At 44.0% G+C, this 144,179-nt stretch overlaps 2 protein-coding genes and 1 non-coding gene across 5 annotated transcripts in view; all 3 read left to right on the top strand.

Annotated features, from left to right (window-relative positions):
* Window positions 1–625, top strand: part of TCF15 (transcription factor 15) — a 6,086-nt gene extending 5,461 nt beyond the window's left edge. The window contains exon 2 of the mRNA XM_004061643.3: window positions 218–625. Coding sequence (XP_004061691.1) covers window positions 218–292 — 75 coding nt within the window. The 3' untranslated portion in view covers window positions 293–625. The remainder of the gene's footprint in view (window positions 1–217) is intronic.
* A 20,179-nt stretch (window positions 626–20,804) lies between these two features.
* Window positions 20,805–20,867, top strand: LOC115931764 (U7 small nuclear RNA). Its single transcript, XR_004068219.1, has one exon. It is a non-coding gene; the product is annotated as a U7 small nuclear RNA (small nuclear RNA).
* A 45,594-nt stretch (window positions 20,868–66,461) lies between these two features.
* CSNK2A1 (casein kinase 2 alpha 1) lies at window positions 66,462–136,534 on the top strand. Of its 3 annotated transcripts, XM_031004769.3 has the most exons (15): window positions 66,489–66,620; window positions 82,754–82,870; window positions 100,388–100,597; window positions 103,817–103,928; window positions 109,114–109,215; window positions 109,743–109,793; window positions 111,261–111,320; window positions 113,239–113,322; window positions 116,676–116,786; window positions 119,115–119,216; window positions 120,220–120,320; window positions 121,432–121,580; window positions 122,552–122,638; window positions 124,912–125,060; window positions 135,081–136,534. In XM_031004769.3, exons 3-14 carry the CDS (start codon window positions 100,497–100,499, stop codon window positions 125,025–125,027), a joined length of 1,176 nt encoding a protein of 391 aa, XP_030860629.1. In that variant the 5' UTR covers window positions 66,489–66,620; window positions 82,754–82,870; window positions 100,388–100,496; the 3' UTR covers window positions 125,028–125,060; window positions 135,081–136,534. The 3 variants fall into 3 exon arrangements, with proteins under 3 accessions (XP_018872820.1, XP_004061689.1, XP_030860629.1); XM_019017275.4 differs by lacking the exon at window positions 82,754–82,870 and having other exon boundaries at window positions 66,462–66,620; XM_004061641.5 differs by lacking the exon at window positions 135,081–136,534 and having other exon boundaries at window positions 66,462–66,620; window positions 124,912–127,875.
* Window positions 136,535–144,179: the final 7,645 nt, after the last annotated feature.

The raw sequence follows: 144,179 nt of genomic DNA, 5'->3' as shown, positions 1-144,179 counted from the left end.
TCAGCCTGCCCCTTGCTTTTGTCCTTAGACCTTGTCATTGGGCAGCAGTCCGTATCAGTCCAGAAAGGGTTTCTTCTGCTTTCTGTTGCAGAGAACTTGATCGTGTGGCTGAACTGTGATTTATTTATCAAGATCCCTCTTGAGGGATACAGAGGTTAGTTCCAGTGTTCACACTGGCCTAATCGAACCTCCTTATACTCTTTCTCCCCCTCTGCAGGGTGGCCGTCGTGACCTGGGGGGCAGCTGCTTGAAGGTGAGGGGGGTGGCCCCCCTTCGAGGGCCACGGAGATGAGCCTGGACCCTGGAGAAGGAGGCCAGGAGCCAGCCACTGGCTGGACAGGGAAGAAGACCCCAGGAGCCAAGCCCACCCCTTCTTTGTGTAGGGACCAGGGGACCATGGCCTGGGTCCGGGACACTCTGGGCAGGGCCCTCGGGACATCTCCACCCAATCCTGGAGAGCTGTGAGGATCCATTCAGCCTGCCCAGCTCTGGCTGGTCAGAGACAAGGCAGAACTTTTGGAAAAACAAAGACTGTTGGTGACAGAGGGTGTGTGTGTATCTGTGCGTGTGAGTGTGTGTGAGAGAGAATTGGTGAGTTTAAAATAAAAGCTATTTTTAAATAAAAGACGTCGTTCTGAGCTGAGGAGAGTCCCGTGGACATCGGAGGTCAGAGGTGGGCCCTCCCCTGGACCTAGAGAGAGGCACAGATGTTCTAGGGGCTGCCCTGAGCCCTGGAGGGGTGGGGGTGGGGCGGGGGAAGGCAGGCAGAGCCTCCTCTCCGGGCGCCATAACCAAACTTTCCTCAGTCTGCTATTTATCAGATGTTATTAACAACTGTTAGGTGTCTGATATGGTTGGTAAAGAAATCTTAATTTTATTTACTTTTGAATAAAGCCTGTGTTCATTTCATTCACATGGTTCAAAACTCAGAAGGTACCAGAGGGTATGTGTTGAAAAGTCTCCATGCCCCGTCCTCCAGCCACCAGCTCTCCTCTCTGCAAGCAGCCTAGGGCACCAGTTTCCTGTGATGTCCCATTCACTATGAATGATCAGGCAAATACACAAATGACAGCACATCGTACACACTTTTGGCTCCTTCTTTTTTTCCTTAATCTAGCTTGGTATCATCCCAAGTCAGTACCTAAAGGGTATTTCATTTCTTCCTGAGCTGCTTATTATTCCATTTTGTGAACATGCCATCCTTTAACCCATCCCTCTTTGATGCTATCACCAACAAGCCATGTGGTTTTCCACAAGTGCAAATGAGTGCATGCTAAAGGGGAATATTCTTACCCCTGTGTTAGCTGAAATGCTTTAGAAGGCCGATGACACCCAGAGGCACGTGGCAGGGTGACACCCTGAGGTCCGTCCACCTTTGAAGCCCAGAGCAGCTCCTTCCTTGCCCTGGAGATGCCCCAGGTGGAAAGCCAGCACCCGTTACCCCACTTACACTCCCAGGAGCCCTGGGAGGTGAGAGCTGGTGTCTCCCCCATTGCAGACCCAGCAGAGACAGCGATGCGTCAGCTGATCAGTGCAGCTAGGAGTTCTTGGCTCTCGGGCTGGGGCTGTGTCCCTGTGAGGTCAGGATCAGAGAAGCTCGAGAGGCCCAAGGGTGGGAGAGCCAGGGAAGGGCCAGGGCGGCCAGGCAGCCACCCTCTCCTCAGCAAGGTACACTCATATGCCTATTTCAACAGTTTATTTATTTAACAAACACTTTTATTTTTATTTTTTTAGAGACAGGGTCTCACTATGTTGCCCAGGCTGGTCTCAAACTCCTGAGCTCAAGTGATCTATTTCGTGTTTACTGACTGCACTCTGGGCCCAGAGTCCACGTTCGTATCCCCTCTGTTCTGCCTCTACCCCACTCCCCTGCGTTTGACCATCTGAGCCTGAATTGTGGCTCCGATTTTGCAAATTGACAGATTGTCAATACCCTCTGTGTGGCAGGCACTGTGCCAGATGCCACAGGAATGAGCCCGACCAACCTGGTCTTCCTCACAGATGAAAACCGAGGCCCAGGGAGATCAAGGGAGTTGTGGAATTGCCAGTCCCTAGGCTGGAGCAGGCCATGAAATTACCATGCTTAATTCCTTTGGTGTAAGAAGCAGAGGAAGGAGGGCCCCAGGGGGCCGGGGTCCCCCACCCAGGAGAGCTTTCCAAGCACCCTCTACCTCACTTCCCCGCTGTTTCAGGGACACTGGTTGTGCTTATCCTGTGTCCCGGCGTGGCTGTGCTTCCCCCTTTGGGAGCTGATTAGGAAAGCACATTGCTCCCCCTGCGCCTACCCTGGCCAGGTACAGCCAGCCTCTGGCAAAGCCACAGGAAAAGGACTGTGGCCTTGTCAATGGCAGGAAGCCTGGGAGTGGGGGCAGAGCAGACACTTGGGTGCTCTGGCTGGAGGCCCACTCCGCCACCAGATTTGCTGGGTGACCCCAGAGATGTTGCTTGACCCCTCTGGGCCTCCCTGGCTCAGTCTCTAACTAGTAAGAGCAGCTAGAACAGAAAGATAAGTATTTGTTTTGCTTTGTGAGATAGTTTTTAATAGACCCTGTATGCATTGGTAAGTAATCCAAGTTGTATCAAATGGTATGCAGTGAAAAGTACAGACCTCCCTCAGGCCCCTCCTCAGAGGCAGCTTCCTGAGAGTCCTTCCAAAAAAGCTTCTATACTGATAACTGTTTCTGAAAAAATATTTATAGGTTTCTCTGCCTGTGCTTTCATTGTAAAACAAATTCAAAATGCTACAAGATTCTAGAAATATCACTTATCCCAAAGACAACCACAGTGAAGACAATAATCCCACCGAGTATTTTTTGTTGTTTTGTTTGAGATAGGGTCTCACTCTGTCACCCAGGCTGGAGTGCAGTGGCACAGTCATAGTTCGCTGCAGGCTTAACCTCCTGTCCTCAAGTGATCCTCCCACCTCAGCCTGCGGAGTAGCTGGAAATGCAGGCATATACCACCAGGCCTGGCTAATTTTATTTGTTTATTTTGTAGAGACAGGTTCTTACTATGTTGCGCAGGCTGGTCTCCAGCTCCTGGGCTCAAGCGATCCACCTCAGCCTCCCAAAGTGCTGGGATTATAGGCGTGAGCCACTGCGCCCAGCTCTGCAGCGTTTTCGTTAAACTAGCACACATACACTTAACAAATCATTTAAACCATGCTAAGTTTACGCTTTTTTTTTTTTTTTTTAAGATGGATCTCACTCTGTCACCCAGGTTGGAGTGCAGTGATGTGATCTTGGCTCCACTGCAACCTCCACCTCCCGGGTTCAAGCGATTCTCCTGCCTCAGCCTCCTGAGTAGCTGGGAGTACAGACGTGCACCACCACGCCTGGCTAATTTTTGTATTTTTAGTAAAGACGGGGTTTCACCATGTTGGCAAGGCTGGTCTCGAACTCCTGACCTCAGGTGACCCACCCATGTTGGCCTCCCAAAGTGCTGGGATTACAGGCATGAGTTAACTGCGCCTGGCCAAGTTTACACTTTTTATGGAAGTATAAGACACATTCAGGAAAGTGCACAGGGTGTAAGGGTACAGCTCAATGGATTTTCACAAGCTGAGCACACCTGTACACACAGCATGGAGATCAAGAAATGCAGTTAGCAGCTTCCCAGGAGCCAGCCCCTCTTACACATCTACACATACCGGTTCTTTCCTTTGAATGAGACACAAAAAAGAATAAACTGACAATAAGTCTCCTTCTTTCCCAGCCACCAGTTCCAGTCCCCAGAGGCAATTGCTATGTTAAGGTAACCAGGATCCTATGGATTCTGGCAGAGATGGTCTGCATATATAGGCAAATTACATAGATATTGTTTTTCCACACAAGTGGTAGCATTTTACACACTCCTCTCTGCACTGGATTTTTTTTTTCTTAACCATACTTCTTGGAGACCCTTGGTTGCTTACAGAGCTGTTTCATACCTTTTCGTAGCTGCATAGTGCTCCATTATGCATATTTTGCAGCTTGCTATCTTCCTGGTAATGGACAGTTAATGCCCATGAGCCTTTGTGAGCTGCAAGGTCAGCCCACACACGTGACTGGGGAGAAGCACAGGTGTGGTCTGCATATATAGGCAGCTCATCTGGGGAACATTTTGTAACATTGTCTGCTCCCCCAGCATGCCTATCACCTCCGGGATGGTCCAGCCCAGCCAAGCTTCTCCAGGCCAACTTGGGGCCACAGGAGTAAAGCTGCTCAGGGAGAAGAAATCCAGGACTGAAGGGGTTGGAATGACCAACTCAGCCAGGCCACCTTGGACCCCAAAGGGTGCACTCTCCCTGCAAGTCTTGACACATGAAGCAGCAGCACAAGAATAATCTCAGAGTTCATCATTTCACAATGAAGAAAGTGAGACAAGACAGAGGGCAACCTGCCTGTGGTTCCCCAGCAGGTCCTTGGCCCTGTTGGGACACCAAGAACACAAATCTCCCTCCTTGCCATGCAGGGCTGTTTTCTCTGACTCCACAGTTATGAGCAGGAAGGCCTCAGAGGTCACCCATGGCAACCTGAAGCTCAGAGAGGAGCGGTGATGGGCCACGGTTGCACAGCATCTGGAGCTGAGCAGGGCTGAGAACACAGGACGTCTTGTACCCACAGCACTTCAGGTTCCCCTCATCGTCCCAGGCCACTCCCATTTTATGAGGCTTTTATTAGGTTAAAAAATGAAGCACTACAAAACAGAGTGCTGAAGACTATGGCATATTTGGTAAGTTAACTTTTTTTTTTTTTTTGAGACATGGTCACACCCTGTCACCCAGGCTGGAGTGCAGGTGGCACGATCATGGCTCACTGCAGCCTCCACCTCCTGGGGTCAGGTAATCCTAGCGCCTCAGCCTCCTGAGTAGCTGAGACTACAGGTGTGCACCACGATGCCCAGCTAATTTTTTATTTTGAGGGGGTTTCACCATGTTGCCCAGGCTAGTCTCAAATTCCTGGGCTCAAGCAATCCTCCAGCCTCAGCCTCCCAAAGTGCTGGGATTACAGGTGTGAGCCACTGTGCCTGGCCTGGCAAGTTAACTCTTAACTACCTCCACACAGTCAGGAGCGTGATGCATTATTGTGGAACATCATATAATTAGAGGATTTATAGAAACATTGGTTCATGGGACATACATATGAAGTTGGGTGTCTTTGTTCAACCCCATCTGCGTCTCTTACGACTGTATATTTTACCTCGTGTAGTTGTGATATCAAGTATAGACCTGAACAGGTAAATGCAGTACATGACTTTGAACTGGATCCTGTACTGCAGAGGGGAAAATGTGACAGGGGACCTTCTTGGTAGAGTTGACAATTTTTTTTTTTTGAGACATGGTCACACAAAATTGGGATATGAACAATAGATTAAGGTATTGCATCAAAGTTAAATTTTCTGTGTTTGCTAACAGCAACCTGATTGTGTCAGAGGATATCCTTGTGCTTAAGAAATACATCCTAGGCCGGGCGTGGTGGCTCAGCTTGTCCAGCACTTTGGGAGGCCGAGGTGGGCGCATCACCTGAGGTCAGGAGTTCGAGACCAGCCTGGCCAACATGGTGAAACCCTGTGGTGGCAGGCGCCTGTAATCCCAGCTACTCGGGAGGCTGAGGCAGGAGAACTGCTCGAACCCGGGAGGCAGAGGTTGCAGTGAGCCAAGATCGCACCATTGCACTCCAGCCTGGGTGACAGAGTGAGACTCCATCTCAAAAAAAAAAAAAAAAAAAAGAAATACATCCTGACATACTATTAAGGAGCAGAGAAGTATGATGTAGGTAACATGCTCTCTCAAATGGTTCAGAAGAGAAATAATATATGTGTGAGAGAAAAGGATAGAGTAAATATGACAAACTTAAAATGTGGTGAATCTGAGTACAGGGTATATGGGAGTTCCCTGCACCACTTTTGTCACTTTTCTGCATGTTGTAAATGATTGCAAAATGAAAAGTTAAAAAGAAGTTGGGATCTTGGCCTACTGTGATGCGAGGCCTGCCAAATGGTGTCCTGGCCCCCTCTGACGCACCCTGGCTTCAGCTTGTCCAACAGACGATGGAAAAGATCCCCAGCAGACCCAGGTGCCTCTGCTCGTGACTCTCAGGCCCCTGTGCCCCTTAGGAGGCTAAGGTGGTCCCATCCCCCGAGTCTCCTGCCACCATGATTTATGTCCCTATGAGCCTCAGCAGCTGTGAGCACAGGTCCCACTGGGCAGCCGGCTGGGGGGGCTGGCGTTTGCTTCTCAGCGTGTCTAATCCAGACCAGATTTGCAGACCCCACGGGCCTGGGATAGAGCTCCCAGGGGGCTAGGGTCAGAGGGCAGGCCAGCAGGGCCTGGAAACCAGGGAGGCACTCAGGATGAACAGGCTGCAAGACAGAAGACCTAGCCTATTCTAGGTTGGCCACTGCTCCTGTGTGACCCAGGGTAGGCGTCTGGCCCTCTCTGGCCCTTGCTTTTCCTCACGTCAGCACAGCCAGCAACTCTGTCAGCTGGGACAGACTGGCCTTGTGGGAGGGAAGGCTGATAAAATCTAGGAGTTGTTTTTTTCTGAATGGCTTGGAAAAATGCCTGACTCTTTTGAGGACCTACTACGTGTCAGGCCTAGGCTATGCACTTTACATAAAATAAATACAGCTTCGCGGGGGGCAGTGGCTCATGCCTGTAATCACGGTGCTTTGGAAGGCGGAGGAGGGCAGATCACTTGAGGCCAGGAGTTCAAGACCAGCCTGGCCAACATGGCCAAACCGCATCTCTGCTAAAAATACAAAAATTAGCTGAGCATGGTGGTGCGTGCCTGTAATCCCAGCTACTCAGGAGGCCGAGGCAGGAAAATCCCTTCAACCCAGGAGCTGGAGGCTGCAGTGAGCCGAGATTGCACCACTGCACTCCAGCCTGGGCAACAGAGTAAGACCCCGTCTCTAAATAAATACATACATACATACAGCTTGCTCAAAAGCTGGTTAGATATGTATTATTATTGCTCCATTTTATAGATGAGGAAACGGAGGCACAAGGAGGTTAAAGAACTTGGCCAAGGTGACACAGTGGCTGGTGGATTTGAATCAGATGTTCTAGCTGCAGAGCCCCACTGGGCTCGCAACCACCACCCCCACATAACCTCACCAGGTGCGTGCCTAGTCCTGATGTTGATGGAACTGACTAATCCAAGGCACTTCTCTGAGTGACATACAGAGATGGCCTCACTTGCAACAAGCCACATAGGTAGGTACTGTTGCTATCCCCATTTCACAGGCTAGAAAACCAAGCCCAAGGTCACCCAGCTAGGCAATGGCGCAGCCAGGATTCAAACTGAGGGGGTCTAGCTCCAGATCCCACAGCCTGCATCACAGCAGGAGGGTAAAACTCAGCAGGAGGCATGGGATAGAGTGTAACATTGTAGACCAACATAAGACTGGCAGACTTAGTCTGTCAGTCAGTAAGTCCGTCAACAAACATGTTTTGAACTTCTCCATGAACCACACAAGGCTCTAGGGATGATCAGAGAATAAGCCAGATGTAGTACCTGACCTCATGGAGGTTACAGCCTACTGAAAAAGCAGGCTCTGAGCAAATAATAAAAATGGGATGGGTGCTTCTAAGTTATGTGGGAACGCATGGCTGGGAGACCTGTGTCATCATTAGGAATGATGCTTCCAAGGTGAGAGAAGGCTTTGCCGAGTGTGAATGGTTCTGCAGCTTCCAGGCCACCCCTGCATCAGTATGAACGACGGGGCACCTGCAGGACCTGGGTCTCCCCTAAACACAACCCCTGAATCCCCAACATATCTCCTTTGAGTGCCCACAGCAGCCCCATGAAGCTGTCAAAGCAACAGAAGGCTGGTTGGACAGAAGTTGAAAATAAAAACAAACACTTACCTAGCACCGCCTCAGTGCCAGGCACTGTTCCACGGCCTGTGACTCATTTACTCCTCTACGACCCAGTGAGACAGGGGCTGTCACTATCCTCACACGGCCATCAAAGGACAGAACCGGGATGTGGACTGAGGCTGGGTCCAGAGCCCACTCTCTTCACCTCCCTGCTCTGCTGCCTCTGTGCCGAATGCCGAGCATCCCGAGCGCCTGGTGGCACCGGCGCATTGTGGGTGCCTAGCAGATACTCGGGAAGGACCAAGAGGCATAACCACCCTGTAAGGCCAACCTAATCCATTTCAGAGGTGGCACTCAAAAGCAGTGACCAGCCTGAGGTCGCACGGCTAGGAGTGCAGAGTTGGACCTCAAACCCAGCTCTGTGGATCGTCCCATCTGCAGAAAACCCAGTTTGGAAGATATTGGCAGAATCTTGGGTGTTTGTTTTGTTTTTGTGTTTTTGTTTTCAGACACAGTCTCACTCCATCACCCAGGCTGGAGTGCAGTGGCATGATTCGACTCACTGCAACCTCCGTCTCCCAGGTTCAAGCGATTCTCCTGCCTCGGCCTCCAGAGTAGCTGGGATTCAGGAGCGCGCCACCACACCTGGCTAATTTTTGTATTTTTAGTAGAGACAGGGTTTCACCATATTGACCAGGCTGGTCTCGAACTTCTGACCTCAGGTGATCTGCCTGCTGCAGCCTCCCGAAGTGCTGGGATTACAGGCGTGAGCCACCGCGCTTGGCCTGGAAGATATTGGCAAAGAGCCTTTAACCATAGAGAAGAAAGGGTGGGCCCAGGGCTCACGGAGGGAGAAAAGACACTGACCAACTGGGAACTCTGTGGGAACCTCTCTCACCCCACAACCTCATCCCACCCAGGGGCCTCCCCAGGAAGCAGCCAGGGCTGAGAAGCAATGGGGCCAGGGAGGCGGGCCTTGGATTCCCAAGAAGCAGACCCCTCGCGCCCCCGGGTGGGAGGGCTAAAGAGCCACCCAGGAGCCAGGCTTGTCTTCTGCTCTCTCCACCCTCACTCTCCTCCCAGAGGCAGCCCCCGCTCCTCCCCACCCCCACGTACCTTCCCTGCCTCTCTCTGCCCTTGCAGCCCAGGCCCACCGCCTCCCCTGCCCCTGGCTTTCAGAAAGCCCTGGAAAGGCTTCCTTCTTTGAGACAGGAAGGTGTCCTCAAGTCTCAGGAAGGAAAAACAGTCAAGCTGAACCCACCAAGACCGTCTCCAAGGGGCCGGGACTGGCGCCTGGCCAGGACTGACATCACCTGGGAACCGCCACAGCCGCAGCTGCAGCGCGCCTCCTGGGGGGACTTGCTTTTGCTATTTAAAAAATAATAATAATAATAAAACTTTTCCAGTCTGGTGTTTTTAAATGTGCTTTTTATAGTGGGCCCTGGGGCGTGGGTGTTTTGGTGTCTCCCGCCCGCCTTTTCCTCACGTCCTGATTTCTCACACTACACAGTGTGGCCTTTGACCAATTACAGCGAATTCCCGGGGATTCTGGGTGGGGTCTCCTTCCAGGCCCTGACCCCCTCAGATGATCTCTTAGCTATCTAGATATGCTGAATTTCTTTCTTTCTCTTTTTCTTTTTTTTTGTTTTTTGTTTTCTTTTTTGAGACAGGGTCTCACCGTCGTCCAGGCTGGAGTGCAGTGGTGTGAGCTTGGCTCACTGCAACCTATTCCTCCTGGGCTCAAGCAATCCTCCCACCTCAGCCCCCCCAAGGAGCTGGGACTACAGGTGCACGCCACTACACCCAGCTAATTTTTGCATTTTTTTGAGAGATAGGGTCTCACTATGTTGCCCAGGCTGCTCTCAAACTCCTGAGCTCAAGCAATCCACCTGCCTCAGCTTCCCAAAGTGCTAGGGTTACAGCATGAGCCACCACGCCTGGCCAAGATACACTGAATTTCAACTTCAAAACAATAGGCCAGGCGTGGTGGCTCACGCCTGTCATCGTAGCACTTTGGAAGGCTGAGGCAGGCAGATCACCTGATGTCAAGAGTTCGAGACCAGGCTGGCCAACATGGCGAAAATCCAACTCTACTAAAAATACAAAAATTAGCCAGGTGTGGTGGCGCACAACTGTAATCCCAGCTACTAGGGAGGCTGAGGCAGGAGAATCACTTGAACCCGGGAAGTGGAGGTTGCAGTGAGCCGAGATCGTGCCACTGCACTCCAGCCTGGGTGACAGAGTGAGACTCTGTCTCAAAAATAAATTAATAAATAAAAATAAAAAAATATTTACCCATGGTACCAAATTCAAAAGGCGTCTAAGGCCTCAGATGAAAAATAAGTCTCTCTCCCTGCCCCTTAGTCACCTGGTCTCCATCCCCTAAGGGACCCTCTTTTTTTTTTTTTTTTTTTTTGAGACAGAGTCTCACACTGTCGCCCAGGCTGGAGTGCAGTGGCACGATCTCATCTCACTGCAAGCTCCGCCTCCCGGGTTCACGCCATTCCCCTGCCTCAGCCTCCCAAGTAAGCGGGACTACAGGCGCCCGCCACTCTTTTTTATTTCATTAAATAAAATCTTCTGTAGTGCTTAATGTGTGCCAGGTACTCTTCTAAGCAATTATCTAATATTAACTCATGTAACCCTCATAAAAACCCTATGAGGTAGGGTTTCCACTGACTATTTAACAGTGAATATTGCCAAAGATTTTTTATGCATATAGAAGCACATCTAGATCTATAATCTTAACCCCTCCCTTCCTAAAAAGCATACATAGAAGCTAATTATACATGCTGGCCTGCACCTTGCTGTATTTACTTAAACTATGTCTTGGAAGGCCAGGCAGGGTAGCTCACGCCTGTAATCCCAGCACTTTGGAAGGCTGAGGTGCGAGAATCTCTTTGGCCCAGAAGTTTGAGACCAGCCTGGGCAATATAGTGAGACCTAGTCTCTCCAAAAAAAAATTTTATTTTAATTAGCCAAGCGTGGTGGTGCAAGCCTGTAGTCCTAGCTACTGAGGAGGCTGAGGTGAGAGGATCTCTTGAGCCCCCAGAGATGGAGGCTGTAGTGAACCGAGATCACACTACTGCACTCCAGTCTGGGAGACAGAGTGAGACCCAGATCCTGTCTCTCTCTCTCTGACATAAATATCTTAGGAATCATTTCACATTGGTACATAAAGAGACTCCTCATTCATCTTTATGGCTGCGTATTATTCCCTTCTGTGGAAGGAGGTACCACGATATGATTAACACATCCACTCTTGGTGAATCTTAGGGATAGTTCCAATCTCTTCTCCCTGCATTACACTGCAATGGATAGCCAACGTGATCTCTCTAAAGCATAGGTTGAACCCAACAGTCCAATACTCGAAAACTCTCCATCTTTCCCCCTTATGTGCAGAGGAGCATCTTAAATGTAGGAATTATCAAGAGCCCCTCTAAGACTCTGGTAAAAGTAATGGACCAGCCGGGTGCGGTGGCCCACACCTATAATCTCAGCACTTTGGGAGGCCGAGGTGGGCGGAGCACTTGAGGTCAGGAGGTCGAGACCAGCCTGGTCAACATGGTGAAACCCTGTCTCTACTAAAAAAACAAAAATTAGTCAAGCGTGGTAGCACACACCTGTAATCCCAGCTACTCAGGAGGCTGAGGCAGAAGAATCGCTTGAACCTGGGAGGCAGAAGTTGCAGTGAGCCGAGATCTCACTACTACACTCCAGCCTGGGTGATAGAGCATGACTCCATCTCAAAAAAAAAAAAAAAAAGTAACGGATCACGGCTGGGCATGATGGCCCACACCTGTACTCCCAACACTTTGGGAGGCCAAGGCAGGAGGATCACTTGAGGTCAGGAGTTCAAGACCAGCCTGCACAACACAGGGAGACACCATCTCTTAAAAAAAAAAATATATATATATATATATATATATATATATAATGCAGGCATGGTGATGTATGCCTGTGGTCCCAGCTACTTGGGAAGCTGAGGCGAGAGGATCTCTTGAACCCAGGAGATGGAGGCTGCAGTGAGCTATGACCATACCACTGCACTCCAGCCTGGGTAACAAAGCAAGACCCTGTCAAAAAAAAAAAAAAAAAAAAAATACAAGTAATGGACCTGCCCCCATGCCCAAAAAGTTCATGGACAACCAATCTTCATATGGGACTCCAGGACTCCTGGAAACCCCGTCCATGGATGCAGTAATGCCAAGACACCTCCTCCAGCTGCATGCGGTGCCCGCGGCTTTGGGCTGCACACTTTGGACTGTCGGCTCTCCTGCTTCTGAGTTATGTGGCCTTAGGAAAATTGATTAATTTCACCATGCCTCAGTTTTCTCATCTCTAAAGTGGGGCTAACGCAGTGATTTCCTCCTAATATTATGAAATAGAAATCAGATCCAGATTTGGAAGTGTGTAGCACAGTGCCCGATGCATAGCAAGTCATCAACTTGGGTTGGATATTATTTTCGTTGGTGGAGGTGCTGGTAGTGGTGGTGGGAGTATTGTTTCTGCAAGATAAATTCCAAACTCATTCATTTACTCAATAAACATTTGTTGCGAACACACTATGAACAGGGAACTGGGGGGTTCAGGGAGCTGAGGAAAGGGAAAGGCTTGTACAAAACCAAACCAAACCAATGTGCTTTGCATGCCAACGTGCTCGGGGCTCTGAAAGTGGAAGATGTGAGTGGTTTAGGGAGCACTGAAGAGGAGCTAGCTAAGCCAGCCTGCCGGGGGGACAGCCAAGGAAGGCTTCACAGACGAGTGATGCTGGGAGGTTGTTGAAGGATGGGAGGGGGCTGTCTAGGTGAAAAGGAACCTGAGTAGAGCAGAGAGCCATACACCAGCCTTGAGGAGGGCAAGCCTACGGCAGGCAGCAGGGGAACCCCATGGAGGCGCTGAGTGACTAAGTGTGGGCTTTGGGGTGAGGAGAAAAGAAGCTAGATGGGGCTGGACTGGAAGTTGGGGGGGCTGTGGCTCTCACCAAGGCAAGGGCTGGTCAGAGCTGCAGGTAGAAAGAGACCCTGATGACTGGTGGAGGCTGGGTCGGCAGGAGGCAGGGAGGCCAGTTGGAGGCCATTTGGGTCAGCCATATAAAAACAATGACCTCTCTGGGTGTGGTGGTTCACACCTGTAATCCCAGCACTTTGGGAGGCCAAGGTGGGTGGATCACTTGAGGCCAGGTGTTCAAGACCAGCCTGGCCAACATGGCAAAACCCCATCGTTACTACAAATACAAAAATTAACTGGGTATGGTGGTGCACGCCTGAATCCCAGCTAGTCGGGAGGCTGAGGCATGAGAATGGCTTGAACCCAGGAGGCAGAGGCTGTAGTGAGCCGAGATTGTGCCACTGCACTCCAGCTGGGAGACAGAGTGAGACTCTGTCTCAAAAAAAAAAAAAAAAAGATGACCTCAGCAAGATAGTGGCCATGAAGATGTGCAGAAGAGGGTAGCAGCCAGGAGAGAGAGACAGTCAGAAGCAGAGGCAAGATCACCAACCTGATTAAGAGCAGGACTGAGTGTGGGCAGAGGGAGAATTGAACAGAAAATCTGATTCATATCCCTCCCCTGCTCAGCCCTCCGATGGCTTCCCATCACTCATACAACCAAATCCAAAGTTCTCTCCTGGCATACAAGCCCCTGCTGATCCCTGTACTCATCTTCCTCCCCCTCTCCCTTTGCTCTCTGGGCTCCAGCCACAAGGGCCCACTTGCTGTCCTTAGAACACACCAGGCCGACTCCGGCCCCACAGGATCTGTCCTGGCAATTCCCTCCACCCAGAATACCTTCCCCCCAATCTCTTCAAGGCTTGCTAATTCCCCTCCGTTCTGTTCAAACGACACCTCCTTAGAGAGACATGCCCTGACCACCCTAGCTAAAATAGCACCCCTCTGCCAATCCTGTTTTTTATTGTGGTAAAATGTACATAATATAAAGAACAGAAAAATACCTAATGTAAAATTTATCATTTTAACCATTTTACCAATTCAGTGGCATTGAGTGCACTCACGATGTCGGTCAACCATCAGTATTATCCATTTTCATCCCAAACACCTCTCCACTAGTCTGTATTCCCTCTACTCGTCTTAATTTTTCTAGATAACAGTTACTGCTCCCTGACACTATGATTCTTGTTTATTTCTTTCTCATGTTTACCACCTGTGTCCTTCACCTACAAAAGAAGCTACAAGAAGGCAGGGACTTGGTGGTGTGGCCCACAGCTCTCTCGCCAGCCCTTTGACAGTGCCTGGTGCATGCTGGTGTTCAGTAAATGGCTGTGGATGAATTAACTGATGAAGGGCACGCCTCCAGAGGAGGAGGATGCAGGCGAAGGAGCAGACTGGATCTCTGCACGATTAGGGCACATCCCTTCTTGCCAGCTCTTCTCCCACCTCCTCTCTATCCCCATCCTCTCTCCAATCACACTGGACGGTGCCACTTCCCTGCCCTCTTCCACCACCAAGCCTTTGCCCAGGATGTTCCCCTCCCTGGAAATACTGTTTCTTCACCTTCTTTATATATCAAAATCCTCTCCATTTCTCAAAACCCTGCTCAAAACCTACCTCCACCAGAAAGGACTCCCAGATAAATCTTTACACACACTCCAACCCCTCTCCCTTGCCAACATTCCCATGATATTGTTTCTGCCTGGAATTAGACAGGTCTCTTTTTGGTTTTAAGAGACGGAAATCCATCTCAAAGTGGCTAATGCAAATATGTATGTGTGTGTGTGTGTGTTATTGCCTTCTAGAACCGAGTTCAAGCCTGGGCAACATAGTGAGACCCCATCTCTATAAAAATAAAAATGAGCCAGGCACAATGGCTCACACCTGGAATCCAGAACTTTGGGAGATAAAGGTAGGAGGATCACTTGAGGCCAGGAGTTCGAGACCAGCCTGGGTAACATAGTGAGACCACATGTCTACAAAAAATAAAAATTAAAAATTAAATTAAATAATAATAAAAGTTAAAAATTAGCCAGACGTGGTGGCACACAACTGTAGTCCCAACTACATGGGAGGCTGAGGCAGGAGGATCACTTGAGCCTAGGAGGTTGATTCTGCAGTGAGCTGTGATTGTACCACTGCACTCCAGTCTAGGTGATAAAGCGAGACCTTGTCTCTAAAAATTAAAATTTAATTTAATTTAATTTAATTTAATTTAAAAAATTAAAAACTCCAGCCTGGGTAACAAAGCAAAATAGAACTGTGTTCAGGGTCACTGATTTCATGGCTGGATCCAGGAGGTGACCATACAGGAGCATCAGGACTCTAGCTGTCTCTCCATCTGTCATCCCTGCTTTCCTGTCAGCTTCATTTTCAGAGAACCTCTCCTCTTTTGGTGGCAAAGATAGCTGCCAGCAACTCTGGCTTACAATGTATCCATTTTAAAAACCCTATGAAGTGGGATTTTTCTCCAGTAGTTCCAGCAAATTCCTGGGGAAGGTCCCCTCTGGCCTGCCTTGGATCACGCGCCCAACCATGTGCCAGTCTCTGTGGCAAGAGGGATGAAGTGTTCTAACTGGCCAGGTCTGGTCATGTGCCCACCTCTGAAGTGAGTGTGGGGTTTGCCTGGTCTGAGCTACAAGAATCAAGAGTGGTGAAGAGGTGGTTTCCCAGAAGAACATGGGGAAATGACCAGTGAGCAGACAAAAACCCAGATGTCACTAGAGAGGCCTCTGTTGGAACACTTACCACACTTTCGCCAGAAACTTGAGTTATTTTTGTAGGACGTGTCTGCCCCCAAATTTGTGAATTCCCTAGGGGTGACGTCCGGCACCCGAACATCTAGCATAGTCAGTGCGCGATAAACACCAGCATTCTTCTCTCCTCCCCCAGGTACCCCGGTCCTTTTTGCCTTCAGTCCATGACTTGGTCAACCTTGGAGGACTCTGTCTGACTAGCGGATCAGTGCACTGGACTGACCAATGGGGCTGCACACAGTCCCTGACCTCTGCCCTCCCCATCTGACACAAGGTATCCCCCACCACAGGGCTACCAAGAGGCTGTCAGTTCTTAGTCCACATCATCAGTGTGACCTTGACAAAGTCCCTTCTCCTCTGTGCCTCAGTGGTCCCTTCTGTTAAGTAGGGGCTGGGAGAGGCACTAGCCTGAGAAGCATGTCCCCCTTTTCAGCACATTACATACCTCTTTATAATTTTTTCCCTGTCTCGGTACCACCTGTGCTGCAAATATTATGTAATTAATATTACATAATATTTTTTCTTTAAATGGTCCTTCTTCTAAAAACATAAATATATTATTTCAAAAGGAAAGTTTAGGGCCCTCCATAAATGGAAAACCAGTATCTCATGCCATAAATAGAAGGTAGCCATAAAAATAAGTACAATGAAAACAAAACAATGTCATCACATTCTAGCCAGATCCGGTGGCCTGCCAAAGGCTCTGGAGGCCTATTCTCTGTTAAAAAGGGAAGTAAGTGTGACGAGAGGTGTTAAAAACACACCAGCATTGAACAGAGACTTTCTCCTTAATAACAAGTTGAAGGAAAATGGGAAAGGGAGGAAGGTTCTCGCTCTGGGCTTTGATGTTCTTTAGCTGGTGTGGCTCCACTGAGCAGCAGCTCAGGTACAACCTGTTGTACCCGGCCCAGTCTTAGAAAGCAGTGGATCTGGCCATCCCTTCCCAGGGAGGGGCTGCTGCTCCTGATTCACACAGGACAGGTGGGAGGTCAGAGCCCCAGCCAGGACAGAGCCTGGGTTTAGGGATCTGATTTATGTTTTACAGTCAAATAAATGTATAATCTTGTGCCCTCCCAGAATAATGGCTGTGTTGAGAAGGCCAGTGAGGATGAATACATCAAGTTCTCTGACTCTGTGCCCGCCTCAGCGGTCCCTGCCTTCTCAGTCCCAACTACCCCCACCAAGAAAGGCGTGGGGGAATAGCAATATATTTCATTTACATAAATTTGCATGAAGAACCTCTGGAAAGCTAAGAAATGAATAAAAGTGGTGGGAACCAAATAGACGGAAAATGGAGTGGGAATGAACCTCTTCCCAGTATATGTTTTAATATGTTTGAATCATATGAGTATATTATTCATATTTTAAATAATAGAAACAAATATTTTCTAGCAACTGTTATGTAAGCAGGCTTGGTGTTAAACACTATGAGTTCATTCATTCATTCATACATTTATTTATTCTTTCATTCATTCATCCTTTTATAAACAAATTGATTCAATGAGCATTATTCACACAAACTATGGATGAAGCCCTATACTAGGCACTGAGAGCTTGTTTGTTCATTCAGTCAGTCAATTAACATCTATCAGGACTCTGTGAGTTTGTTTGCTCATGTGAGGCTGGATCAGCAATAACCCCTGCCCTCATGGTCTAGAAGGGGAGGCAGGTGCCCTGACAAAGTTAGCTGCCAGGAGTCCAGACAGTAAGCACAACTTCCACAAGGCTGAGAGATGAGAGATTGCCCACATTGTAGAACCTTGCACGTTGTCCTGGGAGGAGGGGGGCCAGGTCCAGACATCACAAAGGCCTGGTCACAATGGGGAGGAGCTGGGCCATTATACAGCAGGGGAGGGGGCAGTCTTTGATGCTGAGATGAATCCCATGCAAACCCTGCCCACTCCTCCTGGACTTCTGCCTTCATCCCTTCCCCAAAGCTCCCAAAGTCACATAGGATTTCCAAGTGCCAAATCCAAAGATTACATCTCCATATGCGTCCACTCCACTGCTCAGCAACATTTGATAGAACTGAACATTCCATCTGGAAGAGAATCTGGTGGTTGTTGTGACAGAAACTTCTGGTTGTCCTCAAATTTTTACTCTTTCCTTCTTCTATAGACAGTAGAAGAAACTATTCTTCTGGCCAATAGGATGTAAATAAAGTTGTGACTTCCAGAAAGTGTCCTTAAATGTAGGGAGCTTTGCTCCTTCATTTCTTCCTTCTTCTGGCTGACTGGAAAGCAGATGTGATGTCTGGAGCTCAAGTAGCTATTTTGTAACATGAGGCAAAGTTGGGAATGAAAGCCACACATGATGAAGTGACAAGATTGAAAAAGCCTGGGTCTCTGAATCCATGCAGTGTCTGACCAGTCATGAACTGCCTACCTCAGGACTTAGTGAATATGAGTTGAAAATAAGCCACTTTCTTGTTTAAGCCAATTTTTAAGCATTTTTATGTTCTTTGCAGTTGAATTTAAAGCTAAGTGCTGCCTGCAGCTGTCATCCAATGAACATTTTCCTTTTTTCTTATGCTAAAAAGATCTTCACTTTGCTCTACCGTCTACCCCTCTTTTCCTTACTTTTTTTGGGGAAAATTCTGATTGGTCCAAGTAAACCATGGTGGTCTCCTTCCCCTTGCTATAATTAGTTTAGGGATGAGCATGTGGCCTATTTCTGGCCAATGAGTCATAAAAGGAAGTCTGCTTAGGGAAGGACTTCTAGGAAGGTTTCTTTAAACAAAAGAAAAAGAGCACTTTGGGAGGCTGAGGTGGAAGAATCACCTGAGTCCAGAAGTTTGAGACCAGCCTGGGCAACAGTGAAATCCTGTCTCTACAAAAGGTTAAAAGAAAAAAAAAGCAAAAGAAAAAGGCATATGTGGAAGAAATGGCTCTTTTCTGCCTCTGTACCTTGCTGAGTGAGGATGTGATGGCTGGATCTGTGGTAATCATCTTGCAACTATGAAGGGAACTAGTTGAAGGAAGAGTAAAAGGATGGGAAAAAAAAATCTGAGTTCTTGACTGGACGCAGTGGCTCACGCCTGTAATCCCAGCACTTTGGGAGGCTGAGGCAGGCGGATCACAAGGTCAAGCGATCAAGACCACCCTGGCTAACATGGTGAAAGCCCGTCTCTACTAAAAATACAAAAAAATTAGCCAGGCATGGTGGCAGGCGCCTGTAGTCCCAGCTACTCGGGAGGCTGAGGCAAGAGAATGGCATGAACCTGGGAGATGGAACTTGCAGTGAGCCAAGATCATGCCACTGCACTCCAGCCTGGGTGACAGAGCGAGACTCCATCAGAAAAAAAAAAAAAAAAAAAAATTAGTTCTTGATGATGATGTTCTATTAACCAATGCTCAAGTCACCCTACATCTGGGCTTCTTATTGCACGATAATAAATTCTCTTCTTGTTTACACTAGTCTGGTTTGTGTTGTTGCTTGCAGGTGAAGGTATCTTAACTGTTATATTTTCCTTCTTAAAACACTCTCTTGTTATTCCACACACAGCACATACCCAAACCTTTTAGAGCTAATAAACAAATTCAGCAAAGTCGTGGGATACGAAATAGATTTCACACAAATCAGTTGCATTTTTACACACCAACGATGAGCAATCCAAAAGGAAATTAAGAAAGCAATTTCATTTACAATAGCATCAAAAAGAATAAAATACTTAGAAATAAACTTAACCTAGGAGGTGAAAGACTTGTACACTGAAAACTACAAAATGTTGCTGAAGAAAATTTAAAAAGACACAAATATATGGGAAGATATCCCATATTCATGAATTAGAAGACGTAATACTTTTGGCTGGGCATGGTGGCTTATGCCTGTAATCTCAGCACTTTGGGAGGCCAAGGCGGGCAGATCACTTGAGGTCAGGCATTCAAGACCAGCCTGGCCAACATAGTGAAACCCCACCACTACAGAAAATACAAAAATTAGCCAGGTGTTGTGGCATGCACCTATAATCCCAACTACGCAGGAGCCTGAGGCACAACAATCGTTTGAACCTGGGAGGCGGAGGTTGCAGTGAGCTGAGATCACGCCACTGCACTCCAGCCTAGGTAACAGAGCAAGACTCCATCTCAAAAAAAAAAAAAAAAAAAAAAAAAAAGACTTAATACTTTGAAGATGTCAGTACTACACAAAGCAATCTATAGAATTAATGCAATTCCTATCAAAATCTGAAGGATTTCTTTTTGCAGAAATAGAAAAATTCATCCTAAAATTCATATGGAGTTTCAAGAGATCCTCAAATATCCAAAACAATCTTGACAAAGAACAAAGTTGGAGGTCTCACACTTCCTGATTTGAAAACTTACTACAAAACTACAGTAATCAAAGCAGTGTCATACTGGCATAAGAACAGACATACACACCAGTAGAACAAAATACAGCCCAGAAATAAAACCTCATATATATGGTCAAATGATTTTTGACAAGACTGCCAAGACCATTCAATGAGGGAAAGTACAGTCTTTTCAACATGCAAAAGAATGAATTTGAACCATTACCTTACATCGTATGCAACAATTAACTCAAAATAGATCAAAGACCTAAACGTAAGAAATAAAACTATACAACTCTTAGAAGAAAACATAGGGAGAAAACTTCTTGAAATTGAATTTGACAATGATTTCTTGAATATGATACCAAAAGCACAGGTAACAAAAGGAAAAAGACAAATTAGACTTCAGGAAAATTTAGAAATTTTGCACATCAAAAGACAGTATTAATAGAGTAAAAAGAAACCCAGAGAATGAGAGAAAATATTTGGAAAGCATACATCTTATATGCCTTCTGATATGAAAAAGCATATATAATATGTGATAAAGGATACATCTGGATTGATATCCAGAATAAATAAAGAATTCCTAAAACTCTACAGCAAAAAACACCCCACCAACCCAATTCAAAAATGACTTGAGCAGATATTTCTCCAAAAAAAAGATATACAAATGCCCAATAAGTATACGAAAAGATGTTCAACATCATTTATCATTAGGGAAATGCAGTCAAAACTATAATGAGGTACCACCTCAAACCCACTAAGATGGCTACTATTAAAAAAAAAAAAAGAAAATAATAAGCGTTTGCAAGGATGCGGAGAAACTGGAGCCCTGTCCACCGTTGGTGGGAATGTAAAATGATACAGCCTCTTGGAAAACAGTGTGGTGGTTCCTAAAAATAATTAAACATAAAACTACCCTATGAGCCAGCATTAGAAAACAAAAAATTTACCAGGAAAGAAGTTTTTCAAGGGTCTTTAGAATGATAAATCACCAAATTAAAAATACAAGTTTTATAGCTCTTTCAGAGTTTGTCTAGCAGATTTTCCAGTTTTTAATCAGAAAACCCCCATGGGAAAAAAATACAACAGATATTTCAAGGGAAAAAAATTACCAAGGGGTTAGTCTGTCCAAGGTAGAAAAAAGCAGCAATTTTCTGCTATGATCATTATAAAGGCAATCACTTATTTTCAGACATAGTGTATTGCACAAGTAAGAAATAAAGTTGTTTTTGTTAGGGAGTCTAACAGGAAAGCCTCCAATCTTCATTTATTTGAGGATTTAGAGCTAGACAGGTAGCACTGGTTTTTCTCAGAGTGCAAAGTGCTTTTATCATTTAATTATAGTCATGCATCCCAGAAGGACATTTTGGTCAAAGACCATCCATGTATATGACAGTGATTCCATAATATTTTAATGAAGCTGAAAAATTCCTATCACCAAGTGACATTGTAGCTATTTTAACATCATAGTGCAATGTATTATTCACGTTTCGGGTGAAGCTGTTGTAAACAAACCTACTACGCTGCAGTGGTATAAAAGTCTAGCACATACAGTTACATACATAGCTAGGTGCGGTGGCTCACGCCTATAATCCCAGCACTTTGGGAGGCCGAGGCAGGTGGATCACCAGAGGTCAGGAGTTCAAGACCAGCCTGGCCAACATGGCGAAACCCCATCTCTACTAAAAATACAAAAATTAGCTAGGCATGGTGTCTCACGCCTGTGATCCCAGCTACTCAGAAGGCTGAGGCAGGAAAATCGCTTGAACCCGGGAGGCAGAGGTTGCAGTGAGCCGAGATAGCGTCACTGCACTCCACCCTGGGCGACAAAGCGAGACTCCATCTCAAAAAACAAACAATAACAACAACAAAAAACAAACAATAACAACAACAAAAAACAATTATAGGCCGGGCGTGATGGCTCACGCCTGTAATTCCAGCACTTTGGGAGACTGAGGCGGGTGGATCACTTGAGGTCGGGAGTTAGAGACCAGCCTGACCAACATGGAGAAACCCCATCTCTACTAAAAATACAAAATTAGCCCGGCGTGGTGGTGCATGCCTGTAATCCCAGCTACTCGGGAGGCTGAGGCAGAAGAATCGCTTGAACCCGGAAGACAGAAGTTTCAGTGAGCCAAGATTGTGCCATTGCACTCCAGCCTGGGCAACCAGAGCGAAACTCCATCTCAAAAATAAAATAAAAAAATGTTCAGTACATAATACTTGATAATGACAATAAGCAACTTATTGATTTACACGTTTACTATACTTTTTAATTGTTATTTTACAGTGTGCTCCTTCTACTTATTAAAAAAAAATAAGTTAACTGTAAAACAGCCTCAGGTAGGTTTTTCAGGAGGTATTCAAAAGAAGGTATTGTTGTCACAGGATATGATAGCCCCACAGGTGTTATTGCCCTGAAAACCTTCCAGTGGAACGAAACGTGGAGGTGGAAGACAGTGATATTGATGATCCTGACCTTGTGTAGGCTGAAGCTAATGTGTGTGTTTGTGTCTTAGTTTTTAACAACAAAAAAAAAATTTAAGAAAAAAACATTTAAAAGTAGAAAAAGGCTTATAGAATAAGGATATAAAGAAAAAATATTTTTATACAGCTGTACAATGTGTTCCTATTTTAAGCTAAGTGTTATTACAAAATAATACAAAAAGTGTTTTTAAAATTTTTTTAAGTTTATAAAACAAAACAGTTACAGTAAGCTAAAGTTAACTATTGAAGAAAGAAACAAATTTTAAAAATAAATTTAGTATAGCCTAAGTGTACAGTGTTTATAAAGTCTACAGTAGTGTACAGTAATGTCCTAGACTTTCCCATCCAGTCACCACTTCCTAACTCACCAAGAGTAACTTCCAGTCCTGCAAGCTCCATTCACAGTAAAGATGCAAGTGTGTCTTTTTAAAAAAAAATCTTTTCTACATATTTTTTCTGTATCTTTTCTATATTTATCTATGCTTAGATACAAAAAACACTTACCATTGTGTTACAGTTGCCTACAATATTCAGTACAGTAACATGAGGTACAAATTTGTAACCTAGAAGAAATAGGTTATAGAATAGAGCCTAGGTGCCTAGTAGGTTGTACCATCTAGAATTGCGCAAGTACATTCTATGTTTGCACAAGAACGAAATCACCTAACGACACATTTCTCAGAACGTATTCCTGTTGTTAATTAACATATGACTGTATAAATGGCAAAGACTCAGTTTGGCTTCCAAAAACTGTTCCCCGGCTCTCCACCCCAGTTAGAACATAAGGGAATATTGTCCCTGAGGGAGAAATTGTGTCTGTATGGTTTACCTCTGTATTCTTAGTATCTAGTACCGATCTGACTCACATCAGGAAAAACTGTAAAATACTTTGAAGCTGAAAAAAAAAAGTCCACAAAGATTACTGGAAGTCCTCCAGAATGGTATGAATTGTCTTTACATCATTTCAGGTTAGCTGATTCTATGGTTGCCGACGCAGTTCCCATTTTTGAGCTAGCGTACACTTCAATACGTTGTAACAAGATTGATGGCAATAAAAACAGTTCTCGTCACAGAGATGCAAACGAATTTCTTCTGCTCAGGATGCAGTTGAGGCCAGATGCGGTGGCTCGCGCCTGTAATCCCAGCACTTTGGGAGCCTGTGGCAGGAACACTTGAGCCCAGGAGTTTGAGACCAGCCTGGGCAACAGAGAGAAACCCCATCTCTACAAAAAATTATTTAAAAATTAGCTAGCCTGGCGTCACATATCACTTGTCTATAGTCCCAGCTGCTCAGGAGGCTGAGGTGGGAGGATCGCTTGAGCCCAGGAGGTTGAGGCTGCAGTGAGCCATGATCATACCACTGCATTCTAGCCCTTTGGCAACAGAGAGAGACCCTGTCTCAAAATAATAATAATAAAGATGCAATTCATTCCCCCCAGTACTCTTGGAAGAAAACAGTTTTGCATCTTTAGCAAATTAATGTAAGCAATCCTCATTACCTATGTATGCCTCTTCTCTTTGGATTCTCCTTTGAACTATTTTTTAACACCTTATTGGTTACCTCATAAATTAATGAGTTAAATAAAATCTTTGACACATGTTAATTTTATATTTGAACAAGAGCGTGATCTTATTCCTTTCTAAAAATTATCTCTAGGCCAGGCACAGTGGCTCATGCCTATAATCCCAGCACTTTGGGAGGCTGAGACAGGTGGATCACGAAGTCAGGAGTTCAAGACCAGCCTGGCCAAGATGCTGAAACCCCGTCTCTACTAAAAAACAGGAATTAGCCAGACGTGGTGGCGCATACCTGTAATCCCAGGTACTCGGGAGGCTGAGGCAGGAGAATCGCTTGAACCTGGGCAGCAGAGGTTGCAGTGAGCCAAGATCGTGCCACTGCATTCCAGCCTGGGCAACACAGCAAGACTCCATCTCAAAAAAAAAAAAAAAAAAAAAGCAAATGTCTAATACATATAATTTGCTTTATTAAATATTTGTTTAATAAATGCTGGAATACACAATGATATGCTCTCACAGCATTCTGCACTTCCGCATAGCGCTAGTCGTTGGTCACATTTAACGGTTATAGAGCTATTTGTGCATTTATTTGTGTAATTATCTCTCACTCTTAAGCATAAGCTCCATGAGGGCAAGGATCTTGTCTGGTTTGCTCACCAGTGTGTTTCTCAATAACTTTCACAATACCTCCTGGCACATAGTAGGTGATTATACATACACACACACACACATACATATATACACACACATATGTACATATACATATACACACATATACACACTTCTTTTGTGACCTTTCACCCATTCCAGTCCCCTTGCAAGTCACTTTCCTGCGTCTCTCTCTACTGTTGCTGGCTGCCTCCCAGACACCTGGCCTCATCTTTTAGCCCTCTCCACTTTGGTCATCACATATGTGTATGCACATATACATATATGTATATGTGTATATCTGTACATACAGAGACATACATTCAGATATACATATATATGTATGTCTATGTGTGTGTATGTTACACATGTGTATATACACACATACAGAGGAAGAAGAGAGAAATCAAGGAAGGAGGAAGGAAGGGAGAAACGGAAGGAGAAAGGAAGCAAATGGGAAAGGAAGAAGGAAACCAGTGACAGTTCTCTAGATAGGAATGGGCTGGTGGCAATCCAAAGCACCCTCCCGTCTGCCACCTAACTTCATGTACCGTCTATCCTCACCAGTGAGAAAATGGAGGCCAAGAAGCTTTGTGAGTCCTTGAGCATTCTATTGAGGGAAGAGCCGTGATTACTAAATTATCCCCTCCTTCCCCCAGCTCTGCCCGCCCTGCAACACTGCATCCTCCTTTCCAGACTCTTCTCTGACCTTTCACCCACTCCAGCCCCCTTGCAAGTCGCTTTCCTGTGTCTCTCTCTACTGTTGCTGGCCGCCTCCCAGACGCCTGGCCTCTCCACTTTGGTCGTCACCAGGCAAAAGGCCTCTAACCTACTTGCTCTGGTTCCATCAGATCATTAGACCTCTATCCGGGACTGAAAAAGTCTTCTTCCTTAAGTCTGAGCTAGAAGCTTTCAGGGACACCAGGGTGATTAATCTAGCCCCCTGCCCTCAGGGAGCTTGCTGTCTAATGGGAGAGATGATATGTGACCCTAGGAGTCTTCACATGATAGAGAATATTGGTGTCCATACATCTTCTTCTCATCTACGCCAGAGACCCCTGCTTGCCCCTCATACCCATTTTCCCCTTCTCCTGTGGAAATAAAACCTCTCACTTTTACCTGAACACATAGCCTCTCAGAATAAAGACTACATTGCCCAGCCTCCCTTGCAGCTGGTTATAATCACATGACTAAATTCTGACCAGTGGTAGGTGAACAGAAGTGGGGAGAGCAACCTGCAAGTCATAGTTGCCCCATGCCTTTTCCACTGCCTACTGCCTGTGGTGTAGATATGTGGGTGACATCTGAGACCATGGGGACGAGGGCAACACCCTGGGGGTGGCAGAGCTACATGATAGAAGAAGCCTGGGACCCAAACAAGCTTGTCCTGGATTATTATTATTATTATTTTGAGATAGAATCTCCCTCTGTCACCCAGGCTAGAGTGCAGCAGCACAATCATAGCTCACTGCAACCTCGAACTCCTGAGCTCAAGCAATCCGCCCACCTCAGCCTCCTGTGTAGTGGGGACCACAGGCATGAGCTACCATGCCCAGCCTACTCCCAGACCTGGGAGAAAAATAATTATATCTTTATGCTATTAATACTTCAGATTTGCCCAGGCATGGTGGCTCACGTCTGTAATCCCAGCACTTTGGGAGGCCAAGGCAAGCAGATCACTTGAGGTCAGAAGTGCGAGACCAGCCTGGCCAATATGGTGAAACCCCATCTCTACTAAAAATACAAAAAAACAATAGCTGGCATGGTGTCAGGCAGCTGTAATCCCAGCTACTTGAGAGGCTGAGGCAGGAGAATCGCTTGAACCTGGGAGGCGGAGGTTGCAGTGAGCCGAGATCGTGCCATTGCACTCACTCCAGCCTGGGCAACAGAGCAAGACTCTTATCTCAAAAAAAAAAAAAACAAAATTTTGGACTTGTGTCAGAATAGACAAACCTGTATACCCTATATTCTAATTGATCATCCATTTTCTTTGCAAGATAATTCAACAAGAAATAGAAGATATTTCTTGGTGGGTTGATGTTTGGCTTGTAAATGATAGCTATGAAAATTCAACAAATTTTTTCTTTCCTACTATGTCCACTATTTCAGAGTCTGAGGATACAGAGAAAATCTCCAGTAAAATGAAGCATATATCTTAGTAAATGCACATGTATGTCTGAGTCACTTATTATTCTCCTCTTCCTATTCCCCTCCTCCTTTCTCCTTGGTCCCCATGCCCAGTGACTAACATAACCATATACCATACCCAAAGAACGATGAGAGAGGCGGCAAAGAGGAGTGGAAAGGACATGGAATTTGTAGTCACACAGACCATATTTAAATCCTAGCTTACCTTCTCAGGAACTTAGTTTCCTCATTCACAAAATGGGGACAAGAGTAATAACTGCTTCTTGGGGCTGCTGAGGGTGAGGTATAAAATGGTATGATGCATGAAAAATTTATAGCACACTGTTCAGCACGTAGTCTGTGCTCAATAAAACATGGCTGCTAGAATAGTAACAACATTATTTTTTTTTTATTTTTGACATGGACTCTCGCTCTGTTGCCCAGGCTGGAGTGCAATGGCATGATCTCGGCTCACTGCAACCTCCACCTCCTGGATTCAAGTGATTCTCCTGCCTCAGCCTCCCAAGTAGCTAGGACTACAGGCATGTGTAACCATACCTGGCTAATTTGCATATTTTTAGTAGAGATGGTTTCACCATGTTGGCCAGGCTGGTCTCAAACTCCCAACCTCAAATGATCCACCCACCTCGGCCTCCCAACGTGCTGGGATTGCTGGCATAAGCCACCGTGCCAAGCAGTAACAATATTATTATTAATTACCCAAGTAAAGGTAACAAGAAAATAGTAGGTGGGGTTTTTTTATTATTATTATTATTTCCTTTTGAAGCAGGGGCTCGCTCTGTCACCCAGGCTGGAGTGCAGAGGCACGATCTTAGCTCACTGCAGCCAGCCTCAAACTCCTGGGCTCAAGGGATCCTCCTGCCTCAGCCAGGACTACAGGCACATGCTACCACACCCGGTTAATTTTTTTTGGTAGAGATGGAGTTTCCCAGACTGGTCTCCAAGTCCTGGCCTCAAGTGATCCTCCCATCTCGATCTCTCAAAACACTCATTACAGGTATGAGCCCCACTGTGCCTGACCTGTTTTTCTCCTCACCTCACTGTGCTCTGTCTCTCCTCCTCCTTCTTTCCTGCCCTTTGTCAAATATTCCTGGGGCTTCTGCTGTTACCTCTCCCTGAATGAGAAGCTGAGGTCTAGGAAAATCCCCTTCTCCACCCCATCTACAACCAGATCCTAAAACAGCAGCCTTCTGGTGCTTCGAGGCAGGTTTTCTTTGCTTACTTGCCTTCCCTTGAGTAACTTACTGTTTCCCATAAGAAGTGGAAACAGAACTAGTATAGTAGGCTAGAGACTTGGTTACAAGTCTCTGTCCTGTTAATTAACTCTTAGTATGATTATGCACAGTCACTTCCCCTCTTAGGACTCATTTCCCCCCATAAAAATACCAGGGGACCTTTGGGCTGGGCACAGTGGCTCACTCACACCTGTAATCCCAGCACTTTGGGAGGCCAAGTCGCGCAGATCACTTGAGGTCAGGAGCAGATCACTTGAGGTCAGGAGTTCGAGACCAGCCTGGCCAACATGGTAAAACCCCATCTCTACTAAAAATACAAAAAATTAGCCAGGCCTGTTGCGGGCACCTGTAGTCCTAGCTACTCGGGAGGCTGAGGCACGAGAATTGCTTGAACCTGGAAGGCAGAGGTTGCAGTGAGCCACGATCATGCCACTGCACTCCAGCCTGGGGGAAAGAGTGAGACTCTGTCTCAAAAAAACAACAAAAAACAGTGGACCTTCTAATCATTCTTCAAGACCCAATTTAATGAACTGCCACCTCCTTTGTGAGTCCTTCCCCAGTTCCCTCAGAGTCTGTGGCTCTCTCCTGTGTGGTCTCCCCTGGGGTGCTTGGTACAGTCATTCCTCTAGTACAGCAGCTATCATATGCTTATTTATCTTTCTCCACTAGACTCTGAACAACTTGAGGACAGGTTGTAGCTTATTTAGTCTGTATCTCTGGTGTATATTACCTGACAGGCAATATGGAAGATGAAACATAAATGAACGAATGACTGGATAAACATATACAGATGGATGATGAAATTACATAGAGCGTAGGTGGTTATGTCGATGGAAGATACGTAGATGATGATAGGCATGGGTAATAGATGACAGATATTTAGTGAAAGAGTGAATGAAGGATGGATGATGCATGGAAGAGGAAGGGAGGAAGAGTAAATTGGTGGGTTGATGTTTGGCTTGTAAATGATAGCTATGAAGAAATGAAGAATAGATTTTGGATGAATATTTCACGTGTGAAAAATGGTGGGTGGATAAACGATGAATGAAATAATGGATGGATGGATCATTGAGTGATAAATAGATGGATAGATGCATGAAGAATGGATAGTTGAGGAAGAAATAAATTCATGAGAGATGGTGATGGCTAACTAATGGCAGGTGGATAGGTGGATGATGGGTAAATGATAAATGGATAGACAGATGAAAGAATGATGGCTGCTTGGGTAGCTGGTTGAATGGGTGTATGGATATGAAATAGATTGATGAAGGATGAATATAGAATGGATGATAGGTAGACAGATGGAAGGTTGCTGATGAATGCATGATGATGGATAAGGATAGATGGTGAGTGAAGGATGAATGGACTTTTGGCTAGATGAATGAACAATGGGTGATGAATGAATTGTTGGTGTTTGAATGGATATATGAAAAATGCATAAGTGATAGCTGTATAGATTGATGAATGATGTGTGAACAGTTCATGAATAGATGTGTATGTTACCATAGAAAGGCGTTGAGGGTCACTCTAGCCCTGACATTTTGTCTTTGTTTGTTCATTTGTTTTTGTTTTGGGGGATTTTTAAAAAAAATCATTTATTTTTAATTTTTGGGGTACATATTAAGTGTATATATTTATGGGGTACATGAGATGTTTTGATATAGGTATGCAATGTGACATAATCACAGCATGGAGAATGAGGTATCCATCCCCTCAAATATTTATCCTCTGTGTTACTAGCCCTGATATTTTGTGAGTACCTTCTCTTGGGAAAGGAATGAAACTACTATTTGATGCCTTCCATGAGCCAGCATCTTAATGGGAGCTTGACTTCTAACATCTCAATAATCGCTATAACAACATTGCAAGGCAGATATTGTTACACTCACTTTACCAAGAGGAAAAATAAGGCTCAGAAAGAGGAAGTAATTTTCTCAAGCCTGGCTCTACCTCGCTTCTGTGTCTATTTTCTCCTTCTCCTAAAAAGGTATTTCATCCCGTCTGGTCACGCTTTTACACTCCCTGCACTGTTCATGTCCTGCCTTCTCCAAGAGCCTCCCTACACCCTGGACTTCATGGATCTTCCTAGTCCATACTCAAGACCTACCAGCTCTGCCCTTCTCCACCTTTCACTTGATTCTCACCATGGCTCACAATCCTCATCAGAATAACCACCATTTACTGAGTTTCTGTAATGTGCCCAGCGTGATCTTGGAGCTGCACATAAATTACCTTATTTTATTACATGAAAGCCCTAAATATAGGTATTATCATCCTCCTTTTAAATGGGAGAAACCCAAGACTCAGAGAAATAAAGTGACTTATCCAAGGTCACCAGCTAGTTAGTGATGAAAATGGGGTTGCTCCACCTGATCTTTGACAAACCTGACAAAAACAAGCAATGGGGAAAGGATTCCCTATTTAACAAATGGTGCTGGGAAAACTGGCTAGCCGTATGTAGAAAGCTGAAACTGGATCCCTTCCTTACACCTAATACAAAAATTAACTCAAGATGGATTAAAGACTTAAATGTTAGACCTAAAACCATAAAAACCCTAGAAGAAAACCTAGGCAATGCCATTCAGGACATAGGCATGGGCAAGGACTTCATGACTAAAACACCAAAAGCAATGGCAACAAAAGCCAAAATTGACAAATGGGATCTAATTAAACTAAAGAGCTTCTGCACAACAAAAGAAACTACCATCAGAGTAAACAGGCAACCTATGGAATGGGAGAAAATTTTTGCAATCTACTCATCTGACAAAGGGCTAATATCCAGAATCTACGAAGAACTCAAACAAATTTACAAGAAAAAAACAAACAACCCCATCAACAAGTGGGCAAAGGATATGAACAGACACTTCTCAAAAGAAGACATGTATGCAGCCAACAGACACATGAAAAAATGCTCATCATCACTGGCCATCAGAGAAATGCAAATCAAAACCACAATGAGATACCATCTCACACCAGTTAGAATGGCCATCATTAAAAAGTCAGGAAACAACAGGTGCTGGAGAGGATGTGGAGAAATAGGAACGCTTTTACACTGTTGGTGGGACTGTAAACTAGTTCAACCATTGTGGAAGACAGTGCGGCGATTCCTCAGGGATCTAGAACTAGAAATACCATTTGACCCAGCCATCCCATTACTGGGTATATACCCAAAGGATTATAAATCATGCTGCTATAAAGACACATGCACATGTATGTTTATTGCGGCACTATTCACAATAGCAAAGACTTGGAACCAACCCAAATGTCCATCAATGATAGACTGGATTAAGAAAATGTGGCACATATACACCATGGAATACTATGCAGCCATAAAAAAGGATGCGTTCATGTCCTTTATAGCGACATGGATGAAGCTGGAAGCCAACATTCTCAGCAAACTATAGCAAGGACAAAAAAACAAACACCGCATGTTCTCACTCACAGGTGGGAATTGAACAGTGAGAACACTTGGACACAGGAAGGGGAACATCACACACCGGGGCCTGTTGTGGGGTAAGGGGAGGGGGGAGGGATAGCATTAGGAGATATACCTAATGTAAATGACCAGTTAATGGGTGCAGCACACCAACATGGCACATGTATACATATGTAACGAACCTGCACGTTGTGCACATGTACCCTAGAACTAAAGTATAATTTGAAAAAATTTAAAAAAAGAAAAAAAAAAAACAAAATGAGGTTGTTAACTCTGGTCTGTTTGACTTCAAAGCCTGTATTCTAAACCTTAATGCTATATATCTTCTTGGCTACCATGATGTTTGGTTAATCACATTTGTGTGTGTGTGTGTGTGTGTATACATGTGTGCCCATGTGACTGTGTCTTGTCCCTCTATGAACTAAAATAGAGCTATTTTATCACACTCTTCCTGAACTCCCCTCATTGCCAGACCCAGAGAAAAACCACAGGACATCCGTGCAAAACCAGCCATCTTGAGCATCCTGGAGTTCAACCCCTTTATGTTCCCAGTGAGATCACCAAGGCTCAGAAAAGAGAAGTAACATGCTCAAGGGCCACCCAGCAAGCAGGGAGCTGGGCTGGGACCTGAGCCGGGGCCTTGGTGCTCAGCAAAAATTTATTGATAAGACTCAGCCTCCACTCAGGTTCCTGTTAACTGCTGGGCTGGGATCCAGGAATAATAATACAATAATAATAAAATGGGAAGCAGGTACAACTCTCAGCTCACACCCAAAATAAATAGCCTCCATTCCACTAGGTGGGAGAAACTTAACCTTGGTCAATTCTGGGTGTCTTCTTTTGCTTTTTCCCCTCAGTTCACCTCCATTCCCCCGAAGTGTCCTGCTCCGGGTGCCTGCACACACACTCAGGCAGTTAGGTTCATGGCTTCCTTGGGTTCTACCCAGAATTAAGGCTCTGGGCCCAGATCTTAGGCCCCTCAAGACCACACGAAGTTTCTATTCTTTTTTCAGGGTTACACCAGTGTCTATGCACACTAATTTCCTATATTTCTTTTCTTTCTTTGTTTTTTTTTTTTTTGTTTTTTTTTTGTTTTTTTGAGACAGAGCCTTGCTCTGTCGCCCATGCTGGAGTGCAGTGGCACAATCTCAGCTCACTGCAACCTCTGCCTCCTGGGTTCAAGCAATTCTCCAGCCTCAGCCTCCTGAGTAGCTGGGATTACAGGCACATGTGCTACCATGCCGCAGCTAGTTTTTGTATTTTTAGTAGAGACAGGGTTTCACCATGTTGGCCAGGCTGGTCCCAAAACCTGACCTCAAGTGATCTGCCCAACTCAGCCTCCCAAAGTGCAGGGATTAGAGGCGTGAGCCACAGCAACAGGCTAATTTCCTATATTTCTGACCCTCTGTATTACTTGGGATGCTAACTCAGCTATTGATTTCTCTCTCACTGACCAGTAGGGGGCAAGCAGTCTAGGCCGCTATGAGTCCCATGACGTCAGACACCTGGGATCCTTCCATTTTGTTGTTCTGACATCCTCGACGTGTGGCTTCAGCCTTGTGGTCTAAGACGGCTGCTACTGCTCCTGCCACCATGCCAAATTCTAGCTGGCAGGAAGGGAAGAAGAGGTGTGGGAAGAGGATGCCCCTTTTTTTCTTTCAATGCACGACCCAGAAGTTGCACACACCATTCGGTTCACATATCCTTTGCCAGAGCCTGGTCACGTGGCCACGCCTAACTGCAAAGGAGACAGCGAAATGTGGTGTAGATATATGGCCATCTGCAGCTATAGAAGAAGGGGAAGTCGGATAATTGCATGACAGCTGGACATCTCTGCTACACTTCCCTTCTCCCCACCTCCCGATAATCTTTATCTCGTTTCCTAAAGAGGAAAACCAATTTGACTCATCTATTCTTCTCAATCTATTATTTATGGCATAAATTGTACACTCTCAAATTACTCAGGGCTTTGACTAAATTTCCATGACTCTTGTCCTTTGAGACATGAATCTCTAAGGTGATGGAGGCCACCGATAAATAGGGGGAAAGTAAAATGTATGAAAAAATGCAGGAGATGCCTTCAATATTACAAAAAGTTTTACAGTTACCGGCCAAACGTGGTGGCTCACACCTCTAATCCTAATGCTTTGGCAGGCCAAGGTGGGCATATCACTTGAGCTCAGGAGTTCGAGACCAGCCTGGGCAACATGGTGAAACCCTATCTCTACAAAAAATACAAAAAAATTAACTGGGTATGGTGGCATGTGCCTAGAATCCCAGCTACTGGGAGGGCTGAGGAAGGAGATCGCTTGAGCCCCATAGGTTGAGGCTGCAGTGAGCCAAAATCGCACCAGTGCCCTCTGGCCTGTGTGACAAAGTGAGACCCTGTCTCCAAAAAAAATAATAAAAGAAAGAAAGAGAAAAAAGAAAATGTTTTACAGTTACAGATATAATCAGACATGTCTTTCTTGCTAAACCTTTTTGTGGCTTCCTCTGACTTTAGACTTTGGCTCCAATGACAGCTCTTCAAAGAGGCTTTCTCTGCCTACCCTATTTGGTTCCTTCATAACGGACATCACAATATGTAAGTTGAAAATATTTATACATTATTTGGCTTGCAAATGACTTGAGGAAAGGGACCTGTCTTTTCATCTTTGTATCCTCAGTGCCTGGCTCAATGCCAACACATGCCAGATACTCAGCAAATACATTTGATTGAATGACAAGTTTGTATACAGGGCCCTGTGAGGTGTAAAAAGTGAACACATCTTTTCAGATGACTGAATGGAGTGGACATGACTCTTATAGTGTATGGTCCAGGAGGAGAAAGCTATGCTTCTTTGACCCTAGAGATCAAAGTGTCAACATGAGTCGTCATCTCCAGTGAATGCCAAGGCGGCAGAAGCATGCTGGAGAGCCAGATGGGTTGGTATAGCTTGAGAAACAGCAGTCACAGGCCCCTTCTTCCCTCAACCAATGCCAAGATGCCTCTACCCTTCCAGGACTTAAATGAATCCGGGAAAAAAGGGATGCCAGGGAAAGCTTGATTCACCCAACTGAGTTCAAATCTGAAATAATTGGTTTTTGTCTAGATTTTTTTGAAGTTTGCATTTTCTGGCATTGGAAAAAAAAATAGGAGCTCAAGAGAAGCAAAATTCAGTTGTACAAAATGGAGCATTCCAGTTCTGATAGGTGTATCTCGGCCATATTAGAATGACATCATTCTGGAATCACAGTTGGGTTTACTTATGAAAACTTATAATCACAGAGTTAAAGTCATTGGATATTAGAATCACCTAAGTGTACAATCATAAGCTATTTGGAAAGAATATTAGAGACTGTTTTAGTTTGGGTTCCCCTAAAAGCAGAGCCTGAGACAAGAATTTGGGAGCCGGTAGCCCAGGAAGCCAGAGGGATCTGGGAGAGTGACAGCGAAGAGGGGAAAGGGATAAAAAGTGAGTTATTGAGCCAGTTTCCAGTACAGGCAACCAGTGCCCCCAACTCACTGCAGACCTTTGAGTGACCAGGAACTTCCAATGGATAAGAGGATGGGGCATTTACCCACTAACTCCCATTCCCCATTGACTGAGGGGTGCCCCTAGTGGCATCAACTCCTCCCAGGTCCCTGAGAGAGTTCCCAAGTCTTCAGAGAAGCCAAATGACTGCTGGGTGTTTGAAAAGGGATGCTGTCAGTGTGCTGGGAACTGCCCACCACAGCTATAGCTAAAGGCATAGGGGCAGACACCAATAACTATTGATCCAATTTCACCCCAGAACAAGAATTCCTTTCTAAAGGGCTAGGCTGGGGTTCCGCAGTCTACATCAGGCTGGAGGACTCATTTGTTTGATTAGCAACATGTTAAAATAAAATTGGAATCTAAAAGCCTTCCTTCGTGGCTCACAATAGTTTTCATTTAACGTCCCGACCACTCAGCATTGCTCGCAGGCCTACAGATTTCTGTCACCTGTCTGGCCCCTAAGGCCTTTGACTTTGAGGCCCTGCCCAGCATCTCTTCTAGGCTACAGGGTCTTTAAGGACAAGACCCTTTTCTAGCATCTGTGTCTCCAGCTGCCTGACATGCAGCCTGGGCTGGGAGAGGGCCTAGTAAATAGGTGCTGTGAATGTAGCTTCTGCTTGCATATTTCCCGGCCAGGGAGCTCACTCCCTTCAAGGCTGCCTGTTGTATTGCCTGCTACCTGCCCCCACCCCTCCTGCCCTCCCCCCAGGCATTCCCTGGGTGGGGGCTGGGGGTGAAACTCCCTGCTTGGGGTGAGCAGCAGGTTAATTTCCTCCTGGAGCTTCCCTCAGCAAACAATGAGACAATGGCGAGCCGGAGGTGGCCTGCGTAAGACAGCCGAAGAGGGGAAGTTGTAATCTGTGCGTGAAGCCAGCAGGCCGGCAAAGGGGCGAGAAAAGCAGCCCAGCCAGACCGGGCCCTCCACCCAGCAGGCCCCTGGGACCCAGGAGGCCCCAACCTGAAGGTCACCTGAGTCGCCCTTGAGGAAAACAGCCACAAACCACTATTCGAATGGAGAAAACAAGGATGGGTGGGGCTTGCCCCCACAACCCTCCCTTATCCAGATGGTCCTAGCTCCTCTCTGCGTAACCCCATCTGCCCACCTTCTAGGCCTGGCTTGCAGGGAAACATTCCCAGACAGACACCATCTGATTCTGGCTGTGTGACCTTGGGGCATGTTACTTAATCTCTCTGTACCTTTGGTTCCTTATCTGTAAAAGGGGGGCACCTTCTTCTTCCGATTGTCAAAATGATTTCACCCCTCCATTTATCCAGAAAGCATTTATTGAGCATCTGCAATTTGCTATTACTGTTGGGGATATGGCTGTGATCGAGAAAACGTCCCTGCCCTCATGGAACACACAGTCCTAATGTGGGGAGAGTCAGCAACCAGGTAATTGCAGCAACACATGTGAAATTACAACAGCGACAGGTGTTACCAGGAGAGGAGGCAGCACCATTAAGATGCTGCAATGTGAGACTCAGCCTAGTCTACAGGACAGGGTGGGCTTCCTCTAGGAAGAGATAGTTAAACTGAGCTGAGCAGGGAGGGAGAGTTTACTAGGGCAAGAGGAAGGAATTCAGGGAGTAACACAGTGTCTCAGAGGCCAGAACAATGTGGGCATTAAGGAGGGAGATTCAGGAGGCCTGTGAACCTGGACACAGAAAGCCAGGAGGATGTGAGAGTTGAGGTTTATAAGGTATGCAGGGTTAGCCCCCAGCTCCTACCTCCCATGGAACCTCTATAGGAGAGCAAAGAGAAGCCACAGAAAGTTCCAGTGAAGTGACGTCATCCTGTCCACTTTCAGCTAATGCACAGAAGCTCAGCACAGTGCCTGGGCAGGTAGGCTCCCTCCTTCTTAAGGGCAGGGTCCTGTCCGACCACATCATGCATGACAAATCACTGCTTCCCCAAACTTTCCTATCACTGCCAGGATTAGGACTTGTTGTGCCCACCTCACAGATGAGAAAATCGAGACTGAGGACAAGCGAGAGAGGGATGCGTCCAGCCCCCTCTGGGTATGGGAGAGTGGTTGACAGGGCATTCTGCAACCTCAGAGAACCTCTGAACCCCCGGCCACCTCCCATCTCACAGATCTCAGGGGCAGCTCCTAGCCCTTCTTCCCTTGCCCTAGGGTTCCCTAAATCCAGCCACGTACCCATAAGGGGAAAAGGGCTGCAGACAACTCAGGAATATCCCCCTCCCAGATCATGACGCCACATGTCCCCAAAATCTGAGCAGCCACTGCTCTACCTGGGCTCGGAACCAGCCTTTGGCTCTGTCCCCAGAGCCTGCCCCTAAGCAAGTGGCTCCAATCCTCAGAGGCTCATAGAAAAAAACAGCTCCCACTTATAGAGAGCTGTAGCTCACAGGCAAAGTGATGGCAAAGGGTCATCACTTTGATGACCCTTCCTCTTAGTCTTCAGAGCTCCATGAGCCCACTCTACTGAGGAGGAAAATGAGGCTCAAGGAGAAGCATCCTGCCCACGCTCACAGAGCCAGGGAGGAGCTGAAGCCAGGACCCCAGCTGCTTGGCCTCCAAGTCACTCCTCGACGTGCGCACCTCCTGTAGAGCCCCCGTGGGTCCTTTACAGACTGTGTCACTGCAGGCTCAAAGCCCTTCGTAGCTTCCATGAATCGAGCCAAAGTCCTCGCCTCACCCAGAAGTCCCCACAGCCCTCTCTGCTGTCTCCCCCACTCCACACAAACCTTGCCTTCTCTTCCCTTCCTTGCTTGCTCCCACCTCAGAGCCTTCAGCACCCACTGCTCCCTCTGCCTGGGCTCATGTGGTGTCCCAGCAGAGCGGCTCTCCCCAGCTCCCTCAGAAACTCTATCCCTGCACCCTGCTTCATCTTTTCTTAGAGCACTCATCTGCACCTGCCCCTACAGGAGACATTTACTTGTCTCTTATTGTGAGCCCCGAGAGGCACAATGGTTAATTGTCTGATACACGTTTGTCTCATGAATGAATGAAGGTAAGAAGGAAGGATGGAAATTCTCTGGTTCCACCCCTGCTGCCCCAAATGCAGTCCCCAAACCTGCATCCCCAGATGCCCCCAACACCTCGCTTCTTGTTTCCTGTTTGGAAAGGGACCATGTACAGCCATCGCCTCACTGGACTGTCCCACCAGCTGTGGCAGATCCAGATCACATCCTCAGTTCTAAGGAGCAAGGAAACCCAGGCTCAGAGAGAATGCCCAGCTTCCCCAAGATCACAGAGCCGCGGTTTCCTAGAGGCGTCTCACTATCCCCGAGGCAGCAGCCCACTCGCTGCAGCTGCGGGTGCCACTGCTCAGAGGGCCCAGTGCAAAGGGAATATTGAGGCTCCGCTCACCCTCTTTCTCCAGGGAGGCCCAGTTATGCTGGGGGGGTGCCCTGCTGCCAACAGCTTCCCTCCTCCCAGCGCTGAGACTCCAGCTCCACGTGTTCCAGGAAATCCAGGCCACATTTCCCTCCCGGAGCCGCCCAGAGGGACCCTCTGGGGAAAGACACAGCATTTTTGAGGAAAAGGAGTGGGAGGGGTGTGGGAGAAAAAGTCACCACCAAAAAAAAAAAAGAAGAAGAAGACAACAGTGGCTGGGCCAGGAATGTGCCGGAGTGAGCCAGAGCCAAGCCTCCTGTCACATCCACAGCTGGCCGGCCAGGGTGGGGCGAGGGCGGGGCGGGGCTGGGTCACTCTCCGGACAGGACGCCAGCTGCTCCTGGCGAGCAGGGAGGTGGGGCCGAGGGGGGTCCCTGCCACCCGCCTGGTAGGGGAGGAGCTGGAAAATAACCTGAGCCGGGAATCAGGACACTGGATTCTGCAATCCCCCCAGGGCAGAATGACCCAAGTTTGTTCTCCAGCCTGGGCCTCAGTTTCCCCAACTGCTTAAGGATGAGATTTGAAGAAATGCTGAGATGGGGTGACTTTTCAATAAGAGACTGGTTGAATCAAGTGAGGGACAGCCACAATTTTTAGCAGGGGTTGTTTACCTGGTCTAGAACTCAGAAACTTCATGAACTTAGGTGGGAAAAAATAACTTTATATTCACTAACCTCTAATTGAAATGCAGCATTTCCTTCAAGTATGAATGTGGATCAAGAAGCATGGTAGGGTTAGCAGTGACTGTTACAACAGAAGTCAAAGATACTTTCATTTCATATCACAGTGGTTGCAGATAACATTACATATTGTTTACGTTCATGGTGACCTGCAACCTGCTTCCCCATCTTGTTATTTAATGTACTAATAAAGAAGTTCACCTCATCACTGCATCACAAACCCTTGTTTATATTGCAGTAATAGCATTTCAGTATAATTGGTTTCCTTTGTAATATCGTGCATTTTATTTTATGCATTTATAAAACATTAAAAAAAAAATCCAGGTGCAGTAGCTCATGCCTGTAATCCCTGCTGTCTGGAAGGCCAAGGCAGGAGGATCATTTGAGCCCAGGAGTTGGAGACCAGGCTAGGCAACATAGTCAGACGCCACCTCTATTGAAAAAAAAAAAAAAAAAAAGACTAATTAAAAAAAAACACATTTTGAGAAGGGGTCCCTCCCCACTTCACCATATGCCGAAGAGGTCTATGGAACAAAAGCTAAAAATCCTACTTTTAATGTAGCCATTTTATTTTATTTATTTATTTATTTATTTATTTATTTATTTATTTATTTATTTGAGATAGAGTCTTGCTCTGTCACCCAGGCTGGAGTGCAGTGCTGTGATCTCAGCTTACTGCAACCTCCGCTTCCTGGGTTCGAGAGACTCTCTCACCTCAGCCTCCAGAGTAGCTGGGATTACAGGCATCTGCCACCACACTGGGCTAATGTTTTTGTATTTTTAGTAGAGATAGGGTTTCACCATGTTGGCCAGGCTGGTCTCGAACTTCTGACCTCAAATGATCCACCCGCCTCAGCCTCCCAAAATGCTGGAATTACAGGCATGAGCCACCACACCCAGCCCAATGTAGCCGTTTTTAAGTGGGGAAGTACACTCTTTGCGTAGGAACTAGACCAGGTACCTAAGTTTGCTTGATACACATAAAATATAAGAAAGGAGCCTCAGGCTGGGTGCGGTGGCTCACGCCTGTAATCCCAGCACTTTGGGAGGCCGAGGTGGGCAGATCACTAGGTCAGGAGCTCGAGACCAGCCTGGCCAACATGATGAAACACCATCTCTACTAAAAATACAAAAATTAGCCGGGAGTCATGGCATGCGCCTGTAATCCCAGCTACTCAGGAGGCTTGGGCAGAATTCCTTGAACCCGGGAGGCAGAGGTTGCAGTGAGCCAAGATTGCGCCACTGCGCTCCAGCCTGGGCGACAGAGCAAGACTCTGTCTCAAAAAAAAAAAGAAAGAAAGAAAGGAGCCCCGACTAAGCAACAGTGGTCATTTCCAGCATTTCCAGGGTCTGAGAGAAACCTGTCACTGAATACCTTGAGTGCTGATTTTTTTTTTCTCATGTACATATGTATTTAGAAAGAGTCAAGATTCGGGAAGATGGGTATGTCTGCAGTGGAAAACTCAGCTTTTAAATCTTTCTAAATCCCCACATAAAAATTGGCAAAGCAATTAGGTAGCAAAACCAAAATCCCATGGACAAGATTTACAACAAAACTGGGTCACAAGGTGTCCCCACAAATCCCAAAACACAAACAATAGAGACAAGTCTGCTTGCTCTCAGGGTCTGTGTGGGAGAATAACAGTACTGTATTTGTTTTGGGGGGGAATACATGGATTAATAATAAAGTCTCAGTCCCTGTCCTAGGGCCCAGGATTAATGGGAGATAGGTAATTACATAGACATATATCAAATTGCAGGCCAGGCGCGCTGGCTCACACCTGTAATCCCAGCGCTTTGGGAGGCCAAGGTGGATGGATCACCTGAGGTTAGGAGTTCAAGACCAGCCTGGCCAACATGGTAAAACCCTGTTTCTACTAAAAATACAAAAATTAGCTGGGCATGGTGGTGCGTGCCTGTAATCCCAGCTACTTGGAAGGCTGAGGCAGGAGAATTGCTTGAACCTGGGAGGCGAAGGTTGCAGTGAGCCAAGATCAGGCCACTGCACTCTAACCTGGGTAACAGAGCGAGACTCCGTCTCAAAAAATAAATAGACAAATGAAATAAAAATTTAAAAAAAATTGCAACTGTGACAAAAGTAATTCTAAGAGTTCAAGGTTTTGAATGTATATGAAAGACCCATATTTGAAATATTCCATGGTTTAAAAAAAAGGACAAAGGAACAACAACAAAAAAGAGCCTGGTAGACAGACACATGCCAGTATCTCCTTTGCAGGGCCCAACCCAATGGCTGCGGGTGGCATCTGAGGACAGCTGCCCATCTGCATGGGCTCAAGGGGAACTACCCAGCCCCCAGCTCAGGCTTCCATGCCCACCGCCCAGCATCTTCCTTCACCATGAATCATGTGTTTGTAGACGAAAAGGCAGGGTTATCCCAGCCAGTAAGTCCTTGGAGTCATCAGCATGGAGGCAGCCCCTTAAAGAGGAAAAAACAGACTTCAGAGGCTGCAGACACAGGTTCGAGTCCCAGCCTGGCTGCATACTTCACGTGTGAGCTCATGGATGCCAGAGAGGAGGCACCTACCCGGGCTCACACAGCAGAGCTGCAGACACTTTTGGATTCCCAAGTGGGCTCTTCCAGCTCCTCTGTTTAGGGGGATTTGGAAGTCCTTGGCAATCATTCAAGGCAGATTGAGGATGAAGGCATGTGTTATGCCATCCGTCCTCCAGGTTCTCAAGCTGCTCAGGCAGCACCAAACCACGGGCAGGACGAGAACGAAGTGCGCTCGTGACTCACCCAGCTTCTGTTCATTGTCAAGAGCAACCTTAGCAGGTAGGTAGCCTTACCCCATTTTAAAGGTGAGAAAATTGAGGCTCAGAGAGGAGAAAAGGGGACCTAAGGTCACACAGCCCTAACGTGTTTTGACCCCGGTCTTTTAGCTGAGCCACCTCAGTCCCCAGGGCAGCTCTGTCTTGGCAAACCCAACCTGACACTCAGCCTGGGGCCCCGCTCAGGGGTGGGGCCGTCTCCCTGTGAACAGGTCTATTTTTAGTGTCGGCAGCAGGGGCTAGGGGCTGAAGCCAGGAGTGACAATGGGGGGAAGGGGGTGGGGCTGCTGGCGGCCGCCCCCGCACCCAGCAGCCGCCCCATTTCCTCGAGAAACCAGGCAGCGCACAATACAAGGAAAGCCGAATGGGGAGCGGCTGGGGGCTCCTGTGGGGGAGCTGACCTGGCCCATCAGGGCAGCTGGGGGCCTGGAAGAGGCCTCCGGGCGGGGGGGAAATGGACGATTAGGCCAGCTGCCTAGCCCAAGCAGAGTGATGGTTCATGCTCTCTGCACGTGCGCGTACACAGGCACACATTCACCTTAAGGTGAATCACTCGGGGTCAGAAGTTCGAGACCAGCCTGGCCAACACAGCGAAACCCGGTCTCTACACACAGAAGTCTTTTAGTCACTCCTCAACCAGGATACGATCTCACCTTCAGCCTCAGAGGCAGAGAACTGGGCCCTGGGGACTCAACGAGGTCAGATCCTGCAGAGGCCAAGCAGAAACTGATTTGGCAGGGGCCAGGTGAGAGGCGCTGCCATGAGCACCCCAGACATTCTGCCAAGGTCTTGGCCCCCTGGGGAAGGCTGCCTCTGCTGGGGAAGTTCCTGGCCTGAAGCTTGGGCTTCCAGTTGAGGGGGACTTCATGACAAGAGCAGGAAGGTGGTCCCCCACAGCTTTCTCTGCCCCTCTACAAAGTTGTGGTGGAGCTGTCCAGTTTTGCCTAGGCAGGTGCGCTGGACTAAATTTGATGCCTGAGATTCTCCTGCGTTCTCCTGAGGCTGAGAATAAACAATCGCTTCTCCCTCTGTCCCTCTCAGCACTGCCAGCCCCTGGGGACAGAGTTCTGGGGCAGTTCTGCCTCGCCATCCCACCTCCACACCCTGGTTTATGCTGTGCCCCTGCCAGGGGTACCCTCCCTTACCTTCCCATTCCCGTTCCACAACCAAAGCTCTGAGAACAAAGACAGTGACACTCCTGTCTGCCATCCCACTCCCAGAACCAAGTACAGTACCCGCAGAATGAAATCCCTGCCTCCTTCTGGGGGCCTCTCCTCCACTTTCTCACCATGGATGAAGTTAATCCTGTTGGACCTTCTTGACTGCCAAGCGAGACAGACTTTTTCGTCTCCAATTTAAGGAAAAGAAAACTGAGACTCAGAGAGAGGATGTGGCCTGATGAAGATTACACAACGGACAGCGGCCCAGGCAGACTCAGATCTAGACCCAGGGCTCCCTGACCGTGTCTCCACAAGCCCATGTGCACCCCCGGCCATCAGCTGTCAAGTCTGAAACTGATGTTCATGAGGTGGCTCCTTGCCTTAGAGGTGCAGCTGAAGGATGAAAGACTGGGAAGGGTTGGGAAGATGGGATGGGACCTGGATGTATATTAGCAATGGAGTCAACAAGACCGGTAGATAAACCCAAAGCAAGGGATGGACAAAATGAGTGCTTTTGTTTTTATGTAAATTATATCCTGGATTTTGATTGTATGTGATTTTTAAAAATGGGTATCAGGGCCAGGTGCGGTGGCTCACATCTATAATCCCAGCACTTTGGGTGGCCGAGGAGGGCAGATCACTTGAGGTCAGGAGTTCAAGACCAGCCTGGCCAACATAGTGAAACCCTGTCTCTCCTAAAAATACAAAAATTAGCCAGGCGTGGTGGCGGGTGCCTGTAATCCCAGCTACTCGGGAGGCTGAGCCAGGAGAATCGCTTGAACCTGGGAGGGGAGGTTGCAGTGAGCCAAGATCATGCCACTGCATTCCAGCCTGGGCCACAGAGTGAGGCTTTCTCTCAAAATAATAATAATAATAAAAAATAAATAAAAATGGGCACTATCCTGTCAACCTTGAGATTTTTATGACTGCATTTTTTCTGGTAATGGAGGATGTCTTGTCCCAGATGTTTTACGAGGCCCAACACTGAGATTGCATTTAGGTACCTGCTTAACTTATTTCCAGGAGTGGAGAGTGCAGCAAAGAGAATGCAGGCTGCTGTTTATTGAGCAAATACTATGGGCAGTGCTGAGCTCTACTGATGGGAAATTCACTTTCCCCCAACACTGATGAGATTGGTGCTCTTATTATCCCAACTTCACAACATGGAAAAAAGGTGGGAGAAGGGAATTGAACTCAACAGCCTGGCTCCAGAGTCCCCATTCTCCTCTGTGCACCATCCTGAGAGAGGGAGCTGGGGCCACTGTTCAGCCTTCCCAGTGCTTTCTGTTTTCTGGCCTCAAATGTATCCCACCCCTTCCACAAAACAAAAGCCCAGAAGTGAGGACATGTCCTTCTTTTTTTATTTTTATTTTTTTTGAGACACTGTTTCACTCTTGTTGCCCAGACTGGAGTGCAATGGCGTGATCTCGGCTCACTGCAACCTCCTCCGCCTCCCGGGTTCAAGTGATTCTCTTGCCTCAGCCTGCCAAGTAGCTGGGATTACAGGCATAAACCACCATGCCCAGCTAATCTTGTATTTTCAGTAGAGACGGGTTTCTCCATGTTGTTCAGGCTGGTCTCAAACTCACCACCTCAGGTGATCCGCCCGCCTCAGCCTCCCAAAATGCTGGGATTCCAGGTGTAAGCCACCGCGCCCGGCTGACATGCCCTTCTTAAAAGGCAATTTGGGCTGGGCATGGTGGCTCACGCCTGTAATCCCAGCACTTTGGCAGGCAGAGGCGGTGGATTACCTGAGGTCAGGAGTTCGAGACCAGCCTGACCAACGTGATGAAACCCTGTCTTTACTAAATACAAAAAATTAGCCAGGCATGGTGGCACATGCCTGTAATCCCGGCTACTTGGGAGGCTGAGGCAGGAGAATCGCTTGAACCCGGGAGGCGGAGGTTGCAGTGAGCCAAGATTGCACTATTGCACTCCAGCCTGGGTGACAAGAGCAAAATTCTGTCTCAAAATAAATAAATAAAAATAAAAGGCAGTTTGGTGCTATTACCTGGGGGTCCCCGAAGGGGCCTCCAGGCCATCCTGGGCAGCTTGTCAACATGTTCCTCCCAACACCTGTGGCCAGCTTGTTCCATTTCCTGGCTGTGTGACCTGGGGTACGTGACTCTGCTTGTCCACGCCTCTGCTTGTTCATCTGTAAAATTAGGATAAAAATATCATCTATCTTTGATGGGTACAAAGTTTCTTTGGGGGGGGTGTTGAAAATATTTTGGAACTAGACAGAAGTGTGGCTGTACAATATCGTGAATATACTAAATGCCACTGAGATGTATACTTTCAAATGGTTGATTTATATTATGTGAATTTCATCTCAATAGAAAAAAATCAGTCCAGAGACAAATAGACATAAATGTACAAAAATATGATCTACCTAAAATCTGTACTGAAGATTAAAGGCATTCCATGTCAAGCAACCACTTAGAATAGTTTGTGACCCACAGAAAGCATGCAATAAATATTTTTGTTTCTGTTGATATTTAGCACCCCAGATCGTTGGCCAAACTGCTGTGCTCATTGACCAGCCTCCTCACTGGGCTCCCTGCATCAGCCCTTGCCTGCTCTACCCTCCAGTCTTCTTCAGTGGTGGCCAGAACATCTCTCAGGGGGATTCTGGTAAAACCTGAGTCAGGTCACAACACATACCTCTGCTCAAAACCTTCCAATGTCAACAGGCCACAGTGGCCTACACCTGTAGTCCCAGCACTTTGGGAGGCCAAGGCAGGTGGATCAGTTGAGGTCAGGAGTTCAAGACCAGCTTGGCCAACATGGTGAAACCCTGTCTCTACTAAAAATACAAAAATTAGCCAGGCGTGGTGGTGCACACCTGTAGTCCCAGCTACTTGGGAGGCTGAGGCAAGAGAATCGCTTGAATGTGGGAGGTGGAGCTTGCAGTGAGCCGAGACGCACCACTGCACTCCAGCCTGGGTGACAGAGCGAGAGTCCCTCTCAAAAACAAACAAACAAACAAACACACATAAAAGCCCTTCAATGTCCATGTCACATAAGATGCAGCTAAAATCCAGAGAGTGGCCTTTGAGGCCCTATGTGATCTGCCCCCCGAACTCTACCCTCATCTTCCTTCACTCTCTTATCTCTCACCAGCAGCCACACTGGCCTCCTTGCTTGGTGCCCTCCTTCCTCCACAGCAGCATCTTCTTGCCTCAAGGCCTTTGCCCTGGCCTTTGCGCTTGCCTGAAATGCTCTTCCCCCCAGATTCATAGCTACTGCCTCATCTCCTTCAGGCCTCTGTTCAGATGACACCTTCTCAGAGGGGCCCTCCCTGACCACCATCACAAAACAGGTAGACTCCAATCCATTCATTTTCCCCTGATCACCTTTACAGCCAAAAGTGATACTGGATACCAATTCATTTTCTGCTTTTTGTCCATCTCTCCTATGAGATTGGGGGCTCCTTAACGAAGGTGTTAGTCTCTCTTCAGAGGGACTTTGTTTCCTGCTGGGAGCCCAGCCTGGCCCATGGTGAGTCCTCCATAGATATTTGTTGAAGGAAGGAAGTCAGGCCTGGGACAGTGTCCTATGGCTCATTCTGTCATTCAGCTGGACTCAAGTGTGTTGAGCCTCAAAGGCTGAATCCTGGGCTCACCTCAAGTGGCCCCAGCCTCTCATAACACAGGAATGATAGGGTATCTACTGAAGGCAACCCTCTATCCAGTTCGGGGTCTTGCTACCTGCTAAAACTGGGACCCAGGACCCCAGCCCAAGGGCCTGGCCCACCCCTTCCCATCCCTGGCCTTCTCTCTTGGAACGGGGCTTCCTCCCCAGATAGTTGTTCCTTCTAGCTCCTGAGCTCTTCTCTTCCTCCTTGTCTTGGCCCCAGCTACATCTCCTCATGCCTTTATCTCTCCCCTCAGTGGCTCTAGGGGGAAGGGGCACTTCCGTCCCTCCTCTCCTTCTCTGCCTTCCTGGCCTGAGTCCTGAAACCTCCCTTCAGGCTCAGCACCCCTCCCGCCTCTCCCTCTCACTTCCAGCCACTTCCAGGTGGGATTGGAGGAATCGGTGCCAGGCAGGAGTGGCTAGGGGAGCCTCGGGTCCTTCCAAGGCCCTCTCAGCCTCTGACTTGCTGTGCAACCCTTGCTCTACTCAGAGTCAAGCATGGGATGAGGCGCTCTACGTTCCAGCTGAGTAGCCTTAGGCAAGTCACTTGACCTCTCTATGCCTCCCATTTCCTCAGCTGAAGAATGGGGGTCAAGGCAACACCTACTTCAAAGTGTTTTGGAAGAATAAAATAAGGCCTGTCAAGCACTTAGCAGAGTGCTTAAAGCTTGGAGAATTTATCTTAACACAGGGTGCAGTGCAATGCTATGGAAGGACTTTGTAAGTTGCAAGGCCCTAAACCACCCTTGGCTGTGTGTTTGTGCCATGTTTCTGATCCAAAGAACCCAGAACTGTGAGGCAGAACCTCCCAGTGGCCTCTAATCCATGACAGATGTTATCTGCCATCACTGTTACTAACGTTATGTGATCATTAACCTTCTCAGGTTTCAGAAAGGCCACAGTCAAAGGCCCATCTCCTATGAGACCGGGGTTAAGGTCCCAGAGAACACTTTAGAATGTCATCCCTCCAGCTGAGCCCACTGTTCCCCAGGGTCCTCTTAATAATCCAAAACAGGGAAGAGTCATTACTGTTCCACTTTACAGATCTGGGAGCTGGAACCCAGAGCTTCAAGCTGCCTGACCCCAAAGCCCAAGCTCTACCCCTGTTCTTGGTTGGCCAACTGGAGTCCCTGTCCAGCTGTCCATACCTATGCCTACCTGGACACCCTGTGGGGACTCCTGTGAGGTCCCTCACACCTCTGCTAAGCAAGCTCCCTCCCCAGTCTTTGCCGGGTACTGCCTATCCTTCCAGGATCCTTCTGATCCCAGCCGGGCCAGGGATGGCCAATGTCATGTCAATCACTTTCCCTCCTGATTCCAGAACAGAAGAGGCTGGTGTCACTGTAAGCCTAAGAGGCCCCAGGCCTAGATTTGTTCATAAATATTACCAACAGCTACCAAGTAGGAGGGGCTCTTATTCTCATCTTAAACTGTGGCTCAGAGAAATCAGGTGAGCATAGCTAGGGAGAGTGTGAGCTAGAGTTGAAATTCAGGTCTCTCTGACTCCAAAATGCATGATGTCAGCCTTAGAACAGCTCAGTGACATCAGGTGACTTATTTCTCAGTTCTAGTCCTCAGTTTTCTCATCTTTAAAATGGAGACATTAACGTTTCATGGGATTTGTTCAGTTGTAAGGATTAAATTGGATGAGTTTTTAAAATTCCCAGAGCCTCACTGGGCACACGGGTGTGGCATCCCTGAAGGATTGGGGGCCTTGAAGTCAGGCAGACATGGGGGCCGAGTGCCAGTTTTATCACTTTTGCTCGTGGAGACAATGATTCCTCCTCTCTGAGCCTCATAGACCCATCTGGAAAACAGGAATGATCGGCCCCTCTCACAGAGATAGTGCTAATGCCAAAGTTTTGTTTTTAAAAGCTAAAAACATGGCTGTCAGGCCAGGTGTGGTGGCTCACACCTGTCATCCAGCGCTTTGGAAGGCTGGGGCCAGGAGCAGTCTGTGTTTTAGCAAGCCCTCCAGGAATCAAGAACCCACAAGTTAGACGCATGACCCAGAGTCGTCACCTGGTGGTATTTTGTGGAAACTACAGCATGGCAGACGCTGTCACCAATCCTTTGACTCCAAGGAGAACAGGACGCTTTCTGCTCAAAGTGTCCCAGACCACGGTCATGGGCAATAGAGTTGGCTTTAGAGTGTGCTAGTCACCTTTTCTCACCTGCAAGGGCACACAACACAGGAAGCCTTCCCCAGTAAATAACTCTTCAAGTTTTCTCCCTGCTGCACTTGGGATAAACCCCCAATTCCTTACACAGTCTGGCTTCTCCAGATCTCTCTGTCCTCACTTTCTCTTCCCTCTTACTCCCCACCGGCCTCACTGGCCTCCTTGCTGTTTCTCGAACTCACCAAGCACATTCCCACCTCAGGGTTTTGGTGTTTGCTGTTGCCTTTTCGCCCTGAGATTTTCGTGGCACGTTCCTTCACTTCATTCCCAGCCCTGTTCAAATGCCATCTCCTCTGGGAAGCCATCCAGGACGACACTTACCAAGGATCCCTTGCCCTACCCTCTTTCCATCTGTGACTCTGCCTTATTTTTATTTATCACTGACATTATCTCGTATATTTGTTTGATTTTTGTCTGTCCCCATCACGAGACCATAAGCTCCAATAAGGCAGAGATGTTTGTTCTGCTCGCTGTTGAATCCTCAGCACAGACAGTAGGTGTTCAATACATATTTACTGAGTTAATGAATATACTCATTATATTCATTATGAATATAAAGTATGGCAGGTATTATCAATCACCCTTTTTCCCATCAATGGGGAAACTGAAGCTCAATAAATTGATGTGACTCATTCAAGTCCACATAATGAGGGAGTGCTGGGATCTGGATTTGAAGCAGGATTTCTGGAAGCTGAAATGTGGGAGCTGTGTCCACAGTGGCACCTTGAGTTTCCTAAGCCTGGGGAGACTTTTTAATCACACATCACCCAAGATCAGTAAGTCAGCAGTTGTGGGTTCTGCAGGAGAGGGAGCAAAGATCCAGTGCAGAGATCCTCAAGGGGGCAGTGTCATCAAGAGTGTTGGAGAGTTCCCAGTGACCAGGGGGTGCCCCGGCCATGCAGGAGGGGAGCAAGGGTGCAGACATCCTGCAGTACATCTCAAGTCATGATTTTCAAATCTCCGTTTGGCAATTAGTGTAGGTAAAAACCTTGTTTTTAATTATCTGAGCCAAGGACCGAATTCTATTTTACATATAAACACAATGTGTGGGGGTTTTCATTTTGTTTTTTATGTTTAATAGACTACTTTTTTAGAGAAGTTTTAGACTTAGAGAAAAACTGTGCAGAGACTGGGCACACTGGCTCACGCCTGTAATCCCAGTGCTTTGGGAGGCCGAGATAGGGAGATTGCTTGAGGCCAAGAGTTTGAGACCAGCCTGAGCAAGATAGCAAGAACCTGTCTCCACAATTTTTTTTTTAATTTCCCTGGCATGGTGGCACATGTGTGTGGTCCTAGCTACTTGGGAGGCTGAGGCTAAAGGATTGCTTGAACCTAGGAGTTTGAGGCTGCAGTGGACTCTAATCGTGCCACTGTACTTTAGCCTGGGGGACAGAGCAAGACCCTCTCTCAGAAAAGAAAAAGAAAAATGACGCAGAAATCATAGACAGTTCCCTGTACTCCTTCTCCAAACATGCAGTTTCTCCTGTTATTAACATTTTGCATTAGTGCAAATGCATGGTGCATCTGTTACAATTGATAAACCAATTTTGACACACAATTATTAACTGAAATCTACAGTTACCTTACAGTTCACTCTTTGTGTTGCACAGTTCTACCACGCTGGGGGTTTTTTGTTTTTTTGTTTGCTTGTTTTTTGTTTTTGAGACAGAGTCTCGCTCTGTCACCCAGGCTGGAGTGCAGTGGCACGATCTCGGCTCACTGCACCCTCCGCCTCCCGGGTTCAAGAAATTCTCCTGCCTCAGCCTCCCGAGTAGCTGGGACTACAGGCACGTGCCGCCACGCGCAGCTAATTTTCTGTATTTTTTAGTAGAGACGGGGTTTCTGGATTTGAAGCAGGATTTCTGTAGTGCCAGGCTGGTTGCAAACTCCTGAGCTCAGGCAATCCGCCCGCCTCGGCCTCCCAAAGTGCTGGGATTACAGGCGTGAGCCACCGCGCCCGGCCCATGCTGGGTTTTGACAAGTGCATAACATCCTTTATCTACCATTACAGTCATACAGAAGAGGTCCCCTGCCCTAAAAATGCCCTGTGCTCCACCTATGCATCCCTGTCTCCCCTCCCCTGAGCCCTGGCAACCACTGATCTTTTCATTGTCTCTATAGTTTTGCCTTTTCCGGTACAATGTGTGTTTGCTTGGTTTTAATACACAGCGACTCTGCCAGGAAAGCAACCTTCACATAAATTGGTGTCTTAGTCAGTTCAGGCCACTGTAACAAATTACACAGACTGGTGGCTTATAAGCAACAGAAATTTATTTCTTACAGATCCGAAGCCTGGCAAGTCCAACATCCAGAAGCTGGCAGATTCCATGTCTGGTGAAGACCGCTTCCTGGTTCATAGATGGCTTCTCACCGTGTCCTCACATGGTAGAAGGGGCAGCAGAGCTCTCTGGGGCCTCTTTTATAAGGGCACTAATCCCACTCATGAGGGCTCTGCACTCATAACCTAATCACCTCCAAAAGGCCCCATCTCCTAATACCATCACGCTGGGGATTAGGTTTTGACGTAAGAGTTTGGGGGAGACAAACATTTAGTCTGTAGTGATTGGGAACAGAATGGATTGTGTTTGGTTCAGAACTTTACCTAGAACTGCTCGCATTTCAGACTATCACAGCCATGCAGTCATAGTGCATGTGCCCCCAGTGCGGCGTTACCAATTCAGCCTGCAGATTCTCAATGATTCCACCCAGAGCAGCGCCCACCCAACTACTTTGTGATGGTTTCTACACATTGTCCTGGAACATTTACATATTAATTTATTCTAAATTATTTTCATTTTATTTTCTTTTAAATTACAACTAGGACATTATTTATGTTTAAAACTATGTGTGGTCGGGCGCGGTGGCTCACTCCTGTAATCCCAGCACTTTGGGAGGCCAAGGCGGAAGGATCACGAGGTCAAGAGATCGAGACCATCCTGGCCAACATGGTGAAACGCTGTCTCTACTAAAAATACAAAAATTAGCTGGGCATGGTGGCATGCGCCTGTAATCTTACCTACTCGGGAGGCTGAGGCAGGATAATCACTTGAACCCAGGAGGCGGAGGTTGCAGTGAGCCGAGATTGTGCCACTGCACTCCAGCCTGGATGACAGAGTGAGACTCGGTCTCAAAAAAAAAAAAAAAACTATGTGCGTCAGCAGGTTATGTTATTCATGTATTTTATTTTAGAAAAGAAGCATTATAACTACTATTAAAGGGAGCCTTGGGCCTGTAGGGTTTCAAGCCATAGTCCAATAGCATGATAATCATAGCAACAGCAAACAATGGTGGGTGCCAGCCACTCCAAAGGCTTGTAAATGACTCACATACACAAATCATCACATCCGTACCGTTCCCCTACCTTGTAACAGTGCTACAAGGGTATGCACTGTTAGCCCCATTTTGCAGAGGAGAAAACCAAGGTTCAGACAGAATAAGGCCCCTTGGTGGCGCTGGAAATAGAATCCAAGCAGCCCATACCCCTAACCACTGAACTAACGATCCTGGATTCCCTGGGCTTGAAACACAATGTTGAGTGAGTTGAGCATCCCCAGGAGTGACGAGCCCAGGAAAGGTATGGGAGGCAAATGATGAAGCAGAAAGGTCAACAGCCCAGGCTCTAGCCTGGGTGCTAGTCTTGGCTGTGTCTTTACTCCTGCATGACCCTAAAGAGCCACTTCCCTTCACTGAGGCTCAGTTGTCTCATCTGTTTTCTTTTGGGTTTTTTTTGTTGTGGTGGTAGTGGTGGTTTTGTTTTTGTTTTTGTTTTTTGAGACAGTCTCAATCTGCCTCCCAGGCTGGAGTGCAGTGGTGGATCTCAGCTCACTGTAACCTCCACCTCCTGGGCTCAAGTGATCCTCCTACCTCAGTCTCCCAAGTAGCTGGGACTACAGGCGCATGCCGCCACACACAGCTAATCTTTGTATTTTCTGTAGATTCAGAGTTTTGCCATGTTGCCCAGGCTGGTCTCAAATGTGTGGGCTCAAGCGATCTGCCTGCCTCAGCCTCCCACAGTGCTGGGATTACAGGCATGAGCTACTGTACCTGGCCTAGTTGTCTCATCTGTAAGAAGGGGGTGATGTCGCCAAAGTGGGTACTGTCCCTCTTCATGTTACAAGTGTGAGAACAATGGCTCAGAGAGAAGAGACCTGCAGGGTTACGTGGGGATGATGGAATGACCCTCTAAGGACATGCTCCACCTGCCCAGCAAGGTACCCATGGCTCCTTCAAAGCCCAATCTGAGACTCACGCATCACCAGACAAAAGTCAGAGGTCACCTGTCCTGGCCACTCATCCCCCAATGCAAACCACCCACAAGTGACCCCCACAGTGCAGAAGTATCTAAAAGCTTCCATTGGGCTGGGAGAGCTGGAGAGCTATCCTTAGAAGCACTGGGCCTCAGTTTCCCTGTGGTGACCTCCAGCTCCAAAATATGTCCCAAATCAATCCACCTCTCTTTATCTGCACTGCTTCCATCTTAGCCCGTGCCACATCACCTCTCTCCTGGCCCACCCACTGCCTCCCCTGCCCCCACACCTCCACTCCTACCCCTGCCTCCTGTCCTCCCTGCTCCTGGCCCAGCAGCCAAAGAGGTCTTTTATAAATAAAAAATATTTTTTTTGTTGTTGTTGAGACAGGATCTCACTTTGTCATTGAGGCTAGAGCACAGTGGGGTGATCTCGGCTCACTGCAGCCTCAACTCCTTGGGTTCATGCAATCCTCCTGCCTCAGCCCCCAAGTAGCTGGGAATACAGGTGCATGATGCCACGCCCTGCTAATTTTTGTATTTATATATATATATATATTTTTTTTTTGAGACGGAGTCTCGCTCTGTCACCCAGGCTGGAGTGCAGTGGCACAATCTCAGCTCACTTCAAGTTCCATCTCCCGGTTCACACCATTCTCCTGCCTCAGCCTCCCGAGTAGCTGGGACTACAGGCGCCTGCCACCACGCACGGCTAATTTTTCTGTATTTTTAGTAGAGATGGGGTTTCACCATCTAGCCAGGGGTTTCACTACTAGCCAGGATGGTCTCCATCTCCTGACCTCATGATCTGCCCTCCTCAGCCTCCCAAAGTGCTGGGATCACAGGCATGAGCCACCACGCCCAGCCTAATTTTTGTATATTTTTTTACAGATGGGGTTTCCCCATGTTGAACTCCTGAGCTCAAGCAATCCGCCCATCTCAGCCTTCCAAAGTGCTGGGACTACAGGCGTGAGCCACCGCACCTGGCTGATAAATGTAAAACCTTACGAAATCATTCCCCTGCTTAAACCCTATTGTTCTTAAATCAGATTCCTCTACAGGGTGTACTGGATCCTGCCAACCTCTCCCATCTCATTTCCCACTATGTTCCCTCCCACCCTCCACCCTCCACCCTCTCCATATACGTCTGGACCACATTGGCCTCCTTGATATGCCATTAACAGGCATGTTCCTATCTTAGGACCTTTGCCTATGCTGTTTCTCCTCTTCAGTCAGCCCCATGGGCCACCCCCTCCTGACCTTCCTTGGGTAAACTCTTCTTCCCTCCCTCCACTAGGTCAGCTTTACTCTCATGCACTCTCATACCCCGCCCACTTGTCTCTCCTGGCGATAATCCCAGTTTGCAATGCTAGATTTGTCTGCTTATCTTCTCCCCACTTGACTGAGCTCCACCAGGCCAGGAATACTGACGTGTTTCCCGCTGTGTACTGAGAACCTGAGAAAGTGTCTGCCCCAGAGTATGTGCTGAGAATGACCTGCTGAAAGCCAGACTGCAGGCATGAACCAATGGCCACCCAAAGGAGACTGATGGTCCATCTCCTTCATCGTGCACACTAAGACATCAAAGACAGCTTGAAGGCAAAGAAGAAGCTAGGTTTTTATGTTGTTGTTGTTTTATTTTATTTTATTTAGTATTCTTCGGAGGCATAGAATGAAAGGCAGAGAGAACCCCAGGTACAATTTAATTCACTTGTTAGCAGAGGCTACATGTGCCAAATGCTATGCTACACACTGGGGACAGCCTGTGTATACCGGGTTGGTGAGAGAATAAGCTTTGAGCCACACTGCCTGGATGCGGAGACCAACTCATTACTCACTAGCTGTGCAAGCTTGGGTAAGTCACTAAACCTCTCTGAACCTTGGTGTTTCCTTGTCCTCACTTCCTTCTTTGTGGATTACAGCCATGATATAACTTTATCCCCATTGTGCTGCATACTCCCAAGATCCCCCGACCCTCTCTGACTAAACACCTGTTAGTTGGTGCCAACTCCACATCCCTCTGTGTTTGTCCCCCTGCAGTGCAATGTGGCTGGAGAAAAACACACCACCATGTAGACTGGCCTCACTTTACCTGAATGAGGATAGCTTCAGTGGTGTCTTTTGTTCTGCCTGACAATCACAGTAGATCCATTCATTTTCCCCACGCACTTCCTTCCTATCTTTCCAAACCTCCATCACCTTCTCCCCCATTCTCACTCTTAGCCGAGGACCTTGCTTCCTATTTCACAGGGAAAACGGTAGCAATCAGAAAGCATTTCCACACATTTCCACTGCACAGCTACCTACCTACCAATCTGGTATCCAAAGACTCTGCCCTCCCTTCTGTGACCATGGATGAGCCATCTGTGCTCCAAGGTCAAAGCCCCCATTTGTATACTAGATCCCATCCTTCTCTCCAGAGACACCATTCTAGCCGCTCTCTTCTCTCTCTCTGTCTGCATTATTACTTTTTTTCCAATCTACTGAATCTCTCTCATCAGCATAAAAACATGCTACAATTTCTGCCTTTGAACAACTTATCTTGACCCCATTTTGCTCTCCACCTGCCACCTGTCCTCAGTTCTATAGCAAAACTCCTCAAAAAGTTACCTGGACTCACTGCCTCCATGTCTGTACTTCCTTTCCTTCTATTCTCTCTTGTTAGAATTTATTTTGACATAATGTCACTTATAGAAAAGTTACAAAGTAGTACAAAGAACACTCAAATCTCACCAGCCACAATGGCTAACACCTAAAATCCCAGCATTTTGGAAGGCTGAGATGGGAGGATTGCTTGAGCCTATGAATTTGAGACCAGCCTGGGCAACACAGGGAGACCCCATCTCTAAAAGATATTTAAAAATTAGTCAGGTGTGGTGGTGCGCAACTGTGGTCCCAGCTACTCAGGAGGTTGAGGTGGGAGCATTGCTTGAGCCTGGGAGGTTGAGGCTGCAGTGAGCTATGATCACACCACTGCACTCCAGCCTGGGCAACAGAGTGAGACCCTGTCTCAAAAACAAAAACAGAATAGCCAAATACCCATTACCCAGATTTTACCATCTTTGCTTTATCACTTATTTTTCTTTCCTCCAACCTGAACTCTTTTGTGGTAAGTTACAGGCCTAAAAACCAGTACGCATTTCCTAAAAGGAAGGACATTCTCTTGTAATAACCAAAATCGGGACGTTTTACACTGATGCAAAACCATTGTCTAATCTACAGATCTTATTCAAATTTCACCACTCATCTAGTTAATATATTGTGTAGTAAGTGAAAATGATTTTTTCTTAATCTAGGATCTCACATTGCATTCAGTAGTTGTAATTACTTTATTCTCCTTCATCTAAAACTATTCCTCAGTCTTCCTTTGTCTTTTACCACTTCAACATTTTTAAAGAGTAACGTTCTCTTGCAAAGATATCCTCACTTTGGGCTTTTTTTTTTTTTTAGACGGAGTCTTGCTCTGTTGCCCAGGCTAGAGTGCAGTGGCGCAATCTCGGCTCACTGCAACCTCTGCCTCCTGGGTTCAAGCGATTTTCTTGCCTCAGCCTCCTGAGTAGTTGGGACTACAGGCGCACGCCACCATGCCCAGCTAATTTTTGTATTTTTAGTAGAAACAGGGTTTCACTATGTTGATCAGGCTCGTCTCGAACTCCTGACCTCGTGATCTGCCCGCCTCAGCCTCCCAAAGTGCTGGGATTACAGGTGTGAGTCACTGTGCCTGGCCACTTTGGGCTTTTCTAATGCTTCCTCATGAGTCAATTATGCCTCTTTGGCAGAAATATCACTGACGCGACGCTACGTCCCACTCAGTGCATCATCCCGGAAGCCACACGATGTCAATTTGCCCTGCTACTGGTGATGTTCACTTTATCACTTGGTCGAGTGGTGTTGGCTGTGTTTCTCCACGTAAAGTTACTATTTTACCCTTTGTAATTAATAAGTATCTTGGGGGGAGATATTCTCAGACTGTGCAAATGCCCTATTTCTCATCAAACTTCAATCCACTACTGCAGTGTCCATTAATGATTGTCTCCTATGGTGGTTGCCAACTCCTATTCTTCTACATTTGGTCATTGGCTTTCTACCTTTTTTTTTTTTTTTTTTTGAGACAGAGTTTCACTCTCATTGCCCGGGCTGGAGTGCAATGGCACTATCTCAGCTCACTGCAACCTCCGCCTCCCAGGTTCAAGCGATTCTCCTAGCTCAGTCTCCTGAGGAGCTGGGATTACAGGCATGCACCACCACACCTGGCTAACTTTTTGTATTTTTAGTAGAGACTGGGTTTCACCATGTTGGCCCGGCTGGTCTCAAACTCCTGATCTCAGGTGATCCGCCTGCCTCGGCCTCCCAAAGTGCTGGGATTACAGGCATGAGCCACTGCGCCTGGCCCAGCTTCCTACTCTTAAAAAGAGCTCTCCAGGCCAGGTGCGGTGGCTCACACCTCTAATCCCAGCACTTTGGGAGGCTGAGGCAGGCGGATCACCTGATGTCAGGAGTTCGAAACCAGCCTGGCCAACATGGCAAAACCCCATCTCTACTAAAAATACAAAAATTAGCCAGACGTGGTGGCACGCACCTGTAATCCCAGCTACTCGGGAGGCTGAGGCAGGAGAATCGCTTGAACCTGGGAGGCGGAGGTTGCAGTGAGCCGAGATCACACCACTGCACTCCAACCTGGGCGACAGAGTGAGAATCCATCTCAAAAAGAAAAAAAAAAAAAAAGAGCCCTCCTTCCTTCCTTCCTTTTTTCCTTCCTTTCTATGTCTATATTTATATTTTCTCCTATTCTCTCTCAATCCCACTCCAATCAGACTTTTGTTCCCACCAACCTACCTACACTCTCTCCTGTCAAAACAATGTCCTCCACTTTGTAAATCAGCTCTTTGTTCTTTTCTTTTCTGACCCCTCAGCAGCATCTGACACAGGGGATCAGGGGATCAACACTCCTTCCATGAAACACGTTTTTCACTTGGTCCCCAGGACACTTACCCCACTGGCTGCTCCTTCTCAGGCTCCTTTGCTGGTTGCTTGTCTCTTACTGTTGGATGCCCCAGGGCGCAGTCCTTGGTCCTCCTTCTCTGTCTACACTCATTCCCTGGGCAATTTCACCCAGCCTTATGGCTATTTACTTATTTATTTATTTTTGAGACAGTTTCTCCCTTGTCGCCCAGGCTGGAGTGCAGTGGCTCGATCTCAGCTCACTGCAACCTCCGCCTCCCGGGTTCAAGCAATTCTCCTGCCTCAGCCTCCTGGTTAGCTGGGACTACAGGCACACACTGCCACACCCAGCTAATTTTTGTATTTTTAATAGAGACGGGGTTTTACCATGTTGGCCAGGCTGGTCTCAGACTCCTGACTTCAGGTGATCTGCCTACCTCAGCCTCCCAAAGTGCTGGGATTACAGGTGTGAGCCACCATGCCTGGCCCCTCATGGCTTTAAAAACCATTTCTCTGTTGATGACTCAGTAGTAGTCTGCTCAAACTACCATAACAAAATGCCACAGACTGAGAGGATTAAACAACAGAAATTTATTTTCTCACAGTTCAGCCTCTCGCTGAGAGGCTGGAAATCTGAGATCAAGGTGCTGTCAGGGAGGGTTTCTGGTGAAGGCTCTCTGCCTGGTTTGTAAATGGCTGCCTTCTTGCTGTGTCCTCACGCAGCATTTCCTCTGAGCACCTGCATGGGGAGAGAATGAGCTCTGATATCTCATCTTCCTGTAAGGACAATAGTCCTGTTGAATTAGGGCCCACTCTATGATCTCTTTTAGCCTCCTCAAAGACCCTGTCTCCAAATAGTGTCACATTGGGTGTTAGGGTTTCAATATATAAATTTGGGGAGGACAAAATTTAGTACATAGTAACTCCCAAAAATTATGTCTCCAGCTTGGACCTCTCTCCTGGGCTCAGATTCATACATCTAACTTCTGATTAGTCATCTGCTCTTGGAAGTCTCATAGCTCACTTAAATTTAACAAGTCCCAAATGGAACTGCTAATTCCTCCTCTCTTTCTCCACCTGCCCCCAGAAGTTCTCTTCTATAGCCTTCTTCATCTCAGTTACTGGCAAATTCCTTCTTTCAGTTCCTCAGGCCAGAAGCCTTGGAGTCATCCTCAATTCTTTTTTTCCTCAAACACTCCATACCAAACCTATCAGTAAATTCTTTTGATTTTACTTTGAAAAGAACCTCAGAGTCCAACTTTGGTTCAAACCAACACCATCTCTTCTCTGGCTTGTGGCAGTAGATTCTTATCTTTTCTCCCTGCTTCAGCCCTCATTCCCGGTCCATCTAGTCCACACTTAGCAGCTGGACAAATCCTATAAAAATGCATAGCAGAGCCTGCCCTCCACCTGGTCAAAACCCTCCCAGAGCTCCCCACCTCATTCAGAGCAGAAGCTAGTCCTCACGATAGCCCTACATGACTGTGCACAATCCAGTACCTTGTGAACCTCTGAGACATTGTCTTCCCCTTCTGTCCAAACCTCCTGCATCAAACAGGCTGGTCCCAGAAGAATAAAAGACACATGCAGTAGACCTGAATTTGAGTCAACCCCAGCAGAGCCGAGACGAGATCAGCCACTCACTTGGCTCAGCTGCCCTATCTACTGACCATTCCTGAAATTCACCAGGCATGAGCCTGCTTCACGGTCTTTGCCCATCCTAATTCTCTCTGCTTGGGACAATCTTCTCCCACATACTTTCTGGCTCCCCGCCTCACTTCCTCTGGGCATTTGGTCAAGTTTCACCTTCCGTTGAAGTTTTGTTGATGATCACATTTGAAATTTTACCTCAGCACTCCCTCTCCTTCCCTGCTTTATTTTCCTCCATAACACTCATCACCAGCCGCCATTCCATACATCTCTCCACAGAACATAAGATCCATGAGAACAGGGGCTTGTTTTGTTCACAGTTGCACCCCCAATAATAGTAGCTCACATGCATTACACCCTTGCTATATGCCAGTGTATTTTTAAGGCGTTTCCTGTATTCATTTATTTAACCCTGAAAAAAGCCCTATGATGTGAATCTGTTAGTTGGCTATTCCTATAATAATGTTGCATATCAAACTGCCCCAAGACTCTGTGCTGACAGAAGCAAACATTGATTTCTCCCTCTCTCATATGTAGTCATTTGGGTTTGGCTGATCTTGGCTGGGTTCTGCTGGGGTTGACTCAATTTCAGATCTGCTATGTGTGTCCTTTATTCTTCTAGGACTAGCCTGTTTGATGCTGGAGGTTTGGACAGAAGCTACTGCTTTCCCAAATTGAGACAGAGCATTCTCTTCCCACCTCTTTAGCTTCCGCTCATTCAAAAATATGGAGTTCACGAAAAACTATAAATTATAATTTAATTAATGCAAACTAAAACTAAAGAGTAAAGAACTATTCTTATCTCAGACTTGCCTACCACAACCTTGATTGGAAGTCTGTTTCAAAAGATGTAAGGCACCAATGACAGCTCGCCCTTCAAGGCAGAGGTGAAAATTCTAAGACAGCCAATTGAAAACAAGAGAGACCTCTTAAGGCCTAGGCTGGAATTTGCACATTGTCACTGATATGTATATTCCACTAGCCAAAGCAAACCATATGGCCAAGCCTAATATTAATGGGGCAGGAAAATATTAATTGCCCCTGGCTGGGTGAGAAAGTGAACAGTCACTGAACAGTAATCTGATTTGCCACAAAATATGTAATGCTATATCCTTTTCTTTCTTTTCTCTTTTTCTTTCTCTCTCTCTCTTTTTCCTTCCTTCCGTCTTTCTTTCTTTCTTTCTTTCTTTCTTTCTTTCTTTCTTTCTTTCTTTCTTTCCTTTGAGACAGAGTTTTGCTCTGTCACTCAGCTGGAGTGCAGTGGCACAATCTCGGCTCACCGCAACCTCCACTTTCCAGGTTCAAGCAATTCTCCCTGCCTCAGCCTCCCGAGTAGCTGGGATTACAGCCATGTGCCACCATGCCCGGCTAATTTTTGTATTTTTACTAGAGACAGGGTTTCTCTGTGTTGGCCAGGCTGGTCTCAAACTCCTGACCTCAGGTGATCCACCCACCTCAGCCTCCCAAATTGCTGGAATTACAGGCATGAGCCACCACACCTGGTCTTTTCTTTCATGTTTTTAAAAAAAGATGTGGAAATTGAGGCTCAGAGAGATCTAATAACTTATCCAACTATATGCTGCTAGTAAGTGACAGAGCTGGAATCCAACCAAGTTGGAGTCAAACTTACAAACACCCAATGTACTAGGCCAAAGGGTTTGGCCTTTCTGTGTAGACAATGCAATACCATTGAAAACTCTTCGACAAAAGTGGAACATGATGGTTAATCAGCCTTCCCCCAGCAGCAGGCAGGATGCACTACAGAGGGAGAGAGGAAGGGCCCTCAAGGTAGCCACAAAACTTCGGGTCAGAATTGATAAGGGGTTGGGCTGGGGTGGTATCAAAAAAGAAAACAAAAAACAATAAAAATAAAACCAAATAGAAAAAGACATAGGTGAGAGCCAAGTTGAAGGACATTTTAAAAGCATTTTCTTCTTTATAAGGTATTGAAATAAAAATTTATGATTGCTGTAAAAAAATTCAAAGAAGGCCAGGCTTTGTGCCTGTAATTCCAGCACTTTGCGAGGCCAAGGCGGGAGGATCACTTGAACCCAGGAGTTTGTGACCAGCATGGCCAGCATGGGGAGACCCTATCTCTACAAAACATAAAAATAAATTAGCCAGGCACGATGGCACACACTTGTGGTCTCAACTACTTGGGAGACTGAGGTGCAAGGACTACTTGAGCCCTGGAGGTTGAGGCTGCAGCAAGCTGTGACCATTGCCACTGCACTTCAGCCTGGGCAACAGAGCAAGAACCTGTCTCAAAAAAAAAAAAAAAATTCAAGCAATACAAACAGAGGTGTTTAAATAAAAGTTTTCTCCTTTTCTCCTCTTCAAAGATAAGCTCCATTAATAGTTTGTAGTAAATTCTTCCTGAATTTATCTAAAACTATAAGACATATAGATCTACTAATTTATTGTATTTATTTATTTTTTTTGAGACAGAGTCTCGCTCTGTTGCCCAGGCTGGAGTGCAGTGGTGCAATCTCGGCTCACTGCAAGCTCTGCCTCCCGGGTTCATGCCATTCTCCTGCCTCAGCCTCCTGAGTAGCTGGGACTACAGGGACCCACCATCATGCCCGGCTAATTTTTGTATTTTTAGTAGAGACAAGTTTTCACCGTGTTAGCCAGGATGGTCTCGATCTCCTGACCTTGTGATCCACCCGCCTCGGCCTCCCAAAGTGCTGGGACTACAGGCATGAGCCACCGTGCCCGGCCTACTAATTTTTATAAGACATAAAAATTTTTATTCTACTAATTTTTATAAGACATACATCTCCAGCTGAGCGCAGTGGCTCATGCCTGTAATCCCAGGACTTTGGGAGGCCAAGACAGGCAATCACCTGAGGTCAGGAGTTCAAGACCAGCCTGGCCAACATGGTGAAATCCCATCTCTGCTAAAAATACAAAAATTAGCTGGGCATGGTGGGCACCTGTAATCCCAGCTACTCGGGAGGTTGAGGCAGGAGAATCGCTTGAACCCAGAAGGTGGAGGTTGCAGTGAGCCAAGATGGCATCATTGGACTCCACCCTGGGCAACAAGAGTGAAACTCCATCTCAGAAAAAAAAAAAGACACACATCTCCTAATTATTTAAATGTGCTTTTTAAATGTTTTCTGATCAAACTACTGTTTGTCTCTTGCTTTGTATCGTATAACAGAATGTCAGGGCCAGATTTCTATCTCAGGACATAATACTGTCTTCATTCTTTTCAATGGCTTTGTCACTTGCTGTGTGACGTTGGACTAGTTGTTTAACCTCTCTGAGACTTGGTGTTCTTAATCTCTAAAATGGGGATTAAAAACATACTGGCCACAGAGAGCTGTTGTGAGGATTAAATGAGTTAATAGATGTAAAGCATCTTGTACAGTGTCTGACACATATTAAATGCTCAAAAATGTTAGTTCTCATTGCTGTGAATAGCCCCATGTCTGGCTGTACCGTAATTTCTTTAACCAGTTCCATGCCTATGATTACTTATGTGATATAATGTTTGCAAAGGTGTCCACAACAATTCCACCCTCCTTATACACATGACTCCTTGCAGTATGATTTGATGTTTTTCTCATGAAGAGATGGAATCTATTTCTACTCTCCTTGAATCTGAGCTGGCCATATGACTGCCTTTGATCAATATAATACAGTGAAAATGATGCTATATCATTTCTAAGCCTAGATCTGAAGAGACCTTGCTGCTTTTGTTTTCTTTCTTCTGGGGGCCATCATGTAAGTAAGCCTGAGTTAGCTTACTGAAGAAGCAACATGGAGGAGAACGAAGGCACTCAAGCCAACAACCCCAACCAACTGCCAGACATGTGAATGAGGCCATGGAGTTCTAACCAGTTTGCTGACCTGTTCACTGATGGCAAACGTAAGAGTAAGCCAGGAAAGACCACTTGGAGCAGAAAAGAGCTGTCCTGGCTGAGACATGTCCAAACTGCCAATCCACACAAACATAAAATATTGTTGTTTTAAGCCCCTATATTGTGGGGTGATTTTGTTAAGCAGCAATAGAAAGCAAATACACTTAGGTTCTTAGTGCATGATTAAAACTTTTGCCTGTAATTCTAGCACTTTGGGAGGCCAAGACAGGGGAACTGCTTGAGCCTAGGAGTTCAAGACCAGCCCTGGCAACATAGCAAGACCCCATCTGTACAATAATAATAATAGTAATAAAAACACTACTAAATTAAAAATGAGCCAGGCATGGTGGTGCATGTCTGTAGTCCTAGCTACTCAGGAGGCTAAGGTGGGAGGATCGCTTAAGCACAGGAGTTCAAGGTTATAATGAGCTATGATCATGCCACTGCACTCCAGCCTGGACAACAGAGCAAGATCCTGTCTCAAAAGAGAGAGAGAGAGAGAGAGTCACTCTAATGGCCCAGGTTGAAATGCAAGCTCCATCTCCGGCATGTGACCTTGGGCATGGCCTGTGATCTCTGTGAACCTGAGTCTCCTCATCTGTACAGCGAGATACTTTTGGTTTCTACCTCATCAGGTTGACATGAGAATTAAGTGAGATGATGAACATTCAGTGTGTGGCACAGTGCAAGTACTCTCAACATCTTAACTCTTGCTTCTGCTGCTGTTGTTTGCAGAAAGACTAGCCTGAGAGGTGTGACGTGGGGAATCAGAGACAGTAAGAGTTAAGGATAAATGTTAAGTCCACAACTAGGTGAACGCTTGGGATGGGAAGCCTCTTGAGACCGGAGACCTACATGAGGCTGGTGTAGTAGATGGCAGGAGTTGGGTTTCAATTATGTCCTGCATGAGTATGAGGGTTGTATATGTGTGCCCAGGTGAGCCCTCTGAATGAAGTCATGGATAGAGGCCAGAACTAGGAAGAAGAATGAAGAACTAATGCTGTGAGAGAGGCTGAGATCGGAAAGGCATGAAGGCTAAGCAATGGGAAATATCCTCACTTACACTCAAATGAAAACCCAGCTTCCTTATCATGATCTGAATGCCCTGCCCACCTCTCCCACCATATTTCTTCCTCTTCTTCCCTTTATTTGCAGTGCTTCAGCCACCATGGCCTCCTTCTTCAAACTTGTGATGCTCTTTCCTGCCTTGGGACGTTTGCACTTACTGTTTCCTTCTCAAAGGGACCTTCTGAACCACTCAAGCTAAAGCTCTATACTTCACAGCTACTTATCTTTTCCTTTCGTAGCACTTATTGCTACCTGAAATTACTTTGTTTATGCATTTGTTTACCTGTGCATTACTTGCTTCTCACTTTAGAAGGTAAGCTCCGCCAGTGAGCAACTGGTGTATGTCTTCCTCATAACACATCCCCAGTACCTAGCACAGTGTCTGGCTCATAGCAAATGATGAATTGTTGTGAGTTAAACAAATGTGAATACAGTTGGGAAAAACAAAGCCACGAGAGCCAAAAAGATACGTTCGAGAGGTAGGTAGAAGGGTATCATTTCCTGGAAGATGGCTTCCTAGAAACTTTGGGATTATCTTGTATAACCTCCTCAGTCCACAAGTGGGGAAATTGAGGCCCAGTTACAGGACACTGAGAGAAAAACTGTTGTGGGTTGCCAGGAAATTGGGATCAGATGTCACAAGCTGTCTAGCAGATGAGGTCCAGAGAAGGCCACAGCCACCTCCCTGAGGCCATCACTATAAGTCTGCAGCCACCACCAGCCCTAACCCCACGTGGGGAGGAGGTGCCTCTTTGGGAGCAGAGGTGCTAGTCAGCTGACAAACTGTGAAAGCAGGGCTGTGGAGGGTGGAGAGGCCCATTCCTGAGACAACCAGCTATTCTGAGACAGTTAGGGATAATGGTTGGTACTGAAAGAACCTGGCCTCCTCACCCTCGTTCCAGTGCTCACACCTCTGTCCCACCAGAGGTGAGACTAATACTTGAACTCCTTTCAGCAACTCTTAGACGCTTCAGCTTTTATCAGGGCCTGCAAAGGAGAGGTTGATCATCAGACGGAGCCCTGTCCACTGGGGGCTCCCAGTCTGATGGAGGAGACAGACTGAGGTCCTCAGGTTACTGACTGATAGTGCCTGGGTTGGAGGGAGTTAAACAGAGAGAAGACCCCTAGAGGAAAGGATCCCTGAATTAGTTCAATCGGCATACAGAAATTATCCAGTCCATGAGGTGACAGTAAGAGAAGTAACTGCCAGTGTAAAGGGAGGGAAGCAACACAGCTAAGTTCCAGGAATCGTTTGCAGTCTTAGTGGGTGGAATCTTCCGGAATTTGAGAAGAGAGTGGCAGAATAGGAGGCTGGAAAGGTGGGTTTGGCCAAATTATGGAGGACTCTGAATGTCAAGTGAAGGGTTTGGGCTATCTTTGGTGCATAAAGAGGTCCATGGGAGATTTTGACCATAGGGAGACCATGATGAGCTCTGCATGGTAGAAAGTGCTTTGTGGCTGTTTTGGGGAGGTAGCTCGGGCAAGGAGAGCAGGGGTGGGAGGCAGATAGAAGGAAAAAAAACACTGTATTTTGGACGCACAGCTCTTGGCAGGACTCCTGTAGGAGGAAGGAATTGGGCCTTGGTCTCTTGAGAGCTAGTATCCTCACTTCTCAGACTCCTGCGCCATGCCCTTCCTAGGGTCCAACTTTCATTCACTTCTTCCGAACTCCAAGTTTGAATAGAAAGTGTTGCTGAAACCCTAATTTAAAACGAGGGGTGAGAGCAAAAGAGACTTCAGCTCCCAGAATGCTTGGCTCTACAGCTCTGCAGGTCGCGCATGGTTCTTTTCAAGAAAGGGGGGCCAGCTGAGTGAAGTGTGGGAAACCTGGGTACCGCCATCTTAACTTGGGTCAAACCAACTGTTCACCTAATGGGAGGTTCGTGTTCTCTCTGTTGTCACTTGTTAACACTATTGAAATAAAATGCGCTTAAGTATTGCAAGTCTCCTTATTCTGCTTTGCATTGGGAATTCCTTCCATTTTGCACCCTAGGTCAGAACTGAATCCCTAAGGTTACAATAGGACATCCCAGCATGGCCGCACTCAGAGAGATTCCTCTGGGGGCGGAGTCGGAAGCTGTCTCGCCCCGCCTCCTGGTAGGAGGGGGTTTCCGCTTCCGGCAGCAGTGGCTGCAGCCTCGCTCTGGTCCCTGCGGCTGGCGGCCTAGCCGTGTGTCTCCTCCTCCATCGCCGCCATATTGTCTGTGTGAGCAGAGGGGAGAGCGGCCACCGCCGCTGCCGCTTCCACCACAGGTACCTAGGGAGCAGCCAGGCGAGGTCGTTGGCGGGTGGGGTGGGCCCAGGATAGGGCAGCGGAGCGCGGCCGACCCTCACGTTTCCAGCAGACTCCCGAGCGGCCCGTCGCCTTCCCCTGCCCCCACCTTCACACATAAACCAAGCGAGGCTCCTGCAGCCCATCGGGGAGGCCCAGGGCCACCCCCCAGTGGGGAGGGCGAGGTTTGGGGGCAGAGGCCGATGTGAGGGTGGGAACCGGCTGCCGGAGTCCAGCTTATTGCAGAGGAGAGGACTGGACTGGGTGGGGACTAGGGGACAACTTGGAGGAGGGGGTCGTCAGAGGGGGAAGGGAACTTGAGGGGTGGGGCCGCAGGGGGGTGCTGGGGGAGGGTGCGGAGGGAGTGGTGCCTGCTGGGTAGTGTGCAGTGAACCCTCCCGCGGAACTGGGCAGCTGGAGTAGGGGCCTTCTTAGGGTCCCTCTGGGCGGGGCTGAGCTTCCCACCTGCAGAGTGGGTGCGAGGTGGAGAGAACCCCAGGCCGGGTTGCTGGGGAGAAAGGGGGAAGGGACCAAGACGTGGGGCAGAACGTCTGGAGTTGGAGTTAAGGACTAGTTAGGAGCCTGGATAGAAAAAGAGGTATGGAGAGAAAGCTTGGCTAAGAGTATACATATGTTGGTGACCTTTTGAAAGAGTAGGACTTTTCAATTTTGTTTTTCGTTGTGTGTTTTTTGCAGTGTTGGAACATTGCTAGATTAAGCAGGTGATGGGTGGAGCTTCTGTAGTTTGTTTTGGGGAAGCAGAGTCAGGGTCAGGAGAAGTTGCATCTTGGCTATTGCTTTGTGTGGAGGAAAGAGTTCCGAAAAGAAGGTGGCAAATTATTTGGGAAGACTTGATTACTTTTCAGCTGTTTAATTCTACGAGAATGGGACATGGGGAGAGGAAATGAAAACTAAGAAGAGAGGCCGGGCGTGTGGCTCACGCCTGTAATCCCAGCACTCTGGGAGGCCGAGGCGGGTGGATCACGAGGTCAGGAGTTCGAGACCAGCCTGACCAACACGGTGAAACCTCGTCTCTACTAAAAATGCAAATATCAGCCGGGCTTGGTGGCGCGCGCCTGTAATCCCAGCTACTCGGGAGGCTAAGGCAGGAGAATCGCTTGAACCTGGGAGGCGGAGGTGGCAGTGAGCTGAGATCCGCCACTGCACTCCAGCCTGGGCGACAGAGCGAGATTCCGCCTCAAAAAGAAAAAAGAAAAGAAAACTAAGAAGGGAAGATTTTTCCAAGAATTGAAGACTTCATTCCATCTGAGGAGTGCAGTGTAGGCCCAGTGGTTAAAAACCAGACTGCCTAGGTTCTCAAATATCAGGGCCATTGCTACTTAGCTGTGTGACCTAAACTCTCTAAGTCTCAGTTTTCCCGTCTGTAAAAGGGGGATGATGGTATTTTCTAGCTTGTGAGTTTATGGAGAAGAGTAAATAAGACAATTTGTGTCAAGTGCTTACTACAGTGTCTGGCAGGTAGTAAGTGTAGTAAGTAGCTTTTACCTGTCACTGTAAAGGGACTAGCTGGTATATTTGGGGCTCTTCTGTTCTAAGTAAAGTTTATAGTCAAGAATTTGACTGTAGACAGGGCTTTAGAGTAGTATCTTTGTAGTTGTAGGGTTTTGTTGTAAGTCATTTGGCTTTACTGGCTTGGTGGACCTGGGGCTGAAAGTCCAGTACCAATACTAGTTCTCCTCCGTGGTATTCTCAAAAGTTCACCTGCAGTCTTAGCAGGGCATGTTTTTGTCCTTCTGTGACTTTGAAATACTTGGCTTTGATTTGCTATTGGGGGAGGGTGTATGACTTGAAGAAAGAATGCAAGATTGGAAATTTGCTTAGATTGATTAATCAACTGATTATAAAGTTAGGTCCCCGTGAGGCGACTTTTCTTTAAAAAAAAAAAAAGCCTAGGCCGGGCGCGGTGGCTCACGCCTGTAATCCCAGCACTTTGGGAGGCCGAGGCGGGCGGATCACGAGGTCAGGAGATCGAGACCATCCTGGCTAACACGGTGAAACCCCGTCTCTACTAAAAATACAAAAAATTAGCTGGGCGTGGTAGTGGGCGCCTGTAGTCCCAGCTACTCGGGAGGCTGAGGCAGGAGAATGGCGTGAACCCGGGAGGTGGAGCTTGCAGTGAGCCGAGATCGCGCCACTGCACTCCAGCCTGGGCGACAAAGCAAGACTCCGTCTCAAAAAAAAAAAAAAAAAAAAAAAAAAGCCTAGTTATGTACTCTTTTGTGGAATACAGAGAAGAGAAATACACATTTAAGGAGGAGCATGGGTTAGTTTCTAAGTAGTTATGGGTGAAGTGCCTTGCAATTTGAGGATGAAACAGGTGGCAACTCCTTTTCCATACTGCGCGTTTAGTTCCTTTTCCTACTCACTCATCCAGAGTGAGTCCTTGTTTTTACTATTGTCTCTATCTCTGAACATACATCTTTGTGTCACATAAGTAAAGACATATGTATGTATGTATATATACTTTACTTCACATAAGTAAAATATATACATCTTCACACTCTGTTAAAGAAAGGGATGATTTTCTTTAGGAAGTGAGTTTAAACCCTTCCATAGGACTTGGATTTGTAGTAGGCAGAATTACATCTCCCTCTTCCCAAGGTGTCCATACCTTGATCCCCAGAATCTGTAGCTATCCTTCGTTATATGGCAAAAGGAACTTGGCAGGTGTAATTAAGGTTAAGAATCTTAAAATAGAAAAATTATCCTGGATTTTCTGGGTGGGCCGAATCTAATCACTTAAGTCCTTAAAAGCAGAGAACTTTCTCCAACTGGGGTCAGAGAAATGGGCAGAAAAGGAAATCAGAGATTTGAAGCATGAGAAGGACTCCATTTGCCTTTGCTAGAGAGGACCACATGGAAAGTTATCAGAAGGAATGTGGGCAGCCTCTAGTGGCAAAGACCAGTCCCTGGCTGACAACCAGAAAGAAATGGGGACCTCAGTCCTGCAACCAGAAGGAATCTGAATTTGGTCAACAACCTGATTGAGCTTGGAAGTGAATTTCCCAGAGTTTCCACCAAGGAATGCAACCTTGAGACACCTTGATTTTTGGCCTCGTGAGACCCTAAGCAGAAGATCTAGCTAGCCAAGCCCACCCAACTTCTGACCTACAATAACTGTGAGATAACAAATTTGTGTTATTTTTAGCCACTACATTTGTGGTGATTTGTTATGGCAGCAGTAGAACACTAGTATAGATTTTGGTACCAGGAGTGGGGTACTATTACCTAAAAATGAAAGTGGCAGTAGATAAAGGTTAGAATTGTTTTGAGGGGCATGATAGAAAAGGCCTAGAATACAGGAGGATCGCTTGAGCCAAGGAAGTCAAGGCTGCAGTGAGCGGTAATGGCACCACTGCACTGCAGCCTGGGTGGCAGAGTGAGACCCTGTCAAAAAAGAAAAGGCCTAAGACATACTTTTAGTAGCAATATGGATGTTAGTGACTCTGCTAGTGAGGGCCCAGACAGAAGTGAGGTCTTTCTTATTGGAAACTGGCAGAAAGGGGATCCTTGTTACATAGTAGCAACTAAGTTTAGCAGAATTGTATCCTGTGGTTATATGGAAAGCCAAATTTGCAAGTATGAACTTGTATATTTAGCTGAGATTTCCAAGCAAAGTATTAAATGTGCAGCCTGGTTTATTTGTGAATGTGAACTTTAATGGAGTGAACCCATGTGGAATACTTCCACAGCCCATTAGGTTCTTGAGAATTTTATCCCAACATAAACAATTCTAGTTTGGATTGAAAGAGACAGAAAGTAATAGGGTTGTTGGACCCCCCAAATTCTACTGATAGGAAGCAGGCTGATAAAACTACTCACATGTGAATGTGTTGCTTTTCATAAAAAAAGCAGGGTGACTCAGACGGAGATAGGAGAGCCCAGAGGGATGGAGCTAAAAGCTGGAGAGGATTTTTCCCAGGCTTTGAATGGAATGGAGATTCCCTAGATTTTGAAACTGCTTTGGACCGGAGGCTCTGTTTTCTTTTACATTTTGCCCATTTGAACTGGAATGTCTATAACTGTTATTCTGTACATGTCTCACAGTAGTATGTTGGGAGTAGAGAACTTGTTTCTTTAGGAATTGTGCCCCAGGAATTGGACTTACTGTTTTATCCCCAGAACCATCTATTCAGAACACCTGAATAGATGAATGAGATTTGGGACTTTTGAAATGATAAGCTTTAGATGGGAAACCTTTGGAACCTTGGGATGGGATGGATGTATTTTGCATTTGAGAGAGAGATGAATCCTTGGAAACCAGAAGGCAGACTGCGGTAAGCAGAATGGCTCCCCTACGATTTCCGTACTATAAACCCTGGAACATGAATGTGTTAAGTAGATTTAATTAAAGTTAAGGATCTTAGGTAGATTATCTTGGATTTTCTGGGTGGGTTTATTCTACTCACATAAGCACTTAAAAGCAGAGAACTTTTTCTGGCTTGTGTCAGAGATGAGGCAGAAGGGGAAGTCAAATTTGAAGCATGAGAAGGACTCAGCTTGCCATTACTGGAGGGGACCAGATTGAAAGTGTGAGACGGGGAATACAGGCAGCCTCTAGTAGGAAAGGCCAGTCCCAGCTGACAACCAGCAAGGAAGTGGGAACTCAGTCCTACAGCTGCAAGGAACTAAATTCAGCCAATAGCTTGAATGAATGTGGAAGCAAATTTTCCCCAGAGTTTCCAGCAGGGAACCCACCCACTGGATACCCTCATTTAGCCCTTGTGAGACCCAGTCAAGCCCACTGACTTCTGTAAGATAATCAATTTGTGTTGTTTTGTTGGTGATAATTTGTTATGACACAATGGAAAACAAATACAGAGGTTTTGCTGGTTTTATTTCAGAGTCTTTGGGATATCATTTTCTAGAGAACAAAGATAGCAAAGATTCTACAAAATGATTTAGTCCTGGAAGACTCCACGGAATAATGGTGTTGAGTGGAACCGGTGCCTGTTTCTTGATGTTTGAATATTATTATTGTCCTTAGATGCAGTTTGAAGGGGCTTGATGATCAGCTTAGTGAAATGTAGTTTCTGAAGATCTAGGACATTGGTAGGATTTCTGTAAATAGGTGGTTCTTCCATATCTTGGATAAATGACATAATTTCTTCATTAGTTTTTATTGGCTTAATAATGGGTTTCTATGACAGCCTTTTAAGGCTTATTTCATATTTTTTTAGAGGAGATGGAAATGGGTGATACATTTTTGTGAATTTGTAACTGTCTCTCTGTTCTCTCACACCTCCCACCCCACCCCAGCTCAGCTGAAAGTTGTAAGATCTTTTCTCCCTGTCGTTGTCTGTTGAGGTTGTTGAGTTTAAGAGTCAGATCTGGGAATCATCACTACAGAATGGAGTTTCTAGCTTTTAAGAAAAGTCTTTTCTTTTTGTTCTTTAAAATATCCTATTAATTGGATTCATAAAATATGGACTAACTAAAGTTCAGTCAGAGGATGAAGGAAATGAGACCATTTCTTTTGAGTTATTACCTGAATAGAAAGATGATTACAAGATTAGCATTTCAGGGTATGAAAGACTTTAGAGATTATGTTTGACTTTGGGTTTAGAGTAAGGGAAATTGGGCCACATGAATGTTAACTGGTCTACTAAGATATCTCAGCCCTAGAGCTAGTCTAGAATCCTGGTCCAGCCAATAGAGAATCATGACTTTTGAACTATGTTCCCTGAGAACCCTTTTCTACTGTTGGCCGGGCATGGTGGCTCACACCTGTAATCCCAGCTCTTTGAGAGGCCGAGGTGGGCAGATGACTTGAGGTCAGGAGTTCAAGACCAGCCTGGCCAACATGGTAAAACCCCATCTCTACTAAAATTAGCTGAGTGTGGTGGCGCGTGCCTGTGGTCCCAGCTACTCAGGAGGCTGAGAATCACTTGAACCTGGGAGACGGAGGTTGGTTGCAGTGAGTCAAGATCACGCCACTGCACTCCAGCCTGGGGGACAGAGCGAGACTCCGTCTCAAAAAAAAAAAAAAAAGATGTCTATAATATTCAACTATATGACAACTTTTGCATAAATATTACAGTATGATTTGTACAAGTTCAGAAACTGAAAACCAATATGATTTGCCATTGAATTAGGTAAGGGCTTAGTATTTAAAGGTAATAAATAATGTGATACTTGATTTGAAATGATAAACTGGGTTTTGATCTGTCACAATTCGTGGATAACCTGGATAAGGTTTGTTTCATGAGAGTATTAATGTGTTCTTATACCTGAATTTCTTTGAACTTCTGAGATGGATAATTTTGAAAGTAGCATGTCATTTAGTTTATAGAGAAATCTAGGCCAGCCAGCTTTTCAAATGAAGAAATTCCTCTAGGATTATTAAGGAAAAGTAGCTGCTGTCATTGTAACAAAGGATGTATTTTCACTGGGTTATAGACAATTGGTAGTTTTCTTACATTGAGTGCTCCCAGATGTACTTTTTTTTTTTTCTTATGTAGAAGTCAAAGATTGAGTCTTTTAAAAAGTTTAAGGTGAAAGCATTCACAGTATCACAATATACTGCTAGGAGTGGCATTTTAACTGGTTTCTACAAATTCTGTCTTTCAGTCTTAGACATTAAAAAACCCTACGTAGCAACAGTTGCTATGGTCGGCAAGCTTCTTTACATTCATGGTGATAATGTTTTCTTGCATAGAAAATATTGTGTTATCTGAGGTGACAGTTTTAGGGTTAAATACCAAGGTACAAGTTAGATTAATGTTTTATAATTTCTTATGTGTGACATCTTAAATGCCCTTATATTGGCTGCTCTTTTCTTTTTATACTTTCTTGTCTTGTGGGTTTTTCTGACAGGTTTTTATTAGCTGAAACATTTTAATTTGCTTGGAAAAGTGAACATTTGGAATTTTCCTGAAGTTATGACTAATGCTTTAATGGGCATTTCTCAGTTTAGCTATCTCATCAATGTTCTATAAATTTTAAGAAAGCTACCCTGTTTAAAATGAATGGGTAAATTATTTTCCAAAAAATGGTATCATGTCATATCCAGAAATACAAGATGGTCATTTTGGGTTATTGAATTCATAACCACTCAAAAGATGTTCATTCAGCAGATCCTGAGTGCCTGCTACGTTTCTGGCAGGTATTGTGCTAAAGATCTCCAAACTATCACTGCCCTCCAAGCTCAAAATTGAGTGACGTTTTCTAATAATAGGCATATCGTACCACAACTTACTAGATTTTGGAGGTGTTTTCTTATAATAACTCCTATTTGCTTTGTATCTTAGGTATAGTTTTTGAAACAGCTACAGAAATGAGAAGGGGGTAGAAGAGAGAATTAATTGAGATTGCGGGTAGGGAGGGGAAGGCAACAGGTTAGTGGGAAAGAACTCCCACTTTGAGTTTGGGGAAGTTTAGTTAACCTCTTCAAGTCTGGGAGTTCTTGTCTCTACAGTTCGGATAACAACTACCTTGGGCAACTTACTAACTTTTGGTTTCTTCACCTGTAACATGGGAATTAGTAGTACCTACCTCAGGATTTTTGTGAGGATTAATAACTAGAGTACTAGCTAGTATTATCTCAGGATTACTGAGGATTAAAGGAGAAAATTTATAAAATGTCTGGCATATAGGTGCCCAACATTAGTTCTTTCCCTTCCCTTTCAGAGAAAAGAATGTGTTTATTGCCAGTGCTGTCATTCTCCATTCTTTATTTTCATTTTCTGCTGCCAAGAGTTCTTATTTTTTTAATGAGACTTTTGACCTGTACTTCCTGTTTCTAATGTAGCCTGTTGGGTGGGTGAGGTATGAATTGCTGCCTAGGGGTGGATCAGTATGTAAGTCACGCCCGGTGTAGATTACCTCAATTACTCATGTACAGTGTCTATTATCTAGTCTTGGTGAGTCTAGGATTCTTTTGCTTCTAGATAGAGAAGGTAATATTCCCATCTCAGACTCAGGAAAAGGTCTACCTTTGCTCACCTATAGACTTGTGAATATAGATCAGAGGTCTTACTCCCAGTGGTTCTCTGATCACAGTTTGGGAATTGCTTGAATATTGTGTGTTAGGGATATGTTTGGAGAAGGCCAGCTCCCTGCATTAACATCTTCTCTATGTCTTGCTCTCTCAGGTAATCCACTAACTTGCTTTCTTGTTTGCTTTGTATTATTAGGTGATAAACTGTAGGCAGACCAGGAACTTGTATTTATCGGCACTTTAAAACTTTTTTTTTTTTTTTTGAGATGGAGTCTTGCTCTGTCGCCCAAGCTGGAGTGCAGTGGCGCAATCTCTGCCTCCTGGGTTCAAGTGATTCTCCTCTCTCAGCCTCCTAAGTAACTGGGATTACAGGCGCATGCCACCCCACCGGGCTAATTTTTGTATTTTTAGTAGAGGTGGGGTGTTGCCATGTTGGCCACGCTGGTCTCAAACTCCTGACCTCAGGTGATCCACCCGCCTCAGCCTCCCAAAGTGCTGGGGTTACAGGCGTGAGCCACCGCGCCGGGCCAGTGTTTTGTGTATTTATGATTATATAGAATGGCTACAAATGGCCATCTTCTTTGGAGTTGTCTACCTTTTGTGAAAAAATGAAAATAGACTATTGCCTAGCAATTAAGTATTCAAACATGTATTTTGCCACATAATTTATTGTGAGGTTATCAATGTCAAATAAAATGCTTTCATTATTTGCTTCTATTTGTCTGTCTTCCTGACCAGTTCATTTTTCCTTCCACTGAAGCCATCTTGAGCTAGGGTTTTCTTTGTGGGTAGTTTTTAATTTTTTTTGTAGGGACAAGGTCTCACCGTGTTGCCCAGGCTGGTCTCAAACTCCTGGGCTCAAGCAGTCCTCTTAACTCAGCCTCCCAAAGTGCTGAGATTACACTCATGAGCCACCACACTGGTCTGAAGAAATTTTTTTTTTTTTTGGGAGATAGCATCTCACTCTGTTGCCAGGCTGGAGTGCAGTGGCACGACATTGGATCACTGCAACCTCCACCTCCCGGGTTCAAGCAATTCTCTTGCCTCAGCCTCCCAAGTAGCTGGGACTACAGGCGCACGCCGCCACGCATGGCTTTTTTTTTTTTTTTTTTTTTTCTTTTTTGTATTTTAGTAGAGATGGGGTTTCACTGTGTTTCCCAGGCTGGTCTCTAACACCTGAGCTCAGGCAATCCACCCATCTCGGTCTCCCAAAGTGCTGGGATTGCAGGTGTGAGCCACTGCACCCAGCCTGGTCTGAAGAATTTTTAAACACCACAGCTAAGGACCTGAGCATTCATCTGCAGCTACCTATATGCTCTTGTTACATACAGTTGTTATACTAGGGGGTTTTTCACAGCCATCTTTTATGACTGTTTTTGGAAAACATCACATTGACCTTCATACATATTCAGAACTTTAGGCTTTGTTGCATCTGGAGTCCAACGCTGAGGCCCACAGATGTCACCAGCCCCCAGCCAGCATGGTGGGGCATGTCTCAGTTGTCTTCCTTTCTCCCTTCAGCAGCCACACAGAAAAGCTTTTCCATCATTTAAAATCTGATTTTTATACAATTGTGGCCTGGTGGCCAGCCCATTCAGGTAAAAGAATAATGAAGAACCCTGATTATTGAAACTCAGTATCCCACCCCCACCTTGCCTCCAAATTTAAAGCAGTTCATTTTATTATAGTGTTTTGGATAGGCTGTTAATAAATCAGTCTGGAGAACCAAGGAAATAGTATTAAATTTAGTGAAAAGAACCTATTTAGGCTTTGGATCCTAAACAGATCTGGCTTCCACCACTTAGTAATCCTGTTGTTTTTGGCAGATTATTTAACCTCTGAATCTGTTTATTTCTAAAATCAGAATATGCATCTGATACTGTGCCTGGTTTGTAAGAGGCATTCAAATGGTAACAGTAGTTATTACATTCATAAGTGCTGAATTTTTCTTTAGATTACTGTATATCCCAAATGAAGTTTTCCATCTTTTGGTTCCAGAGGGTAATAGCCAGTGGAGTAAAGTTTCACATTGTGACTTTATTTTGCTTATGTGGCATGGTAAAAAGGTGTATAGATGGTGACTATATTATAAGAGACAGTACTGGAGTTCTGATTTCTCTTAGGTGTTTGGGGTAGAACTATTAATCCAAATCAAACTGCTTGGATTTTCTTCTAATACCTCCCTTCATTGGAAGACCTCACACTGTTGCTATGTCATTTATGTCACATTGACACTCAGATCCCTTTTCTGGGTTGAAGGTGGAGAAATGTAATTCACACAAAAGGCCCAAATGCTAATGTTTTCTGTTGTACTGTACTTCCTGGTTTGTTTTATGGAAGTAATACTTCCGTGTATTGGTTTAATTTTTTTGTATGTATGTATTTATTTATTTTGAGACAGCGTCTCGCTCTGTCACCCAGGCTGGAGTGCAGTGACATGATCTCGGCTCACTGCAACCTCTGCCTCCTGGGTTCAAGTGATGCTTCTGCCTCAGCCTCCCAAGTAGCTGGGACTACAGGTGTGTGCCACCACACCTGGCTAATTTATGTATTTTTAGTAGAGATGAGGTTTTGCCATGTTGGCCAGACTGGTCTCGAACTCCTGACCTCAGGTGATCCACCCGCCTTGGCCTCCCAAAGTGCTGGGATTACAGGCGTGAGCCACCACACCTGGCCTATGTGCATTGTTTTTAAAAACAAACATGTTGTATGTTTTGTATGTAGGAATAAAAGCAGAAGGCCCCTAGGGGCATGTTAGGATTTATAATCTCCTAAAGTTAAATATTCTGCAAGTTTACACAAGCAGTAACTTCATGAATTACTAAGTATTACTGAGAGTATTTATGTTCCAAATTCGAAGCCTTAATCAAACCAGAAAAAAACATATTCTGTTGGGTTTGAACAGGTAGTTTTCTTATTCATTGTGTACTTAGAACCTTGGGACTTGAAGGTCAGAGAGTCAAGGGAACTAACTGCCAAGGAATTAGTTGCTAGATATTTTTTTGTTTTTTTGAGCTGTATATATTTCCCCACTTGAAAAAACAAAAACACTACTACTTATATGGCATTAGTATGATAGGTGAGAGAGGATGTTGTTGGCCATGGTTACCACCTTAAATTGACATGGGAAAAGAGAATCAATATGAAGTGGAGGAAAAAAACAATAACTTCATTTAATCATACATTTTTACCGTTAACCTGTCTTCTTTTGGCTTATCCTTCTGAGCTAGGGTAAGGAGGCTTGTTTTGTCTTTGTTGTTTTTGTTTTTTTGTGTCAGTGACCTCCAAATAGATGATCTTCCAGACGAAATGGTTGCCTGTTAGTACATCTGGTCTGTACTTGAAAGCTGCAAAAGGTGATTGCGTATCTCTTGAAATAAGGGGAATTGTGAAATAGTTTTCTCAACCTGCTGCATGGATTTTGACTCTTCAGGTCGTGATCTCCACAAGTTATTTAAACTAGAATTTCTCAACCAGTGTATTGTGTTAGGGTGCATTACAGATGTGTTGAGATACTGGTCCCCTCACACCTCTGGCCATTCATGCAGAATATAGTTTGGATACAGCATCCAAACCAATAACCTCAGATCCAGAGCAGTCTTGATCATTTACCCCATTGTGCCATACAAATATTATTTTCTGTCTTGACTGTAAAAAAGACTGGGAGCAGTGGCTCACGCCTGTAATCCCAGCACTTTGGGAGGCCGAGGCGGGCAGATCACAAGATCAGGAGTTCAAGACCATCCTGGCCAACATGGTGAAACCCTGCCTCTACTAAAATACAAAAAAAAAAAAAAAAATTAGCTGGGCGTGGTGGCGCTTGCCTGTAGTCCAGATACTCAGGAGGCTGAGGTGGGGGAATCGCTTGAACCCAGGAGGCAGAGGTTGCAGTGAGCCGAGAGTGTGCCACTGCACTCCAGGCCTGGCGACAGAACGAGACTCCATCTCAAAAAAAAAAAAAGTTAAAAGTTTAAAAAAACTGGGAGCACTAATTTAGAAAGCTCAGTAATTGGATATCTAAACAGGTTTTTTTTTTTTTTTTTTTTGATCATTCTTGGGTGTTTCTCGCAGAGGGGGATTTGGCAGGGTCACAGGACAATAGTATTAAGATTCAAGGGGGTAAACGATCTGAAAATAATCTTGGTTTTAAGTTTTTAAAGCCATTTTAAGGTACCCCTCTGACCCCCAAGTAATTCTCTTTGGACACGTGATTCAAAGGATATGCTTTAAAATACAAGACTGTGAACAATTTAAGGTTGGACAGTAGTGAAGAAATTCAAGTTCTTATTTTCTAAGCAGTAATGTGAGGCAGAAGTAAAGTTCCCTTTTGTAAAACTGTTATCTCTACCTGACTAACTCTGAATGCTACTGTATCTTTTCTGAGGCTGACATTTTGTTAATCATTCATCAAGCTTGGGTCTCATACTCTGAAGCCTAGGATACATTGTCTTCTTGTCTTCCTTCAGGAAAGAATGGCATATACTTAGTTTGAGCAGTTTAATTTTTTAATATTTATGTAAATCACCAAGTTAGCCTTCTTAGATGAGTTTCTGTTTGTCTAACTCAGGAATTATTAATTTTGCTGGAGTTTACAGATTTCCTGAGCCTGTAATAATTTTTTTCTTCAAAAAAAATGTACATGTACATGCTACTTTATATACATTTACCAGAGAGTTCATGGCCACTGATCTCATTGTTGAGCTGCATTTTCAGTTCCAAAATTTGTGTAGTCTAAATAAGAGTTCCTCCATCTTATTATTTATAAATTTATGTATTTAGTATAAACCAGGGATTGATTGCTCAAATGCCTTCAGGAGTCGAGCTAATAAGGTAAATGAAGAGTTGTCCAGGTTTACGTGTGTTATCTCCATTGGGTGTCTTTTAAAAGAGCCAGTTGTTGGACAGTCACAGCTTAGCATATCCAGCAGGTTTTCGTCAGTGCAGGAATGAAGAATCATTGTTACCAGACAGACAGACCTACCTGCCCTCCCTCCTGCTTTATTTATTTTAAGAAATAGAAAGTTAAATTTTTTTTTAGTGTTGGTAACTGTCACTTTGAAAAATATTAATTATGAAAAATTTTAATACGTAATTCAACTTAATACCTTTTTTTTTGTTTTTTGAGACGGAATTTCACTCTTTTCACCCAGGCTGGAGTGCAATGGTGCGATCTCAGCTCACTGTAACCTCTGCCTCCCAGGTTCAAGTGATTCTCCTGTCTCAGGCTACCAAGTAGCTGAGATTACAGGTGCCCACCACCACACCTGGCTAATTTTGTATTTTTAGTACAAGTGGGGTTTCATCATGTTGGCCAAGGCTGTCACGAACTCCTGACCTCAGGTAATCCGCCTGCCTCAGCCTCCCAAACTGGTGGGGTTACAGGTGTGAGCCACTATGCCTGGCCCCTGATTTACTTTTTAAAAACAGCGTGAAGGCTGGGCACTGTGGCTCATACTGTAGTCCCAACACTTTGGAAGGCTAAGATGGGATGATCGCTTGAATCCAGGAGTTCGAGACCAGCCTGGGCAACATGGCGAAACCCTGTCTCTACTAAAAATGCAGAAAATTAACTGGGCGTGGTGGCGCACACCCATAGTCCCAGCTACTTGGAAGGCTGAGGTAGGAGGATCACTTGAGCTCAGGAGTGTGAGGCTGCAATGAAGTGAACTATGATCATGCCATTGCACTCCAGCCTGGGTGACAGAGCAAGGTCCTGACTCTAAAAAAAAAAAAAAAAAAAAAAAAAGGAAAAAAAGTGAAAAACTTGTACACATATGCACCTAGCGACATTATTTCATAGTAGCCAAAAAGTGGAGACAGTCCAAATATCTGTCAGTCAGTGAATGGACAACCAAAATGTGATATATTTATACAGTGAATTCAGCCGTAAAAGGAAATGAACTACTGATACTTGCAACAACGTGGATAAACTTGTAGACATTTTGCTAAGTGAAAGAGGCCACATATTGCATGATTCCATGTATGTGAAATGTCCATAATAGGCAAATACATGAAGACAGAAAGCAGATTATTGGTTGCCAGAGGATTGTAGGAAGAGGCTATTGGGAGTTAATCCTCTGAGGTACTGGGTTTCTTTTTGGGGCGATGAAGTGTTCTGGAATCAGATAGTGGTGATGGTTCTGCAGCATTGTGAATATACGAAAACACACCATTTTAGGGTACTGATTGTACCCTAAAATGATGAGTTTTATGTTACATGGATTTTATCTCAATTTTTAAAAGTAATATGTGAGCCAAATAGGAGATATACACACAGAGTAGTCCTGTTCCCAGCCATCTGTGGGAAATATATTCCAAGATCCCCAGTGGATGCCTGAAACCACAGATAATACCAAACCTGATTATCATCAGTTGGAACACAGTTTTCTGTTGATGTCTTCTACCCACAAATTTAATGCCTTTTCCATTTTAACTGAGCATTTATCACATACTGCGGTCATAACTTTTGCAGTTTGAGGTACAACAGCAAAACAAATGTGAATTTATTTTTCCCTCTTCACATTATCACTGATAGAAGATTTGTTCTTACCATAGATGTTGGCAATTTCCACATACGATTTTTTTTTTCCATATTAAGTCAAGAACTTTCACCTTTTTACTTAAAGGAAGCACTTTACAGCTTCACATTGGCATTTCCAGATTCTCAGCATCGCTACTCTTGCACTTTGGGGCATTTCTTAAGTAAAATAAGGGTAACTTGAAGACAAGCACTGCAATACTGCAACATTCAAGTAACCAAGAAGGCTACCAAGTGACTAATGAGCAGGTGGCATATACAGCTGGACAAAGGGATGATTCACATCCAGGGCTGGATGGTACTAGATGGTGCAAGATTTCATCACATTACTCAGAACCATGTACAATTTAAAACACGGCTGGGTGCAATGGCTCATGCCTGTAATCCCAGCACTTTGGGAGGGTAAGGCGGGAGGATTGCTTGAGCCCAGGAGTTCAAGACTAGCCCGGGCAACATAGTGAGAAACCTTCTTTACAAAAAAAAAAAAAAAAAAATAGCCAGGAGTGGTGGTGCATGCTTGTGGTCCCAGCTACAAGGGAGGCTGAGATGGGAGGTAGAGGCTGCTACAGTGAGCTACGGTTGCACCACTGCACTCCAGCCTGGGTGACTGAGTGAATCCTCGTCTCTAAAAACAAACATGGAAAATAAAACTTATGAATTATTTATTTCTGGAATTTTCCATTTGATATTTTCAGACTGCAGTTGACTGCGGGTAACTGAAACCATGGGTATGGGGGTTGGCTGTGTTTGTGGTCACCAATTTACAGTCCCTTGCTGTAGAACAGAAGAATAGGCTGTGAATCTAGACGAATGTTTTCCAATCACTACCTCTGACATTGGGAAGGTTATGCAGTTTTGCCTTCTATAAAATGAGAAAGACATTGCTTAGGTCATGGACTTGCTGGTTTAACAGTGATAAATCTGGCTGGGCATGGTGGCTCATGCCTATAATCCCAGCACGTTGGGAGGCCAAGGTAGGAGGATTGCTTGAGTTTAGGACTTCCAGACCAGCCTGGGTAACATAACAAGACCTCATCTCAGAAAAAAAACAAAAGAAAGAAAGAAAAAAAAGAAAAAATTTAATTAGCAGGGGACAGTAGTGTATGCCTATGGTCCCAGCTACTAAGGAAGCTGAAGGAGGAGGATTGCTTGAGCCTGGGAGGTCAAGGCTGCAGTCACCCACCCTGGGTGACAGAGCAAGACCCTGTTACACACACAAAAATGATAAATCCCAAGAATCAGTGACTGACATAGGCATTCACATAATATCTTCAGAATTGAAAGGCAACCAGTTTTTACTGCCCTTACTTCCAGCCTATTCTATTTTTGTCAGTTTTAGGACAACCTACCTTATTAGCTGTTGGTTATTGATCACCTGCGGAGATGATGGTTGTCTCCTATGTAACCTGCCACCATGGCAGTAAAGAAGGGAGTGGGAGAAGGGTGATAATCCTTATATTCTGCAGTTTTCTCACTTTAATCAGGTAGGTTAAATAACATATCCAACATCAGATGTAGGTTGTAGTGGTTCTAGTGTACTTATTCTTTCTGCAACCTTATGATGTCTTTTAAATCCAAGATCCATTCAGTAACGGATTACTGAACTGTTTTTGTAGCTCTATCAAGGCTTGTCAAGCAGTGTGCTCATCACATGGTAGATCATGCAGCGTGGAACCTCATAAAATCTCCAAGAAACATCATTCACCCATACTGACTAGTTTCACATCTCTTTGGTAAGTGATAGTAGGAAACCTTTTTCCCCTGGTTTAAAAAGGATGGATGCAATAACATTTATAGGTAAGACTGAGGAGCATTTTAAAAACCACAGGCCGGGCACAGTGGCTCATGCCTGTAACCCTAGCACTTTGGGAGGCTGAAACGGTCGGATCACCTGAGGTCAGGAGTTTGAGACCAGCCTGGGCAGTGTGGTGAAACACGGGGCATCCACCAAGAGAAATAAATCGAAGTCCAAGTACTTGAATTCATAATCTGAGGAGAGAGGTGTATGTAAACAAAACACATTCAGTGTGACAATGTCAGAGAGTATATGGGGTTGCTTTGGCCCTGTAGAAGAGGTACTTGGCCTGTTTTGGAGAAAGATGGGAATGCTTCATAGTGTGCTTCATAGTGGATGTAAAGTTTGCTGATTCTTGAAGGGTGAGTAGGATTTCCCCTAGCAAGCACTATTGGAAGGCATAATCAATGTATAAAAGCACAGAGACCTGGAGAGGAGTGGGAAGCAAGTTCAGTCAGTTTAAACAAATGTTTTGAAAATGTTAATCTGTGCGGTTCAAAGACATTAGGATAGAACAGGTTAAAACAATACTGATTGAATTTATTGGTTATGGGACTATTTATGGTTTTCATTTTTTGTGTCAGTTTATGTTTTTTCTCCCTGAGAATCAGACTGGGATCTTGTATCAGTTTTGATAAATTATTTTTCTTCTGGGAATTTCAAGTTTGTGGGCACAAAGTTGTTCGTGATATTGTCTTATCTTTTTACCATCTGTAGGATCTGTAGTGATGTATCATTTCCATTCTTGATACTGGACATTTACCCTAATTCATCCCTCACTCCCTCATTTCCATTCTTGATATTGGACATTTACCCTAATATTCATTCTCTCTCTCTCTCTCTCTCTCTCTGACTGTCTGTCTCTCTCTCTTTCTCTTATTCTTTCTTTCTTTTTTTGAGACAGAGTCTCACTGTCGCCAGGCTGGAGTGCAGTGGCGTGATATCAGCTCACTGCAACCTCTGCCTCCCGGGTTCAAGCGATTCTCCTGCCTCATCCTCCTGCTGGGACTACAGGCGTGTGGCACCACACCCAGCTAATTTTTTATATTTTTAGTAGAGATGAGGTTTCACCATATTGGCCGAACTGGTCTCGAGCTCCTGACCTCATGATCCCCCTGCTTCAGCCTCCCAAAGTGCTGGGATTACAGGTATGAGCCACCACACCTGGCCCTTCTTTTTTTTTTCTTAAATCAAGCACACTTAAATTTTTAATTTCCTCCCCCCCACCTGCAGAGGCAGGGTCTTTCTCTGTCGCCCTGGCTAGAGTGCAGTGACATGATCATAGCTCACTGCAGCCTCAAACTCCTGGGCTCAAGTGATCTTCCTGCCTTAGCCTCCAGAGTAGCTGGGACTCAGCTAATTTTTTCCATTGTTTTTATTATTAAAAACAATTTTTTTGAGATGGAGTCTCACTGTATTGCCCAGGCTGGTCTCAAACTCCTGGGCTCAAGCAGTCTTTCCGCTTCAGCCTTCCTAAGTATTGGGATTACAGTCATGAGCCACCATGCCTGGCCTAATTTTTAAATTATTTTTGTAGAGATTGGGGGTTGCACTCTGTTGCCCAGGCTGATCTCAAACTCCTGGACTCAGACAATCCTCTGCCTCGGCCTTTCAAAGTGTTGGGATTACAGGCATGAGCCACGGGCTCAGCACGAGCCTTTTTAAAGACTCAGTTGGTATCGTGGATCCTCTTTGTTTGTTTCATATTTCTTTGATTGCCGCTTTTCCCGTTTTTTTCCTTCTAGTTTCTCTGGGCTTCTGTTTTCAAATTTATTGAGATATGTGTAAGTTCTTAATTTTTAGTTTGCTTTTCTAAGTTCAAGTTTATGAATTTTTGTTTTCGAATCAGGGCCTTGCTATGTCGCCAAGGCTGGAGTGCAGTGGCATAATCACAGCTCACTGCAGCCTCCACCTCCTAGGCTCAAGTGTTCCTCCCATCTCAGACTCCTGAATAGTTGGACTACAGGTGCATGCCACCACACCTGTTTTTTTTTTCTTTTTTTTTTTTTTTTAGTAGTTTTATTTTTAAGTTAAAAAAATAGAGACAGGGTCTCACTATGTTGCCTAGGCTGGTCTCCAAACTCCTGAGCTCAAGGAATCCTCCCACCTTGGCCTCAGCCTCCCAGAGTGTTGGGATTACAGTCATTAGCCACTGTGCACAGCCTAATTTTTTTTGTTTTTGTTTTTTTGAGATGGAGTCTCGCTCTGTCGCCCAGGCTGAAGTGCAATGGTGTGATCTCGGCTCACTGCAAGCTCTGCCTCCCGGGTTCACGCCATTCTCTTGCCTCAGCCTCCTGAGTAGCTGGGATTACAGGCGCCCGCCACCATGCCCGGCTAATTTTTTATATTTTTAGTAGAGACAGGGTTTCACCGTGTTAGCCAGGATGGTCTCGATCTGCTGACCTTGTGATCCATCTGCTTTGGCCTCCCAAAGTGCTGGGATTACAGGCGTGAGCCACCGTGCCCAACCTCACTACAGTTTTATCTTTTCGTGAATGTCATATAAATGAAATCAAACATTATGTAATATTTTGAGACTGGCTTATTTCATTCAGCATACTGCCTCTGAGATTCATCAAAGTTATTGTGTGTGTAAATGGTTAGTTCCTTTTTATTACTGAGTAGTATTCCATTTATGGATAGACTATAGTTATTTTTATCCATTCACTCCTTGAAGGACATTTTGGTTTTCATTCTTTGGTGATTATGAATACAGTTGCTGCGAACATAACATTATAGGCTTTTGTGGACCTAAGTTTTCATTTTTCTAGGGTAAATAACTGTGAGTTGGATTGCTGGGTCATATGAAAAATGTACATTTAACTTATTTATAAAGAAGTTGCCAAACTCTTTTCTAGAATGGCTATATAGTACTATTTTGTGTTCACACTAGCAATGTATGAGGTTCAGTTTTTCCTCATCTTCTCTAGCATCTCATCCTCTTTAGCATTTCAAGTTAAATATTGGCAGTATTTAACTTGTAATGTTGAAAATTTTAGATTTACAGAAGTTACAGATAGAATCTCCATATATGCTTCCCTCAGTATATCCTAATGTTCACATCTTGCCATAACCGTGATATGTCATCAACACTAAGAAACTGGGCCAGTCATGGTGGCTCACACCTGTTATCCCAGTAACTCTGGAGGCCGTGGTGGGGAGGATTGCTTGAGGCCAGGCATTTGAGACCAACCTGGTTCTCAGAAGTTAGGTGGGCATGGGGGCATGTGCCTGTAGTCCTAGCTAGTTAGGAGGCTGGGGCAGGAGGATCACTTGAGCCCAGGAGTTTGAGGCTGCTATGAACTGGGAGAGCTAGGATCACACCATTGCACTCCAGCCTGGGTGACAAAGTGAGACCCCATCTCTAAAAATAAATAAATAAATCAAATAATTAAGAAATTAACATCGGTATAATACTATTAACTAAACTACAGGCTTTGTTCGGATTTTACCAGTTGTATCCTTTTTCTGTTCAAGGAGCGAGTCCAGGATACCACATTAATTTAGTCATCATGTCTCCTTAGTATCCTCCAGTCTGTGAAGCTTCTTAGTCTGTCTTTAATTTTCATTACTTGGAAACTTTTGAAGAAGACTGGTGATGTATTTTATAGAATGTCCTTCAATACAGGTTTGATGTTTTCTCAAGATTAAATTGTGGTTATGGATTTTTGAGAAGACTACCACAGAGGTGAAGTGCCCTTCTCATCACATTATATCAGGGGCATATGATGTCAAAGTGACTTAACACTAGTGATGTTTCAGTAAAGTCTGCCAGGTTTTTCTGCTGTAGAGTTGCTATTTCTCCCTTTCCAAGCCCATTGGACTTAGGAATACCCTTGTAATGAATAAGCATGGAAAGGGAGAAATTGAGGCTCTCTTTCCATGCTTACTTATTTCCTTTCCTTAAAGGAGGAAAATTGAGCTCCACCTCCTAGATTCCTCACATGTGCAGTTCACAATAGGGTTCGCCTATGAGAATCTAATGCTGTTGCTGATGGGACAGGAGGCAGAGCTCGGGCAGTAATGCGAGTGACTCCCGCTGCTCACCTCCTGCTGTGTAGCCTGGTTCCTAACAGGCCATGAACTGGTACAGGCCCATGGCCCGGGGATTGGGGACCCCTGATATAAATGGAAGTATATAATATGTAGCCTTTTGTTTCTGGCTTCTTCACTTTTAAGATTCACCATGTTGGTCAGGTGTAGCAGCTCACACCTGTAATCCTAGCACTTTGGGACACTGAAGCCAAAGGTTTGCTTGAGGCTAGACGTTTGAGACCAGCCTGGGCAACAAAGCGAGACCCTGTCTCTACCAAAAAAAGAAAAACGATTCATCCATTTTGTTGCACAAATCAGTAATTTGTTCCTTTTTATTGCTAAGCATCACATGGCAAACCATTTGTTTATTCATGTAACTGTTGGACACCTTGGTTGTTTGTTTTTTCACAATTATGAATAAAGCTGCCTTAAATGTTTGTGTATAAGTTTTTGTGTAGATACGGGTTTCTGTTTCTCTTGAGTAAATACCTAGAAGTGGGAATGCTGGTTGTATGCTTAAGTACATGTTTAACTCTATAAGAAACTGCCAAACTGTTTTCCAAAACCATTTTGCATTCCTACCAGGAACGAATTAGTTACTGTTACTCTGCATCCACACCAGCTTTTGATATAGTCAGTTTTGTTTTCTGTTTTTTTAAATTTTAGCCATTTTAATAAATCTGTAGTGGTAGTGGTATGATTTAATTTCATTTTCCCTGCTGTCTGGCAGTGTTGTGTATCTTTTCATATACTTATGTGTATATCTTCTTTTGTGGTGTGTATGTTCACGTCTTTTGCCCATTTTTAAATTGAGTTGTTTTCTTATTGAGTTTTTTAATGTTACAGATACAAGTTCTTTATTCAGATTTGTGATTTGCAAATACATTCTTCTTGTGTCTGGCTTGTTTTCTTAATAGTGTCTTTCACAGAGCAGAAATATTTTAACGTTGATGAAGTTCAGTTTATCAGTTTTACAGCCCATGCTTTTAGTGTCATGTCTTCAAACTCTGCCTAACCCCTGGTTGCAAGAAGGTTTGATAATTTTACATTTATATCTTTTTTTCCCCCCCAGAGGTAGAGTCTTGCCTTGTCACCCAGCCTGGGATTATACAGTCATGAGCCACTGCATCTGACCCAAGTTTTACATTGATATCTGTGATTCATTATGAATTATCTTTATATAAAGAGTGAGATTTAGATTGAAGTTTATGATTTTGCATATTGATCTCCAAGTCTTCCAAAACAATTTATGGAAAAGATTATTATGCCTGTAATCCCAGCACTTTGGGAGGCCAAGGCGGGTGGATCAGTTGAGCTCAGAAATTTGAGACCAGCCTAGGCAATATGGTGAAACCCCGTCTCTACTAAAAATACAAAAATTAGCAGGGCATGGTGACACACTCCTGTGGTCCTAGCTACTTTGGAGGCTGAGGCAGGAGAATCACTTGAACCCAGGAGGCGGAGGTTGCAGTGAGTTGAGAGCACGCCCCTGCACTCCAGCATGGGCACCAGAGGCAGACCCTATCTCAAAAAAAATACATATATATATATTTATATATATATGTATATATGTCCTTTCTCCATTGAACTGCCTTTGTACCTTTGTCAAAAATTAATTGGCCTTATTTGTGTGAGTGTATTTCTGTACTCTTTATTCTGTTCCCTTGATCTGTGTTTTATCCTTTTGCCAGTACACTGTTTTGACAACTATAGCTTTGTAATAAGTTTAAAATCAGATAGTATAATTCTTCCAGCTTTATTATTTTTCAGAATTGTTTGGATTATTCTGGTTCATTTGGATTTCTTTTTTAATCCAGTCTGATATGATAGTCTTTGTCTTTTACCTGGATAATTTATTCCACTTATATTTAATATAATTAATCATATTCCAATTCAACTTTTTTCCCCTATGCTTCTTATGTTCTAGATTTTTTTCTTCTCCCTTCTTAACATTCTTTTGGATTCTTTTTATGATTTTACTTTTCCCTCTTTCTGGTTTGGAAATACATGCTATTTTTATTCTGTAATTAGTTGTCATACATGTTGTGACTTGCAGCCATAACTTAGCAAAACCTGATATTATAATTTTATCTTCTTTTCATATAATAAAAGACCTTTAGAAAGAATACTTTGAAATCTCCTCAATACACTGTGTTTTTATTGTTATGTATTCTATGTTTTAAAGCTCCTCAAGGTATTGTTATTCTTTTGTATAATCAGTGTTTGTTTGGAGCTGTCTGTAAATTTTCCTCTTTTTTGCTCTTTATTTTTTCTTTCAACTCAGACCTTCCAAAATGGGATTATTTTTCTTTTTTCTTTAGAGACATTTGCTTGATAACAGAATTTTAATTTGGCGGCTATTTATTTTTTTCAGCACACTGCAGGTATTAAACTACTTGGCTTCATTGTTGGTTTTGAAAAATCAGCTGTTCTAATGTTGCTCTTTGAATATAATCTGCCTTTTTCTGTACTTGCTTGTCTTTAGTTTTTTGTTTTTGTTTGAGACAAGGTCTTGCTGTTTTGCCCAGGCTGGCCTCCAACTCCTGGGCACAAGCAGTCTTCCTGTATCAGCCTCCCAAATAGCTGGGACTATAGGCCTGTGCCGTTACACCCAACTCATCTTTGTTTTTTCCTGCTATTTTGTAATTATATGTTTGGTTTTGGATTTCTTTTTATTGATCTTGTTTGGAAATTGTTTGCTTCTGGAATTTGATTGTGTCTAATTGCTTCTGGGATATTTTCAACTGTCTTCAGTTACTGCCTTAATCCCATTCTCTTCTTTTCTGCTAGTACCAATTAAAAGTATATCAAACTGGCTGGGCACAGTGGCTTACGCCTATAATCACAGCACTTTGGGAGGCCAAGATGGGCAGGTCACTTGAGGTCAGAAGTTCAAGACCAGCCTGGCCAAAACATGGCAAAACCCCCTCACTACTAAAAATACAAAAATTAGCCGGGCATGGTGGCATGCACCTGTAGTCCCAGCTACTCTGGAGGCTGAGGCAGGAGAATCACTTGAACCTGGGAGGCAGAGGTTGCAATGAACTGAGATCATGCTACTGCATTCTAACCTGGGTGGCAGAACAAGACTTTGTCGCAAAAAAAAAAAAAAAAAAAAAAAGTATATCAAATGATTTCACTATATTTTTCCTCTGGTTTTTTGAGATCTGCTAGGACATTGTATTTAAAAATAAATAATTGGCTGGGTGCGGTGGCTCACGCCTGTAATCCCAGCACTTTGGGAGGCCAAGGCGGGTGGATCACGAGGTCAGGAGATCGAGACCGTTCTGGCTAACACAGTGAAACCCCGTCTTTACTTAAAAAAAAAAAAAAAAAAAAAAAAAAGATTAGCCGGGCGTGGTGGCGGACTCCTGTAGTCCCAGCTGCTCGGGAGGCTGAGGCAGGAGAATGGCGTGAACCCAGGAGGCAGAGCTTGCAGTGAGCTGAGATCAGGCCACTGTACTCCAGCCTGGGTGACAGAGCGAGACTCTGTCTCAAAAAAATAAAAAATAATAAAAATAAAAATAGATATTTGTAGTAATCATTTGAGGCCCACAGTAAGGTACTTTCCTCTATGGAGAGCTTGCTTATATCAGGTATGCATGGGCATTAATCCAGAGACCACCTTAAAACAAGCTTAAGATATGATATTCCCTCCAGTAGGGCTTTAATTCCTCCCTGGATCTTCCACTCCCCAGTCACTCTCACCATTAGGAAGTATGCCTCTGAAGTCCCACCTTATGAAGAGGGCCTCCTATTAGACTTTTTGTCTTGTGAGAGCCCTGGGCTTTGGTTTCTGTGAGAACAAAATTCTAATTTTCAGGATCAACAAAGGCTTTCCAGGCTTCCTTGCTTGCTTATATCTCTGGGTTTGCATTTTCTATTCCCTTTTGGCTATAATTACTTCTCTGTCTTATTTAAAGATGAGTGGGCCAGGCGTGGTGACACATGCCTGTAGCCTCAGTTACTTGGGAGGCTGAGGTGGGAGGATTACTTGAGCCCAGGAATTTGAAGTGGCAGTGAGCTATGATTGTGCCACTGCACTCCAGCTTGGGCAACAAGGAACTGATTAGTGTTGGAAGTAGAGAAAAGAAAATAAAGAGAAAGAATTCCAAAGCTTGTGAATTAATGATCTTGTTTGTTTTAAGCACAAAATGGTAACAGTCGAGTAAACTAATAGTCTCCAAATCAGATATAAAAAGGTTGCTGACCTGATGTGCAAAAAAAGCACATCAGGTGCCTTTTTACACCTGATGCCACGTTGCATGTGGCATCCAATGATGTGTTTCTTATAGAAGATAACAAAATGTGCCAGCCTTTGGTCATTTTAGGGTGCAAAATTATAGGTCTTTAAAATTCTTAACTTGCTTTAAAGTGTTACGCTTTGCAATTTCTTGTTTTAATGTTTTCCATCTGAATAATTCCTGTGCGTAGTTTAAGTGCAGTTTTTTTTTTCTCTTACAGTTTTTCCCCATTTTAGGTACTCCATAAATATTTGTTGAATGAATGATGGGTTGGTGATGGTTTAAATACCCTTCAATGTCTGTACACCACCTTGACTTAATTGTTTCAAGCACTGATCACTTGAGATTGTAATGGTCTGTTTTCTTTGTCTGAGGGCAGAGATACTTTCTCTTTATTCTCCAGGACCAAGAGAAAGAATGCCTTTCTGGCAGTCAGGCACACATTTCCTGGTATATAGTAAACGTTCAGTAAATGCTTGCTGTATGAGCATTCTGCTCTTGATTTGAAAGGAAGAAAGAAATTTAGGTTAAGTATGGACATTTGCAATAAGTAATTCAGGTAACATTAGCTACTTGTGCTTTTTTGTATTAAGTTGGCCTTCTAATCAGTGCCCCTTTTGTAAAGGGAAATGGGCAAGTTTGACTGAATTTTTCTCTTTGCTTCTGTAGCAAGGTAGAAAAGTATACATATTTAAGGTCTCGCCGAGTTCCACAAGTCTTGTTTGTCTCTTACCAGTTTATGTTGCCTGATTGCTTGGAAAGAGTTCATTCTCTGCAGCAGTGCATAAAAGGTGTCTTCCTGTATAGCTGCTTTTCCTCTAAACAAGCAGTCCTAAACCATGCAGTCAGTGCAATCTAAGCACATTCCTCATTCTTTGCTATAGAAATCTTTGTCCTGTCTGGATGATGATGAGATCTTGTTCATTTGCTATGGTTCGTTTAGGGATGAGAAGGAGATTTTTTTTTCTCCTTTTAAGATGGAGACTAATAAACATTAGTGTTAAAAAGAACTAATTATATTACAGTTCAAAAATTGACTTAAAGTTCTAGAATGATCTTTTCCATTTCTGATACTAGGAAATTCATCAATAAAAATACATTAACAGAAATGACTAAGCAAACTTGTTTGTATAGTTTTCTGGTATTGGACTGTTAATAAGCCTCTAGTTTTCTTTTTAGTTGCCAAATTGAAAAATAACAACTGAACATAAGAGATTAGAAGGAGGGACTAGCTAAGGGCAAGAGGAGTTTTTATTGAAATTAATTCTGCTGTATTCAGTGTATATCAGTAAACTTATGATTTTGGCAATGGACAATTTTTCCTTATGGTTTAATGGCATTTTCTTTTTATTTACTTATACTTTATTAAAGAATAGGTCATGCAGACCCATGCGGTTGGCTTTCATGTGATCTGACTTCAGTCGGGAAAAATTCATTGACATGATACTTTTTTCATAGCTGATTAATTGGCTTCTGTTAGGCTAAACGTTGAGCATACAAGACCTAGCCATGTCTTCAAAGTCATTCTGACGGTGTTAAGGTAGATGTAGTGGTCTGAAATGGTTAGACACTAAAGTTACACCTCTTTTTATGCAATTACATGGGAACAGTAAGCACTAAGTAAGACAATTTAAAATGGAACTTAATAAGAAAGGCAGTGCATTTTCTGTTAGATTGCCTTAAGATATACTAGTATTATGAACAGTGGAGAGGAGAATTGATCTTCCAAATATCTAGGACTTAGGCACTTTTTCCATCTTCCAAATAAGCTGCTATAAAAATTGCTAAAATCAAGTTTCTTCAGTATTCTCTTAATTTGAATTATCGAGGGGAAAAAGACAAATCCTAGTTGTAGTCCTGTGATTTAATAGAAGCTGTAGTATTGGGAAAGAGAGAGGGAAGGGAACAATTACTCAAGAACCTTTGACTTGGTTTTCCAGTTCTCCCAGTTGCGTACCAGATGACCTGAAGTATTTAGGAACACCCTATACTTTGGATGCAACTTCATTTTCATTTCATTTTTAAAAAATAAACCAAGATTAATTTGATCACCAAATAGCGTTTACTGAACGTGCTACAAAATGCAAAGCCTTAGGCTAGGTACTGTAAATTAAAAAGGTAAATTAAACATGGTTCTTAACTTTGTAGAACTTAGGGTCCAATTGAGAAATTAAGATTTGAAGACTGGTGTGTGTGTGTGTGAATGTGCAGTAGAAAGTGATTGCGTTCTATAGGAGTGAGAAGACTTGAACCTTGGAGGCCAACTCACTGTCTTTGAATCCCAACTGTAACTGTATTGGATATTCTTGGTCAAGCTACTGAACTTAGGCTGTTCTTATTTGTAGATTAGAGAAACGAATGCTTGCCTCGTAGAGTTGTTGGAAGAATTAGATACTTAAAGCTGAGAAACTCTTAGCTCCAGACTTGTAATATCTAACTGCCTATTCAGAATCTTCGTTTGAATGATTCAAAGCCATTTTAACCTTAAGTCCAAAACCTATCTTGTGTACTCTTATCTCCATGAATGGCACCAACAGTCTGTCAAGCAAGAAATCCAAGAGTCACCTCCCACTTCATACAGCATTTTCCAGTTCACTCAGAGCTATTGATTTTACACCATAAATTTTGTTCCTCATATTAGTCCACTGATCTCCACATGCCACCACCTTAGGTCATCATTTCTCTCACATGTGCTACTGTTAACAGCCGTCTCCCTAAGTCCTGTCCCACACTCAGCCAGAGTAAAAATTTTAAAAACAATATGTATGGGTCACTTTTCTGCTTAAAACTTTTCAATGAATTTCTATTACCTTTAGTCCATAGGTAAAATCTTTAATGGCATACTTGTCTCACCCCTGTTCTGCCTTGCTCACTTATATTCCTAAGGCCTAGGATAGTACTTTTTCATAGTAGATGGTTATATATTTAAGGGATGGACAAAATAAGGAATGTAGGGAAGAATCAAACCAAAAATTGAGAAATGTAGGCTGTGTTTTTTCTTCCTGTTAGCCTACATGTGATATACATATGCATTTGCAGAGGTATAAGTGAAATACTATTTCTAAATAAGATAATGTTTATCTTGGTTGGGCATGGTGGCTCACACCTGTAATCTCAGCACTTCGGGAGGCTGAGGCTGGTGGATCACTTGAGTCCAGGAGTTTGAGACCAGCCTGGGCATCATGACAAAACCTTGTCTCTACAAAAAATACAAATATTAGCTGGGCCTGATGGCGTATAGCTATAGTCCCAACTACTCAGGAGGCTGAGGTGGGAGGATTGCTCAAGCCCAGGAGGTGAGGTGGAGGTTTCAGTGAGCCGAGATTGCGCCACTGCACTCCAGCCTGGGTGACAGTGCAAGACCCTGTCTCCTATCTCAAAAAAATAATAATGACAATATTTGGTCTTTGACCTCCCTTTTCTGTCTTTTCACATCCCCTCTTGTTTTTGTTTTTTGTTTGTTTGTTTGTTTTTGAGACAGGGTCTTGCTCTGTCACCCAGGTTGGAGTGCAGTGGTGAGATCATGGCTCACTGCAACCTTGACCTCCCAGGCTCAAGTGATCCTTCCACCTCAGCCTACCAAGTACCTGGGACCACAGTTGTACTCCACTACACCCAGCTCATTTTTATGTTATTTGTAGAGAGGAGGTCTCGCTGTGTTGCCCAGGGTGGTCTCAAACTCCTGGGCTCAAGTGATCCTGCCAGAGTGCTGGGATTATAGGTATGAGCCACCACACTGGGCTTCACATCCCCTTTTTATCACCATCCCTTAACCCCCAATCCCTTAGTACCCTTTTATCTATCTGAGGTTACAGAGTCACAGTTGAAGAATCCTCTGTTTTATTTTCCCATATAAGTAATGAAGGCCAGCCATTTGAAATTCATGTGAATACCTTTCTTACTATAAGCAGATTATTTGGTATGCGTGACAGTAAGGTGAAGCACCTCTTTGGGGGTACTGCAAAAACAGTTAGCTTGTTGTCTTCCCAGTGGAGAATCAGATCTGCTAGTTCATAAATTAGGTCTCAGTTGATGAGCCCCAAAGCTTCAAGGGTCATTCAGACAAGTACTGGAGAATCTCAAGAGTTTCATTAGTAGTTAGTCTTTTCCCACTCCTCACAGAGGATGCCAGGGCCTTGAAACAGCAGAAGAAGACTGGGTGATAAGAATGTACATGACTAGTAATAGGAGTTGGCTATTCTCCATATGTCAGATGGTTTCCAGGGAGAAATGAGGACTCATTTTGTAATGTCATGTATACTTGGGAGTTAGCCCTCAGTGGCCGGGAGTTAACCACGGCTACTATGATTTTTGTATTTTAAAGAATGAAGGTTCCAGCCTGTAAAGATAGGTTTCTGTTTATTAGCTTTCACTAAGGAGCTAGGGGATAGTAATTACTTAATACAAATTTACATGCATTTCGTGTTTCTAAGCCCTTTCTAGAAGATCATCTCACTTCATCTTCCCTTCAGTCTGCAAGCACAGTTAGGTTTTATAAGTGATGAACCAAAGCTGGGAAAAGCCCAACAGAGAGATCACTTTTAAGCATAGGAAAAGGGCTTTGAGATCCACAGATGAAGGCTGTCTTACACGTATAATATGTTAACCAGAAGAGTAAAGTGGCTGTAAAGGTTATGTAGAGAAAGATACTGTTTCCTGTCAGAGGAGAGGCTGAGAATTTAAAAGTTTAGTATATTAAAAGTAATAAATTTCTGGGGACAGTATTTCTGTTGGGTTCATGCTGTTGTTTATACTATTTTGGCCATATTCACACCCACACCTTTATCTACTGTTTTCCTAGTGTCTTTCATTGCTGTCAATGCAGGCATAGTAGTCACAGAAAGTCACCAATCCTACAACATAGATGACCTTATTTCTTTGGGAAGAAGAAAAATTATAAGAAAACATCTGGTTTTTGCATGTTTGATGTGTTTGTGTGTGTGTGCGTTTACAGTTTTAACTGATATAAAGTGAAGATAGATTAATGTCACCCAGGTTTTACAAAATCAAAGAAATAGAAATAATTTTAAAGACTTTTGGTACTTGAATTACTTTGTTGTTTTCTGGTCATTTAGTACATTTATGGAACCTCAGAAGGTTTGAGTTGAACAGAGGCAAGTTACAGGAGTTTTTTGGGTGGGAGAATTCATAAGTCAGCATGTGAATCTTTTGATCTCATATATTTGGAGTGGAGTGTCATTAATTGTGTTTGTCACGGTTAAGGAATAGAGAATTAATCTCCATCCCAGTCTTGCTATTCTTCTGAAAGCCTTTAGCTGCCGACACCATGGGCATAAGGAGGTGTCTCTTCTGGCTTCTCTTTGGGTGTGGTAGCTAAGTTACAGCTTAAATACATACAGCCTTGGAAAGATGAGCAGCTTGTAAGCAACAAAAAAATAGTATAGTTAACAAATGCATCGTCAACAAACAAAACAACCCAATCAAAAAATGGACAACAGCTTTGAATAGACATTCTCCAGAACAAATATACAAATGGCCAATAAGCATGTAAAAAGATGCTCAACATCGTTAATCATTAGGGAAATGCAAATTAAAATCACAGTCAATGAGATACAACTTCATACTCATTAGGAGGGCTGTTACTGAAAAAAAAAAAAAAAAGAAGAAGAAGAAAAGAAAACCAGAAAATAGGCCAGGCATAGTCTATTTTGAGAGCACTTTGAGAGGCCGAGGTGGGAGGATCCCTTGAGGCCAGGAGCTCAAGACCAGCCTGGGCATAAGCAAGACCCCTGTCTCTATAAAAACAAGCAAAAAACAGAAAATAACAAGTGTTAGTAAGGATGTAGAGAAGTTGTAGCCTTTGCACTGTTCCCGGGAGTGTAAAATGATACAGTTACTGTATAGGAGTGAGCCACCGTGCCCAGCTTGTTGAAACAATATGCTGGTTCTTCAAAAAATTAACATAGAATTACTACATGGTTCAGCAATTCCACTTCTGGATATATACATAAAAGATTTGAAAGCGAGGTCTCAAACAGATATTTGTACACCTATGTTCATAGCAGCAGTATTTACAATAGCCAAGCTGTGGAAGCAACTCAAGTGTCCATCAGCAGATAAATGGATAAGCAAAATGTGGTATGTGTGTGTGTGTGTGTGTGTGTGTGTGTATATACACAGTGCAATATCATTCAGCCTTTAAAAGGATTGGAATTCTAACACATGCTACAACATGGATCAGCCTTGAAGACATTATGCTAAATTAAATAAACAAAACAAAGGACAAATATTGTCTGATTCCACTTACATGAGGTTCCTAGAATAGCCAACTCAGGCAGAAAATAGAATTGTGGTTGCAAAGAGTTAGGGGGAGGGAAAATTAGTGTTCAGTGGATACATAGTTTTAATTTGGGATGGTAAAAATTTATAGAAATGGATGATCTGGTGATTATTGCACAAGAATGTGAATATACTTAATGCAACTGAACTTTATGTTTAAATGTGGATAAAATGGTAGTTTTAATTTTTTTTAGATGAGGTCTCTCTCCTGTCACCCAGGCTGGAGTGCAGTGGTGCAGTCACAGCTCAATGTAGCCTCGACTTCCTGGTCTCTGGTGATTCTCCTACCTCAGCCTCCCAAGGAGCTGGGACTGCAGGCACACACCACCACACCTGGCTAATTTTTTGTATTTTCAGTAGAGATGGGGTTTTACCATGTTGCCCACCCAGACTGGTTGCGAGCTCCTGGGTTCAAGCGATCCACCCTCTTAAGCCTCCCAAAGTGAGCCACTGTGCCTGGCCATAAAGTTTATGTTATGTATATTTTACCACAATTTAAAAAAGTGTTCAACAAGCTGGGTATGGTGGATCACTCCTATAATCACAGTACTTTGGAAGGCTGTGGTGGGAGCATCACTTGAACCCAGGAGTTTGAGACCAGCCTGGGCAACATAGGGAGACCCCATCTTTACAAAAAAAAAATTTAATTAGCCAGGTGTGGTAGCTCACGCCTGTGGTCCCAACTACTTGGGAGGCAGAGGTGGGAGGATTGCTTGAGCCTGGGAGGTCAAGGCTGCAGTGAGCTGTGATCAGACCACTGTACTCTAGCCTGGCCTACAGAGGGAGACCTTGTTTCAAATAAAAAGATTTCAACAAAAAGTAAATAAAAATAGTACAAAGGGCATCTCTATTCCCTTTACGCACGTTTACCTATTGTAATATTTTACCCAACTTGTTTTATCATTTGTGAGTGTGCAGTCATGTGTGCTGTATATATACACATGTAAACGTGTGGGCACATTTTTTTCCTGAATCATTTTAGGGTAGATTATATGCATCACGGCTGTTTACTTCTAATTACTTCAGGAAAATTTCTTAACAATAGACATATTCTTGGGCTGGGCGAGATGGCTCATGCCTGTAATCCTAGCACTTTGGGAGGCCGAGGAGGGCGGATCACCTGAGGTCGGGAGTTTGAGACCAGCCTGACCAACATGGAGAAACGCCATCTCTACTAAAAATACAAAATTAGCCAGGCATGGTGGCACATGCCTGTAATCCCAGCTACTCGGGAGGCTGAGGCAGGAGAATCACATGAACCTGGGAGGCGGCAGAGGTTGTGGTGAGCCGAGATCATGCCATTGCACTCCAGCCTGAGCAACAAGAGCGAAACTCCATCTCAAAAAAAAAAAAAGAAGAATAGGTATATTCTCTTAACTATTGTGATTATGTACCAACTTTACAAATTTACATTGATACAATAATTTAATACCCTCTGAATTCCAGTTCTGTCAATATTGTTTTTTATAGCATCCCCACCTCCACCTCCTGCAGTATGGGGTACAGTCTAGAATAGAGTATTGCATTTATGCAATGTCTCTTTAGCCTCCATTTGTCTTTTATGCTATGGACATGTTTTAGAAGTATAGTACCCCTTCCCCCTTTTTAAATAGACACTTCCTCTTTTTCTGAATGTTTCCTGGTAATTGAATTGAAGTTATGGCTGGGTGCGGTGGCTCACATCTGTGATCTCAGCACTTTGGGAGGCTGAGGTGGGAGGATTGCTTGAGCCTGGGAGTTCGAGACCAGCCTGGGCAACATGGTGAAACACCGTCTCTACTGAAAATACAAAAAATTAGCTGAGGGTGGTGGTGCGTGCCTATAGTCTCAGCTACCTGGGAGGCTGAGGTGAAAGAATCACCGGAGTCCAGGAAGTTGAGGCTTCAGTGAGCCATGATCACACCACTGCATTCCAGTCTGGGCAGTGGAATAAGACCCTGTCTTAAAATACATACACACATACAAATTGAAGTTATGCTGTCTCAGCCAGGAGACTGCATACGTGTTGTATCCTTCTCACATTATCACAATCTGGAGACTCAATACAATTTCATCTAAATGCATAATGAGGGGAATCAGCAAATGCTGTAGGAGATAGGGAAGACATAATTGGAAAGGAACCTGATTTGATAGCATATTTCTAACATCTTACTTCTTTTCCCCCGGTGTCAAATTTTGCATTAGCTCAGCTAATCTGTATTACTGTTTTATACCAGTTTTTAAGCTCCTGTATTAAATATAAAGAGAGTATTACTGATTTCTGTTTTTAAATTTAATGAAACCAAGTGTGTTTTTCAAGTGGTGATCAAGGGTCTACTGATTATTACCTTAAGGTTCCCCCAAAAGATTTGGATTGGTGTAAGATGACATGGAGCTTTGATGTATGAGAACAAGCCTTTATTCTCTTCCTGGTTTCATCAAATATGAGTCAGACTGGCAAGTTGTACTCTTAGCTTTGCCGCCATTCTAGAACCTTTTAGCACCCCTACTTAAGTTACAGAAAGCTGCTGAAAAGAAAGTATTTTTCTTGCCAATACCTTTTGTAGAATATATAACTAGTGGTAATGCTGATGTATCTATCCTCAATGCCATTTTTCTCTTCCAGGCTATCTTACAAAAATCTTTCAAATTTTGCCTGCAGAGGTAACAGGATACTTGGCAAAATATGATTAAAGCAAATATCAGTGTACTGTATTTCTTGGGATTTTTCTACTCATGTTATAGGAAGCACTGGTTAACACAGTTGAGCTATATTTATTGGCTGTAGGTAGGAGAGCCAGAGGTATATTTCAGGCCATTATTATTTGTAAGATTATTTCCTTCCCATATACCTTCTGTAAATGATTCCTTGGACTTTGTGCATTTTGTTTCTGCAGTTTGAAGAAAACAGGTCTGAAACAAGGTCTTACCCCCAGCTGCTTCTGAACACAGTGACTGCCAGATCTCCAAACATCAAGTCCAGCTTTGTCCGCCAACCTGTCTGACATGTCGGGACCCGTGCCAAGCAGGGCCAGAGTTTACACAGATGTGAATACACACAGACCTCGAGAATACTGGGATTACGAGTCACATGTGGTGGAATGGGGGTAATTGTTTTTGTTGACTTCATTATACTCACTCAAAGGGCTGAATCTTGTGGATCTGTTGAGTAGTTTTTGTCAGAAAACCTCCATGACTCTATATGTGTATACCTCAGGATCAAAGCCCAATTTGTGTTTTCTTCTTTTGAGCTGAAAATTTGGTTTTGCAGTGAAGAAGCAGAGTTGCTTTGGCAAGTGAACAATTTTAATGGGCTTACCATTTAAAAATCATTTTAGTTTCTTATCCTTTTCTATGATGTATATGCAGTCATGCACCACATAACAACGTTTGAATTAATGACAGACCACATGTAGGACAGTGGTTCCATAAGATTATAAGAGAGCTGAAAAATGTCTGTGGCCTAGTGATGTCATCGTAACATCAACAGTGCATTCATTACCTTTTCTGTGTTTAGATACACAAATACCATTGTGTTACAATTGCCTAAAGTATTTATTACGGTACACATTTGTATCCTAGGAGCCGTAGGCTATACCCTAGGTATGTAATATGCCATACCATGTAGGTTTGTGTAAACACTCTGATGTTTAATACATTTCTCAGAATGTCATTAAATAACGCATGACGGTATTCTGTATGGGCACCTGGCAACAAAAAGTTACCTATCAGCTTGCTTATCAAGCCAAGGGCATTGCAGATCAGTGAGAATTGATACTTGAGAGACTTTGAAAACACCAAAGTCTTACATAAAGTATTTTTGAGGTAGAGAATGTTGTTTCGTGTTGATACAGGAGGACGAAACAGTTCTCCAAAGAGGTAACTTCTTTCTGATGAGAAACAATTAAATTCTTAAACATTTGCCCTTATCCTGAGACTAGGCATGTCTTAGCATGGAATTCAGCCCAAATTCTATGTTGAACAGTTGTAGTCTGCCTGAACAGCTGTGTTTGCCCTCCTAATTCTCTGTGCAGACTCATTTGGATGTTTGCGTTTCCTGTCCCAATGTGGTAGACATTTAATTGGTCAGATCATACTTTTGTGATAAAAGCATTTTGACATTCAAGTGCAAAAGAAAGCAATTTGAAAACTAAAGCTACAGCTCCTGTATGCTGTATTTTATATCTGACTGCATGTGATTTCTGTAACCTGTAAGTGGTTAGTGGATGGCTTCCCTAAATTGTCATAGGGCGTATTTTTAATCTTGAGTATGCCATGAATTTGTGTATGTGTGTGTGTGGAAATGAGTCTTGCTCTGTTGCGCTGGCTGCAGTGCAGTGGTGTGATCTCGGCTCACTGCAGCCTCCGCTTCCTGGGTTCACGCGGTTCTCCCACCTCAGCCTCTCGAGTAGCTGGGATTACAGGCACCTTCCACCCTACCCAGCTAATTTGAGTATGCCATGATTCTTAACAGTAAATACATTGCTTCTGAATACAGAGGCACTGTATGCTGTGAAGACACCATTAAATGCCAGTGTGGTTTAGTACCAATAAACGTTGTTACTACTGATAATCTAACAATTCTCCTCTTATGTCACAGGCTTTGGACTCTAGGTAACACTGTGTTTACTCTAGGAATTTCAGCTGCTATCTTCAAATTGAGTGCTTTGCACTTGGTTCTGCTTAAATGGCACTAAAGAGCCCTTTTGGGCTTTTGGCATGGTTCTGTTTGCTTGCTGGCATTTGTTTTGTATGCCCTCCCATAGGAAGAGAACTCAACCAGAAGTAGGAGCATTCTTCCCCTACACCTGCCATGATTATTATGTTGTCCATTGTTTTTAGTACCTTTTGTCTTTTCATTCACTTTCTTTTTAGCTGCTTGAGGAAAATGAATGGTTGAGATGGTTGATTTGGTTCATATTGGATACTTAGTAGGTCCAGCAGGATTCTATCCAGTAGGATAGAATTTAGGCCTTAATGGAACTGTGTTTGTCATTCTTCAGAGCAAAGCGCTCTACATTGGAAGCAGGCAGGGGCAGGAGGAAAATGTTGGCATTTCCCTTATTCTACCTCTGTTTATTACCTCTGATGTTGCTTATTGGTCACAGAATATGGGTATATGTAGAGGAGGGGATCGGTGATTATAGTTTACAATCTATAGTGTGCTTCGTACTACACATGGACTATCCCCAGAGCTTGCCCTGGAGGGCAAATAGATTAAGCCTATACATTTGAGAGCCATTTACCTTCAAAGAGGCCTGTTAAAAATCAGCTGCTGCCAAAGTGTGGCTAGATTGAAACAGTCTTGCAAAATGTTTTTAGTTCCTGCTAAGTGCCAACACTGGACCAAGCACTAAGGGACAAGAATATATAAAAATTATTCTCCGGCCAGGCGCGGTGGCTCACGCCTGTAATCCCAGCACTTTGGGAGGCCAAGGCGGGTGGATCACAAGGTCAGGAGATCAAGACCATCCTGGCTAACACGGTGAAACCCCGTCTTTACTAAAAATACAAAAAAATTAGCCGGGCGTGGTGGCGGGCGCCTGTAGTCCCAGCTACTAGGGGAGGCTGAGGCAGGAGAATGGCGTGAACCTGGGAGGCGGGGCTTGCAGCGAGCCGAGATCACACCACTGCACTCCAGCCTGGGCGACAGAGCAAGACTCCGTCTCAAAAAAAAAAAAAAAAAAAAAATTATTCTCTTGAGGAAAGCTGTCTCTTGTTGGAGACAAACGTATTTAGAACAAACCTTAATACAAGCCAGCTCCATGTCATGTGCCAATAAAGATGTAAACAGTTTGGGATTAGAAAGAATAATTGAAAGGTATAAGTTTTTCTAATTCTAGGATTTGAAACACACGTATTTTAATTGGCCTAATTAAAAAAAAAAAAAAATACAACGGGCCAGGCGCGGTGGCTCATGCCTGTAATCCCAGCACTTTGGGAGGCCGAGGCGGATGGATCACGAGGTCAGGAGATCGAGACCATCCTGGTTAACACGGTGAGACCCCCCCCCCTCCCCGGTCTCTACTAAAAATTCAAAAAATTAGCCGGGCATGGTGGCAGGCGCCTGTGGTCCCAGCTGCTCGGGAGGCTGAGGCAGGAGAATGGTGTGAACCTGGGAGGTGGAGCTGGCAGTGAGCAGAGATCGCGCCACTGCACTCTAGCCTGGACGACAGAGTGAGACTCCGTCTCAAAAAAAAAAAACCAATTTGGGAATTGTTTGAAATACTTCTTATTTCTATTACACCTGCTGGTAATAGATTCCTGTAAGTTGAATTGATGCTGATAATTTGACTGTTTATAAGTCGTTTTGTTTGTGTCCACAGAAATCAAGATGACTACCAGCTGGTTCGAAAATTAGGCCGAGGTAAATACAGTGAAGTATTTGAAGCCATCAACATCACAAATAATGAAAAAGTTGTTGTTAAAATTCTCAAGGTGAGTACAAGAGATAATTTCAGAGGTATTTGGAATACAGATTTTTAAAAATAGTTTTGAAGACTTTTTTAAAACAGCATTTAAAAGGTTTTTGGTGCCAAAGCAAATAAATAAAATTTTATTGTATCCTATGAACTCAATAGAACAAGTTCTGCTTATTTGACAGATCAGGAAACTGAAGCAAGAGAAGTGATTTGAGTTGACTCATATAGCTAGGTTGTGGCAGAGTAAGGGAGCAAAGGTACAGTCTGTTCTCTCCCAGTTATTGCCTAATACTTACTTCCTTTACTTTTCATTATATAGTGAGGCTTTTGTTTTCAATAAATAAATCATTGCCTCTACTTTGTAAAGATGAGGAGTCACAGGACTCGAGGGGGACAGACAGATGATATTAGTGCAGCTAGTCTGGTGTAATTGCCCTTGCTTAGATGATGTGAGTGATAGGGACTGAGACAAACTGGGAAACACATGCCTCTTCAAAAGGAGCTAGCTGCTTCTCAGCTGAAGCTGATGACTGCCCTGCAGTAATGCAAGTCCATTGTTGCTTGATGCTCTGTTTTGCAAATAAAAGCCAGAAATTTATATTTGTATATGAATTTTCCTGACTTTTAAGTGTTGGCTCAAGATTTTAAAAAAACAATGCACAGGCCAGATTTGGCCTCTGGGAGACCAATGTACAACTTTTAATTTAGTTATAACTATGCTGTGCACTGTCATATATTGGGAACTTAGCATATAGTTCCTTACCACAGGAAGTTTTTCATATTTGACACTGAAAAGTAGAAGTTTCCAAACTTTCTCAATTTATAACACTTATACTGTCTTTAATTTTTCACAGTACTCCTAAGTCAAGAAATGCCTCATAGTTCTCTGTATTAAGTAGCAAGGTCCAAATAGCTAAGTAAGTTTTGTTTTTTTAATTGTTTTTGTTTTTGTTTTGAGAAGGAGTCTCGCTCTGTCGCCCAGGCTGGAGTACAGTGGCGCGATCTCGGCTCACTGCAACCTCCGCCTCCTGGGTTCAAGCGATTCTCCTGCCTTAGCCTCCCAAGTAGCTGGGGCTACAGATGCACACCAGCAATGCCCGGCTAATTTTTGTAATTTTAATAGAGACGGGGTTTCACCATATTGGTCAGGCTGGTCTCAAACTCCTGACCTCAGGTGATCCGCCCGCCTCAGCCTCCCAAAGTGCTGGGATTACAGGCATGAGCCACTGCGCCTGCCTGCTAAGTATTTATATTTTAGCAACTTGGTAGCCATTTAAAAAGTTATTCACATAAATTAAAAGAAAAAAGTTAATTTTGTTCTTATATAACTATAATTTGTTACTATTGGGTTATGTAGACCTGTTACTGCACAGCTTTTCAAATGTTGTCATTGGTTGGACACCACCACCCTCATTTCCTGTCATTGATTTTTGTGCAGTACTTGCTTTTTATCACAGCAACTACTGCAACCCCAGCTTCACAAAAATATGCCATCACGAGGAGTATAACACAATCCAATGTTGAAACTGCGAACTACCTCAGGCTGGCAGTGCACCCAGTGTCTGGCAGATTCAACGATGGGTTGATGTGTCTTCCTCAGAAATGTAAAGTGTTCCACAGTATTCCTGTGCATTGCTGGGGTGCTTCACATGCCCTTTGAGAACCAGAGAGTTTAAGTATTTATATCTGTCTTGAAATATGTAGAAAGAGAACTAGGTTGGAAATCAAAACATGTGGGTGACTAGCCATAGTAGTCCTTTTAACCTAGGACATGCTTATCCATCTATTAAAAAGAATGTTGGCTGAGCATGGTGGCATGTGCCTTTGGTCGCAGGTACTTGAGGGGCTGAAGTGGGAGGATCGCTGGAGCCTGGAAGTTGAAGGTTGCACTGATCTATGATCAAAGCACTGCACTCCAGCCTGGGCAATGAGAATGAGACCCTGTCTCAAAAACAAAAAGGATCAAACACAAAATTGTGTGTATATATACATACGTTGGAGACTGGAGTTCTTTGTGATTGTATGGTGATATTCATATGGAAAGGTATATGATAGAATGAGGTGATATATTATTATTTAGAGCCACATGAAAAGCGTGAATAGTGGGTCTACAGTTCAGAAGAAGGTAGTAGTTAGGAAAAGCTCCCAGGAGCTGTCTTCAGGCTGAATGGGAGGAGGATTTGGATAGGTGTTGGGTGGAAGTGGTGAAGGGAAGCAGGCTGTAGAGTGCACCAAGATAAGAAAAGAGGAGGAGGGAAAAGTGAGAGAAATATTTCATGTGAAAGATGTTATGTGACCATACATAGGAGTTGAACTTGGAAAGAGAGATTAAGTTGGCGAAGGCCTGGAAAAAATAATCTCTGCATTTCCTTGCAGTCTTAAAATTATATGACTATCTCTTCTAGGTAATTGTGAGCCCTTGATGATTTTGAATGAAGGGTGATTTAGAAAGATTTTTTTCAGCTCAGTCTTTCTAACTGTATTGTATATTTTACTGTAACTGTGGGTAGGTGGTGTAAGTATAGATGAATTTCCTTTGTAAACCATATTTAAAATTTTTAATCTCCCCTATTTATTTAATAAGACAAAAGTTGCATTGATCGCATTAAATTAGGGCCTGAGTCAGCTGCCTGGTCTGTCACAAACCAGCTTTTTAAGTTTATAGATTTGAAGCATTCTGTAGAGTAGTTTTGTCAACCAGAAGCTTTTTTTTCCACTAAAAAACCAGCAGTTGGGCTAATGGAAAACAGGAGGTAAGTTGTTGGGTTAGTCTCTGCAGGGTGGAAAGATCTCCCAGATAATATAACAGTTTATAAAGATCTGAATAGTTGAAGCAGGAAGAGAAGACTTATATTATCTTGTGTCTTAGGTAAATATTGTATTGGGTAAGAGGTCGTGGGTTGAATTCAGTGGACTACATGGAAGTCATTAGTAAAATAGCTTCTGTTTATTGGGTACCACTTTGCATTGGACCTGTTCTAACTGTGGTATGTAAATCACTAACAGGCGAGTATAGTCCCTTTCAGCAATGAGAAACACTTAAATGCTTTTCTGAACACTGCACAACCACAAAGCCAGGTTTTGAGAACTGTCAATGTTTCCAAAATCTGCTTGCTTTCTGCTATCATGTGCCTGAGGCTTAAGACAAAGTTAAAAGAATTTATAGTATTATTTGGTAGTTTCTGGACCTGGATCATCAGCCTGGAAAGTATCTAAAAATAAATCCCCCGTTTCCCTCTCAAGATTTTGATTTAGTGAATCTTGGTGGGTTCTGTGAGTCTGTATATTAAAAAAATCCAGGTGATTGTTGGTCATCAAACTTTAGTAACCACCAATCTTGTTAATGAAGAGATGAGATGTACTTCACTTCTAAGAGGTATATGCAGTGCATCTAGTCTGAGGTGACTAACACCCTAGGAAAAGACCTGCACAGTCCAGTACAGCAGGCACGCAGGCCACGTGAGGCTGTTAAGCACTTGAAATATGGCTGGGCTGAATTGAGGTCTGCTGTAAGAGTAAAATACATTAGATTTCAAAGGTTTAATACAAAAAAAGGTAAAATAGATTAATAATTTTTATATTGATTTATATGTTAAAATAAGATTTTAGATTAATAAAGTACATTAATTTTGTCCTTTTTAAAATTTTCTTGATGTGGCTACTAACACATTTAAAATTACACATGTGGTTTGTATTATATTTCCTTTGGGCCAGCAGTGTTTTAGACTATTCAGAAGAAGGCTTTATAATATAAGCCCAGGCACAGTGGCTCATGCCTATAATCCCAGCACTTTGGAAGGCCAAGGCAGGCGGATCATGAGGTCAGGAGTTCGAGATGATCCTGACCAACATGATGAAACCCTGTCTCTACTAAAAATACAAAAATTAGCTGGGCTTGGTGGCTGGCGCCTGTAATCCCAGCTACTTGGGAGGCTGAGGCAGGAGAATCGCTTGAACCCGGGAGGCGGAAGTTGCAGTGAGCTGAGATCATGCTACTACACTCCAGCCTGGGCGACAGAGCAAGACTCTGTCTCAAAAAAAAAAAAAAAAAAAAAAAAAAAGGCTTTATAAAGGAGGTGCAGTTGGACCAAGGCCCTCCTCAGAAAAAAATGAAAAGGATTCCATACTAGAACAGATGTGGAAAGGATGGGTAAGGACAAAGGAATGTTTAAGATACCCTCTGCAGAATACTCTTTAGAATGGAGGGGTTCATTTATAAGAGTATTGGCACTTGTATTGGCACTTTGGGAGGCCGAGGCAGGCGGATCACGAGGTCAGGAGATCGAGACCATCCTGGCTAACACGGTGAAACCCCATCTCTACTAAAAATACAAACATTAGCCTGGCATGGTGGCGGGTGCCTGTGGTCCCAGCTACTCGGGAGGCTGAGGCAAGAGAATGGCGTGAACCCAGGAGGCGGAGGTTGCAGTGAGCCAAGATTGCACCACTGCACTCCAGCCTGGGTGACAGAGCGAGACTCTGTCTCAAAAAAAAAAAAAAAGAGTATTGGTGATCAGGCTAGACAGTTATTATTATGTTATGTTTCAGCTATATTCCGAAATCTTTCGAATACCTCATTTGATTCTTGCAACAATCTTATGAGATGGGTACTCTTGTTACTCATTTTACACTTAATGAAAGGCTTAGAGAGGTTATGTAGTTTGCCATTAACAGCTAGCAGGTAGTAAAGGTAGGTTTCACATTGGGCATTGTGACTCCAAGACCCACCCTTTACCCTCAGGGTTATGCTACACAAAGATGTTTTGGCCATCCTTGTTGTTGGCCCTAATTAGAGGAAGAAATGGAAAGGGCCCGTGTTTCATCCTAATTGATAAAAAGTTTGATATACTTTAGTATTACTAATGATTTAAATTGCTAGTTTGTAAGGTTTTAAGACATTAACATGTTTAACATGTTTTAAAACATTAACATCAAGACTGATGATTGAAATGCTAATTCTGCAGAAGTGTCTGGTCTTTGGAATAGAAATCTTTTTTCTTTCAATTCAACATTTGTAAGTACCTGCAGAATACCTGGCACAGTGCTAGGAGAAGGATTCAGAGACGAATGTGACACATTTTCTTCCTTCAAGGTGCTCATAAGTAAGCCATTTATCATTTATGTATTACACTACGTGTTGAAATACTCTGAAAATTTTTTTTTTTTTTTTTTTTTTTGCTGATGTACTTTTCCCCTTTCAGCCAGTAAAAAAGAAGAAAATTAAGCGTGAAATAAAGATTTTGGAGAATTTGAGAGGAGGTCCCAACATCATCACACTGGCAGACATTGTAAAAGACCCTGTGGTGAGTATAGTAGGTGTTAGCAAGGCCCGCCAGAGCTGAGATGGTGTTTGACCTGGAGCACAACTGGCCTCTTTTTGTTCCCTCCCCCAACCCTCATCATTAAGTCCTGCTTTGAAAGTGCTTAATCAGATATACCATTTAACTAGCTTGGGTCTTTCTTTCAAAGAGACCTCCACCCACAGACTATTTCTTATTCTTCTAGGCTAAGAGACTGATAGCACTGGAAACTGAAATGTGTTAATCCATTTTGCAAACTCAGGTCCGATGCCGATGGGCGATGGGCGCATTGTCGGGCTGCCTAGAGCCTGGTGAGACTTCAGCTCCATGTCTTCTGTTTGAAATCCATCCCAAAAATGACCTAAGTGTGGTGATGATCAGAGCGGGGAGGGCTTGTAGCAATAGAGGGTTTCTTACTACTGAGGCGAGGACTGCCAAATTTCACCATGCAGCATCCGCAAACGTTGTCCCCATTAAAGCTGTCCGGGCTATTGCTAATGTGTGTTTTTGTTTTTGTTCTTTTCCCCTAGTCACGAACCCCCGCCTTGGTTTTTGAACACGTAAACAACACAGACTTCAAGGTATAATATATAACCAACTGCTTCGGGCTAGTGGGTTTTTAGACCACATAGCCTTTGGGGATGATGCTGTTAGAAGAGCTTGCTTCGCATTTGTTTTTAAAAAGCTTTTCATCCTTACAGTGCAAATTTTAAGATAGAAGAACTCCTATATAAGCAGTGCCCACTTTCTGCATCTTGATATTTTGCCCATTTGTTTAATGTTCTTTTTAATGACCAACACATTGACTTCTCACTGCTTAGTTGACAGTTTCTGCTGATGTTCAACCTAATGAAGGCAGTAACACACGTTCACTTAGGATCTGGCCATATGGCATTTCGCTTTAAACAATAGTGTTCAGGAAGAAATATATTGTATGTATAAAAGTAGGGACTGCTTATTTCTTAGGATTCCTCATAAACTGTGGGCTATAGATCTTAAAAGGCAGGGATCGAGGAAGGATAATGTCAAATTCTGCCATAACACAAACCTCTATAAGCGATATCTCAGAATTGCAGTCTATCCAGTGGCCTACTTATTTCACACAGTTCCAATTTTAAAGAATATAGCTACTCTTTTGGAGTAAAAGTGGTAAAAATCTTCGATTTGCCTTTCCACCAGTCCAGTATCCGGAATGTTATATATTAATAAGTTAGTGAATTCTTTTGCAGAGATAGGGAGAAAGGAGAGGAACTGCTTTAGAGTCAGAATGATAATTCCAAGAAAAACTTTGTCAGGAGACGTTGCTAACCATTAAAGAGACGTACCTGTGGCTGGGCATGGTGACTACGCCTGTAGTCCTAGCTACTGGGGAAGCTGAGGTAGGATTGCTTGAGCCCAGGAGTTTGAGGTTGCAGTGAGTTATGATTGCAGCACGGCACTCCAGCCTGGGCAGCAGAGTGAGACCCTGTCTCAAAAAAAAAAAAAAAAAAAGATATGTCCATGTAAAAAACATTCTGCAACTCTTTGGAAACTGGAAAGGATACATAACAGTTGTTCACAGAGTTTACTTTCCAATTGGAACAAGAATAGTTTTGTTAAATTGACTCAACAGGTTTGGCATCATGCCATCTGCATACCCACTGGTGATCTGCAGGGCCAACTATGTAAGCCAAAGATGAGTTAGTTCCCTACTAAGGAGGCAGTATATTTGCCAAAATGCCTCTTTTGAGAAGGTCTGAAGATACATGAAAAGCAAACTAAATTATAGGTGTGTGTCAGTGCATATTAACGTATCTAGATCAGTATGTTTCTAACAGTGGATTATAGCTTCTGCAATATATGTTTAAGTAATTCTTCATTTTTAAGAGTTGAAGACCCAAAGTATCTCTTTAAAGTTAATGTAATGTTGGAGAAATAGAGGGCAGTGAATGGACAGATCTTGGAACAACGGTAAATGAGCCAAGTCTTGGTTTGAATTACTGTGAGTGAGGGTGAAAACTGCCTTTCTGTCAGCATTATTTCATGGCTCAAACATTTGTCTTTAACAGCAATTGTACCAGACGTTAACAGACTATGATATTCGATTTTACATGTATGAGATTCTGAAGGTAAGTGAACCTTGAATACTAAATATTTTTTAAATTGGTCTTCTTTTTGTTAAATAGTCAATTGATGGTAGAAAAGCCAGCAGATTAACTTTGTAAAGTATGTTGAAAGAAGGGACCTCTATATAAGTTTTTAATAAGTTAATAGTATCATACCTGTAATCCCAGCGCTTTGGAAGGCTGAGGCAGGAGGATTGCTTGAGGCCAGGAGATCAAAAGACCAGCCTGGGTGACATAGTGAGATCCCCATCTCTACAAAAAAAATTTTTTTAATTACCTGGGCATGGTGGTGTGCACCTGTAAGTCCCAGCTACTTGGGAGGCCAAGGCAGGAGGATTGCTTGAGGCCAGGAGATCAAGACCAGCCTGAGCAACATAGTGAGACCCTGTCTCTACAAAAAATTTAAAAATTAGCTGGGCATGGTGGCTTATGCTTGTAATTCCAGCTACTTGGGAGGCTGTGACAGGAGGATCTCAGGAATTTGAGGCAGCAGTGAGCTATGATTGTCGCACAGGCTGGAGTGCAGTAGCACAGAGTAAGACCCTGTCTCTAAATACATAAATAAATAAAAATTAGTAATAATAGTATCAGAACCCTTGTGCTAAGGGTTATGGAATGGGGTCTAGTGGGAGTATAATTTAGAACAATTTGAAAAGGGGTATTTGTAAGATAGCTGGGACTGACCCCTTAACAAATATTTGTAATTTCTGTGTGCCCCTGTGTAAGTTAAAATTAAATTTTCAAAACTCGTGAAAACGCCTGATGTGCTAGCTTCTGGTATACTTTATCTCACTTAAGAGTCAACAAATAAAACAGAAAACTTCAACTCAGTTCTCAAAGGGTAATTGTCCTAAGGATTGTGTAAATTTCTGCTTATAGATGCTAATTGAAAATTTACTTACATTTCTAAAGTGGGGTCACCAAATATCTTGTTCCCAGTAGTCACAAGATCAGCTTCCTAGAAGAGAGAATTGCTAAAAGTTGGCTAAGCTTTCTTACTAAACAAGAGTTGACATAAAGCCTGCTGTTGGAGCCTTAGAAATCCCCTGAGGAGATTGTGCCCGCAGAGATGCTTGATCTTTCCATTGGCTCATGCAGTTTGTGGCAAGCAAGGCTTTAGAAAGTTACAGATATGATTGCCCAGCCCTGGGAACTGTAGGAACCCAAGTTGCCCTTCAGGAAGGTCAAGAATTTGGCCAACGACATCGGCTGACTGAAAGGCTGGGATTAACAAACCCCAAAGATTATACTACTCAGTTCCCTTTAGTTTGAGGTTGGAAACATTTCAGATTGGATTTGATGACCTAAATCAGGCATTGGCAAACTACTTTAAAGGGCCAAATAGTAAATATTTTAGGCTTTGTGGGCCATGTAGTGTTCGTCACACTTTCAACTCTGCTGTTGTTGCACAAGAGCAACCATAGACAATATGCAAACAAATAGGCATGGCTATGTTCCAATAAAACATTATTTACAAAAGCAGACATCAGGCCAAATTTGGCCTGTGGTTTGCCAACCTCTGTTATAGACTCTTAATGGCTAAAGAATTACTGTTCTTAGAATAAGAGGTTTGTAGTAAAGATCTGTTTTCTTTCTTTGAGGGGTCTGTGGAAATAATCTAGGATCTGGACACGACAGAAAAATTTGAAGTGGTGCAATTTGGGTATACTTTGGGTCTTTTAGGACAGAAAACATGTTGAAACAACTATGTCAGAAAAAGATCTCTAAGCTCAGAGAGCTGAGTTTGCTTGACTATGAGATCATGAACAAGTCTCTGAAGCATTGCTGTGGAAGTGACTGTGTCCTCAGCTTGAATCCCAGGGGTATTGTGAGGCTAAAAGGAAAATGTACATGGAGGGAAAAGTGAAGGACTCTTACCTGTTATTCAGGCTAACTCCTTTCTGACCTGTCCCTCCCACAGGCCCTGGATTATTGTCACAGCATGGGAATTATGCACAGAGATGTCAAGCCCCATAATGTCATGATCGATCATGAGCACAGAAAGGTAAAGTGATAGGCTGACGAGTGTTATTTAGCTACGCGATGTAGCTAATTGCCCATCTTCAACACCTTATCCCTTGTATTGTCACAGACCCTAGTACCTATTCGGCAGTTGAGAGATATTTGGTGAATGAATGTACGAATTTACACATCAACATGTTTGAACCATTATTTATATTCCTAAGAATATTACCAAGAAGGAAACATTAGTAAAGTGGGCAAAATGTTCATCTTCTAAGCCCAGAAATGTGGCTTCTAGTCTTATTTATTGAATAACTAGTTTCCTGAGAAACTACTTTCTCTCCATTTGCCTTCTTTTTCTTACGTGTACAGTGTGGGTAATAATAGCCCTGCAGGCGACTAGGTATTCATGAGAATTAAATGTGCACAGTTAAGTGGATGAGATATACAGAAAATGCTATTTCTGTTTATTGGATGTCATGAGGGCCCTATTGTCTGCAAATGCTTTTACATGAGAGCTATAATGGCCACATGCTTTAGCATTTCAGTTTTTTAAGGTGACCAAGCTGTGATGACTTATCTGTTGTGGTCTTTGGGGAGGTAGGTGATTTATTTATGCAACTAAATTTTTTTTAGACACATACCATGTCAGAGCCACCATTCTAGGGGCTAGGGATATATAAGTGAACTAAACATACAATAAATGCTTGTCTTTTAGGAGCTACATTTAGGAGGCTGGTGGGATAGAAAGTTATTTTGATGTAGAAGAAAAAACAAGAATAGGGAATGGCAAGAGGGTATTTGCGGTTTTAAACCAGTTATAAGGGAAGGTTTCATTGGAAAGGTGACATTTTAGAGAGCACTGGGAGGGACCCAGCCATGCAGTCTTATGAAGAAACATGTCCCAAGGCAGAGTAAATAGCAAGTACAAAAGCCCTTCAGGTAAGGATGTGTTTGGCACGTTGGAAGAGCAGCAAGGATAAAGCTGGGACAGAATGAATGCGGGGAAAGAAGAAGGAAATGAAATCAAAGAGGTAAAACCAAACCATGTAAAACCTTATTGGTCACTGTTAGGCCTTTTCTCTGAAGATAGAGAGCTTTTGCATATTCTAAGCTTTAGCATGTTCTCACTTGAAATTTAAAAGTTAACTACACATCTATTAGAGCAGCTAAAATAAAAATAGTGATGCTACCAAGTGCTGGCAAAAATGTGAAGAAACTTGATCTCTCATACATTGCCGGTAGGAATGCAAAGTTTGGCATTTTGGAAAATGCTTAACTATTGTTTTATAGTTGGTTGGTTTCTTGAAAAGCTACACATATGCTTACCATACAATCCTGCAGTGGCATTTATCTCAGAGCAACAAAATCTTAGGTCCACACAAAAGCCTATATATGAATGCAACTATATTTGTAATAGCTTAAAATAGGGGGAAAAAGCTGGGTGCAGTGGCTCACACCTGTAATCATTTTGGGAGGCCAAGGCAGGCAGATGACGAGTTCAGGAGTTCAAGACCAGCCTGGCCAACATGGTGAAACCCCGTCTCTACTAAAAAAATACAAAAATTAGCCGGGCATGGTGGCATGCACCTGTAATCCCAGCTACTCAGGAGGCTGAGGCAGGAGAATTGCTTGAACCCCGGAGGCGGAGGTTGCAGTGAGCCGAGATCGTGCGACTGTGCTCCAGCCTGGGTGACAGAGCGAGACTGCGTCTCAAAAAAAAAAAAAAAAAAAATGGGGAAAAGTGCCCTTCAATGAGGGAATGGTTAAACAAACTGGCATATCCATACCATATAATATTATTATGAAGTAGTATTTCTCAGCAATAAAAAGGAAAGAAGTATGACACATGCAACAACTTGGATGGATCTCATGCTTAGTGAAAAAAGGCAGTCTGAAAAAAAGTTATATGCCAATGACTCCATCTTTGTAGCATTCTCAAAATGATAGAGAGAAAGAGCAGAGGGGTTGCCAGGGGTTGGGCTAACACACAGGACATGTGTGTGGTGATGGAACAGTTCTGTATCTTGTTGAGGAGATTATATGAACTTACATATGTGATGAAATTGCATAGAAACACACACACAAACACATGCGTGCATGTAAAACTGGTGAAACCTGAATAAGATCTTTCTGAATTGTGCCAGTGTCAGCTTCTTGATTTTGATATTGTACTGTAGTTATGTAAGATGTTACTATTAGGGGAAACTGGGTAAAGGGTGCAGAGAATCTTTACTACTTTGGCAATTTCCTGTGAATCTATAATCTCTCCATAGCAACCTGAACAATCCTTTTAAAAAGCTGTTTATATATATTTTTAAATATTTAATTATTTTAAAAATAACTATTAAACTATTTAGTATTTATTAAACTGTTTAGACTAGAGGGCAAGAGTGAAAGCAGTGAGACCAGTTAGGAGAAGGGGCTATGGCAATATGTCAAACAAGAGGTGGTGGCGGCTTGGATCGGGGCAGTGGCAGTGGAGGTGATGATAATGGTCAGAATATGATAGAACCTTCAGAATTTTTTGACAGATTAAATGTGAGGTCCGAGGGAAACAAGCATCCAGGGTGAATCTTAAGTTTTGGCTTGTATGACAGGATGAGTATCACCGTTAACCGAGCGGGGGGAGACTATGAGTGGAGGAGGTTTTGCAGAACTAATCGAAGGTTTAGTTCTGAGATGCAGGCAGTAAACTTAGTGCCAGAGCAGTCCGATGTTTTTCCTCAGGGCCTACTGCCGGCACTTCACATCGTGGCCATGCTATGCACGGTGGGCAGATAAGCTTGCCTCTTACCCCTTTTTCCATGTTTAGGATGCATTTTGGTAAAAGCTGTATTGTATGACTTTTCTGTTATTTCATCTATCCAGCAAATATTTATTCATTTTTCTCCTGTATACCTGGCATTATGTTGAATTCTGAAAATTACAAAGGTGAATAAAACAGTCCTTACCCCTAAGGAGCTTGTCGTCCATATTGAAAAAGAAACGTAGAAAACATAAAGAGTTTAGGTTCTGTTAAAGAAATATATCTAAAATTCAGGGGGCTGAAGGCAATGATCAGACTTCACTGAGAAGCTGACTTAAATATTCCAAAAGTTAAGGAAATGCTTACCAATAGGATTATAGGCTGGGTAGTAGGGACATTTTAGTCATTGAGCAGTTTAAGAAATTTGTAAAAGCTCAGATGAGATTGTGTCTTCCAGGAACAAAATCATGGAGAAAGTGGTTTGTCAAGCTAAGAAGTTTTATTTTCATTCTAAAGGCTATAAGTAGTCAGTGGAGGGGTTTCAGTAAAGAGTAACGTGTCTGGTATATTTTATCAAGAGTATGCTAATGGCACAGTGTGGGTAGCTTAGAGAAAGATAAGATTGCTCATGATTTATTCTTTTTCAGCTACGACTAATAGACTGGGGTTTGGCTGAGTTTTATCATCCTGGCCAAGAATATAATGTCCGAGTTGCTTCCCGATACTTCAAAGGTCCTGAGCTACTTGTAGACTATCAGGTAAGAACAGAAGGGCAGGCACAATTTTGATCCTGTGTTTATTTCGCACATAATTTACCAAAAAAAAAAAAAAGTATCATATTGTGCATTTAGGTAGGCCACTTAATGCACATTCACAGCTGTCCTTTTTATATGAAATGTAAAATATAAATCACCTTAATTCATGTACCATAACTTACATTACTTTTATTGTCATAATGTCGGTAGAATATGAATAGGTTTGCATTTGATCCTAACTTGAGGGAAAGTAGCCAAAGATATGTTCTATAATCAGCAGTTCCAGAACTGTTTTGAATCGTAAGCTGTTTTGTTTTTGTTTTTGTTTTGTGACGGAGTCTCACTCTTGTCGCCCAGACTGCAGTACAGTGACATGATCTCGGCTCACTGCAAGCTCCGCCTCCCAGGTTCACGCCTTTCTCCTGCCTCAGCCTCCCAAGTAGCTGGGACTACAGGCGCCCACCACCACCCCAGCTAATTTTTCTTGTATTTTTTGTAGAGACTGGGTTTCACTGTGTTAGCCAGGATGGTCTCGGTCTCCTGACCTCATGAGCCACTGCGCCCGGCCTTTTGTTTGTTTTTTGAGGCAGGGTTTTGCTCTGTTGCCCAGGCTGGAGTGCAATGCCATGATCATAGCTGACTGCAGCCCCGAACTTCTGGGCTCAAGTGATCCTTCCAGCTTAGCCTCCTGAGTAGCTGGGACTACAGGCGTGCACTACCACACCCAGCTAATTTTTAATTTTTTTGTGTGTAGAGAGAAAGTCTCACTATGTTGCCCAGGCTGATCTCAAACTCCTGGGCACAACCCATCCTCGCACCTTGGCTCCCCAAAGTGCTGAGATTACAGGCATGAGCCACCATGCCCATCCTGTAACTAAGTTTAACCAATCTTCAGAGTAAATTCAAGAATGTTTTCTTGTTCTTCTGAATTGTATACTAAATAAAAAGGTCTTCTCCCCAGCTCCCCCAAAAAGCCTTCTTTCTCCTCACAGAAAAAGGAGAAAGGAACCAAATTAATAATAGATTTGCCAAGTGTTTAAAAATCTGAGGTTTTCTTGGGAGTATCTTTTATGCCCAGTCTTTCCAGGTTATTATCAGTTGATTTTAAAAGTTTCAGACTTTTTGTTCTTGTAGGAATTTCTTTCTTGGGGTCTTAAGGCTATAGCCCTGAGTTCAAAAAGCATTTTATGCATAAAAATAGTTTTTACAGTATTACTAATAATTGTGAAAAACAGAACACTGTCCTATTATAGGAAAATTAAAGATTGAATTCTAAAACATTTATGTAATAAAATACTAATGATACACATTAGATGGTCTCCATGGGCTAACAATTTGGAGGTTTTTTTTTTTTCATGTAAGTGAAGAAAACAATTCAAAATAGTATGTATATTAGCTGAGCATAGTGGTGTATGCCTGTAATCCTACCTACTCAGGAGGCCTAAGCCCAGGAGTTGGAGGCTGCAGTGAGCTATGATCACGCCACTACACTCCAGCCTGGGCAACAGAGCAAGACCCTGTGTCTTTAAAAAAAAAAAAAAAAAAAGAGCCAGGCACAGTGGCTCACACCTGTAATCCCAGCACTTGGAAAGGCCAAGGCAAGTGGATCACAAGGTCAGGAGTTCAAGACCAGCCTGGCCAAGATGGTGAAACCCTGTCTCTACTAAAAGTACAAAAAAATTAGCCAGGCGCGGTGGTGGGCGCTTGTAATCCCAGCTACTCAGGAGGCTGAGGCAGAGAATTGCTTGAACCTGGGAAGCTGAGGTTGCAGTGAGCCAAGATCACATCCCTGCAGCCTGGACGACAGAGCAAGACTCTGTCTCAAAAAAAAAAAAAAAAAGTAAAAATTGTTTTAAAACCAAGTGAAAGATGCATAAAAGAAAAGACTAGCCAGGCACGGTGGGTCATGCCTATAATCCTAGCACTTTAGGAACCTGAGGCGAGCAGATCATGAGGTCAGGAGTTTGAGACCAGCCTGGCCAACGTAGTGAAACCCTGTCTCTACTAAAAATACAAAATTAGCCAGGCATGGTGCCATGCGCCTGTAGTCCCAGCTAGTCAGGAGGCTGAGGCAGGAGAATTGCTTGAACCCGGGAGGCGGAGGTTGTGGTGAGCCAAGATTGCACCACTGCACTCCAGCATGGGCAGCAGAGTGAGACTCTGTCTCCAAAAAAAAAAAAAAAGAAAGACTAAAAAGAAATATATGAAGATGTTATTAGTGTTTTGATTTTGAGTCAGTGATTTTTTTTTAATTTTAAAAATTAATTTTTTATTTTGAAGTGACAAGCCTGAGGATTCACAGATAATAACAGTGAGTTTACTTTTATGCAGATGTACGATTATAGTTTGGATATGTGGAGTTTGGGTTGTATGCTGGCAAGTATGATCTTTCGGAAGGAGCCATTTTTCCATGGACATGACAATTATGATCAGGTAATATATGTTATACCCATTGAAAAATTTACTGGTCTAATGCAGTGATAGCCAGAACTGCCTATAATTTTCAGTTCACTGTTTATTCAGCCACCCTGATATTGATCCTTAGATTGATGTTTTGGGAGCTACCAGCTTAGCCTTTTGAAATCAGACTTTCCCCGCTAGTCTTTGTCATTTGCATTGCTTATTTTATTGTGAAGAATACATATAAATTGTCATCCAGATTTTTAAAATAGGACATTACCTTAGAATTCTCCTAATAAACCCTTATTCTCCAATATGGTGTTTTCTCCAATATGTTAGCCCATATGTGGTATTCCTGTGATCCTTTTGGCTCTTTATATGGGTTGAGTTACAGATGTTTCTTAAACTAACTCCACTTCCCCCTTGAAGACCAAAGGGCTCTTTCATTCACAAGAACCTGGAATGATTCTAGGACCTTGTGGAAGGTACCATTGCCTTGTTCCCTTTGAGCACCATGCCCAATTTTAATGAGTCAAAGAATGCAACCTGAATTCCATTAAAGTCAATAACTCTGTATCAAGTGCATGCAGTACTGAGGAATACAGAAAAAAGAAAGAATAGTTTTCTTCCCCTCAAATAGTTCATAGTTGATCTTGTAAGGGAGTCAAACGTACAGCAAAATAGGTTACAGTCATAACTTCAGAGTAGAAGTGTGGACAAGGCACAAAAGGCAGTAGTGGTGAGTAGTTTGAGTGTGCAATGGGAGCTTCCCAAAAGAAGTGACATCTTCAATTGGGTTTTGAGGGGAGAAAAATAAGGGTTCCCCCAGGGTGACATTTCAAGAGGAAGAAACCAGTTTATAAAGTAGTTTGCTTTTTCTAACACTGTCACATTGAGTTGAAGTCTAAACTGTTAGGAGGTAGCATTCATACCTATAGACATGATGACCCATTTATGTAAATTCAATCATTGTTAATTGTTGATTTGTTAATATAATATGCTTGTGGTATGGGTTTTTGTCTTTCTTTAATACTAGTTGGTGAGGATAGCCAAGGTTCTGGGGACAGAAGATTTATATGACTATATTGACAAATACAACATTGAATTAGATCCACGTTTCAATGATATCTTGGGCAGGTAAGTCACGAAACAAAATATGTGCATCTGTGGCTTAAGCACTTTGAGAGTGAACTGGCACTTAGGATCTTCAAAACAGTTATGTTTTCTTTGCCAGCACTGTCAGGATGTCAGTGGTCCAGTGCCACAGGATGCTGCATTGAGCAGGCCTCTGATAAAGGCATTGGATTGAATGGCCCTTTATTCAAATTAACTTACAGGAGTCTGATGGAGGGGTTATAGCTAGAGGATTCCTACAAAATGAATGTAGATTCTAGTAGAAGGGTTACAGTTGAGGCAAAAATCAAAATTTACCTTGCTTCTTTAAGTGAAAAACCTGTCTCCAAGAGAAAGAAATTGAAGTAGAAAATGCATGCTTTAAGACTGATGTGCTGGCTGGGCACGATGGCTCATATCTGTAATCCCAGAACTTTAGGAGGATCACTTGAGCCCAAGAGTTGGAGACCAGCCTGGACAACATAATGAGACCCTTGACTCCATGCATAGTGATGTGTGGCAGTAGTCCAGACTACTAGGAAGCTGAGGCAGGAGCTTTCCTTGCGCCCAGGAGGGAATGCTACAGAGAGCTATGAACATGTGGCTGCACTCCAGTCTGGGCAACAGAGTGAGACCCTGTCTCCAAAAAAAAAAAAAAAAAAAAAAAAAAGGCTATATGCAGACAACCGACTCTTAACAGTAGTGACTAGATATAGTACTTATACACTTAACCACTCAACAGGAGGAGATGGACTTTCCTGATGCAAAGGCTTTTGCTGGCCAAGTGGCAGAGATGCCAGGAATATGTGGGGGGATGGGAAATAGGCCTGGTGAGCTCAGCCACCTGACCCTCCTTGCTACACAGAAGCGGTCACGTCCTGTCAAGTAACCTGAATTATGTTTCTTAAAAGTGAGAGGACTCAGATGTCTTTTTTTACTCTAGCTATGTTGTTTCCAGTCTCCAGTTAGCTTTGTTGTCCCACTCACTGGCAGAGTGGTGCAAGACTACTCTCTTGAGTTTGGATCCCTCTTTGCTTTTGTCTGGGCTATTAGCCACTAAGAAAAATGTAGGAATGAAATGTTGGGCTTCTGTGCCCACGTGGCCCATTTCTCATGCCCTCTTTTGGTCCTGCAGACACTCTCGAAAGCGATGGGAACGCTTTGTCCACAGTGAAAATCAGCACCTTGTCAGCCCTGAGGCCTTGGATTTCCTGGACAAACTGCTGCGATATGACCACCAGTCACGGCTTACTGCAAGAGAGGCCATGGAGCACCCCTATTTCTGTGAGTCCAGATATCTAGCCCACAGAGTTTGTGCAGGCGCAGAGTCCTATAGAACAGAGTCGTAATCCCAGCTCCTGTCAGCTTGCTGCAAAGTTAATTCACGCACACTGAGCCTCAGATTCTTCCAGTGGGGATAGTGATGGCAACTACCTTGCAGAATTATTGGAAGAATTCTTCTGTGACAGAATACATGACACAAGAGCATTCCTAAATAAACTTTTTTCATACTGTGAGGATGACACTTCTCAGTGCCTCAGTCTGGAATAGTTGAATTAGAATACACAGCCCTGTATCTTTCCTGTCTCTAGTAATCATTCATTGGAAAGAGCTAATGAGGCTTACAGATCTTAAAATTGTATGAACACCTTGACTTAGATTTGTGAGGATAGCCACCTGTGCCATCCTAAGTGAAAATACCACCTAGACCCACCCCGTCCCCACTGTGATGTTAGCTGCAACATTACATTTTTCCTTCGGTAATAATAGTGTGATGGCTTTGTACTGAATCATTTATACTTTTGCCCAATACCTGAAGCAGATAGATAGGCTGATTGGGATAGAGAATGTGGTCATAGCCCTAACCTACATGGACCTATAGCTTTGGCCTACTTGGTACTGGGCTGTGGACACACTGGTAATATATTACCGTCTTTGCCGAGTTACAGTGTCTTGTCTCCATGAAACCTCAACAGGACCAGCTTCATTAAATTCGCTCTGCTATAAATAATTACCTCATCTTCCTACCATTTGATTGAAAGGTTAGCTTTTAGCACAGTTTGATAGGAAAGCTATTTCTGCTTTTTACCGCTTGTCTAATTCATGGTGAAGGCAATTGCCACCTTAAGTTCTTTGGGGAATAATGTAGAGTATAAATAAATTGCAAAGAATGAAGCTGGCTGCTTTCAGGCTTCCAGACCATTAGTTTAATCTTTCAGGCAAAACAGAACCTAGCCTTTTTGTCTCTTTTCTAGACACTGTTGTGAAGGACCAGGCTCGAATGGGTTCATCTAGCATGCCAGGAGGCAGTACGCCCGTCAGCAGCGCCAATATGATGTCAGGTCAGTTCATTGGTAAATTTTCTTTAAAAAAATGTGGAAGTCAATTACTGTTCTTAGCTTTGTGGTCTGATTTCTTGTATACCTTCTCTTCTCTGTACTGGTGGCCTTGTGACTTTTTTTTAACCAGGTTTCAGCATGCTTGACATTTGGTATACTTTAGTGATACTGTCTTGAGTAGGGTATCCCCTTCTAGGCTAGAATCTCAGCATTCCTGGCTGAAAATTTCTGGCATAGGGGCTTGAAAGTGCCAAGCCATGAAAAGGAAAAATACACTATTTCATCTGATAGTTTGAAATGACAGTAGTTACATGGCCCTTAGAAACAATGTTAAGAAATGGGGTATAGAGGTGGGGTTTATACATAGGTGTGTATGTGTACAAGGACAGTTCCGTGACATTTGCCAGAGCAACTATAGAGTGCCTATCAGTTGTAAAAACATAAGTAAAATGGTTTTTCATTATTGAATCATTGTGATGCATAGTGAATTTTTATAGAGTACCCAGTTATTCCAAAGGAACTACAGGCACATAGCATAAGAATTATACATATAGGCAACATCCAAGTGGGTGCATATCTGGTAGTGAAGGCATTTACTTACATATCCTCAAATAATTGCTGTTGCCCTCCTGTTTTTTAAGAAAAGAACTAACTGCCTTCTAGAATTTACCCCTTGAGTATCCTACCTCTGTACAGAGTAATGTATATCCAAACTTACTTGTAGCCTTATTTGTAATAACAAAACATTGAGAATAGCTATCAGTAGGAAACTGGTTAAATCGGTTATGGTATATCCATTGAATGGAATGTGATGCAGCCAGTAGAATGAATGAGTTTCATGTTCTGTTAGATCTCCAACTCCAATATAATAATGTGAAATTTAAAACGCAAGATGCAGGGCCAGGTGCAGTGGCTCATGCCTGTAATCCCAGCACTTTGGGAAGCTGAGGCAGGTGGATCACTTGAGGTCAGGAGTTCGAGACCAGCCTGGCCAGCATGGCGAAACCCTGTCTCTACTGGAAATACAAAAAATTAGCTGGGCATGGTGGCGGGTGCCTTTAATCCCAGCTACTTGGAGGCTAAGGCAAGATAATCGCTTGAACTTGGGAGGCAGAGGTTGCAGTGAGCCAAAATCGCACCGTTGCCCTCCAGCCTGGGTGAGAGTGAGACTCTGTCTCAAAAAAAAAAGTGAGATGCAGAGCCATGTCTAAGAGGAGTGGAGAAGAATATATAATAATGTTCTCATATATATATATATATATATATATATTTTTTTTTTTTTTTTTTTTTTTTTGGAGACAAGGTCTTGCTCTGTGGCCAAGGCTGGAGTGCAGTGGCACAATCTCAGCTGCTGCAGCCTCAGCCTCCCAGGTTCAAGCGATTCTCCCACCTCAACCTCCCAGGTAGCTGGGACTACAGGCGCCCGCCATCACGCCCAGCTAATTTTTGTATTTTTAGTAGAGATGGGGTTTCACCATGTTGGCCAGGCTGGTCTTGAACTCCTGACCTCAGGTGGTCCGCCCAACTTGGCCTCCCAAAGTGCTGGCATTACAGGCGTGAGACACTGCACCTGGCCTTTGTATACTTTTTTGAACCTTTTGTATTTTGAACCATGTGAATGTATTACCTGTGTGTACACACACACACACACACACACACACAAATGTGATCAGAGAGGTGGAAGAAATCAAATGGAAATAAATTCCAAAACACAATTTTATCTTAGAAAATGCTCTTTCCCCATTCAAATTGACTTTCAGTAATTTTGAAAGCTGCCAGCTATCAAGACAGCATGGTGTAAGAGCACATGAGCCTTGACTGCAGTCCTGTGCTGTTCAGTATGGTAGTGACTAGCCACGTGAGGCTATTTAATTACAATTGAATACAATGTAAAATGTAGTTCCTCAGTTGCACTAGCCATATTTCAAGTGCTCAGCAGCCACATGTGGTTGGCTACTGGTCACCAGGGTGGACATCTCTGCCCTAGGCAGGCCTGGGTTAGAATCCAACCATGGTTGCCACTTGCTAATGTGTACTTTGGACAAACTCCTTAAATTGTCCAAGCCTAGATTTCTTTACCTGTCTCTTAAATTGATTAGGACTTGCCACTTTAACTTGAATTTGTGAGGGTCAGACTTGAAGTATATGTAAAAATCCAGCTAAGAGGAAGTCTTCAGTAAAGAATTATTGTGTTCCTTTTGCAGTGAGTGCTATGAGAAACTGGTAAGATTGCCATGGTTGGTGTCTTTGGCTCACTGACAGCTCTTTTCTTTCAGGGATTTCTTCAGTGCCAACCCCTTCACCCCTTGGACCTCTGGCAGGCTCACCAGTGATTGCTGCTGCCAACCCCCTTGGGATGCCTGTTCCAGCTGCCGCTGGCGCTCAGCAGTAACGGCCCTATCTGTCTCCTGATGCCTGAGCAGAGGTGGGGGATTCCACCCTGTCCTTGATGCAGCTTGCGCCTGGCGGGGAGGGGTGAAACACTTCAGAAGCACCGTGTCTGAACCGTTGCTTGTGGATTTATAGTAGTTCAGTCATAAAAAAAAATTATAATAGGCTGATTTTCTTTTTTCTTTTTTTTTTTTAACTCGAACTTTTCATAACTCAGGGGATTCCCTGAAAAATTACCTGCAGGTGGAATATTTCATGGACAAATTTTTTTTTCTCCCCTCCCAAATTTAGTTCCTCATCACAAAAGAACAAAGATAAACCAGCCTCAATCCCGGCTGCTGCATTTAGGTGGAGATTTCTTCCCATTCCCACCATTGTTCCTCCACCGTCCCACACTTTAGGGGGTTGGTATCTCGTGCTCTTCTCCAGAGATTACAAAAATGTAGCTTCTCAGGGGAGGCGGGAAGAAAGGAAGGAAGGAAGGAAGGAAGGGAGCACCGAATCTGTAGGAGCAGTGGACTGCTTGCTGGTCACTTAACATCACTTTCCTCCATAAGCGCTTCAGTGGGGTTATCCTAGTGGCTCTTGTGGAAGTGTGTCTTAGTTACATCGAGATGTTGAAAATCTACCCAAAATGCAGACAGATACTAAAAACTTCTGTTCAGTAAGAATCATGTCTTATTGATCTAACCCTAAATCCAACTCATTTATAATTTTAGTTTTAGTTCAGTTTAAAATGTTGATACCTTCCCTCCCAGGCTCCTTACCTTGGTCTTTTCCCTGTCATCTCCCAACATGCTGTGCTCCATAGCTGGTAGGAGAGGGAAGGCAAAATCTTTCTCAGTTTTCTTTGTCTTGGCCATTTTGAATTCATTTAGTTACTGGGCATAACTTACTGCTTTTTACAAAAGAAACAAACATTGTCTGTACAGGTTTCATGCTAGAGCTAATGGGAGATGTGGCCACACTGACTTCCATTTTAAGCTTTCTACCTTCTTTTCCTCTGACCTTCCCCTTCCCTCACATGCCATCCAGTGAGAAGACCTGCTCCTCAGTCTTGTAAATGTATCTTGAGAGGTAGGAGCAGAGCCACTATCTCCATTGAAGCTGAAATGGTAGACCTGTAATTGTGGGAAAACTATAAACTCTTGTTACAGCCCTGCCACCCCTTGCTGTGTGTATATATATAATACTTTGTCCTTCATATGTGAAAGATCCAGTGTTGGAATTCTTTGGTGTAAATAAACGTTTGGTTTTATTTATCAAGGTTAGATTTAAGTTCCCTGTGTAAAGGTCTTGCTGGGTGGGTGTCTCATGTTCACATCTGAGGGGCCTGCAGCCCTGTACCGTGGAGGCTTCCCAAGGCCCCCATTTTTATACACCCCTCGTTCGACCCATGGTACCGGGCAGGGCAGAGAGGCCTTAAAAAAAAAGCACCACAAGCCAAAGCGTCTCTGGGGATTAAGGATCCTTTGCCATAAAACTCATTTTGTGTCTCAGCAGTGCAGGGATTGGGGATGGAAAAAGTCGCCAGTTTTTGTGTGTTTGTGTGTGTGTGTAAAGTGGACTTTCCACTGTAATCCAACCACCTAAGTTTATCAGGTGCTTCACTGAGGAAGCCTAGTTTTTTAAGCACAATAGCAAAACCATCAGCTCTGTATTTTCTCCTGTTATTTCATTACAGTAGCTGCTTGTGGGAACTAGGAAAAATTCTTCCAACATATTTTAAGGCCTAAAATCTTAGTTCCCCATTCTCCTACCTTGTAGATTCACAGGCCTTTCTCGCCTAGGCATCACAGATAAACGTAATTGTTTGGGGAGTTGAATTTAATGAACTTATCTAACTTTGTAACCCATCTTGGCTTTAGTAACTTTATCAAGGTGGCGGCTTTAGTGAATATAATGGTAAACTTGAGAGGACGCTAAAGCCTCCTTTTATAGTGCTTCTCAACGATAAGGAGAGCTGAAGGGAAAACATTCTGACTGTGTGGCAGGGTGATTTTCTTCCTTATGACCACTTACAGTGGATATTTATTGTACTTGACCCTTTTATGCCCTAGAATGCTGTGAGGGTTACCATGTTGAATTTGTGCAGAAGCTAAAAGCACCAGATGTGCCAGAGATGCAATTTGTGATTATGTTTGCACTGGATTGTGATTTGAACAGGACACTTATAACTAATGAGTTCTTTCTTTTGAGGTGGGGAGAGGGTTGTAAATCAAGACTTCATACCCTATCCTTGTAGCTCGGAAATTTAGGTGTAGCTTAGGCTGATGTGGAGAGCTGCAGACAGCTGGGCCTCCTTACACCTATCAGACCTTGGAATAAACCGAAGGTGAATGCAGAGGACTCTGAGGTGCCACCCAAGAGCCTTTTAAAATAAATAGAAGTTTTTAAAGATGCTACTTAGAGTCACTGCAGAAGCATGGAGAGAGAAAAAAAAAAGACCCAATTGGGTGGGGGGTGGGGGGGAGGCAAGGGTTTACAGAGTAACAACTTATGTGTTGTTGTAAATTACCTCATCTGTATACCTTGTATTGGGACACTATTTCTCAGCACTACCTGTGTCTGCGTTGCTTAGATGGCAGGAAATGGAATGGCCAACGTAAAAGGTTATGTTGGCAATTACTCTGAAAGATTTTTTAAAGTATTTTTAAACTTTGTTTGAAGTGGTCCCTCCCCTCTTCCTCTGCCTTTTTTTAAGTTTGAAGCCAGAAGACCCTCCCCACCTTGATTTATTGGTTGTAATTGCATTGTAATTGGTATGACTAAAACATAACTGTGCTGGGAAGAAGTTGTGCCATGAAGGTCTTTAATTTTTTTTAATAAAAACATTTAAATAAATGAAATGTCCCTGCAGCCTGAGCAATATGCTTCTCCAACCGACACCGTGTGTGATAGATGGCTCAGTTTTCACGTTTTGAATTCTGTTTCTTATACTTGAAATGCCTGTCCAACTTACGTAAGATAGATGAAATTGTTAGAGCAGGACTGTCAGAGGAATATATTGTGTAAAGTAGATCCTCAGGGTATGGCTAATTACTATAGTCCTCAAGTAGCAGAGAAAATTAGAGATTGGTTGACAGATTTGGGAATTTTAATTTCTTCTTAGTTTTTAACTTTCATCTTTGCTTCACCTTTTGACAAGTATGGTTATAATTAGAATTGACCATTTAAGCATCTCTTGAAAAAACCTAATTTTGTCCCACCAGCAAATTCTCTCCCAAGACTGGAATTGGGTTTGCATAGTAGAGAGGCTGTCTTCCCAGGGCCTTTTCCTAGTTAAAGAAACACTTAACTAAAAAGGCTGTGTGGTAAGGTCATGCTCAGTTCCTTCCTCAAAAAATGAGTCTAAAATTTGTTTATCCTGAATCCTACTTCCCCCACTGTCATCACTTACCCTTGCCCTTCTTTTTCCTCAGAACACCTGAACTTTTGTTGTATTATTTTGTATCTCCCCACTTGCCTGTAAACTCCCTGGTGACCTTGCATGTCTTATGCAATCCTCATTAAAACCTTTTGTTTTGTTTTTTAAGTGGGTTCGTTATCCCTCAGGATCGAAGAGTATTGAATGGAATGGCACGAGGAAAATATTTAACACCCTACTTGGCTTGTAATAATAGGTGCTTAATAAATTGTAGTTCCACTCTCCACTCCATTGCCCCCCTTTTGTCTCCACACACACACACACACACACACACACACACACACACACACACACACACACACACAAAGTAAATGGAAGTATTGTTGCATAAAGAGCATCTCAAAATCCTAAGAACTTTGCCCTTGAGTTTGCAGCTATAATTACAAGCCACAGGCCAGACTGAACTAACATGACAAGTAACTTTATTTAATGAGACCCTGATAAATAGGTATCAGAAGACTAAGGAATGATCCTGGCCAATTTAGTAGACTTAGATGCTGCAGTCTCCCTGCTTTTCCCCGCTGTATTATCTGTGTGTAATATAGGTTGAATATCCCCTATCCAAAATGGTTGGGACCAGAAGTGTTTTGAATTTTTTTGGATTTTTTGGAATATTTGCAGAATACATACCAGTTCAATATTCCTAATCTGAAATTTGAAATATTCCAAATAGCATTTCCTTTAGGCATCATGTTGATGCTCAAAAAATTTCAGATTTTTGAGGATTTTGTATTTTCAAATTAGAAATGCTCAACGTGTAATACGAAATTCAGACTATTCTCCAAGTAAAACATATGTAGATGGTGTCACAAGATGTTCTGGACTCAATCCTATGTAAATAAGTACTTCCTAGACTTTATAGCTCTCCTTTGATTCTGTGCTAAATTTAACCATTAGAGAAGCAGTGTAATGTTACTGCAAGTGGTCTACCTCAGAGTTCTGTCTGGCAGTGTGATTTTTTTGATCAGTTAACCTCTCTGAATCTTTTCTTCACAGGTGATTTAAATTGTTATTGTAAAACATTTTAGGCATGTACCAGATTATAAAGAAAGCTGTAACACATCCATAATCCTACCACCCAAGTTGAATTTCCATTACCAATACAGACCAAGCCCCCTTTTTGCCCTTTTTTGGTGATACCCTCTTCTTCCTCCCTTCCGCAGAGGTCCCAATATTTCCTATCTGTTAAATTGGGGTATAAGTACTGATTTCATAGAGCGGTTGTTCAGATTCTATGTCAGATGCCTGGTATATGGTAGAGTTACACCAAATGTTGGTTTCTCTTCTAAATTGTACAGTTGTGCAGACTATGTACAGTAAAAGGATGCTACATTATAGGGAGGCCATAGATGTTTGCATTTGGAAAATTTCTGATTCTTTTCCAGCAGGTGGCAGTAAAGTGTCTTTATTAGAAGAAAAAATATCCAAGCATTAAACATGACAGGTTTTCAACGGGTACAAGTCAAGTTTCTGATTGAATGAAGGCCAGCATTGCCTTGTTCCCACTCCCTCTATGGAAAGCCAGATATTTTGCACTGTAGCAAATTACAAACTGGATTTGTCTCCCTGTGGCTCTAATCACTAGAAGTTTTTTGTTTTGTTTTTTGATACGGGTCTTGCTCTGTTACCCAGGCTACAGTGCAGTAGCGCCATCACGGCTCACTGCAGCCTCAACCTCCCAGGCTCAGGTGATCCTCCCAACTCAGCCTTCCAGGGACTACAGGCACGAGCCATCATGCTTGGCTAATTTTTTTTTTTTTTTTTTGGTAGAGATGAGGTTTTGCCATGTTGCCCAGGCTGGTCTTGAACTCCTGAGCTCAACAGTCTACCCGCCTTGGCCTCCCAAAGTGCTGAGATTAGAGGCATGAGCCACCACACCTGGCCCACTAGGGATTCTTATTGGCCTCAATGTGAGAAGCCCTTCCCCAGGTACCTCCAGATGGAAGCTTACAGGATGGTCAATCCATTTCTTAGAGAAGTTCCTGAGGGGATTGAGTATTTCTGAGTCAGCTTCACTCTTGCATCATCTGCTTTGACAGTTTTCTTGGCTCCTGTAATGAGAAAAAGGGAAAAAAATGCTGCAGCAGCTGAGGCTGGCTTCCTGATCCCACCCTGGGAATCAGAGTCTCAGCTATTGATAAACATTTCTAGCCATACCTAGAAGGAGAGGACCTTGCTTCTGTGTGTTGAACAGTTCCAAGAACTCCATGGTGGGCTTCCTATGAAGAACCCTCCATAACCCTCAACCCTTCAAACCTGACGGTATACCTCATTTTGTTCTCCCATCTCTGGCATTCCTCACCCACCCACGCTGACTGGTCTTTCCAAAGTTCATTTCTGTAATATAGGATGTCTTTGGTTTCAACAAACATTTGTAAGTGCCCCTGAGCCTGGTCTTTGCTGTACACTGGGGATTGAGAGGTGAGACACAAGCCCATGGGGAAATGTATGTTAATTAGAAAAGTGAAAAAATTGTGTATATGGGATAATTCCAACTGGTTTAAAAAAAAAATCCTAGGAAAAATGCAAATGCCTATTTCAGAGAAAGAAATGGAAATCCCAAGGTGGCAAAAAGGAAGGCAGAATACATCCTGAATGTAACTGGGGTTTTTTTGTTTTGTTTTGTTTGTTTGTTTTGTTTTTGAGACAGGCATGGGATTATATGCACCACCACGCCCAGCTAATTTTGTATTTTTAGTAGAGACGGGGTTTCTCCATGTTGGTCAGGCTGGTCTCGAACTCCCGACCTCAGGTGATCCGCCCGCCTCAGCCTCCCAAAGTGGTGGGATTACAGGCGTGAGCCACTGCGCCCAGCCTAAGTGGGTATTAAAGTCAGTGCTTCCAAGACACTGGGTCTGGGTATAGGTGGGCCTCAGGCTATAGACTAGGGTTTGAATGCCCCCGGGGAGATAGGACACAGACTCCGGGCTTTCTAAGATAGAAACTGAAACAATGCTGTGGCACTTGGAAAGGCTACAGGGGCAGGATTGAGGTGGTGGGGGCGGTAAAAACTGGAAGAATACTAGCTGTTGTTGCCTCTGGGTGATGAGGTTGAGATACCACGGAAGGCCCACACACCTGTGGTTGGAACACTTTGGGAGCCGGGAGTCCCAGACCAGCCTGGACAACATGGCGAAAACCCACCTCTACAAAAAATAGATTAGCTGAGTGTGGTGGTGTGCGCCTGTGTCCTAGCTACTGGGGAGGCCAAAGGACGAGAATTAATTGCCTGAGCCCAAGAAGTCAAGGCTGCAGTGAGGTGTGATTGCGCCACAGTACTCAAGCCCAAGTGACAGAGCAAGACCCTGTCTAAAAAAAATTTTTTAAAGTCACAGAGGCTGGGCGTGGTGGCTCATACCTGTAATCTCAGCTCTTTGGGAGGCTGAGGCAGGAGGATTGCTTGAGGCCAAGAGTTGGAGACCAGCCTGGGCAACATAGGGAGACCCTGTCTCTACCAAAATTAAAAATTAGCTGGATGTGGTGGCACATGCCTGTAGTGCTAGTTACTCTGGAGGCTGAGGCAGGAGGATCACTTGAGCCCAGGAGTTCAAGGCTGCAGTGAGCTATGATAGTGCCACCGCACCCCAGACTGAGCAACGGAGTGAGACCCTGTCTGTAAAAGGAGTTGTTATTAATTGAAAAAAAGATTTAACAGGCTGGGTGCAGTGGCTCACACCTGTAATCTCAGCACTTTGAGAGGTGGAGGCGGGCGACTCACTTGAGCTCAGGAATTCAAGGCCAGTCTGGGAAACATGATGAAACCCTCTCTACAAGAAATACACAGATTAGCTGGGCATGGTGGTGCATGCCTGTAGTCCCAGCTACTTGGGAGGCTGAGATGGAAGAATCGATTGAGCCCAGGAGGTTGAGGCTGCAGTGAGCCATGATTTCACCACTGCACTCCAGCCTGTGCAACATAGGGAGACCCCGACTCCAAAAAAAAAGTAACAGAAAAACTCACTAGGTGCCGGGCATGGTGGCTCACGCCTGTAATCCAGCACTTTGGGAGACCGAGGCGAGTGGATCACCTGAGGTCAGGAGTTTGAAACCAGACTGAACAACATGGTGACACCCTGTTTCTACTAAAAAATACAAAAATTTGCTGGGCATGGTGACGTGTGCCTGCAGTCCCAGCTACTTGGGGCAGTCCCAGCTACTTGGGAGGCTGAGGCAGGAGAATTGCTTGAGCCTGGGAGGTGGCGGTTACAGTGAGCTGAGATCACGTCAGTGTACTCCAGCCTGGGTGACAGAGCCAGACTCCATCTAAAAGTAAAAAAGAAAAACTCACTAGGAAGGAATCTTGAAGTCTTGGAGAAGAGAGAATGGTCCATGAGGCCTCAGAGGAGGGGCTGCCTGAACTGGCGAGGGAGAGGCCCAGCCTAACAAGTTTCAGCTGCCAAGGCCCATGCCTGGGATCAGAACCCTGTCTCCTGGCTCAATTTTGCTTGTGGGGCTGCTTTTGCACAGCTGTGTTGCCAGGAATCTGTCCAGGTTCCTAGCCAGTCATTGCAGATAAATTTTTTCTTTCTCTTACTTTTGCTCTCTGTCTAGTCTTAGTCTCACAAATTTCTAAGGCAACTGTACGTAGTTCAGCTGATCTAGATCAAGTTCAGCCCAAGCAGCTGTTTTTCAGGTTGTGGGTCGGCTGGGCTGGACACCTCCATGTGAATTGGATTCAGGTTTGCCCAATGTGGCAGAAGTTGCAGCAGCTACCCAGGGCGTGCTCTTCTCATGGATCACAGAAACTTTATAAGAGACCAGATGAAATCACACAAGCACATTTCAAGCCTCTGCTGTGTCACAAGCACTATCATCCCATTGGCGAAAGCAAATCACATAGCCGAGCCCAACATCAGTGCAGTAGGGAAGCATAGAGCCTGTGTTGGGAAAACTTTATGAGGTTATATGGCAAAAGGTGTGTATGTTTAGTCTTATTACAGGGGAATGAAGAAACAAACCAATAATGCAATCAGCCATACTAGTCATATATATCGGTAGGAACAGAAGGCAACCACATATAACATCTATGTGTGTATATATGTGTGTGTGTGTGTGTGTGTGTGTGTATAGAAAGGATTACACCAACTCTTTTTTTTTTTTTTTTTTTTTTGAGTCAGAGTCTTAACTCTGTCACCCAGGCTGGAGTGCGGTGGCATGATCTCGGCCCACTGCAACCTCCACCTCCCAGGTTCAAGCGATTCTCCTGCCTCAGCCTCCCAAGTAGCTGGGATTATAGGCACATGCCACCACACCCACATAGTTTTTGTATTTTTAGTAGAAACAGGGTTTCACCATATTGGCCAGGCTGGTCTGGAACTCCTGACATCAAGTAATCTGCCTGCCTCGGCCTCCAAAAGTGCTGAGATTATAGGCGTGAGCCACCGTGCCTGGCTGAGAATACTTGTTTATTTGTTTTCAAGCAACATAAATTGAGAATCAGTCTTTGAGACTGCATGGCCAGAAACAACACAACATTCCACTATACACAGGGTGCTTCTGGGGGTCCTCGGTGTTGTGTTTATTGGGGTGGTACCTACATGTTGTATTTGCTCTATAATTATTTGTTAAACTCTCCATTTATGTTTGGGGCACTTCTCAGTATATTTGCTAGAGTTCAAATGTTTAAAAGTTTACAAAATGAAAACTGAGCAGAGTAAGACAAGCCAAAAAAGTATTAACAGCAGGAATGGGAAAAGTTATGAAAGGAGGGAAAACTAAATATCATACTGCTGGTTCAGCTGTGATTAGAATTTACGTAGTCATAATGGAAACACTGAATACTGGTCTCACCAGGATTACGGTATGATTACAATGGAAAGAGGAGTGATGGGAAATGCTGGCATGTGCGGTGGTGTTGGTAACAGGACAAGCGGTCTAAGCTCTAGACTCTCATCACTTATAAGGGGAACTAATGCCTAAAACTGAAAAATCAAACAGTTGCATGTTATTTTGAGATTTTTTAAATTATTGTTAACATAGTAGCAGTATTTACTTCTAAAACTATATTTATGTATTACTCTGGTGAAAAAGCAACTACTTTTAATAAATGGATATTTATCTTGAATGCATCCACTTCCCACCATTCCAGTTGCCAAATTCCTCATCCCAGCCACCATCCTCTCTTGCTTGGAGTATCATAGCAGATAACTGGTCTTGATGCCTTCCCATCTCGTCTCAATTCCTGATTCATCTGACACCTGCAACCAGAGATCTTTCAAAAATAAATATTCTAGTCCAGGCACAGTGACTCATGTCTATAACCCCAGCATTTTGGGAGGCCAAGGCCCGGTGATCACTTGAGGCCTGGGTAACACAGCGAGTCCTCTTTTCTACAAAAAATAAAAGTGAAAACATTAACTAGTGTGGTGGTGTGTGACTGTAGTGCTAGCTACTGGGGAGGCTGGGTGGGAGGATACGTTGAGCCCGGGAGTTGGAGGCTGCAGTGAGCTATGATCACATTGCTCTCAGTGAGACCTGGCTGACAGAGTGAGACCCTCTCTCTTAAAAATAATTAATAAATAAATTTTATCTCAGTCCCTTGCTTAAAAGCCTTTCAAAGACTAGATGGCTTGCAATGTTGTTGTCTCCTCCCAAGGGAGTCATTCCTCCCTTCCTCTTTGTTGACAGAGCCCCAGTTTGAGGGACAGCGGGATATCCACCATGCTGCTGTGAGACTCGGGCAGTTGTGACTGGTTTAGAGGTGGACACACAGGGAGAGGTCTTCTGGAAAAGGTCTTCTGGAGAGCTGAGATCAGAAGACAATCGACTGGCTTCAAATCTAAGGAGAGACAGGCACAAAATGGAAGAGATGACATGGGCACTGGTTACCTGGTAAACACAAGTGGACACTGGTGAGGGACTGGGTCATGGAGATTGCAGTAGTCCTTACCCTTTTCACGGTTTTTCACCATGAACCCCACTGGGAGCACACAGAAGATTGGAGAAAGTTTTAATAAAATGTCTCAAGATCTGGAAGAAGACAATGGCAGCTACTGTGAAAGGATCACAGTGCTCCACCCAGACCCTTCCCTGTATCCCCTACTGGACAAAAGCCTTAGCCTGTGGAGGGAAGGACACCAAATCCTGTCACCCCCTTGGATGAAGCCCCCTTGCATCTGGGGGAATGAAACAGGAACAAAACAAAACTTTCCCTGGGCAGGGGCAGGAATACACACTGGGCCCAGAACTGGGGGAGGAACAGGAGCACTAAGGAGGACATAACCCCAAAATCCAGAGACACAAAGGGCCTGACAGAGACTGAGACTTGATCAGAACAGAGAATTCCCTCCTGCCCCACCTGCCAATGGTAAGCTGACAAGCCTTGAGTAAAAAGTAAAAATGTTACAGGAGATGGACAAGAGCATGGGAAGAAGACCTTTCTGAGGGTCACAAAGGGAGGACCTAAAGCTGAGCAGGGAGCACACATGGAAGGAGAAAATCCCTCTGGCAGGCCAGCCTGCACCCTCAGTCCAAGGTGTCATTGGAGGAACTTGAAGCTGCTGCATTGGGGGTAACCATAGCAACAATAAACCTCAAACCTAGCCCAACTCTTTTTTTTTATTTACTTTTTAGAGACAAGGTCTTGCTCTGTTGCCCAGGCTGAAGTGCAGTGATGTGATCGCAGCTCACTGCAGCCTCAAACTCCTGGGCTCAAGCAATCCTCCTGCTTCAGCCTTTGTAGGAGATTGGTCAGGGCGGTGGGAGAAATTATAGGAAAGACACAAACCTTCTTGGAAGGCCGAGAGGTTTTGCAAAAGTTTCGGAAGGAAATTATGGCTGAAGGCAGCCAAATTCTTATCTGAAGCCTGAGAGCAAAGGGCAGATAACAGGGGAATTGTATAGGAGCTTATCTAGATAAATTTGTTTATTCCTGTGTCCAGAAACCAACCTTTGATCATTCACACACAGGACTGCTGTCTACTTGGGATGTTGACAATGTTTATTACCCACAAATTGTGTTTGCTCCAAGCCTTTGTCATTAAATTTGTGCTAAATAAATGTGAGGGCCACCAGCTTAAGGGGACTGCTAACTCTCTTCAGCCCCTAGTGCTGGCAGTCCCCTAGCCTGCTCTCTCACTGAATATCTGTGTCTGAGTACTCCTTTCATCTGTCACTCGGCCAGAGTCTGTGGGACAGACTCGGCAGGTGATTCCCTGTGTGAGGAATGCTGCAACAGATCACGACGGAACCCTCGAAAATGAAGGTGAAGAGACTGCGCAGTCAGTAAGTCATTGGTGCCTGTTCAGCATTTCCAAGTTCAAAGGAATTGCTCAAGCTAGGGACGATCATCATGGGATGACAGTTGTCATCATGGGACAACAGTTGTCAGCTCAACGGCAACAGTATATAAAAGTAGTAAAACAAATGCTGAAAGTTAGCAGAGCCTCGGTTTCACAGGCTCAATTATGGGACCTAATGCAAACTTGTTTCCCATAACCCATGGCTCTCGGAAGAACTAGACGGAGAGCTCTGGGAACAAGTGGGGAGAAATTTTAACATCGTGAGCAAGGGCAATGGGTCCCAGTGACATCTTTAACTTACGGGCTTTAGTTAGGACTGCTTTGGTCCCACTCTACACAGAAGAGCCTAAAAAAGTAAGGGAGGTGGAACCGTCACCTACCCTACCGTCTCCTCCTCCCTCAGCCCAGCCATCAACAGGCAAAAATAACAAAGAGGAAACACAGGTTTTGCCTGAGCCCCCTCCTCCAATAAATTGGAAAAAGACAAGGGATACACTACAGCTTTGGGACCCTGTCTTAGGCAAGCGGCATCAGAAGGGGAGCTCTTAGCCTGCCCAGTAATGCAAGATTGACAAGGCAATCAGGTATATGAACCCATTTCTTTTGACGCTTATAAAGAGATAAGAAAAAAAGTTAAAGAAAATGGAGCTGCTAGCCCATTTATGAAAGGAATAATTGAAGCCATAGCAGACAACTTCTTTTGACGCTTATAAAGCAATAAGAAAAAGCATTAAAGAAAACGGAGCCACTAGCCCATTTACAAAAGGAATAATTGAAACCATAGCAGACAACTTCCATATCACCCCATGGGACTGGTCAGTGCTAGCTAAAACAACTTTAAAGGCCAGTCAGTACCTCCTCTGGAGGGTAGAATTTGATAAATTGTGTGAACAGCAAATCTTTCTAATAATGGCCACTGTTATTCCTCCCCTACCCCTGACATGGCTCTCTCAAAATCCTATTTGGGTAAAACAGTAGCCTTTAAAGAGAGAGAAATTACAAAAAGCCCATGAATTAGTGGAAGAACAATTAAAAGCTGGCCATATAGAACTGTCAAACAGCCCTTGGAATCCGCCCATTTTCATCATTCCCAAAAGGTCTGGCAAATGGAGACTTTTGCATGACTCACAGGCTATCAGTGCTAATTTGCAACCTATGGGGCCCCTTCAACGGGACCTCCCTTCCCCCTTGAGGCGATTCCTCAAGATTGGCCTATAGTCACTATTGACTTAAAAGACTGCTTTTATACTATTCCCCTTGTAGAACAGGGCAGAGAAAAATTGGCATTTACAATACCAGTTATCAATAATGAGAGGCCAGCTCGCTGATTTCATTGGAAAGTACTTCCTCAAGGGATGCTGTTCAGTCCTACCATGTGTCAGTATCATGTAAATCAGGCTTTGCTCCCCAGTAGAAAAGAATTTCCTAGTTGCAAGATTATTCATTTTATGGATGATATTTTCCTAGCAGCCCCAACAGAGCCAGTGCTTTTAAGTTTATATGCCTCTGTCATAAAGAATACACAGTTAAGAGGTTTAATCATAGCACCTGAAAAAGTACAATTGGAAATATCTTGGATACATACTAACTTCTGGTCAGTAAGACCTCAAAAGGTTAAATACTAGCGATTTACACACCTTAAATGATTATCGAAAGTTACTGGGCAATATTAATTGACTTCACCCCACGTTGGGCATAACTACTGATAAGTTACAAAACCTGTTTTCTACCCTAAAGGGCAATACAGCCCTAGACTCTCCCAGGTATTTGACTCCTGCAGCAAAAAGGGAAATTGAGGAAATAGAGCAAGCTATTTCTCAGAGGCAACTATATCACATAGACCCCCCAATATTCAGTTCAATTGTTTGTTTTTCCTACTAAACATTCCCCAACAGTATTAATAGGAGAGATGACCCCAGGACTACACTTCCTAGAATGGGTTTTTTGCTCACATACCGGGACTAAAACACTATCTTCCTATATCCAGCTAGTTAGTAAAGTCATCTATACAGGCCACAGACAGTGCAATCAGTTGCTAGGTTATGATGTCATAAGAATTCCTTTGAGTAAAAGGCAATTTGGATCAGTATTGCCCCTATCTCTAGATCTTCAGATAGCACTCTCTGATTACACAGGCCATATAGAGCATGCCCGTCCTGCTGACAACCTAATTCAGTTCTTATCTCGTACTCCTGTAGTTGTGCCTACAAAAGTAGTTCACTCCCCCATACCCCAACACTTTAACACTTTTTACTGATGGCTCTGGTAAAAACAGAAAAGTGCCTGTTTGGTGGAGACTGCATAATTTCCTCACTCATTCTGGATTTACTAGCACTCAGAGAGCTGAGGTTGGAGCCTTAATATTGCCCCTGGAGAACTTTTCCGCTCTGCCTATCAATATTAGTGACTCTGCTTACTCTGTTTATTTATTGCAAAACCTTAAAACAGCCCTCATTAAGTCCACTCTGAAGCTCACCCAGTGTGCACTTTTTCTTCAACTTCAGCAATTGCTGGATCAACGTACACATCCTATTTTTATCACACATATTCGAGCCCAAAGCTCACTGCCTGGCCCACTGGCTTATGGCAATGAACAAGCAGACCTGCAAGTTATGATGTCACTGCTTCACCAAGCCACGCAGTTGCATCAATTTTTCCACCAAAATTGAAGGAACTTAACTGAACAATTTCAATTTACCCAAAGACTAGCTAAACAAATTATCCTGCAATGCCCAGATTGCCAGCTCACAGGCATGTCCCCTCCTTCAACAGGCGTTAACCCTAGAGGACTAGAACCTAATCAGTTATGGCAAACAGATGTTACTCACGTCCCTGAATTTGGAAAACTAAGATATGTACATGTATCCATTGATACCTATTCTCACCTAATTAGCACACATGCTCTTCCTGGAAAGTCCACCTGATATGTTATTAAACTCTTCTCTTAACTTTTGCATTTATGGGGCGGCCCACAAAAATTAAAACTGATAATGGTCCGGCTCGTGCCAGCTCACAATTTCAACAATTTTGTCACACGTGGAACATCCAGCATTCCACAGGCATCCTGTATAACCCCCAAGGACAGGCCATAGTAGAACGTGTCCACTCTTAAAAATATGCTCAAAAAACAAAAAAGGGGGAGTATGAGTAAGGACCCTGCAACACTACTAGCAAAAGCCTTATTTACCCTTAATTTCTTAAATTTAAATGATAAATTTCAATCAGCTATAGAAAAGCACTTTGCTAAAACCTCTCAAGACATAAAACCCACAGTTTTATGGAAAGATGTAAACAGTAATGTACGGTGTGGTCCAAATGAGTTGCTAACATGGGGAAGAGGATATGTTTGTGTTCACATCACCTCAGGTCCTCTTTGGATTCCAGCACAACACATCAAACCTTAACATGGTGTGGCTAGGACCCAACCTGGCACCAGAAATGAAGGAAATGTCCCTGCAGGACCCACAGCCCTGGATGATGCAGCTTCCTCAGATGACACAAGCCCTGGACATTACCTGGAGGATGCTGAAGTAGACAACTCAGGAGGCTGAACGAATCCTGCTCTGGACACAAACACCATTCACTCCAGATAATTTATTCCTTACTATGCTTTATTAACCTTGTTTAATTCCCTCACTCTGCCTGCAACCAGTACCTGCTACACTCTATTGGGCCCATCTTCTAAATCTGCTTTTCTTCCACCCTATTACCTGGGCGGACACCCCCTTCCCAGCCTCTAATAACGTAACTGCTTGGCTGGAAGGGGTTAACATACCCCCAGTGGGGTTCCTTAGTAATGGCACACACTGAACTGAGGTGGCAAGTAACACTACATGTCACTCCTTGATTGGAAAAGAATGTTACTGATTATATTCATGTTTATCTTATGTTATTTACTAATTCTAGGATGCAAAGCCGAAATACAAGCAGTGACCACTACACCTGAAAAACCTGTTGCTGCACATCTGTACTCTTCAATTAACAAAAGCTGATGCAAAAAACAGAAAAGGGGGAGATGTAGGAGATTGGTCAGGGTGGTGGGAGAAATTATAGTAAAGACACAAACCTTCTTGAAAGGCCAGGAGGTTTTACAAAAGCTTTGGAAGGAAATTATGGCTGAAGGCAGCCAAATTGTCTCATCTGGAGCCTGAGAGCAAAGGGCAGATAACAAGGGAATGTAAAGAAACTTATCTAGATAAATATGTCTACTCCTGTCTCCAGAAACCAACCTTTAATCATTTGCATGCAGGACTGCTCTCTACTCAGGGGGTCAACAATGTTTATTACCCACAAATTGTGTTTGCTCCAAGCCTTTGTCATTAAATCTGTACTAAACAAATGCGAGGGCTGCTGGCTTAGGGGAACTGCTAATTCTCTTCGGCCCCTAGTGCTGGCAGTCCCCTATCCTGCTCTTTCACTGGATATCTGTATCTGAGTACTCCTTTCATCCATTGCTTGGGCAGAGTCTGCAGGACAGACTTGGCAAGCCTTCCCAGTAGCTAGGACAACAGGCATGCACCAAAAATGCCTAGGTAATTTTTATTTTTTTTGTAGAGATGGGGTTTCACTATGTTGTCCAGGCTGATCTCAAACTCCTGTGTTCAAGCAATCTTCCTGCCTTGGCCTCCCAAAGTGCTGGGAATACAGGCATGAGCCACCCACCCAGCCTATCACAACTCCTAACTAGGTTAATTCAAACCCCCATGCTAAAGACCTAACAGAAGGAAAAGTGTGCCCATTTCTACACAAAACCCATTTCCCTGGGCCTCTACTATCCTACACAAGATGTCCAACTTTCACCAACACTTATGAAGCAAGAGATAAATGACATACTCCCAAGAGACAAAGCAATCTTCAGAACCAAACACAGATGTCAGAGCTATGTGATACAGAATTTCAAATAACTAATATGGTAAAAGGTCTAACAGTAAAAGTAGACAACATGCAAGATCAAAAGTGCAATCTCAGTAGAGAGATGGAAGCTATGAGAACCAAATGGAACTGGTCAAAATAAGAAACACACTAATGGCCAGGCACGGTGGCTCACGCCTGTAATTCCAGCACTTTGGGAGGCCGAGGCGGGCAGATCACGAGGTCAGGAGATTGAGACCATCCTGGCTAACGCGGTGAAACCCCGTCTCTACTAAAAATACAAAAAATTAGCCGGGCATGGTGGCGGGAGCCTGTAGTCCCACCTACTCAGGAGGCTGAGGCAGGAGAATGGTGTGAACCTGGGAGGCAGAGCTTGCAGTGAGCCGAGATTGCACCACTGCACGCCTGGGGGACAGAGCAAGACTCCGTCTCAAAAAAAAAAAAAAAAAAAAAAGAAACACACTAACAGAGATGCAGAGATGAAGAGTGCCTCATGGAGCTCGTCAGTGGATTTGACACAGCCAAGGAGAGAATGAATGAACTCAAAGATAGGTCAAGAGAAATTATTCAAACTGAAACACTGGGGAAAAAGGGTGAAGGGAAAAAAAAACCGTCAAAAGAGAACATCCAAGAGTTGTGGGACAATATCAAACATTCAAACATATTATAGTTAGATTCCCAGAAGAAAGGAGAGAGAACAGGAAAAGAAACATTTGAAGAATTAAAGGCTGAGAATTTTTCAACATTAAGGACAGAGCAAACCACAAAATCCAAGAAGCTCAGAGAACATGCAGAATAAACTTATATATATATATATACACACACATAAAATTAGATATACTCGAAATGCTAAAACAAAAGAAAATCTTAAAGGCAGCAAGGAAAAAGAAGACATTGCATACAGATGAAGCTAAGAATTATGGAGACGTCAGAAACTATGCAAGCTAGAAGCCAATGGAGTGACCTTATTGCTGATGCTGATAGGGGAAAAAACACATACACACACAAAAACTGCTCACCCAAAATTCCGGAATCCTATACCCAAATGAAAATGTCTTTCAAAATAAAGGAGAAATAAACCCTGTTTCAGATAAAGAAAAACGGAATTCATTGCTACTTCTACAAGATACTAAAGGAAGTTTTTCAGGCAAAAGGAATATGATACCAGAAAAAAACCTGGGTCTACACAATGAAATTAAGAGCACTGGAAATTGAATGAAGGTAAGTACAATTAAAATCTTTTTAAAATTACCTTAGAAATAACTGAAGTGAGCCGGGCATGGGGCTCAAACTTGAAATCCCATCATTTTTGGGAGGCTGAAGCAGGAGGATCCCTTGAGGCCAGGAGTTGAAGGCCAGCCTGGGCAACAGCCCCACTACCTCCATCTCTACAATAGAGGGTCACAAAACTTTTTTTTTTTTTTTTTTTTTTTTTTTAGTGTGGAGTCTCACTCTGTCACCCAGGCTGGAGCGCAATGGTGTGATCTCGGCTCACTGCAGTCTTCGCCTCCTGGGTTCAAGCGATTCTCCTGCCTCAGCCTCCTGAGTAGCTGGGATTACAGACCTGTGCCACTATGCCTGGCTAATTTTTGTATGTTTAGTAAAGACGGGGTTTCACCACTTTGGCCAAGCTGGTCTCGAACTCCTGGCCTCATGTAATCTGCCCGCCTCGGCCTCCCAAAGTGCTGGGATTACAGGTGTGAGCCACCACGTCCTGCCAATCTTTTTCTATAAAGGAGCAGGTAGGCCGGGTGCGGTGGCTCATGCCTGTAATCCCAGCACTTTGGGAGCCTGAGGCGGGCGGATCACCTGAGGTCGGGAGTTTGAGACCAGCCTGCCCAACATGGCAAAACCCCGTCTCTACTGAAAATACAAAAAAATTAGCCAGGCATGGTGGCGGGCTAATCCCAGCTACTCGGGAGGCTGAAGCAGGAGAATCACGTGGACCCGGGAGGCGGAGGTTGCAGTGAGCTGCGATCGCGCCATTGCACTCCAGCCTGGGCAACAAGAGTGAAACTCCATCTCAAAAAAATACATACATACATACACACATAAAATAAATAAATAAAGACATAAAGGAGCAGATAATAAATATTTTAGGTTTTGTAGGCCATATCTCTGTTGCAACCACTGAACGCTACCGTTGCAGCATGAAAACAGCCATAGACAGTAGGTAAATGAGTGAGCATGACTCTGTCTCAGTAAAGGTTTATGGACGCTGAGATTTAAATTCCATATAGTTTAATGTGCTACAATTAACTTGTGATTTTCCAACATTTATCAAGGTAAAAGCCATTCTTAGTTCATGAGCCGTGCAAAATCAGGCAGTAGAGCAGTTTTGGCTTGCAGGTGGGCAGACCATCTTTTTTGCTAACCGCCTGGTCTAAGGCAAGCATATTAGCAATGAATTGTGTACTTGCAGCACATGCAAAAATTTAAAATACTGATAAAATGAATCGTGGTATATTTCTAAGATGAAATTCTACTTAACAATAAAAACAAATGAACTATTGATTAATGCAACATGATTGCTTATAAAATAATTACACTGAGTAAAAGAAGCCAGACAAGAAAGACTACATACTATACGATTCCGTCCATAAGAAATTCCAGA

Source organism: Gorilla gorilla, chromosome 21, assembly GCF_029281585.2.
Source record: "Gorilla gorilla gorilla isolate KB3781 chromosome 21, NHGRI_mGorGor1-v2.1_pri, whole genome shotgun sequence".
NCBI lineage: Eukaryota > Metazoa > Chordata > Mammalia > Primates > Hominidae > Gorilla > Gorilla gorilla.
The sequence above is the reverse complement of the archived record's forward strand: the minus strand, read 5'-3'. Positions and strand labels throughout refer to the sequence as shown.

Bases quoted from the DNA above. Each gene is read 5' to 3' on its own strand.
- CSNK2A1 (XM_019017275.4), top strand. From the start codon at position 100,497: ATGTCGGGACCCGTGCCAAGCAGGGCCAGAGTTTACACAGATGTGAAT. The intron at 111,321-113,238 runs GTAAGTGAACCT...TCCCTCCCACAG, and splicing joins ACATGTATGAGATTCTGAAG to GCCCTGGATTATTGTCACAG. The intron at 122,639-124,911 runs GTCAGTTCATTG...CTTTTCTTTCAG, and splicing joins CAGCGCCAATATGATGTCAG to GGATTTCTTCAGTGCCAACC.